The following is a 144,179-nucleotide window of genomic DNA, read 5'->3' on the forward strand; positions in this document are numbered from 1 at the left end:
ACCATGGAACTGTATCTCATAATACCTTTCTCAGAGATATTCCTACTAAAAGACTAAATGGAAACCCATACAGTTCCAATATCTCTGAAAGTACGCAATTTAGAGGGTGGCAGGCAAAATCTACAGCCTCCAAAGAGTTGACAGACTCAACATGTATCTTCAGTTGATTTTCAGGACTGTACTTGGCAACTGCTTGGTGATACACCCTGCTACAGATTTAATTCTATTTTAATTAAATAAGCCTTTGTTTCTTCAACACCTATTTAAAAGATAGAACACTGATCTTTTGTAGAAGTTAATGTAGTAATTAATGCCCATTTAACCTTGGAAATTAAAATATATTTTTTATTAAAATATATTAAAATCAGAGTTTATTAAATCTGATAAATGGAATATAGGAGGTGGAATTTGAAATATTTCAATAAATATTCAGTTCTTTGACCCAATTTGTTAGCTCTAATAAAGAGCAGAGCAGAGAGTTTGCCGTTCTTTTTCATTTGTCTTACCTGAAAAGGAAGGCCACGTAGATTTGGATTTTGTTTCAGCTATATATTTACCTCACTGTGAAATATATGTAGTAAAAAGACAAGAAACCTACAACTTGATTTTTATGTCCATAATTCTCCAGAACATATTGTGTGAGATTATTTATTCAATCTATCCATCCTGTTAATCTGAAAATACATAGTGTTTGGTAATAAAGGACTTTAATGCTTGCTAATGGTGCAGTTAGAATATAAATGAACGTTGCTAATTGTTGTTTTTAGTGAAGAAGTCTCAGAAGTAAGTTTGTGCTGTGTAAGAACAGGTTAATTAAATTTTCCGAGCCATTGACTAATGCATATTTTTGAATCTGAAATCAATGATGTAGTGCACGTATAAATGTTTCCACAGAAGCAGACATATGTGGAAATATTGACATGTTACATGGCATTGTCATACAATTATACTCAGGTCAAGAGGCTACGTTAAAGCAAACTTTTCTTTGATATTCCAAGTCCCTCAGATGGGAGATAGAAGGAAAAACACATCTTCTCATTGCACCACTCGCTGCTACCATGTGGGGTACAATGTTCTTGCTGATTGTTGGCAAAGTGTACGGCGCTTCTTACAGCACACAGTACATACATTTAAAGGGTATGACAAAACTAGAATTGACATACTAAGACTAACTGATACGTTATGAAGTGCAATGCTTACAATGCAGAGGATTGTTGTAGGCTTATGTTTTCACCAATAGTACCAGTGGCCGGTATCCGGCTGTAAGAAGAATAGTAGTTGTGTGTAATAGAGAAGCACTTGTTTTTTTTCAATTTTATATTTTTGTAAATACTCTTGTGCTTTTTGTAACCATGCTATGATATCCTAAAGCTATAATTCAAAGGAAATTATTATTACATTCAAAATCTATATGCTAAAAATGGCCAATTCGGAAATAGGTGATTACTGAATTTAAGTAAACATTCTTCTACAGCATAGGAATTTTAAAGCTGCTGTTCCATTTAGACATTACATTAATTTTATTCTGTATGTTACATAAGTAGAACCTTTACCTTTAGTTGGCTAAATGTACAGTGCAAACATTCAACAAAAAAACAACATTTCTCTTTTCTTCAGACATATGACAAAATTAATGCTGAATCTAAAATGCTTATTTATCAGTATGCTTGTAAGGTGCAATGTTCATCTACCCTGCTGCATAATTTAGCCCTCTGTGGGTTTCTGTGGCAAAACCAAAATAAAGATGCTTATTTTCATTCAAAATATTCATCACACATGAAGATATGTATTCATGATCTTGGAAGTTTGCAGAAGAGTTGAACATTTTAGTGCCATGATATCACTGTATTAGGAAGGGAAAACTTTTCTTTTGTACGGCTGAGCTGGCCTCTTAATCTTATAAACTACCCTTTCATTTTGGATAAAATGTTACATTAATATTCATATGAACTATGTTGCAATAGCACCTTTTTAAAGTGGATCAGCAGTTTTACGTTTTGAATTAACTCACTGGTGACACCTATTTAATTAAAGCACACACTAATTCAAGGATCTCCTGCCCTGGATCTCTTAGAAATCTAGCAGAACCTCAGAACCAGAGTTTTTAAATTACTGGCCATTTTTATAAAGGAAAATTTATTGTTGACGTCCACCTTTGCTAAAATACATAGATAACACGTCAAAATGCTGTAAAATCTGTTAATATGTGCTATAGGAGATGTGACTGAGGGCAAACAGATAAACCACTGCATTTGTCGATCTGGTAGGAAAAAACAAAATATAAAATCAGTTGCCAGGACACTTAACTGTTGTTAAGGACTTCTTGGAAACGACACAGTTTCCTAGAAACTAGATCATGCATCATCATGGAGTAAACAGAAAAACAAAAAGAAGGGAAAAATACAAAAGATATGCTTTCTGGTTATTTACTAGATTCTTAAGATAAGTGTTTTCCTGTAAACAATTCCATTATATATATACACATATATACATACGTACATACATAATTACACAAGCAGATATGTAATCCACTACCCTGTTATCAGTAATTGATCTATTGCCTGCTGGTGAGCTAAAATAATATTTTGCTGAAAAGAAATATTAAAAGGGAGACTTTGACTTTTGTATTTTGACACCAGATTGGACAGACCAAAAGATATAGAAGAATGTCCTGTGAATTGAGGAGCTAGTAGGCATTTTAACCTACCCACTACATTATAAAGGGTGACACTGGAGATTTTTTCCTGCAAGAGAGGCTTAAATAACAACTGCAGTGAGAGAAACAATTATGCTACTAAGAAATTTAAAGAAACTTAAGAATTAAAAAGAGTAACAAAAATGGCTGCCACATCTGCAGTGGCCATTTTGTTAATTGGCGGACATACAGACAGGAATGTGCATCTTTGGTTGGATCTGACTATATTTTATACAATATGGAAGCACCCAGCATGCTACATGGCCAGTATAGTTTTTTAGTTTTTAAAGTTTTACTGAAATTATGATAATGTTAGTGTTTAAGGAATTTAAAGAAACATTTTTCTCACTACTGTTGTCCTTCCATTTGGGCCAGAATGACATATATTTCGTTTCATGAGAACTTTTGTATGTCAATTTGCCAGCTTTGTACTACGCAGACTATAATATTGCTTTAGGAACCACTTGCCTTCATGGTGAAGGCATTGATTTCAAATATTTGAATTCACTTGCAATGTCATGGTTTACAGAATTAAATCCATAACATTGAATAAGCACATTATCATAGTAGGAATAAAAGCAGCAGAAATAAAATCGCTAACAGCAAATCCACTAAAGCAAGATTGAACAATGCCTGTATTGACAATAATACTGTAGAAACCAATGTTGACATTTTATGGTCAACTCAATCATGCTATATTACATGGAAACCGATTAAGTTTGTATCTTTGTCACATATATCAATTAAGATCTTTACAGGACTTGTATGGTTGGATAATGTTGCTTTAATTGTATTTAAAAAGTGACATTTGTGGAATAATGCATCTTTTTCTGTTCAGATTTGAAAATCAGATTCCAAAAATGGTAAAAAGTGTTTATTATATAAATAAAAAAGGATATAAATGACCATGTTATAACACTATTTTTTAATATTAATTTAGATGCTCATTTTGTCAATACCGTATTGGCTCGAATATAGGCCGCACTTTCCCCCCCCACTTTAAGTCTTTAAAGTGGGGGTGCGGCCTATATTCGGGGTCTAGCGCCCGACGGCCGGGACATGCAGTCCCGGCCGCCGGGCAGGCAGCGGGGTTAGGATACAGATCCCCCGCAGCGGTGCAGGGGACCTGCATCCTACTCTCTGATACGCTCAGACAGCCTCCCCTGCCAGCACTTCCCACGGGGGGAGTGCCGGCATGGGAGATTGTCCAAGCGCATTGCGCAGACGTGCAGCGGCGATGAGCGTGAACGACCTCCGCTGCCAGCACGTCTGCTCGATGTGCTTTAACAATCTCCCTTGCCGGGAATTCCCACGGGGGGAGTCCCGGCAAGGGAGATTTTTAAAGCACATCTTGCAGACGTGCCGGCAGCGGAGGTTGTTTCTGCTCGCATCGCCGCTGCCGGTGAACGTCTGCGTGGCGTGAACAATCTTCCTTGCCGGTACTTCCCACGGCGCAAGTGCCGGCACCTGAAGTTGAAGTGTAGATGTCCCCCGCCGGCCCCGTGGAGTCTGCACCGATAAGTCTGGTGGGGGGGGGCCATCTTGGGGACAGAGTGGCAGCATATCTGGGGGGGGATAGAGTGGCAGCATATCTCAGGGGGGTACATCTTCGGGACAGAGTGGCAGTATATCTCGGGGGGGGGCAGAAACCTTTTTCATTAAAAACAGCACCTAACTTTTAGGGTGCGGCCTATATGCGGGTGCGGCCTATATCCGAGCCAATACGGTATATCTTAAACATTTGCATTGAAATTTAGTTAAATTATATGACAGCTAAAATGTTGTAAATTATAAAATAACAAACAAGCAGAAATGTTATCTTGACAAAGAACTACCATGCAATCCGAAACATCAATGTATTTGCTATGACCGTTTATTAAAAAAAGTGAATATTTTGTTTGCAACAAGTCCTGTGGGTGCGATTCTCTTTTGGACATTTATATTGGAGATTAAATTATTTGCACCCAGTGGAGGTGAGTGCAGGTATTGTGGATTTATGTAATTTACACAGTATATTATACATACCCATACATGAAATAGTTTAAAAGGTGTATGTTATAAAAGAGAAAGCACAAGGGTGTCCATTAGCACCATTACTATTTGTTCTTTCCAAGTGAATAAAAAAATTATTTATGGAATTTTATTAGAAGCTAAATAAGTATTAGGATTATAGTTTATTAAATATAAGTTGAAAACAAAAATGGAATATGCATGAAACAAAATGTCAAAATACATATTATATATACATATATTTCAAATTTTTATTTTCCTTCCTAGGGATGAATTGTTATTTTGGATAAATCTTTTTTTGTAAATAACAAAATAATTACTGTGTACATGTTAATATGTAATGTGCGGTACTCCCTGCAAAATAATATAGTTTAACAGATGTAATTATTATTCCTAGCAGTTAAAATTTGGTTAAACACAGCATTGAGTACCTAATAATAAATTAATCTGATTGATATTACCGTTCTACAGCCCGAATCTGACCCGAATACATGAACAGTGAAGTTAAGAAGCTTTGTAACGGACTTGCAGAGTTGCTTTTTTGTTAACGATAAAGATGTACACATCAGAATGAATGATCTCCACAGTTTACTGTGAACTCCAGAAAAAAGAATAATGGGTTTAAATGCAAGTGTAATACAGGTAACTTTCCAAAATGATGATTGGAACAGCACACTAAATCTGGCTTCCAGGAATAGCAATGTTTGTTTTCAGCAGGGGCATGCCAGGTACATTGAGGACATCATTTTATTTCTTAAAGAGCTTTGCCTGACCACAGACTCCATGGCACATATGCGAGGTCAATCACATCCTGTGAAGTAACACAGAAGTGGAAAACAGAATCCCAGACTCAAATATCTGGGTGCTTTTTTTTTGTTTAAACAGTTCTACAAACACCACCTATGGCTCATTCCACTCAGGTGCGTTGGAGGATTTGGCTCTTTAAGATAGCTTCAACTGTATTGGGTAATAATACATCCATAAAAAAGGAAAAAATATCAAATCACGATGATTCCGATTTCATCTTCTGAGATTTGTGTAAAATAATTTATTTACCTTCATCTACATTACCTATCACATAGTTCTCTTCCACACTACTTTAATATTACTCACTTAATATCCTCCATTTTCCCTTGCCCCTTCCCTATTAACCACCCCCATACCATCTCTATTCTCCCTATTCTCTCTCACACCTCTTCAACCCTTAATCTATTATTTCCCACTTTCCACGTCATTCCCTGTAGAAAACATAAGAGATAGCTTTTAAACATGAGGCGCATAGCAAGCTAAAGATGTCGACTGCTGAGTTCCGTAAGTGGATGGGTTCTGACCTGCAAGCTACATCTGAACTGCTTCACAGCACCAATATGAAAACATTTCCCTGGATTCCCCACGATTCTGAACTCCTCCTCCTGTGGGGTTTCCTCTCTGTGAGGATTCATGTTGTTGTTTGTTGGCTTCTGACCAAGTACCAATGTCCACAGATGCTCTTCGTCTTCAGAGGGGTATCAGAAGAGGCTTTCTTCTTTCCTGTGGAAAACGTCAGTAATTTAATTGGGGCAGTCAGAGCAACCCTGTATTGATGGAGGAGCATTTAAAAAAAAAGTTTTTAGTGCTCTTCAAACCCTCATCTTGGAACAGATAAGAGACTTGCAGTCTCCAGAAGGGTGAATCAGTAGTTTCCCTTTGCAAGAGAGCTATCAGGGCTGTTTACTACTACAAAGATCGACCTGTCATTGGCATAGGCTACCAGAAGGAAGATTTCCTTCTCATTTTTCTGATCCTATGGTTAGAACAGTAGAAGGGATTCTGAAAATTCTTTGAAGATAAGAGTTGTTTTGTGCCTGCCTCTGTAATTTTTCACCTTTCCATTTGTATCAAGAAAGTGTCCCACCTGTTTGCTAATGGGGATGACATGGAAACATTAAGGTCTTGCCTGAGAATTTACTTTACATGTCATTTTCTGGTAGCACAGTCCCTACCCTAATAAAGTTTTGTTCTTGAGCATTTGTCCCTTTTTTCTTATTCCACTGAGGGTAAAGGTGTGGTTCTGGGGGGGGTTTAAAAATTATTTTTTTAAATACCTACTTGCCAGCTGTTTCGGTTAATGACACACAGTACTGGCACAAATCATAACCAAGGTCTCAGCCTTATGCAATCATAAAACTCTTCCCCTCTCTTATAGCAGACCTGTTGCAATTGAAGAGATATATATTATATGCCGTTAATGCCCTCTTTCCCACACTGTCCTTTGTTTTTAAATGTATGTTTGCAGAACGGTAAAATGCAGTTACAACAGAGTAGTAGTAACATTAGTAACCAAAACCTCTCATTTATATTATGTTTATATATTTGTTGCCAACTTTATTAGGGTAAGAAGCGCAGACAGTATTTGTTTTTTGTATAGTAGTAACATTTTATTTGGGAAAAGTGGAAATTGGCAGTACTATAGTTTAAAACATTAACACATTACAAGTGGAAAAACAAGCAAAATGAAAAAACAAAACAATAAGAATTAAACGTAATGTCTAAAAAACATATTCCAATGACCGATGAGGCAGATGGGTACATAATACACTTTATATACTCCTCTGACACCATGTGTGTGAAGTAAAGCAGACTGAAAAAAAGAGAAAATACAAAATAATTTGTAAACTGCACGTGAGCCCACCTTTAAAACGTGTATACAATTATTGCATCAAAAGCCCTTAAAAAGGTGAAAATGTGCTACATCAGTTTTTTACAGCTCCTGGAAAAGCTGTGGCATTTTATATTATACGTGAATCCATGCGTGTAAAACTAGTAAATATTCACTCAAAAGGCAATACATTACTCTTAATTTAAATATAATTGCACAAAACAGTCTCATTAACCAGGAATGAAATTTTAAAATGAGTGACATATAAGATAATCAAATATTTCACTTATGGTGGTTGATAAAAATTAAAAGCACAAAAAAAAAGAAACGGTATAATAAAATATCTTTGTAAAACATGTAATCTCAGTTTTGCAGCAATATACATCTTCTCATAAAAGAACCCCCCATGTTTCTTTTTTCTTTTCCACCAATGTTGTGGCAGCGAGAAAAGCAGTCAATAACGGGACGGGGAGACAGAGGCTGGAGTGGAATACCCATGGATACCATGAACATCTTCAGAGCATTTAAACATGTATGGCTAGAGAAATTCAACATAATTCTGTGGAATAAGTCCAGTTTTGCCATTTAATGTCCCTTCAAGCCATCCTGGCTCTCTTGAGAAATGAACTGCAAAAAAAAAGTGGTTTTCGTTACTTAGAATAGCATATTACTGAGAAAAAATATGATATGCGCGATAAGTTACCATTCTGCCCAAATGAAATCATCTGGAGAGCAGCTAAGGCACTCCTGCCCCATTCCATGCCCTGGCTCCCTATCTTTTCTGGCAGGCAAGCTTGCGGGTTTTATTTGATTAACTGATGATGGTGGTTGGGGGGGGGGGGATCAGTTATGTGGTAATGGGGAAAACATCATAGAGTTTCTGCACTCAAGAATATATTTGTTATTAATGGTGATGAGGTCATGGAAGACTAGGAAACACTACCTGCATCAAAGAAACATGTTTTCTAAGCCAGTACATGTTTTTGAAAGCAGAGGAGAGACAGCTATTTTTTTTATGTTGATCTATAAAATCTATAAAATACTAATTAATATTCATTCATATGCTCGGGTAAACTGGTAATCAATAGAAAACCAATGATAATCCTGTTTGACCTTAGACAGTAACACGTTATCTGTAAAGCCAGACTGGTTCTGTGTCACTGCACAGAAAATCGCCCGCCTGATTAATGGACCAAGGGCAGAACGGAGTCTTAGAATTGGTGGAAGGTGAAGCAACATCAAAACTGACATAATCAGACAAACTAAAATTTTGAGGAATCCACCTGTTTTTGCATTTCACTTAAAGTTAAACGGTAGAGTGCTTTTAAATTAGGGTGACATAAACAAGCACTCAGAAAGTAACACATAAACTGCATTCATATAATTACTCATTTTACATTTCATTACAACAAATATTCTGCTGAGTTAAATATCAAAATATAGTTTTAATGGGAAAGGAAATACTTGAATTAAACATCTGCTTTAAAAAAAAAGTACATTTACCATGAAAATATAAGAAAATATCTTTAGGCATCAATTTATTGAACTAGGACATTTATATCTAAAAATGTATGCTACCAGATACCAGCTTTTGATGCCAATGGCAAATCAACAACAGTGGCAATCAGCCGGATGGATTGTATACTGTGTCTAGACACACTTATGAATGACAGGTTCACCTTAATTGACTGCGGCCCATAATTAACATCATCCCTCTAAAAAAAACAAACACGTTGTTGTTTCAAGAATGGAATATATCACGCATATGTACTACAAACCACACAAAAAGTATGGAAGCCAATTACCCAAAGCACCAAATGCTAAAGGGCACAAACGCTAGTTGACCTGGCACAAATTGTGGTGACAGCATCTTTATACAAGTCTAGTTATTATCAAAATAGTTTAAAAAGACAGTAGTATATTTCATTTTATTTAACGTTTTTATAACATGGAGGAAAAAAACAAGCAATGTACCTAAGGGGAGTAGGCCAAGGACAGAGAATTGGAGAAGCTGCTTAAGCGATGGAAATAAAGAGAATACATGTCACACACTCTAGCACATGAACACATGAACATGCGCACACACCAGTACTCCTAGATACAGGTGCAAGTGCATAGATACTGATGTCAGATGCATCACAGAAGACGATAAACAGATGGAAAGTGTTCCTATAGGGGTGCAGCCTATACTCAGAAAAGCAAGAAAGTTATACATATGCCTATATGTAACCTCTATACTAACCATACCAAGATTTCATACAGGAAATCAGTAGCTAACATACTTCAACGGTCATCATGGATGATTAGACTTAGGCCAGCCTAAAAACCATGTGCAAAAGTGAAAAGTTACGCTTTTACTCACCGTCTTCAAATACAGCTCCTACTTGAAAAGATAACTCTGAGCTGTGCTCTGCTTCGCAGGGAAATACAGCTTTTGCCTTTCTATAAGAGGTGCTGAAAAACAACCAGGTAACAATTACTGGAAAGCAAATACTACATATTGCCACACAGTATGAAAGACACGATTCAAGCTTAATCTATAAGAGGCTCAACGGTCTACAATAATAATACATATCATGGACAGCCAATAGCTATGTTAAATCAACTACACTTTTATTCTCCAATAAAATACATCCAATATATATTTGACGTTCTCACTATATTCGATTTTTTAATGCTTTATTTTTTTATTTTTTTTTTACTATGAAGGTACCCTCACAATTCTGAAGTAAAAACTGCATGGACTTACTCGCGATATTTAACATGAAGTTGACAAATACTTCTACTGACGTCCGTGAGCCGCATTTAACAGGACGGTGTGAAGTTAAAGCTTCAAAATAACTGCACACAACTGTACCGGTTTTAGGAGCTGAAGGAATATCAATTATTCCATTTACTGATCTGAATGCGGTATAGGAGTTTTATCTCGCATGTAACAGAAGTCATCTGTGGTTAACCATGGGGCACAGTTACGGATATGACTACCGATTGAAACCCACTGTATAGTGGTTAAGAAAAATCCACAATGATGATGCGGCTCGATTTTCATTCACAAATGTGTTTGTAATGAAAACAGAACCATTTCATTCAGAAATCAATCAGCGTATAAGGGATTCTCAGAACGCATGAAAACAAGAACCGTTTTTATGCATTGTTAAGAAACGTCATTGCTTCTGACAGAGCTATCTAAGGCAGGTATGTAGTTTCCGATGAAGGGATCCACAGAGGATTAGTGGATAAGTCCGCAGACGGATGCTGGCCTCTGACAAACTGTCAGCAAGTTAAAAGCTGGACAAAACGTATGGGATCAGACAGCAGAAAAAAAAAAAAGTCTTAATTACGCACATTACTCACTTAACGTGTCTCACCGGAGCAGGCAAATAACAAAATATATTTGTCTACTAAATTACCCTTCCAACCCTTATTATCAGATGGGTTCTTGAAAACCCTTCCAAGGCATCAGCACTTTTTGATCTCTGATATAAGTTAATGGCGGGATACTGTGCCATTTTGACCTGAAAGGCTTTGGACAATGCCCTGTTAATACAAGTACTGCAGGAAACCCAGGGCACAGAGCTGGAGCCCTAAATAGGTTAATCCCACCTAAAGCCCATTGATGTGAAAGTTAAGAGAATAAAAGTCTGCTCACTGGGAAAGAAAAGCATGGTGGGGGGGGGGTGAACTCCAGCCCCAATGTCATAGATGCAATGTATTTCATATACACAATTAGTAGCTGCTGTGTTGCATTCCTTATTTATACAAAAATCTTTTACAAATACTGTTAATGATTAATTTATGGGTAATGGACGTTTTGCACTCCAGCATTAAAGAGCACATAAAAAAATCAAAACATTTATTTTAACCTGACTAAAAATTCTCCATGAAAACACAATACAACTGAGCTTTATGGCTTCTGGTGTTACTCAACCTCTATGGAACTAAGTGCATTGATAGACTCCTCATCTTTTGCCTTCTGTACCCCATACCCCTTTCAACTTTCTTTGGAAGAACAATAAATTGGAATAAAAAACACAAAACAATACGATACCTTTCTGGCCTGTCACATAGTGTAGTCAGAGACGCGAGAAGAGAGGATGCCTCTTCAAGTTCCGGATGTCGTGACTGGGCAGCTTTGGCTGGAAAGGCAAATTCTGTTGACGATGCACACGGCTCGCTATTCATCCATGATACCATTGCAGAATGAACCGGGCTAGGCCTGAAAAAAATTATTTACGCATTTTGATTGATCTATTTATTTAAATATAGTTGGGGTTTAAATATATTTGGGGTTTATTCAACAAAGCAGGAGTTTGCAGAAGGTTTTCAGTTTCAACTTCAAGGAGCAATCTAGCCCACATATACACTTTAAAGCAAATGATAGCAGCGTAGACCCTTTTGCATGGGGAGCTTCTGCGGAATACCCCCGTATGCATTTGCCCATTTCCCACACGCCAGATAAATGTCCTGCAAGAGAAACATCTCCCTGCCCATGGGCAGCCCTGGCTCTGGGAGCGCAGAACAGTGCAGACCTCTGTGCACATGCTCACAGGGTTTCTCCTACAAAAATGGATGAGGTAGCCCTGCACAGTGTATACCTAAAACCACAAGATTTGAAAGTCATCGCAACAGTTTAGTTCTGCATGTGGGGCAAGCTTTAGGGAATAAACCTGATCTGTGCTGGACAGATCTGTTAGGGGCCCGGTACGGCTCTACAGATGGGCCCATTGTAGATTACTGTGAAATATGCTGGCACTGTATAAATCAATAAATCATAATTAAAGTGTATAACAGCGACAATCATGCAATGTAATAGAATTCACAATATCAATAACATTAGTAATACAATATATTTCTATGATTCCAGGAGGACCGAGATCGAGAGGACTAACAAAATACATAATTAAAGTTAGTTTGAAATGTTTGTAGCTTAGTTTGTAATGCAGAGTCTTATCCTAAAGCATAATTAAATATATTTAAGTTCTTTGAAGCTTGAAATAATATGTAAAAGCGAAACACACACTCCAGGCATTATATGCACTTTAAGGCATATAGCAGGTGCACGGCCCCTTTAAAGTTTCATGCAGGATGCTGCAGACCCCCCCCCCCCCATGCATTTGCTCGTGTTCTGCAGAATATACATTTGGTCTCCAGGCAGCTCCAGCACGGTCTATTTTCTTATACTGATTGGCTTCTTAAGCTGTCAATCAGAAATTGGATCATACTCCCATTAATTTCATTGGAACTACTTTACTGCCACTGATTGACAGCTTGCGTAGCCAATCAGTGGTAAGAAATATAGAGCCATTAAGGAAGAAAGAAGATTTTGAAAACAGATTTCTACGTCGGGTCACCTATTTTTTCTTCTATAGTAAAGGTGTTTCGGGGGCATTACACTGTCCCATTAAGTGAAAAAGGCATTTTAAAATAACTATAATGCTTCACAGTCAGAGAAATTATTTTTAATTGAAATCCACCGATGCCTGAGATGTACCGGATTGCAGGAAAAAAATCACAAAATAACAAGTACGCGAAAGGATAAAAAGAGCTGGAAATTTAGTAAAGGATTAGATGGGTTGTAAAGCATCATATTACAAGTAATAACCCTTCCTCTACTTTTGGAAGAGATAGGTAACCAATTACTGTAAAGAAGATTTAAGTGGATATCTGGATTGTAACCAAGGAAACAGCAAGAAAGGAGTAGTTTGATGGTGAGAGCTACAAAGAGGGCTAGAGCCTCCTACGCAAAAACAGCCAAGTCAAAAAATGTAAAGAGTTCAACCGGCCCTTGAAGAGAATCTTATTAAATTAGTTATTGCAGCTAATTTTACTGAAACACAAAAGGAAAACAAGCATGTTGGGAGGGTATAACCACGTGTGCACATATTAAAAGCTCCTTTCCATATTTTTTGTTTGAGCTCCCTGTTAAGTCGGAGGTATGTAAAGACACTTGGGTTTTAAGACCAGCCTTACAGGGTATTTCAGTTAGGACTCGGTACTCATGGGGTGCCCTGACGTGACAGGAGAACTTATGGGTTTTGGCCAAAATGCAGTATTAAAGACTTTGGTTCACTGGAAATCCGTTCTTTGCCTTTAAATATGGCTTAATTTAACATCATCGCTGCCACTCTGCAAACTAGTATCATATGGTGTTGCCGATATTAACTACGCTTGTTGTCCCAAATTGTGGAATGTGATAAATGGGCAAGGAAAAATAGATAAATAATGTGTAGTGTCTATACCTGGGAAGTTTGGCCCGGGGTGTTCTTCTGAAGCTCTACTGACCTAGATTTCCAGGTCACTGTCCTTGTTCTCCAGGCAGGGAAACTAATTTTGGTCATGCCCACGCCCTGCCTACTGTCTGTGGCTACTATCTTCCCGGTGTGTGGCTAGCCCTGCATACATTGAGAACTAGCCTGGTCTACTCTTGGAAGTTCCCAGTTATGGTGATATCAGTACAAAAGAGAATGCACCATTGTGGAAAGCCAAGTGATGAAGAAGAAAAAATATTATTATTATTAAAAGCAGCAAACTAAAGTATTGGGGAGGTGAGTACACAATGCCTAACATACACACCTCATGAATTACTGATTATGTGGGTTTGCTAATGTTTTGCTTGCTTTACAGTCACACATATTTTAATTTTACATAGTAAGTTTTTTTAACTTGAAATTGAACAGTACCTTACTTGAACAGTACCTTAAAATGTACTGTTCAAGAACTTTAAAAAGGTGTATATACAGTACGTATAAGTAGTAATTATTTTCTCCCTTCTGGATGGAGACCCCCCCTCCATCTTATACTAGCTTGTTGGCTGAACAGTGAAAAAGCAACCAAAAGCCCATGTGAGTCTGATGGCTGTTGTCTGACATCACATGAGATCATCATGTTAGATAGCAGGCAACTGAAAAAAATGACCGTAGTGTTTGAATACGGCTCCATTAAGTTGTCCTTAATCTAATGCCGTGTCCACACAAATCTACTAATGATAATAAACAAGAAGCATGCCACGCACTGCCATTAGCATACGGTGCACTTGTGTCACCAGACTTTTATTTCATATACGGCAGCTAGAGCAAACCTTTCAAGGCAACAGTTCCTTTTTCAGGCATATTTTAGACAAATCCGAAATAACGTCTCATAATTGCTATACCAAGTACTGAAATAGATGCCTTAATTGGGGAGAGGAGGGAACATAAAAAATTGTTACAAAAAGAAGCAAAACTGGCTCATTCGTTACATACTTCGACACCACAGGGTTTAAATCATATGCCCTTTTTATAGCATAAGGTAGGTGTGTGTGGGCCCTTTAAATTTTCTTGTTGGACATTTTGCAAATGGGGGGTATTCTGCAGAATCCACCCCCAATACCCTAAATGTCTTGCACGATATGTATTTTGTCTCCAGCCAATCTACTTAATGCTGAGGTACTTCATTTTATTTTATCTCCCAAAGACAACAGGAACCAGATTCTCATGAGCAAAGAATTTAAGACGACCTTAATTAATTTTGACAAAAAGCAATAATCTAAGTGTGGCCTACAGTTAGGAAGTAACAGTCAAATATCACCAAACTGGAGATCACAATCTTAGGTAGTTCTAAGACACAAAACATGCATTATCAGTGCTACACAAATACACTCCACACAAAACGTAATGTATAAAAAGAAAAAACTCTGGACATGGATGAAATCATTAAGCACTTGTTGCATGGATATCCCTTTAACTTGCATTTTTTTTCCACTGGCCAAAGACTGTTTCGGTATGTCTGTAAATATGATGTTTTTGATCTCTAAACAATAGCATTTTGAATCTATCTGGCCTTTAACTCTTCTGTAACCTCTTATGTTCCTCGAGACATGTTTAATCCTTTGGCTACAGGCTCTTGACCGTAACAGAAAGAGTTAGCAATAAATACCACAAAAAAGGTCTTGGAAACATTAAAGCAAAATATATACATATATCAAGACACAAAAGCCTGTCGTATCTCAAATACTTTCTAATGCCTATGCAGAAGATAACACTTTAGTTATTGTGGATATCAGCTGACTGACAGCAGACATAACATTAAGACTAATGGGAAGCCATTCACCGCTCTGATATATCACAGTAATTATCGGCTACAGTTTTGTTCCACTCAGCGCACCGTGTTCCTTATTTCAGAACCTGAATTTGTAGCTTTGAAATGAAGAGATCCAATGTTAAAAGGATTTTCCCATTTCGCTACGCTGAAAAATTCTTCAAAAATCTTCACAAAGACATGAGCCACCTCACTTAAGAGGATTACAATTTCAAATTCAATCAGCAACCTATGTTATTTGGTTCATGCGGTGATCTGCAAAGTAAAAGATGTGATACTAATTATTTGGTTATTAAACTCCAGAAGTCATATTGCACTGCTGCGGATGTCTTGGACACAATGGTGTAGATGGTAACAGACTCGATGCTACCTAAGCATTGATGTGAACACACTGTTGTACAAACTTCTAGCTTGCAAACCTATTATTCCATAGCAGGTGGAAAAGTTTGGTATTTCCTAAAATTATTTCACTGCCCAATTCAGTTAACTTTATCGGGGTGTTGTACCAACTGGGAACCTGAAAAGGGTAAACAAGCTACACTGGATGCTTCTAATGGTTAACTAAGTTTCCTCCTTGTCAAAAGGACCTGGAATGCTTTTTGTTTATTGTTCCAGAAGACCCAGGGTTCTACCATCCCATTTCTATTCCAACTGCCTATCCTCATCAGCTCTTCTTCTCCGACAACCTACATCTATCAATCCACTTATGAGTAACTCTTCATTATGTCACCTTCTAGAAACTCAAGAGACTATCTCTTCTCAATGACACTATAATTTACTTCTCACAAAATCAAGGGTGTGATTGTTTTTGGATAAATTGCGATTGAGGTCTGCCAGAAGCCAAAAGGTTTACCGAAAGTTTGCAATATATGTGATGAACATTTCCATGAATTACAATAACCTAGTAGCTGCAGTCATGTAATTGTACATAACCAACCATAAAGTAAAACTTCATCCCTAATGCAGTGTGATTACATTCTAGTTCATTCATGCAACAAAAGCCATAACTGTGGAAAGGAAAGCAAAATTTCCATTACTTGCCGGTCATCTAACACGGTTTTCATGTGGGAACCAGAACTTTCTCAAGTGCAACATATTTGATATGGCAATAATCTGTCATCCACCAAGTACAGCAGAACCTTTAATATGCCATAGTTTGCTTGGACCACACATAAAAAATGTGTATTCTCATGCTCCTAAGAATAGGATAATTGGAAACACTGCCGACATCTTTAAGCAACCACTTAACATTCATGAGCTTCAAAACAGATCCCAAAAAAGCAACTTGCTTAGATGTATGGTAACCATTATCTGACTAACATACTACACAGTAAAAACCATAGCTGAGATTGACACTTACAAAAAGTAGGAAGAGGATATTGGGAAAACAAAAGAGAATTAGTAAATTCAGCAAGGGAAAGATACCTGTTAAGATTTACTATATCACTAGTTATTTATCCAATAATTCATATTGAGTATTCATTAAAGAACATATCACTGTTCTGAATACCCAGTTGGACTCCAATCTTTGGAGTACAACTCTCTGGGGAAGTTTCTTCTTTCTTCAAGCAGGGGAGCGGAGTTTGGGACCTCTCCAGGTAGCCTACCCACTCTGGGAAGTAGAGGCATGAAGGATATCCTTCCTATGTATGTATGTATGTATGTATGTATGTATATTAGTGGTGAACAGATGTACTTGGTGCTTTACAGATTAATAGCTGTAGAATGAATTACTTTCATACAACTAAAGACAAAAACCATGATAATGACCAAAGACCAATTTCAACCTGACCAAACAATGACTTAATGTTTTTTATTTTTATTGTATAACAAACTATGTGCTGGTAAGGTGGTAAATAAGCTTTCCACTTAAAGTTTCTGTTTAGACACTTTTACCTTCACAGTTTTTCACTCTGAAAGCTGCAATTCAACTAAAGGTGTAAGTATCTTGTATGCAGATCTCAAGAGAGAAAAGATGATAGAATTCAGTAAGGCTGACTTTTTAACAACCAGGAAAGGTGCTTCAGTACAATCTAGGGTACTGCTGGGATTTTCATCTCATAAGTTAAGCAAAAAGGTGATCATAAAAGTGCAAAGGCCAAAGACAGAGAAATCCAAAATGTGATAATTAGTTGCATAGTGAGCAAGTAGCAACAGAAAAGAAAAAAAAAAAACAGCTAAATCGAGTGAGATGTGAAAAAAACATTCTTAGCTTAAAGATTGGTATTGCATACATAGTATATGGAATGTTGAGAATCCTATTGAAATAGCAGTAAAAGCAATGGGTAGTCCATTATCTTATCTCATTAAATGATGGTGGTAAGAGTTGCTATAGCCATATTTTGGTGTTCCATGCGGAGACATAAGCTGTTATAATAAAAATAGTATACAGTTTGATCTCCAAGTTTTTGTTTTTTCATTTCAGATTATCAATGGAATTTTTATCCATAAAAGACATGTTTTTTTTCACCTCGTCATTTTATTTTGCTTGTTCTCCCTTTTATTCTTGTGTATCATAATTCCTCTGATAGAGGTGTTGCCTATGCCCCCTTCTCCTATACTACTCATCTGACCGGAATAATAGCTCTCCGGCAGTCAGCGCTGAATGGCGATACACAAACTTTTCCTAAAATGTTAAAATCCAACTGCTGATTAGAAACAGGTTAAAAATCTCTAAACAAGGTGTATTTTGGGGGAGCCACAATACCCATGTATACACCAGCTGGCTATTACCTTGGGCTAGTCCTGGATAAAAAATTCTATGCAACAGCAGTCTCATATTTTACTGAATATATCAGCTAGAAGACGGCTAAAACAAAAATTGCAGGGGCCAGAATGTTTTCTTCTTGAAGATAATGGCATGCCGTTGTGCATGGGCACTGTGTGTGAAAACTCTTATGTGTGTAATAATTAAACTACTTCTGTATTGGTTTTTGTAGAAATCAGAAATCCGTCTGTTCTACACAACTTCATAGCTTGTTTAAAGGGGAGCTCCCGCCATTTTTTTATTATTAGTTGTTTCTAGTTTTTGCATAATAATGTTTTCAGGTAGCTGCATATTAGCTATTTGTATGTGTCCTATCTCTGTTATTGTTCTTGGAGATTATCAACATCACTTCCTTATTAAAACCAAACTAAAGCACAATCTGTAATCTCAGTCATTACATGAGGCGCTAAAACATCGGGTTACGAGAGCTGCTAAGTATGAAAGTACTATAACTCAGTGTCACATAGAATGGGCTTCCTCCTATTAGCAGCACACACTGTTCTAGCTAAGAATGTTGTGATGTAAATTAAGACCCTTGGAGGTTGGAGAGGAAATCATTTGCTACTGATGCGTAGACACTAATGGTGTCCAGAACAACCCAAACAACATTAGTGACATAGTCATTTGCAACATGATTCCTTAGCGTGATAATACAGGAGTTAGTTTGTCTGTGAGGTTGCCACATAGGCATTCCGGAAAAGCCTGCAGAGTTGCGGGTAGCTGAAACATTTCACTATGCATTATGAAGAGCCCACCCAGACAAGTTTCTTTTATTGAAGAGTTTGTCAACTGGCTCTGCATAGTTTCATTGCTCAGATGACCTTCAAGAAGTCTTTCAAATTTATATATAGACTTTCTCGCACTGGAAGTTGACTGGATTTAAGCATTTATAAGCCAAACTACACACTGCATGTGGACCATTTCACTCGCCGTCCCATTGCTTGCATCTCCATGTCTTTCAAAAGGCTAGAGCCTTAAGTGAGTCTAGTTGTGTCAGGTGTGGCAAGCTATAAAGCCCAGTGTGGTCTATTGAAGCCTAGCACCTGGTCTGCTTTACTAATGAACTGCATTGCTCAATGGTCTCTTTAGGGAAATCATAGACTTTCATTGGAACAGTCCATACTGCAGAGGTAGTTTTACAAGACATTTCTCCTCTTGCCCAATACACAATAACTGCATCTAATTGGTATTTTAAAAAATCCTCTAACCAATATGTATTTACTGTATATTGGGCACAAGAATATAGGGTCACTGCATTACATAAATTCACTACTGCATGGATGTTTTGGGTTTTTTTCTTTACAAAAAACAATTGAATCTAGATTCTTTTTATAAGAAAAAAAATGGGTAGTTATTTGTAATTACCGTTTCTGTTTACTCTAAAAGGCTACAAAAGTAAGATGGACTTGCATAAAATTTGAGTATTTACGTTGACAAAACTGACGAAGCAGCTATTATATAAATTTACGTACGTTGTGACAGCTGGAGTGTTGGGAGGATGGGATGAGGAGAGGGGTGAGAACTTAATCAAAACGAAAATTGGATAATGCCTCTTTTGCCACCTTTTGCCTGGGAAAACAGTTCTATATTTGTAATATTTTTTTTTTTTTAAACTTGCTGAAAAAGAAAAGCTACATGATATTTTAACATAGGTATTTAATCATGCTAATAGGTGTGAATGTGACCGTTTACCTTGAGTAGGGATATGGTATTTGGCATAAGGCTGTATGATTTTAAGCCAGTTGATTGTATGCCAGGAGTACAGGAACACAAGAGATTGTTTAATATGATGCTGTATTGACCTTTCAGCCCTTTTACTACAAGCACGATAACTAATGGATCCTCGGTGCTTCCTTGTAAACAATACCTATATGGAATGTCAGATCCTGCTATGTAAATTATACTGAAGGTTAACCTTGGGTTCAGTGCTAAACATAAAGTACCGATCTCCTGCACTGATCTGGCATTGCTTCACTATTCTAATATATCAACATAACAGCAGGCAGCATTTCACATCCAAACAAAAGTCATTGGTGGATTTCATAAAAAGGGTGCGGATGAAAAAATATAATTATTCAATGAAAACGGCTTGAGATGTGTTCTGAATATACAAGAAAATCAAAATCAATGTACCCTTTTTACAAAAATATATTCAATAACAAATTAACGAAAAAATGCATTTTAGCTCAATAAACAATATAAAAACTTGCACGAATACAATTATCACTAAAGATTTAAAGTGGAGAAGCCAGGCTTATACTTCTTTTTGGCCATTGCCAGCAGTGATGTTTACAAGTCACTCATATACAGTATCTCACAAAAGAGAGTACACCCCCCACATTTTTGTAAATATTTTATTATATATTCTCAAGAAATGACACTCTGCTACAATGTAAAGTAGTGAGTGTACAGCCTGTATAACAGTGTAAGTTTTCTGTCCCCTCAAAATAACTCAGCCATTAATGTCTAAACCTTGGCAACAAAAGTGAGTACACCCCTAAGTGGAAATGTCCAAAATTGGGCCCAATTAGCCATTTCCCCTCCCCGGTGTCATGTGACTCGTTAGTGTTACAAGGTCGCAGGTGTGAATGAGAAGCAGGTGTGTTAAATTTGGTGTTATCACTCTCACATTTCAACATGGCACCTCATGGCAAAGTGTATGGTGTACGTATATTATGTTAGTGTTATGTGTGATAATGTATGGTGTTAGCGTGTGTGGCTGTTAAAGTGATATTGTGTGTTAGTATATGTCTGTGTGCGCTACTTGCAGGGAGGGGCACCAAAGGAATCCTGCATCCAAGCAGCAGTAACCCTAGGCTCATCCCTGCCAGTGACTTACTAGGGTATGTTTGGTAATAATGTTCCCTAACCCCTAGGATTTACAGGATGCTTAGTCTGTGTGGTTTTAATTAGAAGGCTCATACAGTATTGTCAGATTCTAATAGACATGGACCATGTGCCTCTACTGCCCGTGCATGACCTACCTAAAAAAAATCCCTAATATCAAGGGCATGGAAAACTAAAATATTTATGTCTAGGACTAGTAGGGCATATATATCTAGCCCTGGTAATATTTTTGCAGGCTTCAGATGGATAGTAGGGCAACTATTGTTAGATCTTCTATAATCAATAAGCAGTAGATTTATACTCAAAATAAAACAAATCTATTTAAAAATATCTTAAAATGTGAACGCTAAACTAAAAATGCTGAATACGATAATTATTATAGAGATACTATTGGATAATACTCACGGAGAGGTAGCCCAATCCAAAGCACTCTCTGCTGAGAGGTGATTCTTCTCCTCAGTTATAGGACACATAGTTGGTGTGAGTGGCTGCGGAGAAAGGGAGTCTATGCTACCAGTGGGTGTATCTTCCTTGGGAGGACTGTTATTCTCAACTGAAATAAAAAAAAATTATATATATATGTATATATATTCACAAACCAATGTTAAAATAAAACCACGGTCAGTAAAACATTTTCTATTTATTCCACCATTTTCTCTGTATCTTAGAAAGTTTCCACTTTTATTACTCTGCTTTAAATATTTTCCAGCATGCCAGACTTGACATAAAAAAACTCCTCCATTTTGTTAGGGGTCCACATATTTTATTACTATTTGACTTACAAAGCTAGTGTCATGGCATACAACTGTTAAGTAGGGATACTGATTGGTTGTGGTCCATAGTGAACACATACCAAGAGATATATAGAGAAGGGCAAGCAAGGAGGCAGGAGGGCAACTGCACCCCTGGGCTGGTCTGATTTAAAGATGTTGGGTCACTACCTTTTCGAAGTGTTTTATGGAATGTTACATACGGCAACCAAGATAAAGAGAGTATTTCTTTTCATTCTGTTTCTGTAAATGTATATGGGACTGGACTAGATAGTGCTATAACACCAGGACACTTGGCTAGTAATGCCCCCCTGTGCTAAAAGTTACCAGCCCTCCCCTGTGTATTTTATCACTCGATAGCTTAATGCTTAAGTCCAAGTCACAAACACCCTTAGAGACTCCATGCTGCCACCTTTCGGCTGCAGTGGATGAGCAGAATGTGGACACCAAAAACCCTTAAGTCATGATAAAAAAAAAATGCATTATAGTCTTACTATATACAGCTCTGATTATGTGGTGGCATTAGAATAGTTTTAGACCGCATGTGTGTTAAAATGTAGTGATCCCACTGTTGCAAATGGGAGTGATCCCACTGTTGAGTGGCATTCCAAACTCACTGCTAGAGTTAAAGAAGAAACTTAGTTACCCAGCAAACTTGGAACGATCTCAAAATTCGAAATAAAAATCGTAATGGTAAGAAAATAAATAATTCAAGAATTAGGTCAGCCAGGGAAAATAATTCATTTTCTGTAACAGAGAAAAAGACCGTTGGTGCCAGGGTTTCATTAATCATGGTGAAAACCTCCAAATGACACATTGTATAGAGAAGTAGAACACTGTAACTAAAAATCCAAAATCTGATGTTTCTTTTTATAAGCAGGTGGTTAGCATTAGCAACTAAAAGAGTTCATCGTAGGAACATAAGCCAGCAGGGTGAAGTAGCATTGCTGGTTTCCAGTAAGTTCACATCAGGCCAAAGATCCTGCTCTTTTTAGATAGTATAGACCAGAATATGTCAATGCAGGGAGTGGTTGTCATACAATAACCAAACTGTAATCAAAAAGATGGAGCTATGTATTAAAATAAACAGACACAGCAGTGTGTTGGCATAGAGATCTAGTAAATGTGACAAAGAATCTCCTAGACAATAAGTCTATAAGGCAATAAGTCTATAACCATCCTCCATTAATTTCAATGAGGTACAACTCTTGTCCACTCTAACCGTCAGCTCTAGAGTGGCTCGGTCACAGGCACTCCTCCCACCGTTCAACAGCCTAACCCAACACTAAACTTTGCACTACAAAACATACCTATGGGTCTTCCTGCTCCAACTACATACATTAGGGCACATTTATGGTGAATGACAGGAGCACAATCCTAATAACTAAGCCCCTCCTTTGGTGGTTCATCGTAAAACCCTTAAAAATGTCTCATGTCTCTATTTTACATTTTTGTTAAGCCATGGACACAGAATTCTAAATAAGGTCTCACAAATAATCTATAAAGCAGTATTGAGCACCCCCCCCCAAGACAATCAGAGCTTGCTCTGAAAAGGTTGGCCCATTCGCTCAAATAGCAGACATCTATCACAAAACCATTTTAAATCAGAGCGTAAACACATTCATGGCACACCTTTGCTTCTTTTTCATACACAAAAACATTATATTATTAGCCTAAAGCATGTTCCTCATTACAATTATTAACAATTGCACCCTACACACGAGACCGATACTCATACTTACTTCTTTACTGGCATCTACTCTCACTATGCACTCTGTACGGTAAGCAACTCTCTGTACACCCCAAGCTGAACTACAAATCCATAAAAGAAAATGTACTACTCCAAGATATATGAACCAAATAAAAACCACCAGCTTGGACACATGATTTACTACTGTACATCCGTCTTCACAGTAATAAGAAATCTACCGGCTAACCAGTTTTATTATGTATCAAAAAGCAGGTTTAACTGGATCAGTATGTAACAAATCCGGGAATTGCAGTCTCGGAGCATTGTCTAGTCGTTAATTGGTTTGGGTCAGAGAACACCTGTTAGCAGTAACATATTTCATTGAAAGTTCCTGAGATCTCTCATGAGATTTTTTATGAGGATGGTGATTTACTCCCCCTCCCACCCCCGAGTTCCCTTATTTCTTGCACTTGTAAATACAGTTTCAGGAACAGAAATCTAATACCTGGCTGACACATTTCCAAGAGAACAGCTGGACAAAACCATGCTGAATCCAATCATATTTCACATAGCACTGCCAGATGGAAAAAGTCTAGTGAAAGATGTCTCAATGTTTTTCATGCCACCAAAGGTAGAATATATACTTCAACAGTCGCACGATATATAAAACAATCCTTAAAACTCTGCAGAACACTTTTAAATCCAAACACAGCACTAGAAACTTCATTCCTATTAATGTTGAATGTCCAATGTTTTCCCGGAAATTATTTTGTTTTTTGAATTTAATAAAATTTTGTCTCACTTATCAAGTTTAACAGGTACACTTGCGGCATAAAAGCAGGCACTGATACCGAAATCCTTATTTAGTAAATTAACCCCATTATACCCTTTGGGTACAAGAACAGCTATTGTCCTGGTGATTTGTTTTTATGTGTTTATAACCTTTTGGAGGAAATAATATTTTCTAGGGGTTATTTGCTTAAGACTTGAAAATTTTACGATCATAAGATTTGGGTCCACCATTTCAGAGACAAATTTCCTGAAAATATCCAAAGTAATATTTAAGAATGAATTTATTTAACTAATTTTGGCCTCTCAGTGAGGGATCAATCACCCGACAGATAAATGTCTGACATGTTTCGCGCCCAGAGATGGCACCTACTCATAGGCATAATTATTTGCTTATTATACTAAAAAGGGTAATTAATGTTTTCTTTAGGTGGAACAAGACCTTAAAAAGGACTTTCTACAAAAGATTAGAAACCTCTAGTACACCAACTCTTGCAGGGACAAACTCACTGGGGATTGGCCCAAAACATGTATAGGAAAATCAGGGAGATATAACTGTCCTGCAAACTCCCTCTTTAGTGAATACACTCTGATGAGCTGGCTTCTGCAAAGAAAACCAACAAAACACAACAAGATTATCTCATATATTACTTCCATTGGTATACCCTTAAATGTAGAAAAACATAAGCATGATACATTCGTAGGAATAATAACAGCGTCTGTCCATTAAAGGAAATTAAGCAATGGGTTCAAGGGGAATTACTCTTACATTTTCTAGATGAAGGAACAATCCTGAATTGCCCATGACATTTAATATGCCACGCAAGATAAATGGAATCCAATAACAGTAATTGTCTGTAGAAGTTTTTTATAGCCTTCAGTAGGGTAAACATATTTCTAGTATAAATGGAGAGGTAGAATTATAGAAACCAGTATATTGATTAAACATATATTTATAAAAGTATTCTACAAACCACTAGGGGCACTTACTGTTCTACACTTGAGACAGCTGTGTTGTAGATATTGCAGACAAAGTAATGTAAAATCCCAGGTAAAAAATACTCTATTTAGGACACTTCACAAATACACAAGTTTTCTATCAATCTTGGTTCGAAATTACACCTGTGTACAAGAAACAATGACTTTGGTTGCCAATTGCAAATGGCTGAACATACGGAGTTCAACACAATGCTTTTGTTGCATTCTAGTAAGGAGCAATGCTGTACGGATATTACATATTTGCTATTAGCTTTGTAACGCAACCTATTTATTTCTCCTGCGTCCTACTTGTAATTTTGTATATAGCAACCATCACGTCTAGACTAAAAAGTACTTTAGGTGACATTTCATCTGTCCTGGCCTTTCTATGCTTCTATTAGTTTTCTATGTGCTTGGGCATGACTGGATAGCACACAATGAGAGTGTTGTCTGCCAAAACATGACATTCCCTTTTCCCAACCCTCCATTCTAAATCACAACCAGTTACATAATAGTTATGCGGGCTAATAAATTCTATATATATTATAGTTTCTTTTACGTATCCATACAATGACAAACAGGAGGTGTGGGTCCTAATTAAAATGGATGTTATGTAATGTACTCATTGTACAGCGGTGTGAAATATGATGGTGCTTTTTAAATCAATAAAAAATGAAAATAATGTGTTTTCCCCAAAGGAAATGTGGCCGGTCCCATCAACGCCAACACGACCACTTAAATAAATCAATGCAGCGAAAGCTAAAATAGTCTAAACATTTGGTAAAGAGGGAGCATTTGTGGCGAATTTGGGAGAATGTAATATGTCTGGTAAAATCTGCCAACTGATTGATACTATATCATACTCATGCAATATGTACAAAAAAACCATCACACTATCTCTGGTCACAAAAGGTGCGTTTATCTCTCTGTCAAGGCTACTCACGACATTTGTCTCCATATTCTAAACACCGTGCCAACAAACCTTTGACCACACCGTTATAAATTGTGATATCAAACAGCTTTTGGAAGGAGAAAGGTATAAAGTTAGCTAGCAAGCAAGAAGCAGAGAAACCTTTCCGCAGTGAGACATGTTGTTTCCCTCATTCCCATGCTCAATGACTGACAGAATAACGCTTCTGAACAATCCTGAAGACAGGTCCTGGAAATTTCATGTACGTAGAATCCACCTTACATAGTATTTGTGGTAGACGGTAAGTAAAAGGTGTAGGACTCATTATAAAACACAATCATTTGCTGGAAAAGCTTCTTATACATTTACAAGTCTCATCTACTCTGTTTAAAGGTCGTTCCAGAATGCAAGAAAACACAGCTAGCTAGAAAGCTTAACCAGGAAAAGAAAAAAAAAAAAGATTAAGATAAGTGCTTAGACTGTATCTATAAAGGTCTGATTTCTATAAAGGTTCCCTGCATATCTTCAGCATTTAAAGCTGCCTATGCTGCATTCAGGGCCTTATTTACATGGGAACAAATATCTAAATTCTATTATTTAAATAAAAGCCACAAAACCCGAATTTCAAATATAAGAGTGGTAATTCTTCATTATGTTGTGCATTTATTATCAAATTCCATTTGTATTTTTTATTTTTATTTTATCATTTTCCTCTAATACAAAAGCCCTTGAAAGTTTTACCTTGCATATGGAAAATTTAATTTTCTTTTTTTGCTTAGATGAAAGAGTGTTCACAAATTTAGTACTCCAATTTTTTTGTCCCCACAGTTACTGCACCAAAGTAAAATGTAATACTATATTGGTATAAACGTTATGTGACGGGTACAATAAAAATGACAAACTACGGTTACATGGTTTTGATGCTTAATAAAACTCAGAAAAGTCACCTAGTTGGATTCCAAATGGAAAGTAAATTCTAACCGTTAACAATATAGAGGCTGAGAGTTCTGAAGTCACACTGTGGCTCTATGTACCCTATCTATAGTTCCCACGTGGTATACCAGTGATGCTATATCTGTGGGACAGCCTTTAAAGCAGATATGTCACTTTCTCATGTAAACTTACCGTTTACTTTACAGGCATTTACTATTGCTGCTTTTTTAAATTATGTTTCTCTATGATCCAAGGACCCCCCCATATAATAACATTTTAATTACCAATTCTCCTAAAAGTGATATTATTATAATCTTTATATATTTATATAGTGCCAATTTATGCAGCACTTCATACAATACATATAGACAGATATGAGGAGATCCAGGAGAGAAGCAAGTGAGTCAAGAAGAAGGTGGTGATTAATCCAGAAGTCAGCACACACAGTTTTACAAGTAAACTACTACTTAGCCGAAGCAAAGGTGCTCACTGTTGAGTTCTCTGGGGCACAGACCGTATTTAATATTGGTTTAACCACACATGATGGCAAACTCAATAATGAGACTAGCAAGGTCAGCTGAATGATGTTGCTATCACGAACGCAACAGTGTCTGAACTCTTCAAGCGGACTACCTTAGCAGTTCAATGGTGTTCAAGAGATGGTTAGAAAACCAACAGCTACGAAACTGGCACAACTTTAGGTTTTAAGGCTAGTGAAGGAATCTAAATGGAAAGTTGGTGGCTAGGAAGGACACTTCAAAAGATGGTCCTTTACTGTAAAAAAAAAAACAAAAAAAAACAATTTAAGAAAACACAGAGAGAAAAACATGCTGTATAACTTTTGATTAAAAGGTTGTGTGAGGTATATAAATCATCCCCCTATGGAGGTCTAAATTAGATCTAACATTCCTTTTCAAATCACACGGATTGACAGGAGACATATACCATATTTCCTTTCATAAAACACTAAGACACAGCTATTTAGCAGCTGTCCAAAATTTGTTTATCTCTTTCATTTGCTGCCTTGATAGGACTCTCTTGTTCTATACAATCAGATATATTACTGGAGGCAACACATTTAATGACAGTGCATTGATAATTTATGAACAATCATACCAAATTTTAATCTTCATAATTTTTCTTCTTTTATTAACAACATGAGCTTACTGTGCCAGTCCCATGCTGCTTCACATAATCCGACAATGAATAAATAGCAGTGAAAGACAGCAAAAGACACTCGGAAGGAGGTCACAGAAGAAGCAGTAGTACCTACCACAGGAACAGCCTCCTTGATTTTTAGGAACTGCCTCAAGAAAGACAAAGCCTCCACTGTGGAGATTGCCCAGACATAGAAATATGTAGAAATGTGGATCACTTCACTCCTTTGATTGGTCCTCTAGAGTGCAAAGTTTAATACGGGAGCACATTCCTTCTTCTTCTTATTATTCGTATATTATTCGTATTATTTCTTCGTTTAAACACACAGTAAAATTGCACACCTAGTACGGTTAAGCGTTTAAGCGTGGAGGGGAAGAATTTAGGATGTCTGTGCATAAGCATTATGTTTTACTTAATCGTTTATCTAATCTTCTCAAGTTACATAATGGGGGTCTCTTAACAAAACACAGGCAGGGGGTTATAGATTGAAAAAGCATAAAGCATATCTGGGGTGCAGAGTGGCAAATCTATAAGTAAGGTGCATTATGAATTAAGGGGGGCGGGACGTAAATTGGCTATTGGTTTTCCAAATTTCTTGTTGTATATAACCTATACTAAACTGCGTAACAGATACCAAAAATGTTAAAATACATGTATTCCTGTTCATTAGATAAAAACACTGTTTTATCATTCCACTAATATGTATTTTGTCTTTAAAAAAATACATTTTTCTTTAAAATAGCACCAAACTTTTAGGGTGCAGCCTATATACGGTATATATTGGCATTTTTTATGTTCTGATATTTGTGTTTACAGTGTAGAATTGTTATAGATACACATAATTTGACAGCAAATGAAAACCATTAGGTCCATCTAAGTCTACTGGCAACCTCAAACCTTCTTCAGTCCTTGGTTTTATATTAAGAATAGCCAGGTTAAAATGTTAATTATGTCTTAACTACTTCTGGTGAAAGGCCGTTCCACTTATCTACCACCTTCTCAGCTACACTACATCCATGCCCCTGCCTCTCGAGGTTTAGACTATAAACCCTTTTACTCCTTTTATGCATTTATTGGTATGGTTTTCTGTCCTATTTAGCCTCACAACAAAAGAAGGTATATTCTGTTAGCAATAACATGCATGTGTTACCTGAAGGGAAAAAAAATAAAGTGCTTATCTTTAGGTTAAACTGCAGTCCATTTTTCATGGCACTTTTTAAAACAATTTTTTAAAGCAATCGTGCGCTGGAGGTCTCAGACTCCCCATAACTCTTGTGCGAGCCAGCACTGGAGCTGGCTGATGGTGACAATTTAATTAGACACTCGGCTATCACGTGTCTTAAAGTGCATACGACAACCGAGCGACCAGGGTCGCTTTAAATATGTCTATCACATCCGTTGGGGGCATAACATCCTTTGATCTCCCTAACCATCCTATGACCTCCACTGCCCACAAAAGTGAGACAGGTCATAGGGACTGGCCTGCTTAAATCAGGACATTTGGAAGGTATGGTACAGTACAACACAAAAATGCCTCATCAATATTCTCTTTTCCCGCACCATTTTATTTTGAACTGCTCCACTTTTTTTCTATCCCTTCCAATGCTTCATATGACTGATTGTTGAAAAGCCTGAGGTCTGTTTATTTCAATGACCTTTGAATAATATTTTCCAATTTCTGTACCAAGAAAAATAATGTTGGGTATTAATAAATTCATCATTCTTTCACACATTCTGTGCTACAGAGCATTTACTAGTCATGACATATAAGAATGATTTTTTTCCCCTGCTGCTTCACCATCTTTCACTCATTAAGTCGACATTCTTTAAAAATATCTATATTTCAAACACACTGCTGAAAGTAATACACTAAGCAGGGTTTGGAAGACTTTTTCTTGAAAATCCAAATTTTAATAAGCAGGGAAACTTCCAAGGCCATATTATCCAATTTAAACAGTGTATTGTCACAGGAATCAGGAACAGAATCTACTTCACTTTAATCATAATGAAAAATAGTAAATGCATGTAGGGAATAACCACTAGGTCAATTTATTTCACTTGTGTTTGATACTTGATGGATAAACGTGCATGATTTTGTTTTGTACAATCTGACATTAGTATACATATGTAATTAAAACCTAAGCAAATGTTTGAATAATTATATATATATATATATATATATATATATATATATATATATATATATATATATATATATATATATATATTCTGACACTTCTTTACACCAAAAGGTGACTCCAAAGGCTTTAGCATGTCTTACACAAGTCTTCATTCTGCCTATGATTTGCGTATCTCTACTTCTCGCTGCTTGGGCATGGATGATTTGATTGTAGTAAGGCTAATATGAGGAGAAGATATGGTTTATTTTCAGGAGATAGTTTGAATACTTCCCTGAACTGGGAGTTTTTTGTGTTTAAGGTTGGAATTACTATGGGAGAGAATATGGTAGGGAATTCTAGAGAATAGGAGCACCACGTTAAATCTTGGATAAGCTTGTCTCATTGTCCCTCAACCTCATGATATATTGTAAGATCAAGAGAATGACCCTCTTCTCCTTCTGTTTTAGTATGTCTCAACATATATTAATACTATTAGTGATTTTGTATGTGTTTAATTTTAATGTCATTTGTTAATATGCGCTGTCCTATTGTAATAGAATTACAGAATCTGCTGACAGGGGTGCTTCAAATGTTAACCACCCTACTTTGTGACAGGACAACCCGACAAACAGTTTTGTGGGAGAGAGACCTGCATATGTGGACACATTCCCAATGAACTAAAACACTGCATTTTTTCATACACACTACAATACAAATTTGTTTTTATATGGTCCAAAAACCTTCCACGACCTTCTAGTCGGGACCATTCTGGGTCATCGATGGAAATGGACAATTTTCATTATAGACAAGAAAAAGTGTAAATAAAATCACCATGTTTAAGAAGTAAAAGTCCACAGATAAAAATGTCCTGCAAAAAGCAATTTGTTTTGCATTAATACCCCATACGCTGACCCTAAGTTCTGGAGGATCATTTGCACTCTGGGATTTCAGGATCTTACACGCTGCTCACTGAAACTTTAACTACTGTTTCAACAAGATTCTGAAATCCTTGCTATCCTGATTTAAGCTGAGAGCATCCTGATATATACATTGTTAGCCATTATATAGATCTTAATTTAAATCAAAATACAACTAGTTCACTGAGGAATATATAGATGTAAACCTCTCAGTAGCAATCATGGATTAAAAATTGTATAGCAAAAATTAAACTTTTTATTTTTTTTATGACTCGAGGTAACTAGCACTAAAAGATGCATTACCAATGAAATATGTAAAAAAAAAAACAACAAAAACCTAGATATATTTCTTACAATAAAATTTTTAATAAGCAGTGATAGATTTTTCTGTGATATGCCCACTTTGTATTTTGCTTGAATATCTGAAATGTCATTCTGATTATTTAAAATTGGCATTGGGAAAGCAGGATGTGACAGATTGTTATGTGTCTCACTCCTTTCACATTGATGCAGTTACAGAGCCTGTAATACTTGGACTGACAAACAATATGATTAAAAACCATGACAGATGGAATTCACATCACTTTAAAATATACATTAAAAGTCATTTAGAATAAGCCACAGGGTTATGGTAACTAAACAGCCAATGTTTCACACCACACATGCAAACTGACCAGTGTTCACTCCATTGTTGGCATTTCCAAGTCTATTTTATTGTAAGAATCTTTATGACAAAACAAGTGTAAGGGGCAGGAGTGACCTGCTATTTTTTTGTCCCGATCGCACAAAAATGCCAATATGAAGCTGCCTGTATTACTAAATGTGTGTATTGGCACCCTGACAGCACTGATTATGTGCAGTGCTTCATACCCACCTCCCCAATATTTGTTTGGCAGGAATGCAATCGGGGAAAGGCAAGGTTGCAATCAGGCCCAAGGAGCCACATTGTGCCCTCATGCTGCAACAGCCCAGACCTCCATGTTATAGCTCCCTGGGTTGGTCCACAGAGATCAGAGGATCTCCCCAACCAGACCAATATCTCTTCTGCCTACCAATGTGGGAGAACAGGGCAGCTCAGAGTGACAGTGCTCGAAAAGTGGGACTGTCCCACCAAAAAAGGGTCAATTAGGAGGCATGGTGCTTATGTGACAAGCTGAATATCAAACCTGGCTGCAAGCTCAGGGCATCTCGTTGGAACTGAGCTGGCCAGTTTTTTAATCCGTATTCAAACTTTCTAACCTGGGTTTATAATGCTGCATGGTCTGCCTTAGTGAATTAATCTCCACTTACTTTCTCTGTCATCCATAGTACTAGTGAATGTCTGAAAACATGCAAACCGGATATATGAATGATGCACTTTTTATTTATAATTAAGTGGTAAGGAAAAAACTCAATTTTGTAAACAAAAGGACAACAGCTTGCACTTCCATCTGTAAAAATGTAATTACATGTTATAAACAACTGCTGAATGTAGAACTACAAGTGTTTGGATTAAATTAAAAATATAGATTTTTTTATTAGTTTTTTTCTTACCAAGTCAATATATATATATTTTTTACTTTTTGTGTAAAAAGACAACCAGTGATGTTCCAAGTGCGATTCGGGCAGTTGGGACACCACATTTGTGTAAAGTAGTCAGGAGGACACTTTTTTCACCCTACTGCTTAATTCTTCTCATTACATTTGTCATTAAGTTTCACCTTAATTCAAAACTTTCTTACATTTAGTCACCCAAACTGATAGTCTTTCTGGTTCCTCACTACTCCTCAGTGCCATACAGAGGTTGTTTTTTCATTTAATAACTAAACTTTGCCATGTACACAACAGAATAACACTGAACTAAGAATATACTAGAGTAATTGGTCAATGCAGTGGCGTATTTATTGGGGTCACTGGCCTAGACCTGAGCCAGGGCAGCACCCTCATTTGTCCCCAGAACTACACAACAGAAGGCTCCTTCGTGACCTTTACTGGCCTTCTTTGTGCAGAGAAGATACTACAGAGGTTTGGTACGATAACTACCGCATTTGCTCGATTATAAGACGACCCCCCAAATCTGAATATTAATTTAGGAAAGAAAGAAAAAGATGACCCTATAGGAAAAAAGTTTTACCAGTAAATGTTAATTCATGTAAACTATTTTTTTTTAATAAAAGCTATAATTGAGAAAAATATTTTGGTTTTATTTCCTTCTATTTTCCAACCTGCCCCCCCCCAGTTATGTACATCTGCCCCAGAAATGCCTTATACCCCCTATATGCCACTGTGCCCCATGATATGCCTTTTAGCCCTCTAAATGCAACTGTGCCCCATGATATGCCTTTTAACCCTGTATGCCACTGTGCCCCATGATATGCCTTTTGACCCCCTATGTGCCACTCTGCCTCCAGAAATGCCTTATACCCCTATATTCCACTCTGGCATTAAGGGGGTTAAAAGGCATATTATGGGGCAGAGTGGCATATAGGGAGGTATAAGGCATTTCAGGAGGCAGAGTGGCGTATAGAGAGTTAAAAAGGCATTTCTGGAAGCAGAGTGGCATTAAGGGGGTTAAAAGGCATTTCATAGAACACTCTGCCTCCAGAAATGCCTTATGCCCCCCATTTAACACTCCCTCCCTCCTCCAAACTTACCAGTGCTTCTGACTCCCCTGTCATGTAGCCGGGGCACCGTGTAGATGTCTACGCGGGGGTTGTCTGCGTCCATCGCGCAGACCTTCCCCAACTGTCAGAGAGAATTCTGATCTCTGACAGCCGGGGAAGGTCTGCGCGATGGATGCAGACAACCCCCGCTGCTAGCCACACCTCCTCCCGGCTGCAGCGTAAGTTGTCTACGTGAATCGCTACACACCGAGGACTCAGAAGCACCGGTAAGTGGGGTGGGGGGGGGAGACAGGAGGATCCAGATCCCCTGCAGCTGCGGGGAATCTGGATCTTAGTCGTCTCATAGTCAGACCTATTTAAGGTCTGATTATAAGACAACCCCGATTATAAGACGAGGGGTATTTTTCAGAGCATTTTCTGAAAAAAAACCTCGTCTTATAATCGAGCAAATACGGTATGTTTTCCCTCTAACTGACTCAATGGCAGCCAGGCAGCTTCCATTAGGGTGACCACATCAGCCATGTTTTCCAAGACACATAATTGTTACACATTGCTGACCATCCCAGATAAAATGCTGCCCTGCAGTATGGGGAATGTATAACTGACTAGTTGGTTCCCTTCCATAAGTTTATACAGAAATATGTAAAAATGATGTGTGTCTTGGAAAACATGGCTGATGTGATCACCCTAGCTCTCATGTCCCCCCAACTGGCTGCCCTAAGCATAGGAAGCCTAAGCGAGAATAATTAGCTTGGTCTATAATAATATACAAATTGCAACTGAAAACGAGTGATTATACAAAATTTGGCATAACGTAATTTGAAACCACAAAACTTGTACATTGCTTTTATCCTATAGTTGCTGGTGTAATGAATATATATAAATAATTGCAAGAATACAACAGCACTGTACCTATCCAATATGACAACGATTAGGGAAATATATTGAAAGCCATCTCATAGAATAGACTGTGCATTACGTATGGTCTGATTTGTTATTCATAATTAGTTAAGTTGCTGAGATATAAGCTCTGATAGTGCCATTCTTTAACCCCATTTAGTTCTTGCTAAACTGCCTTCTTCAAACATCTTCTTCATGTCAAAATTTATACCGTACACGCAGTATATCTTTCTCTTAGAGTCTCTCAATGGCCCCATACAGCTCCAGGGAAGTGCGAGCCTCACTTATAATATGAAAAGTACGAGAGAGCATAAGGGAATATTTGTAGTAAATAGTCAAGTTAATTCTTCTAGAACCACAATGAAAACATAAAAACGCTACAGGCATAAAGTTTGCTGAGCGAGCTTAAAGCCAGCATTTTGTCTTATGATTAGGAGGGGGTATGAGATCAAGTGAAACTTTAGTACTGAATCAGTAAATATACCTTCAGCACGTGTTTGTTTTTTTTAAACTTTCCCTTTCACTGTGCGCAGAATTCATTTCTCCTTTTGTAGGATAATAAAGATACCTACTTGCACGGTTCATGCTTGCTATTTTTCTCATGTTTGAATGGTATACATTTTCAACTTAAAATATGGTTCACACAAAGCATTAGAGATGTTAAAATGCGACCCCACAAAACTTCCCAGAGTTGGCCTATTATAATGAATACTAAAGTATGTGAAATTAAACTATCCTTCAGTGGAATAGAGAAATACTGAGCACGTGTTTTCAGAGAGCAGTTATTGGGGTGAAATTATACCTATTGCAGGGGCTCCCAGATGAGACTTTACTAATTATTCCCGGAAATAAGGAAACCTACAAAAAAGTATTCCATGTTATGCCTCTTCTGCTCTTCTATTGAAGTATTATTAACTGCATTGCAAGCTTCCAGCTCGTGTGCTTCTGCTTAAAGCATTTATTGACCACATCTAGACCTTGTTGTATTTACCGTATTGGCTCGGATATAGGCCTCCCCCGTATATAGGCCGCACCCTAAAAGTTTGGTGTTTTTTTCTTTAAAAAAGCACCAAAAAAAACATGCTGCCACTCTGTCTCCCCCCCCCAAGATATGCTGCCACTGTCCTCCCTCCCCGAGATATGCTACCACTGTCCCCCCCCGAGATATGCTACCACTGTCCTCCCCCCCCGAGATATGCTGCCACTGTCCCCCCCCCCCCGAGATATGCTACCACTGTCCTCCCTCCCCGAGATATGCTGCCACTGTCCCCGCCCCCCCCCGGAATATGCTGCCACTGTCCTCCTCTGCCCCCCCCCCCCCGACTTACCGGAGCAGACTCCCGGGTGTCTTGCGGGGCCGGCGGGGGACATCTACGCAATACGCGTATACAACTTCCGGTGCCGGCACTCAGCGGATGTGCCGGCACCGGAAGTTGTATACGTGTATTGCGTAGATGTCCCCCGCCGGCCCCGCAAGACACTCGGGAGTCTGCTCCGGTAAGTCAGGGGGGCAGAGGTAAAACGCATCGTGCGGACGGTCCGCACGATGAGCTCAGACAACCTCCCGTGCTGGCACCCCCCCCCCCCGTGGAAAGTGCTGGCAGGGGAGGCTGTCTGAGCGTATCGGGGAGTAGGATGCAGGTCCCCTGCACCGCTGCGGGGGATCTGTATCCTAACCCCGCTGCCTGCCCGGCGCCCGGGACTGCATGTCCTGGGCGACGGGCGCTAGACCCCGAATATAGGCCGCACTATTGCTCGAATATATTGGCTCGAATATAGGCCGCACTTTTTTCCCCCACTTTAAGTCTTTAAAGTGGGGGAAAAAAGTGCGGCCTATATTCGAGCCAATACGGTAATTCTTGGTTACAAAATTCCAGCTCACATTCAGATGCCTGAGACCGTAGTCTTAACAGACCATTAAAGGCTGTCCACCCTGTTTCTGTATACATAATACATGTACGTAGAAATCTTATGAACTAAGCGATACCTACCATTAACTGAATAACCATCACCGACTAACTAGACCATTCTTAAGACAACCCTGTAGATGAGATCATCCCATTATGTGCTTTGGGGACCACACCACTATTTACATTTGCCAAAATACTTAGGTGTTTTCTGTAAGACTTTCATTCTATGTGAATTCTGCACAGTTTTGTTACATGATAACAGAACATTTAACAGAAGTTAAATAATAATGGTTTTTGAAAATGTAAGTTAAAACAAAGATATTCAGAAGTGACTTACTATTGTCAAGCTCCAAGCAGAGATTGTATACAGCAAGGGGTCTCTTGTTACGTTGTCTTCTTGACTGCCGTGGAGGGGCACTCGGAGGAGATATGGACATAGATAGCGGCTCTCCCACAGAGTCATCAGGAGGGTTACTAAATATCTGAAAGCGAGCATACAAAACACATTAATTATTTCCTCTTGGCAGGAACAGAAATGACACCAAAGTAAACCTTTATCAAAACTGGAACAAATTCAAGATGGCTACAGTTGAACATCCTAGACTCATAGGACATAATTACATTGTATTACTACTGAAAAAAACAACAACAAAAAAATAAACAAGCACATATCCACATCATGGTAGTAGCCACAGAAAGCTCAGCCGCAACATTTTTAAGTGCATCTTTGAAAAAATGTCTATCGCAATCAGTCTATTGCCTGGATATCAGAATCAGGAGTACCAGTGCAGCAGAGGAAAATATTAAAGCTCTTTGAACTGAGAACTTTAAGAGGAAAATATGGTTGTCTTTTTTTTTTCTAAAATGCTGTTTTGTCTTGCGTTGTTCCATTATACTTTATCTGCTCACAAACTATACTGTCCTGAAAGCTTATAGTCCCCTATGGATCTTTATCACTTTGCTCTAGCAGAAGCAACAAAGACCTGGCATGGCTGGGTTTCACAATGCAGAAAGATAAGCCCTTAGTTTGTTCATGTAGGAGACAGAAAGAAAAAGGCTAAGCATAAATATGTTTTTTGTCTTATTTTAATTAGTATTTGGTACAAAATTGAAAGTACATTTTATAAATAGCTAAAAAACACACTTTGGATTTCCTGAAGGTTATAAACATATCAGAAACAAACATTATGAAAAGGAATTATTGCTGACCCCTTCGCTGGCACACAGCCCTATAAATCAGACATACAGAACTATATATACCATCCATTATAACCCGTGCTTATAGATCTAGTATGTATCTGTGTATATCTGGTAGCACTAAACAAAATCAAACAAGATTAAAATAGATCAATGTTGAATGAAAATATTTAAGTTACACTAGTTACGTGATTAGACATTTTTGTTTCATTACTAGAGTAATGACATATTAAATAAGTAGACCTTTTACGGCCCATAGCCTTTAGCATATGCATCCTCAAAGCACGTGCATGCATAGAAGCAAAATAAAATACAATCTAGTAATTATTTATATAATTATTGCATTGCACAGAAAAACAACCATTGATAGTTTAAGCTTCCTGTAACTGTAATTTATGTTCTTATTTGTTTTTATTTGCGCATGCACCACTGCACCTTATACACTTGTCAATAACTAGATCTGAGGCATGGAACTCTGCTTTCCACAATATATATCTTGTTGCCTCTCACTGCTAAGAAACCGTAAATTCAAAATATTTATCACTTGAGGTCAAAGAATTTGCCTGCTAAGCTATTTTTTTTTATTTTTTTTGCTCATGCAAGTCATTTGTTTTGCTGGTAGAACACCACTGCCCTCTTATGTGTACTGCTCGGGATTCTACAAAGCAGGTCCGGCAGACCTTCCCTTGTCTCACCGTATTGTACTCTAAAACATGTGTCGTGTTGTTAGCTCAGTTCTTTGTTGGTTAAAAGGGACGCTCATCATATGCGCTTTTTTGCCGTGTCCATTTTGCAAATGCATTTGCTCTTTCCTCCATCCTCAGCAATCTTCTATGAACAAGATGTATTGGGCCAAACACATCTCCTTGCATGTAATATACTCATCTACAATAAACTCCAGCTGTGGCTCAGTGACCCCTGTGTGTAAGTGCAGCAAGCATTCCCATTGCTTTGAATGACAGTCCGTTCCTTTAAGCAACCAATCAGTGACAACAAATGTCAGTCCATGGAGTAGGAGGGCAGCTGTTGCAGCAGGGCTCCAACTTCTGCTTCAGTTACCGTAAGTTTTTTTCTTAACTTTTTTCTCATTTTGGAACAATGCATATTAAAGTACTCACAAAGCACCCCTGTGTGCCGGCATTGGGTAAAACATCCTGGTCCTCTGCACACAGTGAGGAAGCCTAAATGTGAGGTCCTGTGCAAATAGAGACACAGGTAAACACACTGGAAGGACATTGAAGGTCCAAAAACAGGTCCAAGTTTTTGGCACATCTCAGATCAAGATGGGTTTTTACTCCTTCCAAAAAGCAAAATGCAGCCCCAAAACATTGCACTACTGGAAATGTTATGTAAAGAATGCCTATATATGTCAAAAGTCATTTGATTTGATAACGTTAATTGTTAAAATAGTAACATATTACTTATTATTATGTGGTAAATATGTGGGATAGAAAAGCTTTGCCATGGCCTCCCCATTGCTTGAGCAAGAATGTGTCATTTTTCTATTAGATGTTTGTTTATACTATATTTAGAACCAATTAATAAATGGAAAGATGGCAGGGAATTGCAAAAGTTGGACGATATGATTTAGCTTCAGTAAGATCTCTTGGCTGCACCTTTACTAGAGGAACAATAAACAGGAACATCACACACATCCAAACTACCGCTCAAAAGTTTGGAGTCACTTAGAAATGTCTTTGGTTTTGAAAGAAAAGCAAATTTTGTCCCTTAAAAACAACCGGAAATGGAGCATAAATACAGTGCAGATGTTGTTAATGTACTATTGTAGCTGGAAACGAATGATTTTTACTGGAATATCTTCATAGGCATACAGAGGCCCTTTATCAGGAACCATTACTGTTGTGATCCAATGGTACCGTGTGCTCGCTAATCCAAGTTTATGATTTAAGAAACTAACCGATTATTAGAAAACACGTTAGCACAACTATCTGTTTTCATAGAGAAAAAAAATGACAATTCTAAACGATTCCAAACTTTTGGACAATAGTACGTTTTGAAGGATATCCATGTATGAAGCCTCCTAATCTCTCCTTAAAATTAAAAACTTGTATGGAACATGTACACGGTTCCTGTATGAGCAATACTGCTGTTTACCCCACTTTTTCAGATTAAAATGAATTCCCCAGTTACATAAATCCAATAGGTCTTCAAGTCATACAAAAATTCTATGAAATATGTTAATTCTGTAGGCTCCGAACTATTCGCCTATTGAGTAGGTAAGTAGTTATGACACATGTTGTTGGCATGGTAACAATAGAGATATTGTAAGGCTGACAATACAATGGCTTGGAATAACAGGCTTGCATGTCTGTCAAGGTCTTTACTTTGAATGATGGCCGTTATAGATTTTTCTTCGTAAAAATGTAAAACAATAAAATATAAACATATGCTGCAGGATAATGTAAAGAAGAGCAGTAGAATAAGTGTAGAATGCTGTGGGGTAGAAGTCATTTCAAGAGTCATCAGGCTACATAAGGCAGATAAGTCCAATAATATGGAAACATGTCAGTGACCACTGCTCTATTGAGGAATGTTTTTTATTTTATTTATTGTCCTGTGTCGTGGAGGAATTTATTTTCATTTTTTTAATTTTGAATTTAGTAATAAAGGTGAACTTCACTACCGCCCATGCTCCCTCTCGCTGCCTTCATTTGTAACAGTAATACACCTATATGCCTGTTTGGGACTTTGCCTGTTCTTTTTTTAAATTGATTTATATGATGGATTGGAAGCACAGTCCCCAGGAGGCTATGACTACTATAGGGAAGTTGCTACACTTTATTGAAAACATAAGGTAGATATATAACAAGTTCATTTTTTCTGGACATTCACATATTAACAAATAAATAAAATTGTGTGTTTTTACCGTACATAAGACAATATAGTATCTGTGAGGTCATAGCCCCCTTTCAGCTACATGTAAAATTGCATCTGAAATTTTACAACATACAGGAAACAATAAGGTTTATTTTACTTCTTGAGAGAAAAATTTGGCCATGGCTCAATACATTAAATCTGGTGTCACAAAGGACAAGCCGGAGGGTTGATATTGATGCGCACCGGCTCACTCCATCTTCCCACTTGATGACCTAAAAGAATGGATGCTGTCTGATGTTGCCAGTCAAGGATCTTTCTTCAAGAGATGGAGTCAAGATATCCACAGCTACTTCTGTCAACTCATTGGTGTACAATAGAATAGTATGTGGAACAGCATCATGCTCAAGTACGACCAGTCCACCGAAACACTCTATTCTTTCTTGAAATGTATTTCTGGGGCCATGTACAGAAATGTCCTGCAATGTCTTGTTGTCTGTGCAGCTCCAAAAACATACTCTGCAACAGGCTGCATCAAAGCAAGACATTCTTCGCCTTCAAGTCTGAAGAAATAACTCCATGGGTGTATGGAGGAACTGGATGCCACACACGATTTCTGCTGAATAAAAGTCAGTGCACCCTGTCCATATAAGACTCTATCCTTCCTCCAGGCATTTACACACAGGTCTCTGTCTGGAAGGCTGCATTTCCTTGGCACTGAAATTGGGTATTCCTAGCCACCTCGAGGATGTTCCTCTATTAAATTCAGGGGCTCCATGGCTTTCTTGCAGATCACTTTGACCTTCTATGAATGAATCCCTGCCTGGGACAGATGCCAACGTGACTTTTCCATAGTCCCCGTGTCCGAGCATAAAATTCAACTTATAATAGGACACAGACATGGAGAGAAGGCTCCAAAATCAGACCACTTCCATCCTTATATCTGTGTCTTTTCATGGGAACTTCCCCCCCCCCCCCCCCCGTGCCTGTAATCCCCAGGTGATTGTCTGGCCTTAGTTTCACCTGCTGTCCCAGATCCAGGGTGTTTTTTTTCTTAATTTCTACAGCTCTTCATCTGCCTGTGTTGGTTCTTTGGCATTTGGTTGTCTTTTTTTTTTACTCCAGATGTTCTCTTTTTCATTAACAGTACATCTTTTCTTCTCTCTCGCTCTCTCTCTTTGTCAAGTGCCCAACTGCACGGAAGGGAGATAAGTGGCCTGCAGCTATATAGCAGTCACGTCAGAATGACTAGTTGAAACACAATAAGAGTTTTCAGAAAATTATTTTAGTTTATTGACGGAGCAGTCGTCTGTCTATCATGTAACGTTACCTGAGTGTTTATATTTGGGCGGTGAATTTGCATGCAACACATAAACATCTTCATTCCAGATTAAAAAGAAAATGTGTAAAACCACATTTTAATTAATTTTAAATCTATATACCTTATAATAGAGAAACACCTTTTTAACTAAAACTTTTCAAATTATTGTATGGTGTCTGTCTTTATAGATATTTTGTAAATACATTTATATGCTCAACTATACAATTACTCAATATACAAAAATGAGGATGTTTTGTTTCAATGGGTATAGCCATTTAACTTGGCAGGAAACAGTGTTGCAAATACATGATATAATAAATCCATTTAAAAACATGGTTAGATTAAAATTCTATCTATTAACATATTTTATTTAAAAGGAGGAATGGGGGGGGGAGAATCGGTGCGGCTGAAGGCTCCGCCATTCTGCAAAATTTCTGCGAAAAATCTATATTTTTTATTTCCTTTTATTTGCCAACCTGCCCCCCCAGTTATGCACATCTGCCCCCAGGCTTGCCACTCTGCCCCCAGAAATGCCTTATACCCCCCTATTTGCCACTGTGCCCCATGATATGCCTTTTAACCCCCTATATGCCCCTCTGCCCCATGATATGCCTTATACCCCTATATGCCACTCTGGCATATAGGGGTTAAAAGGCATATCATGGGGCTGAGTGGCATATAGGGGGTTAAAATGCATATCATGGGGGTATATATACCGTATTTTTCGCTCTATAAGACGCACCTGCTGATAAGACGCACCTAGATTTTAGAGGAGAAAAAAAAGGAAAAAATATTTTGAGCTAAAAAATGGGCTATAAAAAAAGGACATCATCCTCCCGTCATGCCTGCACAGAAAAAAGCTGGTCAGACATGATGGGAAGTGTAGTTGGACTACAAGCGCCGTACTGCGCATGCGCCGGCGCCATACGTGACACGGCGCTTGCGTCAAATCCCCCCGTCCTCTCCATCCAGTCCGCCCTTAGCCGTCGCAACGGACCAGAGAAGAGGAGAGGCGGCGACAGAGGCGGCGGTCTCCAGATGAAGACCTCCCCTGGACGGCGAAGCGAGACAGAGACTGTCCGGGACACTTTTGGTGAGTACCGTATTGGCTCGGATATAGGCCGCCCCCGTATATAGGCCGCACCCTAAAAGTTTGGTGCTTTTTTAAAGAAAAAGTTTTTTTCTTTAAAAAAGCACCAAAAAACATACTGCCACTCTGCCCCCCCCGCCCCCCGAGATATGCTACCACTGTCCTCCCTCCCCGAGATACGCTGCCACTGTCCTCCCTCCCCGAGATACACTGCCACTGTCCTCCCTCCCCGAGATATACTACCACTGTCCTCCCTCCCCGAGATACGCTGCCACTGTCCCCCTCTGCCCCCCCCTCCCCAACTTACCGGAGCAGACTCCCGGGTGTCTTGCGGGGCCGGCGGGGGACATCTACGCAATACAACTTCCGGTGCGGCACATCCGGCACCGGAAGTTGTATTGCGTAGACGTCCCCCGCCGACCCCGCAAGACACCCGGGAGTCTGCTCCGGTAAGTCCGCGGGGGGTGCAGAGGTAAAACGCATCCGCACGATGCGCTTAGACAACCTCCCGTGCCGGCACCCCCCCCCCCGTGGGAAGTGCTGGCAGGGGAGGCTGTCTGAGCGTATCGGGGAGTAGGATGCAGGTCCCCTGCACCGCTGCGGGGGATCTGTATCCTAACCCCGCTGCCTGCCCGGCGCCCGGGACTGCATGTCCCGGGCGTCGGGCGCTAGACCCCGAATATAGGCCGCACCCCCACTTTAAAGTCTTAAAGTGGGGGGAAAAAGTGCGGCCTATATTCGAGCCAATACGGTATATCGTTGCCCCCCCCCCCTCCCTGCCTGCATCTTCGCTCCATAAGACGCGGCTGATTTTTCATCCTACTTTGGGAGGAAAAAAACTGCGTCTTATGGAGCGAAAAATACGGTGTATATATATATATATATATATATATATATATATATATATATATATAACTGCTAACAGCAATCACACTCCTATCAAGCCAAGGCAGCCAGTACATGCTGGAACCTGGGGATGATAGTAGTGGGATTACAGCCTCCCTATGCCATGCTACCACCACCACCCCCCTTACACATCCATGCTATCACACACACACTCATTCAAACATTTAAATACTCATTCATTCCATTAATCACACATACTTCACACATTAATCACAAAAACCCTCCCCCACCCCCTTACCTGAACTGCAGATCTCCCACTCGCAGACTTCTGCAGGGGCCCGGCTGTGCGAGCAACTTCTCTGGCCCCGCCCCCAGAGGAAGGAGGGGGGAGGCAGAGTTATGTGACACTCTAGCTTCCTGTTCTCCTGCAGCTAGTAGGAGCGACGCTGCTCGCGACCAAAGCCCGGTAAGCAGCCTGGCCCCAGCAGAATGAGGTCTGATTAGAAGACGACCTCGATTATAAGACGAGGGGTATTTTTCAGAGCATTTGCTCTGGAAAAAACCTCGTCTTATAATCGAGCAAATAAGGTATATACACAGTATGTACAGGACGAAAGTGTATTTTACCTTCTTATGATTTTCTATCAGGATTTCCACCACAATATTCTGAAACTTCAAATCCATAATGCCTGCGACGGTTTCCTCTTGAGGCCTCATTAATGTCGGACCAAACACAACACCAAGATTAGCGACAGTCATCAAATTCTGCTTGGCATGTTTTGAAACACTAAATAAAGGAAAATCAGGAAAATGTCAAATTATTAGCCCACTGATATGCCCATATACAAGTAATGAATGGTTTTCACACAACTTAAAAGATAAGGGTGCCTTTATTCTGCACTGTTCAAAAAACACATAGCATCAATAGTAACTGGGGCAAATTAAGGGTAAGGCCTGGAAGAATGCTAAATTTAAAGAAAATTCAGTTGGCCCCGGTGTGTATACTGAAAACTTTGACCGAGAACTGAGTTTTTTTATCTTAATAATAAACCTATTATGGGGGTCTGGTAAGGAACAGAAGTCCGTATTTATTTAGTTTTTAAAACTAGCATACAAAATACAACAGTTAATCTATAACAGACAAAAGTGGTGCATCCACCCAGGATTTACAGAATCCCAGTATGTCAGTTATAACAATAGTAAAATGTATACAGAAAAATGGTAGTGCACAACCTAAAAAGCATAAAAGGCATATATATTCAGATTACCAGGTTGCTGCTAGAATAATCACCAAAACGTACACAAAACAAGGCAAGAATTCAGCACATACCCAGCGAACATTCAAAAACCACCTAAGGCTTAAATATAGGGGGTTCCGTCACACTATATGGCCATATTGTGTAATGGAATCTACAATAATTATACTTTAGGTGTTATTTTGAATGGTATTTGCTGGGTATGCTCTGAATTCTTGCCTTGTTTTGTTTAGTTATATCAATATATGGGTTGTATAATCAGGGGTAGGCACCAACATCGCTCATGGCGGACAATTTAATGATGCTCCATGGACCTTCACAGACCTTGCCATATACACTTTGCCCATCCCTGTGTAAAATCCAATGGGCTCCTTAGAAGTATTTTTGTAACTGGATTATTTTTTGAGGTTTATTAATGTTTGTTACATATGGAATCAGATAGATGCTTACGTGGCTAAATGCTTGATGAGAATATCCAACATTTCTCTGTTCTTATCAGGAAGTTTATAAATTAAAAAGTGAATGGCGTTCACCCTGGATTCTGGGCTCCCACTTTCTGCAGAAATAAAAGATTAAGTTACAAGTGTTTCTTCTGCATAACTGGTGTAAATCTCGTGTACAAATCATGCACTCCACACTGCACTCTATTCCCTACACTAAACATCAAACAGGCACCAAAGCAATGAAGAATACCCTATAGCCCATAATGGAAAAATGTAATGACGGTCAAACTGCATAAAGCTCACTCTGTGTTCCACGATGCCCACCAATTTTGGTTGCTTGAAGCAGTCAAACACTGCCAGCAAAGCACTCCTATTGAACTCAATATTATGCCCGCAGAAAAGTGATCATCAGAGTCAAATTCTGAAAGAGACTGGAGCCGGAGGACAGGGAAATGCACTTGCAAACGTAGTTATAGATAACACTCATCATCTGCATTAAAGTGCCTATGAGGACAGTATCTCTGTCTCTCTTACCCAAATACCGGTGTGAAATGTAGCATGAAAAAAAAATACATAGCCTTGCATTCTAGTTCAGTATGACTACAGGCAAATACACTGCTCCAAATGCTTTAAACTCATTGAATAGTGTTGCAGAATACGACGGCCCTATATAAATCAATACATCATAATAACTTGCAAGAGCTGCCATATTTGTAGCTTCACATTATGGTTACAGATTTTCTTCTGGATGGGGCGGGAGCTGTATATGTCAATAAATTATATAAGCCGCTACCAGCAACAGCTTTCGATAGTTTAATGAACTCATCACAATTAAAAGTGTAACGTCAGTTGAAAACAGGTGGCTTAATGTGAGCTCCAGCACATGGTAAGTTGAAATAATGATGGAGAACCGCATTAAAAGGGGTAATATCTCTTACACTGTAGCAGACGCTGTTCATTATTCTGTACACATCACTTTCTAGCTTCTCGCTGCTGAAATGTGTCCAGGTCAGTAAGCAAGATAATTTCATTATTGAAATGCCTAACGTTCCCAAGGAAAAAACCAACTAAAGGCGGAAAACAGAATGTTTTGTTTTCTACATACATAAACACATCTTTGTTGGAAATGAGTTTGAAGTTCAAATAATTACCTGTTAATAGTCAAGTCATGCATTTATAGCCAAGAAGGACCACTATTCAGCATTCATCCAGACCTCAAATTTATATTGTTTTTTACTCCAACTCTGCTATGGCTCTAAGTCACAATTACCGTAACTTCATATTTTAATGTAATTTTTAAAAGAGATGTGATATTAACAACAAAAAAATAGAGTGTGTGCATATCCATGTTATAGATAAAGCAGGTATGATCCAGGGTACACGCACAATTTAATATTTAAGCAAATCACAGAATGGCAAAACGCATAGAAAAATTTAATCCTTTTGGGGGGAAAAAAGGCAGTACATTAAGGGTCTGGTTTAAGAATTTTTTTATATTTTTGGAATAAAAGTAATTTGCCCCAAACTAAACTGATTATTATGAACACATAAATAAACACTGAATGTATGTATGGATTTAATCTATGTTATCTCCAGCGGGAAGCAGTGCAGAATATGTTTTACCTGCTTGTATATGGGGGAGAAAGAAAAGAGTTGTGATGTATGTGGATAAGAGGCAAGTACGATAGTGGCGGCGAGATCTTAATTCTGTTTCTTGCATTTTGGAAGCTCCTCTAGAAAGTGGTCCCACTAGGTGTGTTGGGTTCACAGAGCATGATACAAACTACTGTTGACGGGTAACTGTGTAAGGGTGATGATGTAAATTTACAGGGGTGTTACCATTATCCTCTTATAGCAAACAGGGGGGTAGTTTCATTATTCAGCCCAGTTTATTATCGCAACTCAAAGTAATTCATAATGACTGATTATGTGATCACTCAGTGTTTAGCCATTAACATCTGACTTAGCTTTGATCCTATTTACCAAACACAAATGCGTTAGAAACATCATTACTCGTACCACTGATTGCCTAAACTCTTCCCAGAAATAATGAATCACGTAAACTTTTGCCTTCTTAATTTTTTTTTGCTACTGTTATGCGACACAAAGTCAGGCTGCTGACATAGAAACTGAAAGGGGCTTCTTAACAATACCCGTGTTCTTTTTATGTGATTAAAATGCAATGTAAGAACACAATGACGGGTCTAATAAGTAATTGTTAATCGGAACCAGTGTCCCATGCAGCTTAGCCAACAAATAATACGTACTAAAATACATTGTAAGTACTTAGCTATGCATTCTTTAGCCTACAAAAATTTACCTTCAGGAGAAGCTGCAGCAGACAGCTGCCCCAGCATGGTCCTGGTTAGTGGCTGCTTGAAGCAGCCAATCAGCATCAGGAAAGAACCCTTCCACATTGAGTATGCATTTTAGTAAGCAGGAGACGTAGTGTAGAATCCCTCCATGCATTCGCAAGGGGGGGGTCACATGACAAAATGCAGATGGCTCAAGTATGCCTATGTACTAAACAATTGCTTGAGACATCCCCTTTACATGTCACCATCATTTTGCTCTAGGATTTTATTGCACAAACCAATTAAAATGTTTTGAAGGGTATACCTTACATGGTCTGTCAACAGATTTCAATACAAGAATGTAATCAGCTGCTTCAAAGGATTCCCTGATAAATGGACAAACAATATATAAAGCGCATGAATATTTACTGGCAGGATTGATGAACTGTTCGTGCAGCTCGTATGTCATCAGCGGTTCTGGCAGGCTTCTGAAACACAAGGACAACACAAAGTTAAAACAAATCTTGTCAAGGCACTCAAACCCACACTGGTGATTCCACATGCTTTGTAATTAGCTAGGATATACCGTGGCTATGATGAGATCCGTAGTACAGCCAGAATGCAGGCTGAGACAAAGCCAAGGTAAATACTTCCCTAGAGTACCTACAGCTTGACAGGTTAGCTAGTATGAGCACGTCACTCAAGACATGCTGGCTGAATATTTTTGCTCATCTAATTTCGTTCTTCTTCATAGAACTAATGGCCACAGATAACACAAAAGTCTTTACATACAGAAAAAAAAAGAAAGAAAAATGGCACAAAGCAATTCCTCTCAAAAATGTTTTATTTTAGTTGAGACAATCCTTAAATGATCATTAGTAATAAAACATCTTATATTTCTTTAGAACAAAATCACGATCTACACACTGTGTTTTATTTTTTGTTTATTGTATAAAAAAAATGAAGACCCAATAAATTGAACACAACATTTTTTTTCTGGTACCCTTAAAACACACATACTTGTATGTAATGTTTTTTGTGTAATGTAAGCTGCCTTGTCTGCTCATCTGTATTTTATCACCCACCCCCCCCCATTTTTTTCTCCTTCAAATGCTCACACTAACCTCAGATATAGCTTCAAAGCGCTAGTGATAGTCTTCACCTCCCACTCTCCACTATGCAGGTCCACATCACATGTTTTCACATCTACAGAAAGGGAAAAAGTCAAGGAGAGGCTTTTAAGGATTTAATAGAACATGTGTAGCTTGTACATTAACAATAATACAGTTAGCAATAATACAGACAGGGCATTAAGTGATAAATTAAGTAATCACAAATTTCAACGGGAACTCAATCGAGGAGGGAAGTTTAAGCGCCCACCAGTGGCGGAACTACCGGGGTCGCAGGGGTCGCGACTGCGACCGGGCCCCGGCGGCAGGGGGGACCAAGCCAAGGGGCCGCCGAAATCTTTTTTACGTTTTTTTTTTTTTTTTTTAAATAAGGCAGGGGCGTCCAACATGCGGCCCGCGAGACCTCGAGGTGCGGCCCGCGTAAGATCGGCAGCCAGGGCAACCGATCTTACACGAGCCGTACCTCAAGCCCTGCTACTTACTTGTGGGAGGGTCTTCTGGACAGCACAGAGGAAGCGGAGTTCACGTGACATCCTACTTCCTCTGTGCTTTAGCAGACAAGGCAGAGGGAGGCCGCGCCCCCTGCTGAAGTCTGTGAGCGGCATCGAAGGGAGATGCAGTGCAGGTAAGGGGGTGGGGAGGGTGTTTGAATGAGTGTGTGTGATTGAGGGAATGAATCTGTGAATTAATGATTATATGAATAAATGAGTGTGTGTGTGTGATAGCATGGATGTGTAAGTGCTGGAACCTAGGCATGATGGGACTGTGATTGCTGTTAGCAATCACACTCCTATCATGCCAAGTCAGCCAGTACATGCTGAAACCTGGCCAGATGCCCCCCTTGTGTAGTGATGCTGCCAGCAGTATGGGGTCTGCACTTACAGCCACCCTGTACCAGCATGTACTGGCTGACTTGGCATGATAGGAGTGTGATTGCTAACAGCAATCACAGTCCCATAATGCCTAGGTTCCAGCATTTACTGGATGGATGTGTAAGTGCTGGAACCTAGGCATGATGGGACTGTGATTGCTGTTAGCAATCACACTCCTATCATGCCAAGTCAGCCAGTACATGCTGAAACCTGGCTAGCTGCCCCCCTTGTGTATTGATGCTGCCAGCAGTATGGGGTCTGCACATCACTTACAGCCATCCTGTACCAGCGTGTATTGGCTGACTTGGCATGATAGGAGTGTGATTGCTAACAGCAATCACAGTCCCATCATGCCTAGGTTCCAGCATTTACTGGATGGATGTGTAAGTGCTGGAACCTAGGCATGATGGGACTGTGACTACTGTTAGCAATCACACTCCTATCATGCCAAGTCAGCCAGTACATGCTGAAACCTAGCTCGCTGCCCCCCTTGTGTAGTGATGCTGCCAGCAGTATGGGGTCTGCACATCACTTACAGCCACCCTGTACCAGCATGTACTGGCTGACTTGGCATGATAGGAGTGTGATTGCTAACAGCAATCACAGCGAGCACAGTCCCATCATGCCTAGGTACCAGCATTTACTGGTTGCCTGGGTATGATAGGAGTGTGATTGCTGTTAGCAATCACACTCCTATCATGCCAAGTCATATTTCTAATTTTGTCCAATTGTGTGTTACCTACTTTTATTAAACATGTGAGTTTTTATTATTATTTTTAAAGGTGGGGGTCATTTTCGGTTTTGGCTAAGTGAACCCTGAATGTTTTGGTCCAGAATTTTCATTTTAGTTCATCCCTAGAATAAATCTAGGGAATCCTGAATTTGTAGTCGCAAAACTTTCAAGGCCCAGAAATCAGTGAGAGGAAGAGTAAAGGTTTTGTGTTATTTACTTTATTTTAATCTGCATATTTTATTAAAGGCCATATTTTTTGTCACAGTGAAAAATGAGTGCGGCCCGCGCACGTATACAATTCTGATGAAGTGGCCCACTGCAGAAAAAACTTGGACACCCCTGGATTATGCCCTTTGCACATGCGCCCCTTTTTCTTTGATTTTTTTACAGATATGATTCAATATGTAAATTGAATTTGTTGAATTAGTTGAAAAAAAAATTGTTGGGTAAAAATCATGTTTTTTGGGGGGGGTGAGGGGGTGGGGGGGGCCCTTAACAGATTCGCGCACCCGGGCCCTGAGGCGTCTAGTTACGCCCCTGGCGCCCACCTTTGTTGAGCAACTTGTGGAAATCAAGGACTCATTTAGATGTGATATGGGGACTGCAGTCTGACCGAGCGAAGCGCTTTGGTCGTATCGCTCACTGAAAATGAGAATTTAAGCTCACAGCTATTTTGTGGTACAGTTTAGGTAGAAAGCCTTCTATATTAAATTAGTCTGTGTTCTTTTCACTTGAATGAAAGCATTTATTTACATTTACCCCAAAAATATATGCCAGATCATTCTTTATTGTCTAAAACCAAACTGGTGCCGATGTTACTAGTTTGAAGCTTTATGAACGTGAGAGGAGGTTAGTTTGTTGTGTTTGTATGCTTCTTAACAGCGATATTGTCCTAGGTTAAACCATCAGTCAGTGCTCCAGATGTCTCAATGTCTTTTGATTACAGACGCCAAAAGACGAACACTACAAATTTGGTAATTAGTAGGTTCATTAACACTTGAGCCTTGCATGTTACTGACTGCATCTTGATCAGACACAACACAGATCCACAGGATGAAAGCAAATTAAGTGGCTTGATTAAAGGTGCAGCCCTGTATTGTTGGAAGGGAATCAGTGCTCTAAGGTCGTGCCAACAAATTATCATCAAAAAAAAGAATAATCTCTTCCTCATTAAATCTATTATTCAAAGACAATTTTGATGTACAAGCAGAAGCTATTGTTTTAGACATTATTTGCAATTGAACTCTCTCTGCCAATTCGTCAGCAGGTACAACATAAGGAAGATCCAGGTTTTTAGGGGCCACAGGCATCAAAATCTACATAGACTACCAACACTAGCAGTATATGTATTTTTACTAAGCTTTCAGCAAATGCTATATGCACCAATAATGGGTGATAAAGTGATAAATCACTATAACGTATTCATGCCATGATAGGATTCTGGTAGCACTAGCTATGGGTATGTGAGATACTGCGCCTAATAAGTAAGTTACGCGCTCACCCTGTAGTACTTTGGCATGTATACTAGAAGCCTTGGAGACAATTAGAGTAGCATATGCTATTTTATCACTGGTTTATAGCATATGTGTTTTTAAGAGGCTACTTTTTGGACATTTTGGTGAATTTATAGATCTGGGGTCAATGTATGAGTTTAAAAGCCATAAGCCTGGTTACTTGTAATGTATGGGGGGTCTGGGGGATAACACCATTGGCCATTGCATCCCAATACTGGTTGGCTACCAAACTTATGTAGTTGGTTAAAACCTTAAAATACTCACTTTTAACATATTTAACATGTTTTTACAGTAGTATCTGTAGATACTAGTAGAAAAAACATGTCTTGATGTTAAAAATAAAATGTACAAGAACATCCAGAGCCCCTTTATCTGAAGACCACTATGAGCACTTGTCTAGGACCCAAAATCAGGGAGAATACCACCGTCGGGTCTGCCTCTACTTAGCTGTTGGGGAGACAGGACCAAAGCATCTAATTTTTCATCAATTTATCATTAGTTTTTGCCAGATATCTTTAAATATGTGGGGGGGGGGGAGTGCGCAAGGGGCAATGTAACTTTAAAATGCAAGAAACGTTTAGAATTACTCTGGTACTCAAACGTCCAGAAAGATGGAGGGCTTCATTATTAGTTACCCAGTGGAAGTAACATAACCAGCTCAGTGGGTTTACTATTTAAACAACCCCATTCTGTGTAATAAAACAGAGATCTGTCTTGCTATACAATGATATCGTTACATAACAGAAATATTTCTCCTTGAGACCGATGAATTTAAAAGGTTTCTGAATTAAAAAAAAAAAAAAAAAACTCTGGTTGCAGGACTTAAGTGTATTATTCACTCCGAGCAAAAGAAAATGCATACGGATTAATGTCAAAGTCATTTTGACAGCTATTAATATACAAGGTCTAATGTTGATGTTTAATCATTACAAGTCAAGTGAGTGTTTATAACAATTATACGAGAAGTCTTAGACGCAGCACTGAATTGATTGCAGCGTATGATATATAAACAATTTGTCATTCTCATAATGTCCAGGGTAATGAAATGAATTCACTCTCTGGTTTCCTCCGGTCTCCCTGCCAAAGAACACTATGTTATCAGCACAGATGGAGTTTTGCATGGTTCTGGAGAACCGCCTGGTTGAAATGGCAAACAAGCTTCACAGAATACCAATGAATCCTAAAAGTCAGGCCCGTGCCGACACAACGGGGACTTTAAAATACACCAAAACACCGTATCAATCAACACCGCTAGGTAAAGGTACGATCGTTTATCTAATGACACGAGCTGCCCGGAATCCATGACGTATGCAGCGTCTGTAAGACCAGGAGCAATCTGAATAAAATCAGTAAGAGCACGCTGGAGATCAAGACGGAAAAGCTGCAGCCACCTAGTTTTTGTTCATGTCTAACACCCATGATGCTCAGCCAACTGGTGGCTATCAGAAGTAATTCTGAAATTTCTATGCACCTGGAAATCAGAACATAGCTGGGATAAAAGTCGATTTTCCAATCAATAATAAAAAGTGTGGATCTTGCTAAAACTAAATGATCAAATGTAAGCCTGTTAATAATGCAGTCTCATCGCCTATACAAGGTTTGCAATAAACTGCATGCCAGGGTTGATCATAATATGTAAATATTATCAACAATACTGGGGAATAAAACGGCAGACTCTTAAGGGCACCTTGGTATTTGTCCTCTCCATTCCGGTTTTTCTTAAATATAAGTCTTATTGGTCACACTTGTTTGGTGAAATGATCAGCTCCACAGATTACGCAGCCTCTTATTATAGCCGATATATATTCTGTGATATCCTAAAATGTTATATATGTGTGTATTTCGGAACCCTCTCTAACTAAACAGAGCTCTGAACTTCTGATATGTGTTTATACAATAAAAATAAAAAACAAACGTTTACAGATATGTAAATATTTATGACATATTTAATGACTTTAATAGCATCAAAATTACTCTTTCTGAAGTATAAATAGCAGTTATATGGGAATTCAGAAACCAAATCCATATGTTTCAATATAAAATATCCATTTTGATAATATCTTACTCGGAATAGATTTGTAAAAGAATCATTTTCATTGTGGATATAATGCATGCACACCACAGTAACCGACACAGAGGCTGATTAACGGAGCTTAACTAATATGTTCCTGGAAAACGTAACACATGTACCGGTATATTTAGATTGTAGACCGCATTAAAGCCTTATCTGAGGGAATATTCCTTTCATGCGGTTGGGTGGTCTCGGTGGACCTCTTCCAGCGTCTCCTCTGCTTTGTGTCTCAAGCTATATGTCGTATCGCGTCACAAGCTATATGTCTCATTGTGTCATGCTTGTGTGTCACAATTCCAGTGATGTTCCTATATGTCAGCGTCTTTGGGATCTATTCACTAAAGTAGGAGTTGATAATAGAGTATGCTGGAGGGTCACTGGAAACATATTGAATTCATTATGCACAGTGAGGGGTCCGCCTTAGTAAGCCCTCTATAAAGCATTATTCATCTCACTATTATAAACTCCTACCTGCTTTACTGAATAAAGTCATTTTGGTCTATTTGCACCTCACACACTCTTTTTATGGACAAAAGGCATTTCACTTGTTAAAATTTCAAAATGGCTGCACCTTCTAGCGGCCATGATGCTGGAACTTCCCCTTTAAGGGTTAGAAAAGTTAAGTAAGGGGGATACATGGATAATGACACTTTGGAAGCACACAAAATCACACAAAAAAGGGAAAATAATTGTATATCACAATGTATACCACCCCCCGGTGCACTGTGAAGAGTGGAGCAATTTTTTGTTTGTGACGATATATGAATATATATAAAATCAATACTTTGACATCTTAATGAATTCAATATGCTACATAGTACAATTCTAAAAATAATAAATAAGAAATGGTCAATAGGCTCTGAATAAAATCATCTAGTAGTAATAGTGGTGAAGTTTAAAACTGATTATATGGTAAAATAGATTAAAAATAGTGGCATACCCAGCAACAAACTCAGAAGTCTCTGGACCTTTGAACTCACCCCCACAACCCTGTACAGTCCTTGGTCATTAATACCTGGGAGAGAGAACACAGGGTTAGGGAAACAAGAAAACATGGCACATTTTCTACACGTTAACTTTCACGTTTATCATATGAGCTATTTAAAAGGGACAGCAATGTAAAATATTTTTGCAAGCAGCGAGGTTTGTTTGCCTTCGTTCTGCTGCCTGCTTGCAAGATTAATGTAGAGCAGACTATGGGGAAAGCTTAGCATAAACTAAAAAATAACAATTCATTGAAACTAGAAAACATGGTTGATGGGAAGTTGTACCATATGTTTCTTCAATGGCAAAATACTACATCAAGTAAGACTAGGCTCTTGCCCAGTGTGGCCCTTGAGGACTGGAGTTTACTTTACTCACTCTCACTTCCACTGGCTGCCCTCCAAGCTCTCCCTTCCCAAGTCCTTAAAGGAGGAAGGAAGGAATGTGGTGATGACTGGGGCATGGTCAATTATGCATATAAGCGGGGTTAGCCCCAGTCGGATTAAACATCTGCGGAGTGGGTAAAACCCCGGACCGGACTAAGCATGACCAAAACCCACCAGGGAAAACACCATTTTATGTGAAAACTTAGGGTACAGTTTGCCAAGTTCCCATGTCCTGCACCTTCTGGCATAATGTTATACCGGTGACTTTGATGTATAAGTTAGATATCTATGTTGATTTGTGGCACTTAGCGGCTGTGGAATGGTTTTACTTATTTAGTAGATGTTCAATGGGAAACCACCTTCTGAGACAAAACCATAGCCGACTCCATGACTAAAAGCCATCTATCACTCATGATTATACTTTTATGCAGTGTTTCTTTCAGTTCCCATGACCCAAAAACAGCATGGTAAAAGAAAAAAAAAGCTTATCTAATCATTAGACAAAGAAAAATATAATAAAAATGATATTAATAAATGTATATAAATGTTAGAACCCCGATCAGGGGTAACTTTGATTGCCCTTTTATGTGACTTGGAACCCATGTTGTTTAGGGATGCGAGTTAAGTCACCAATAGGTAATGCTCAAATTTCATCAAAAGAGAAAAAAAAATACTAGCACAAATTTGCCCCCTATCTCCAGCACAACCATAATGCTATCAGACTGACAAGGCATAAAAAGCTAGACAACATATTGGTAGAAGATAACTTTAAAATGCTGCCATCTGAGCATGGTGTGTTTATTATATCATATAGTAAAAGATTACGTTTTGTTGTAAAAACTGTAAGATTGGTACTACACTTCTTGCATTTGTAAATTATTTCACAGATTATATCACAGTTCTACTCTGCAATTCTCTGAGGACATTTGCATTCTTCTGTACTGTCAGCCTGTGAATACCGGGAAAAAAAACACAATTTGTTATACAATACACCCATCTGTGATAAATGTAAATTAATAATAAAGCTACAGGGAAAAACACTGCTGCGAAGAAAAACACGGATTCTTCTTAAGTCTTTCTTTACTTGCCACATGCACAAGTGACACAGAATATTACTTTGATTTGCAGTTGCATATTGAAGAAATATGTACATTAGCCGATGGTTTATGGTATGGAATGATGGCGATATAGGGGTAACTACAAATTATATTGGGGAAGGCGGCATAGGAGGTGTCTGGAACCATTTTTAGTTGATCCTAAAAATGGCACCTAGCTAGACCTATATCAAAAATGTAATAAAGATCAGGAAAGCACAAGAAACTAAATAGGGAGTTGACGTTTTCATGGGGAAGTACCATGGAATAAACACATTTTTCTTTGAGCCTTAGATACATTGGTGTATTCAGTAAAGCAAGTTAAAAGGCTGCCATTGTTGTCTGTGATGTAACACATTGGGTGACTTTCCCTGCTCAAACACCACACCGAGCCATTTATGGCAATGCTAAGGAAGCAAAAGTGGCTGAGTGTGTGATTAAGACTGAGGTATTCTATCATAAGGCTGTATGACACAGATAGATCGGATAGATATTAATGTATGCATGAGCTAGAACACATAACTGTTTTAGAAAAGAAAATTATGGATGCACCGAAATGAAAAAAATGAAAAAAATGAAAAAAACTTTTAATAAAAAGTACAGTATTGGCTCGATTATAAGACGACCCTGATTATAAGACGACCCCCCAAAATCAAAATATTAATTTAGGAAAAAAACAAAAAGCCTGAATATAAGACTACCCTATAGGAAAAGTTTTACTAGTAAATATTAATTCATGTAAACTATTTTTTCATATTTAATAAAAGCTATGATTGAGAAAAATATATATATTTTTATTTCCTTTTATTTGCCAACCTGCCCCCCCCGTTATGCAAATCTGCCCCCAGGCTTGCCACTCTGCCCCCAGAAATGCCTTATACCCCCCTATTTGCTACTCTGTCCCATGATGTGCTTTTAACCCTCTATATATCACTCTGCCTCCAGAAATGTCTTCTATCCTCCTATATGCCACTGTGCCCCATGATATGCCTTTTAACCCCCTATATGCCCCTCTGCCCCATGATATGCCCTATACCCCTATATGCCACTCTGGTATATAGGGGGTTAAAAGGCATATCATGGGGCTGAGTGGCATATAGGGGGTTAAAATGCATTTTTGGAGGTATATATAAGCCAAGGCAGCCAGTACATGCTGGAACCTGGGGATGATAGTACTGGGATTACATGCTATCACACACACGCACTCATTCACAAACATTTAAATACTCATTCATTCCATTAATCACACATACTTCACACAATCACAAAAACCCTCCCCCACCCCCTTACCTGAACTGCAGATCTCTCACTCGAAGACTTCTGCAGGGGCCCGGCTGTGCGAGCAACTTCTCTGGCCCCGTCCCCAGAGGAAGGAGGGAGGAGGCAGAGTTATGCGAGGACTGTGCTAGCTTCCTGTTCTCCTGCAGCTAGTAGGAGCGACGCTGCTCGCGACCAAAGCCCGGTAAGCAGCCTGGCCCCAGCAGAATGAGGTCTGATTATAAGACGACCTCGATTATAAGACGAGTGGTATTTTTCAGAGCATTTGCTCTGGAAAAAAACTCGTCTTACAATCGAGCAAATACGGTAAGTAACACAAGTAACAAAATTATTCGCTATATATAATTGTTAACAGCAATCACACTCCTCTCATAACCAGATTTCAGCATGTACTGGCTGACTTAGCATGATAGTAGTGCAATTGCTGCTAAATATATATATATATATATTTAATTTTTCTGTCCAATTTTGGTGTGTTTACCACACTTATTAAAAGTAACACAGCAAAATTGGACAACAAAAAAATCAACATTTTATTATATATATATGTATATACGGTACATATGATTGGCAACAGCAATCACACTCCTATCATGCCCAGGCAGCCACATCTATGCTATCACACTCATTCATTTACTCATTCGCAAACATTCATTCACAGATACTCATTAATTCCCTTAATTATGCATACTTGCTCATTCACGCTCCCCTCCACCCCCTTACCTGAACTTCAGATCTCTCACTCGCAGACTTCTGCAGGGATCCTGCTGCTTCCGTCTGTGCGAACAACTTCTCTTGCCCCGCCCCCAGGGGAAGAAGGAAAGGAGCTTCTCCTGGCCAGACCAAAAGACGCTGCTCGCACAGAGCAATGCACAGATAAGCAACCTTGCACCTGCGGACGAACATTTTCGTCCGTTTTTTTTTTAATTTTTATTTCATTTTTTCTGGCTGATATATATTTCGGCACTGATATATCAGTGCATCCCTAAAGAAAATAGTTTTTGGAAAATTCATTTTAATGCAATAGTGTCATTTTGGTGGAAGTTGCCCTTTAGTTGCCTAGAACTCCAGTCCTCCTTCCTTTTATAGGTAGAACCTTCAAAACCACAAACCTATTAACATGATTCTTACATCCAGACTATATCTTGTTCACAATATTTGAGTTGTAACTCACTCTAAATGTAATTGTAGTATACACAAGATCGTATGACAATATAATCTGAGAACAAACATATATTATTTAAAATAATAAAAAATTTTACCCATAGTTTCAACAGCATGGATACAGTTTTTCACAATTTCAAGACCATTTTTGTCTAGTTGTGCACCTAAAAAAAAGATATGTGGTCAACATCAAAAAGCATTCCAAATGGAACATTTGAGAACATTAGCATGGACATCTTGAGTCTTTGTTTGTTTTTTGTCTGTTGTAAAACATATAGAACTACTGTACACATGGACCCACTACTCAACACACCAGCCCAGGATGATAGTTTAACCCAATATTTTATTTAGACTGTTTTTTTGTATACAAACATTTATAAACAAACACAATCAATTGGTTGCTGGGTAAGAAGAAAAACTAAGGACCTAAGAAAGGTACAGGATATCATTTTGCCAATGTACTAATAGAAATAGATTTTATTTATGCAATCAGGTTAAGGATCTCTGATCCCAATCGGACATTTTTAGCACCTTTACCTGGTTTCTCATTGGTTTAAATGACTATTAAGGCTAATAATTTTAAATCTGTAAATAAAAAAATGATATGCAATTATAATTTACAGATCTCTCAGAACCCAGAATGTGCAAACTTCAATCATACCTTTATGGTGTGTCTGTGGTTTCTAAACCCTGACCAACATTTAACCCCTTGATGACAATTGCCGGTCCAGGCACGTCACGGAAAAACAAGTCGTTTACGACAAATGACGTGCCAGGACCGTCATTTGTTAAAACGGGTGAAAAAAAATAAAAAAACAAAATCGATCCAAACACTTAACCCAGGATGGACTGTGACCACTCCGAGAAAAAAAATAATAAAGATGAAAAAGTTCGCTAGATGGTCTCCAGACCCTCTAGAGAACTCTGGCTCCACTTGCAGGTTGAATACAGGTACTGCATTCAATCATGCAAGTCAATAGAGCCCAGCTTTCTAATCACAGTGTGATTAGTAAAAATAAATAAAAAAATAAAATAAAATTAATAATTAGAAAAAAATTCTAGTAAAATGTAAAAATAATTTCCCACTGATGTCACTATCAGTGGAACCTTCAAGTTGAAAATTGTTTTAAAAAAAAAAATTAAAAAGGCAAAAAAAAAATATATATATAAAAAAAATATTTTGTCCTAAAATTAGCACATTAGCTTAAAACAAAGAGTTAAAATACTGGCATATTAAATGCCCATGGGGTGTCTACTTTTAAAAAATGTATGATTTGATGGGGTAAATTGAATTGGCCGGGTTCAACAATGTCCCAATTAGCACGGGGGGGAAGGATGGCCACACATCTAATTTTCAATTAGAAAAATGCACACGTACCAAATGTGGCCTTTTAGTTCCCCCAAATGACAAACCCATGCATGTACTGATATCACTGTACTCAGGAGATGTTGCTGAACACATATTGGGGTGTTGTGTGACAGCGGCATATACCAGGAGCTGTAAATTCATACATAACATAGGTGTATGGGGGAAAAATACACACAAAAGAATACTACTGCAAACTTTGAAAAAATTCTGATGGTAAAATGTGTGCATGCAAAGAGTTAAAATACCAGCATTTAAAATACCCTGGGGTGTCTAGTTTTCAAAAATATATGGTTTTGTTGGGCACACTGAAATGGCCTGGCTCAAAGATGTACCAAATAGGGCATGGGCAGTGGATCCCCAAATGCCAAAGTTCAACACTGAAAAATGCGCATGCCCCAAATGTGGCTCTTTTGCCCCCAAACAGCCAGGCAAAATCATTCATGTCAGGTATCGCTGTACTCAGGTGATGTTGCCGAACACATATTGGGGTGTTTTGTGACATATACAAGAACCTTTTAATTCATACCTGAAGTAAAATGTGTGTGACAAAACAAACGCAAAAAAATGACTACCACAAAGTTTGACAAAGACTGGTGGTAGATATGGTGCATGGAAAGAGTTAAAATACTAGCATTTGAAATACCCTGGGCTGTCTAGTTTTCAAAAATATATGACTTGATGGGGTAAATTGCATTGGCCGGCTTCAAAGATACCCGAAATGGCACATGGGGGGAAGAATTACCAGATTTGGAAAAAATGGCTTTGAAATAGCAAAACGCTACCTGTACTTATTGCCCCATAATGTGTAGAGAAAAGCAAAAAAACATAAAAACATTGGGTATTTCTAAACTCAGGACAAATAGTAGAATCTATTTAGCAGGTTTTTTCATTACCTTTTATAGATGAGTAAAAGATTTTTCAACTAAAAGTTAGAAAGTCATTTTTTTTTATAAATTTTTCACCATATTTTATACTTTTTTTTAATAGTAAATAATATGATACAATCAAAACAATGTCATCTAAAGAAAGCCCTTCGTGTCCTGAAAAAAACAATATCTAATGTGTGTGGGTTCAGTAAACGGGAAAGAAGAAAATTACAGCTAAACACGAGCAGCGCAGAAATGTTAAAACGGCCATTGTCTCGAAGGGTACAAAAAGTAAAATCAGACTTTGTTACGAAGGGGTTAAACTAATGTGTATGATGTTTTTGTCTAACAATATTTCTGTGTGATGGGAAGCTTACTTGACAACATTCTAGTGTAACTAGAGATGAGGCCTCACTGAGACTTTTGTGACCTGTTGATAGAGACTTGTAGGCAAAAAAGTAGAGTATTTAGAAGAATGATGCGTTTTATTTGCATATGTAAAAAATAGGATTATGTGAAAGACTCGCCTTTGTGTTTTCCTAAATTGTATTGCATAGCCACAAGGTGGCAGCATAAAAAAAAAACCTTTCAAACTGATAATAAGCTAAAATATCAGGAATATTTTTAACACTACATGTGTAATTTTCAAAAATGTTTTGGACTGTCAGTAAAACTCAGCAATGCCACCAACTATTGGTGTCTCATGTTTTCTAATTTTTTAAAATGTAAGTATCGTAAAAATGATCACTTAATACATCACAATATAGAAAAAGGAAATTCATGGTAAAAACACGATTTACGTTGAGAATTTTATACGTACCACCCTCAGTTCTCCTTGTAGATCTGCTCAAAGTGAGGAAGCCCTATACACACACATGAAAAAGAAACACTGTTTGTCATGATTAAAGGCCACACTGAACAATGTCATAAAACTTCAACTGTATTCGATAAAAAAGGTAAAATTTCACAATTTACAAAGTTCCAAGTAAAAATAAAATTAAAATGTTGGCTACGTAAGAATTCATATACAAAATAGAAATATTGAGTACTGAGCTCTAGTTGGTAGAACCGTCATGTTTTATGTTTTACATTGTTCTCATTCTAAAATTGAAAAATAGATTATTGTCTGATTCTATAAATAATAACCTTTATCTTCCTAGTTTAGAATGTTCATATGAGCGCTGCTGTTTTCTACACACTCATCTTCTGTGTGTGCTTCTATAGAGTGATGTTCTCAGCAGATTTAAGGAACATTTTACATTGTTTTAGCTCTTGGAAGATTGAGTTTGCAGAAGGGTGCTACATTTTTCATAATGTCATTTCTATGCCTGAGGGGCAAACATAAGTTAATTATGGCTGCTGTTTTGAAAATGAACCACAGTGGCCAAGAGGCACTGGCTCCCTGATTCTGCCAAATTTGACTGATACAGAGGAAAGGGGGACTGAGTTCCAAATTTACATTGGCAGCACAGATGTCTCACTGGTTTCTAATCATTCATATTTCCAGGTGATTTTTTTCCCCTAACACTGTGAGAAATAAAGTTTCGTAGCAATTAAGGGGGAACTCATCAACATTTAAAACATCTTCAGTTCTGGAGCAAGTACCTAAAATATGATTGCCTAAAGGGCAGACGTCCAGCAGCCCCGGAAATTTAAGGCCAGTGGCCGTTGAATGATGTACTTAACGCCGGACAGCACACTTCTAAAGTATTGCAGTTTACACACATGTGTATCCATCTAGCAGCCACACACTCAAGCACCTCATCTGCTTGATTATTCCCATGCTTTTGAAGTGACTAAGAATCACTAGAGAGGATAGTTCAACATTATTTGGAAATTGACATTTTTGTACAGCCCTAACTAAAACACAGTTCTAGCCCGTCTTGCCTTAAGAGCTAGAGCCTTACCAAAAAACTGGATTGCTAAGTCATGTGAAAAAAGAAAGTACATCATTTTTGGGACATAATAACAATCATCTGTTCCTTAGCAGGTCTAAAAATTAGGTAAATACAACCTGAGATGAACAACAACACATGACATACTGCACCGTGTCATGATTTATTCAACAAAAATAAAGCCAAAATGGAGGAACCACATGTAAAAAACTAAGAACACTTTAGGATTTAATAGCTTGTAAAACCACCTTTAGCAGGAAAAGCTTAAAGTAATCATTTTCTGTATGACTATCAGTCTCTCGCATGATTGTAGAGGAATTTTGGCCCACTCTTCTTTATTAGATTGCTTCAGTTTGTGGAGGTTTGCAGACATTTGTTTATGCACAGCTCTCTTAAGGTCACGCCACAGTATTTCGGGATGAGGACTGGAATTTGACTAGGCCATTGAAACACCTTGATTCTTTTCTTTTTCAGTAATTTTGTCGGACAGATGGCCTCACATTTTACTGTTGAATATTTTGATATACAGAGGAGTTCATGTCGGACACAATAACTGCAAGGTTCCCAGGTCCTGTGGCTGTGCTTGACAGATGGTATGAGGTGTTTGTGCTTATATACTATGTTTGGTTTTCGCCAGACATGGCGCTGTGCATTATGCCCAAACATCTCTACTTTGTCTTGTCTGTCCAAAGGACATTGTTCTAAAAGTCTTGTGGTTTGTTCAGAAGCTACTTTGCAAATCTAAGCCGTGCTGCCATGTTCATTTTAGAAAGTAGAGGCTTTCTCTTGGTAACCCTTCCAAACAAACTATACTTGTCCAGTATTGTACTTTCAATATCGTTTAACATGCTAACTGAAGCCTATAGAGTCTCAGATGTAATTGGGTTTTGTCTTTCCTCCTTGGTATTGTGTTTACATCTGAATGCTCCAGACCAACAAACTGCTAAAACCACGGCTTTTATAGAGGTGGTCGCACTTGCTGATGATCAATTAATCAAGAGCATTTGATTAGCAGCACCTGTCTGCTACTTAGCAGCTTAATTCCTGTGGAAGCAGTAAGGGTATACTTAGTTTGCTCACATATGGCTTCTCCATTTTGGCTTTAGTTTTGTTGAATAAATAATCTCAAGGTGTTGTACGTCATGTGGTGTATTTACCTAATTTTTGTGACCTGCCAAGGAACAGATGATTGTTGTTATGTCCTGTTATCTAAAATTATAGCATTCAAGGAGGATGACTTTTCTTTCTTACATCACTTTATATCACAATCTTTATTTAACGAGATGTAAAATATAAACAATATTCTTACAACTCCTTTTCCATCCAAAACTTCCATCCATAGACACCGATCTTCTTCTGAAAAAGCTTGCATTGTAATCAAGACACCAGGCCTGGAAAACAAGATTCCAATATCATAATATTAATAACAAAGTATAAAATTAGCTATTCCTGATAAAATATTAAAACAGAATAGTTGCTAGGTTATGACAGGTGGTACCTGCGAACCAAATTATTGTTTTGGAAACTCAGATTTCCTACAAGTTGCTGCAGAAGGATCTTAACACAAAATGTAGTGTATGTTGGAATCAGAAAATAAAATTGTGCTTATAAGAGTAATATAAAAAGAGAAGTCTGCCTATATATAAGCAACATACCGCTCTACAGCTTCAACATCAAAGCAGAATCTCCTGTCTATAGAGTCTGTGTATCGTTTGATGCAGTACTTAAGAGTGAAACTCTCTCCATCGCCCTTGAAAGAAAAATATAGATATTATTGGCATTTCAATAGGTAAGCAGATAGAATAATCATCTTTTGAATGGTTTAGTTAACAACATAGAATTGCATCAGATGACATCCCTGGTAACTGGAATATGAATGGTACCCTCAATGACAGCATATCAACTAGGGTTTCTAGTGAACCCGTCACACGTATTTCTGCATCTTTACTGTACTCACAATTTTTCCTCCGGATCTGTGCTCGTATGGAAACATAGTGAAGATTTTCAAATCCTTTTTATACGTGCAGTAGTGTTTTACCCAGCTGGATCCAAAAGGAGCAGGTCCTTAAATAAAAATAAATAAGCACAATGTATTACTCCTTTAGTGCACGAATAAGGAGCGTTTTCCTAGATTTTGAGATGGAAAAATAAAAACTGAAACTATTATTTTTCAGGTTCTTGTGAGGTCAACTCTTGACAAAGTTTTAAAAGGATACTTAACATAAAGTCAATGGAATAACTTCACCACTACAGCAATCATTGTTGAAACCTATCCCACTGCAGACACGCACAGGATTTATTCAACCTCCCTTTTCTCTTAACAATCATTTTTAGATAGATAGATAGGTAAAGTTCATGTATTGGGTTAGCCTATGAGCAGCTAAAGCGTAATTGGTATATCATAACATCCAACTAGAGGACTGCATTGGATTGTGGGTCCCACCAAAAAACTGGCGGCCGGTCAGACACTGTACCTGCAGGTCCCGGTAATCCTGCGCAAGGCTGCCTTCGCGTTGCTCCCTCGCAGCGTCTCTTCTCTTGCTCCGCCCCAGAAACCCAGCGGAGTCACGTGATGTGACGTCACTTCCCGTGACTCTGCTGAGTTCCTGGGCAGAACAAGTGCAGCTTTGCAGGACTGAGTGGGAAATCTGCAGATCAGGTAAGGAGGGGGGCGGGATTGGCCACATATGTGGCGGGAGCGGGCTGGATTGGAACACACACATTGCGGGAGTGGGCGGGATTGGACACAAAATCTGCGGGAGCGGAATGTAAAAAACAGTCCCGCGCAGGGCTCTACATCCAACCAAGAAAACAACTGCATTTAGGAGTCATGGCTACATTTGCTACAAAATTACAATAAAAAAAACACAAAAGAAAATGTAAAACCAATAAATCTTAGCATGTCATTTTTCCGATATTTTTCAAACATTAAGTAAAATCTGCCTACATTTCAGAACCATTCTGCTATATGTGTCTGAAACATTACTGCTTAGCAAAAATGGAAATGAACCAGCTGTTATTTGTACCAAAAATGGCAAAACTAAAATGATCATTTTCAAAGTTCAAACAAGGTCATTTGGCACTATACTTTTATACCCATAACGTATATGGAAGATAACTATAAATTTTTTCATATAAAATGAAGGTATATAGGAATAGTAAATAATATTCTGGTTGTATCAGGTAATGTATAGGGTGGAAAAAAATATGTAAATGAATAGTTGATTTAACATTTTGCTTGCTTTTATTTTTAAGTATTAACGTAGTACATGTCAACAAGGCATTGTACTCCAAGCCTTTTTTCAAACAATATTGGGATCTATTCACTAAAGAGGGGATTTGCAGCTCCCTGTTATCAATGTGTATTTTGATTTGCAAATCCCATCGAGCATCTTATGTAAGATGGGTTGCATAGGTAAATAAGCAAGGAGAGTTAAGAAATCTCCCATAGTACATGTGGAGAGACAGAGGAGAGAGGGGGAGACGATGACAGAGAAAGGAGAGAGAATATCTACCAGGGATGAAATCACTGCACCTTATTACAGTGCCAGTCTTGAATTCACTGAGCTCTTCAGAACGATCCATTATTTTCAAAAATGTTTGTAAATGCAGACTACAGGGCTAGGTGCATGATTTCATACACATGTGGCAACAGGTCTGACCGAAACACCTGAATTCAATAATTAAGGAGTGCGTCCAAATATGTGCCTCCATATTTTGTGTGTGTTATATATTTTTATTTTAACGGACAAAGCTTTTCTTTCAAAAACAAGGACATTTCTAAGTGACTCCAAACTTGAACGGTAGTATATAGCTCAGGGGTGTCCAAGTTTTTTCTGCAGTGGGCCACTTCATCACAATTGTATACGTGCGAGGGCCGCACTCATTTTTCACTGTGAGAAAATATGGCCTTTAATAAAATATGCAGATTAAAATAAAGTAAATGACACAAAACCTTTACTTTTCCTCTCACTGATTTCTGGGCCTAGAAAGGTTTGTGACTACAAATTCAGGATAATTAAAAATGAAATCGTTCTATTTATTCTAGGGATGCACCAAAATGAAATTTCTGGACCAAAACATTCACAGTTCACTTAGCCAAAACCAAAAATCACCCCCCACCTTTAAAAATAATAATAAAAACTCACATTTTTTTTAAAAAAAAGTAGGTAACACACCACAATTGCTAAAATTAGCAATATGACTTGGCATGATAGGAGTGTGATTGCTAACAGCAACCACACTCCTATCATACCCAGGCAACTAGTAAATGATGGTACCTAGGCATGATGGGACTGTGCTTGCTGTTAGCAATCACACTCCTATCATGCCAAGTCAGCCAGTACATGCTGGTACAGGGTGGCTGTAAGTGATGTGCAGACCCCATACTGCTGGCAACATCAATACACAAGGAGGGCAGCTAGCTAGGTTTCAGCATGTACTGGCTGACTTGGAATGATAGGAGTGTGATTGCTAACAGCAATCACAGTCCCATCGTGCCTAGGTTCCAGCACTTACACATCCATGCTATCACACACACACTCATTCATTCATATACTCATTCATTCACAGATTCATTCCCTCAATCACGCATACTCATTCAAACACCCTCCCCACCCCCTTACCTGCACTGCAGCTCCTCGATGCCGCTCACAGACTTCAGCAGGGGGTGCGGCCTCCCTCTGCGTTCTCTGGTACTGCACAGAGGAAGCAGGACTGGAGCAGAGTCATGTGATGTCACGTGAACTCTGCTAGGTTCCGCTTCCTCTATGCAGTACAGAAGACCCTCCCACAGGTAAGTAGCAGGGCTCGAGGTGCGGCCCGCGTAAGATCGGTTGCCCTGGCTGCCGATTTTACGCGGGCCGCACCTCGAGGTCTCGCGGGCTGCATTGGGGCCCGCGGGCCGCATGTTGGACGCTCCTGATATAGCTCATGGAGTTAAAATGCTCAACTCTCCTGCAAACTCTCCCTTTAGCGAATAGACCCCAAAGTCAGGTGCCAGCGTCCTGACTACCTATCCCACTACAGAGCGATATAGTAAACAGTATGTCTTACGTTTTTCCTGTACATATAAATAACCTTCCATTGAAAATGAACTGGCTCTTTTATGCTCCTGTGGATTTGTTTGGATTTTCTTCAGGAGTTCTTCAACCTCTGACCGTGTTCCTTCAAAACGATTCCGTGTCTTTAAAAGAAGAAGATAAAAAAAAAATCTAACACATTGAAGTGTTTGGGCCATTATTATACGGCATGGGTTGAACGATAATGTTATGTTAAGGCAAAAATGAAGTAGGTTTCCCATCGCAAATGCAAGAATAGATTGATGAACAGTCATTGACCTATTACAGTTGTTGCAGATGATAAAAGTTCCATGAATACTAACACAGGGTAGATCCAATAGGTTCACCTCATTTTCCATTATATAAGGTGGATACACCACACATTTATTTAGTTGTAGAAAGAATATATATATATATATATATATATATATATATATATATATATATATATATATATATATATATATAAATATATATACACACACACACACATATATATATATGTTAAAAAAATACAGCACTTTTTAATAAAGAACTGAATCTAATACATCTGAAGACAAGTCATTATTATTATCAAAATTATACAAATATTCCTATACAGTTTATTGCTATAGCCAGCCTTGCGATTGTTCATTTTGAAGTGTATTTAGATTTAGTGTAAATACAGTGTCATAGCAGCCAACTGTCCCCATTAGTTTGGCACCGTGCTCACAGTGACGATTGTTATTGTTCTGACCACAGTATCACAGTACAGCCGGCCGTTTACTGTACATGTGCAAGGCACAACATGTCACAATACTGTCATGTAATGCAGGCTAAATGTGACAACACAGCACATCTACACAATATCATTTCAGTGTGATCACAGCCAGATTATGTTCCACCAACACGAGGCAAGGCTGCAGGTAGCTACGAGCTGTTGAACAATCCCATGACTGTTTGTCACAGCATCCTACTAAGAATTACGGATATTTGTAGTTCAAGTACACCTCAAATGGCAGCTTCTGTCCATAACATGTACACTTTTTAAACTAAAACTAAAGCTATACCTGCCAGAGTCCAGTAGATGGCGGCAAATAGCCACAATGTTCATTTTATCATCACGTCAAATAAGATTAACAATTTAATTTTTTTTATGTATAATGCGATAATAAACCTTTAGAAAATGCGAACGCGTTTAAACACAGAAAAGAATACAAACATCTTACAGAACCTATTCATTTGTATTTTTACATGACATTATATAGATCGTCCACAACGAACCAAAAAAAAATATAAATAAAATTTTGTAGATGCTTAAAAGAAAAAAAAAAGTTTCACACAGCTCTAGATAACTGGAAGCAGTTTCCATTAGGAGGAGAATCAATTGTAATTACTGAATTCTTAAACACAGACATACTGTGTGCAACTTTTTAATCACTAGTTAAGTTTGATTTCTGCACAAGATTAAATAAGAAAGGGAATAGATTGTGTTGGTCATGGAGTGACATTTGTGATTGTAATTTAATAATTGGCCGTATGTTTGAGGTCTGCATTCTTTGCACATCCAGCAATGAATTAAAGGGATCAGTAATAGCATTTTTTGTAGCTGGGAAACAGTCATCCTCTGACCCCTAGTCTTCTACTAATCTAAAAATGAAATAGTGTGTGAAAATTGGTTTGCATCTTATGTAAAGTAGAGATAAATCCGTGGACTAAAACATGGTTGCGGAAGCAATGTAAGGAAGTTTTAGTAAGAGGGTGCAACAGCATCACAGTATAAGTGGTAGAGGTCAATACAACGAGGGCATTTTAACATGCGTGGGGTAGGCATACGGCTGTCCTGAATGCAAGACTCAACTAAAAACAATAAACATTTGGGTCTAGATGGGCCAAATGGTTCTGATCTACTGTCAAATGATTTGTTTCTATTCCCAACCCAATGCCAGCGTGCAACTTATCTATCAATAAAAATATTTTATGTTACTTACATTTTGAATGTTGATTTGCAACTCAAGTTTGTAGTGATTAAAATCCTTAGCGAGTTCATATCCTTGATGGTAAAATGTGAAAATCCCTTGAAAGAATGCAAGCATCTAATGGAATGAGAAAATCAAAGAGATATCAAATCAGGGAGCTTTTTAGACCATAGTTACACAGTTAATTAGGTTAAAAAAAAGTCAATCAAGTTCAACCATTCCACAAACTAATACTAGCTGATCCAGGAGACAAAAAAACCCCCACAGAGGGTAATATCATCTCAAAGCGAAAAAAACTACTTAACACAAGTGGCAATAATATATATATTAGGGCTGAAACAACGAATCGATAAAATCGATAATAATCGATAACGGAAATCGTTGTCGACGATTTCCGTTATCGATTAATCGAGTGATCGATTCGTTGTTGGAGGACTCGGCTCCTTTTACTTACCTCCGCGAGCGTTCCCCGCTTCCGCTACACGCGCCTTCTTTTAGTTGCGGTTCGCTCTGTGCGAGTGGCTCCGTTCGCACAGAGCGATTCGCGGGGGTGGGGGTGGGGTTTCAGGGGATGCAGGGCAGAGTGGGGGTGGGGGGGGCAGGGCAGAGTGGGGGTGGGGGGGGCAGGCCAGGGTAGGAGACTGAGTGCAGGGCAGGGTGGGGGTGGGGATGCAGGGCAGGGTGTGAGTGTGGGGGCAGGGCAGGAGACTGGGTGCAGGGCAGAGTGGGGGTGGGGGTGCAGGGCAGAGTTGGAGACTGGGTGCAGGGCAGAGTGTGAGTGTGGGTGCAGAGCAGAGTGGGTGCAGGGTGTGAGTGTGGGGGCAGGGCAGAATGTGGGGGCAGGGCAGAGTTGGAGACTGGGTGCAGGGGCACAGTGCAAAGTGCCAGGGCTGGGTGCAAAGTGCCAGGGCTGGGTGCAAAGGGCCAGGGCTGGGTGCAAAGTGCCAGGGCTGGGTGCAAAGTGCCGGGTGCAAAGTGCCGGGTGCAAAGTGCTGGGTGCAAAGTGCCAGGGCTGGGTGCAAAGTTCTGGGTGCAAAGTGCCAGGGCTGAGTGCAAAGTGCTGGGTGCAAAGTTCTGGGTGCAAAGTGTCAGGGCTGGGGCAAAGTGCCGGGTGCAAAGTGCCAGGGGTGGGGCAAAGTGCTGGGTGCAAAGTGCCAGGGCTGGGTGCAAAGTGCCGGGTGCAAAGTGCTGGGTGCAAAGTTTCTTGAACAGTAATAGTCCACCTCTTTTCAGAATGTTTGGGGTTATTTTGTTTCATAAATATTGTGTTTGGGTTTTTGTACTTTGAAAATATTGTTTTTTTATTACATCATAACAAAATAAGAATGTTAATGTAAATTTTAAGTTGTTTTTTAACATCCAGTTCATTAAATTATTTTAAATAAACAAAAAATTTGCATATTGTTTTTTTTATCCGATTAATCGATTAATCGAAAAAATAATCGGCCAACTAATCGATTATTAAAATAATCGTTAGTTGCAGCCCTAATATATATATATATTTTATCCACAACCTTTTTGAAAACATTTTTGTGTAATGTCATAATCACGAGCAAGTCTCACAATGAAAACAATACAAGGTAAAACAACGTTCATATTTGCAATATTCATTCATCTGTGACCCTTCGACCTATTAAGGTGTGTTAATGCACATGTTAAAATCATAATATAAAATAAAATGGTATGCTATATCACGTGTGTGTAAGTGAAAAAATAAAAGTGATAAAGGAAGTGAGAAATAGTAATAATAATGATATACTTCCCAAATAGCCGCAGCAACCCAAAATGCACTCTTCCTTAGGGTGCAAATACGAATATATACAGATGATTGGGGCGCAGGTACATATGGGGAAGAAAAACAAATATATAGTGTAAATCTTATAAACACTGAAAAGTGTATGGAAATATGAATGCACTCACAAACACACAGAATGCTTCAGGCCTCTCAAATGTTGTAAAAGGTAGAATCTTTAATTGATCTTCATATAAGATCTAAAAAATAAAACTGGACATAGTGCAGTATCTTAATAAAAGCAAAAGTACTTCTTTCGATTGCACTCACAGTTTATCCATGCACAGAGTGCATTTAAAAGCAGATGAAGTCCACCAAAGGGAGGGGGGGGGAAAGTCCCGTATGATGTTTTCTTCGTGAATAAAATAATAAATAAATCATATAAATAATAATAAATCCGCTGTAGTCCTTCTGACGCGTTTCGCCGTGTGGCTTCCTCAAGAGAAGGATTATTCCTTGAGGAAGCCACACGGCGAAACGCGTCAGAAGGACTACAGCGGATTTATTATTATTTATATGATTTATTTATTATTTTATTCACGAAGAAAACATCATACGGGACTTTCCCCCCCCTCCCTTTGGTGGACTTCATCTGCTTTTAAATGCACTCTGTGCATGGATAAACTGTGAGTGCAATCGAAAGAAGTACTTTTGCTTTTATTAAGATACTGCACTATGTCCAGTTTTATTTTTTAGATCTTATATGAAGATCAATTAAAGATTCTACCTTTTACAACATTTGAGAGGCCTGAAGCATTCTGTGTGTTTGTGAGTGCATTCATATTTCCATACACTTTTCAGTGTTTATAAGATTTACACTATATATTTGTTTTTCTTCCCCATATGTACCTGCGCCCCAATCATCTGTATATACATGTTAAAATCACTCTTTTTATGGCGATCATTTTAAGGGAGAGATCAGAGATTTGGATGCAGGCCAGCTTTTGAACAGATCTATTAGATAACACTCAGGGAAGTATGTATGTAAATAACCCGTCCATCAATAGCCCCATTTATTTATAAAAGCTGGACACGTAGAAGTATGTGATAGAACATAGAGGTGCATTCACTGTGTATTTTGAACGTAAAAAACCCAGTTGGCCATACACAATTTATAGTTAACTCTCACATGACAGTTAATTTAAGGTTTGTGAATGCATTCCTTATTTTTACATATACATATATTAATTAGTTGATGTTATGGCCTAGTACGACATGATCGGCCATGGGCACTGTTGTTATCCACTAATATTGAGCTACTGAAATAGTCCAACGTTCCAAGTACCGTAAGGCAGTATCAACCTAGAATATGGACAGTCCGATATCCGCTAGGAAGGAAAAGATACTAGAAAGTGAATATAATGGGTAAGTTCTGGGTGAATGTGCATACTTACAGACAACATTAGATCTTTTAACAATATTAAGCAGTTATTAATGTTTCTCTGATAGATTTTTTATATAGAGAGAGTTTTGCTCCTTAATTATACATTAACGAGATCTGCTCTGATTTTTTACTGTTAACAATCTATGTACCTTTGGTATTACTTACAGGTTCCACAAACTCAAATTTTTTCCGCTCCTGGATTTCCTGCAGTTTACATACATATTCAAGCGACAGCTCGTAAAAATGTTGTCGGTTTTGCTCCACTTGGCAATCTGCCTAAATGAAGAGGATAGAAAGCAGCTGCTGAAAGGTTCTCGGCAAGCACAGAACATATCTCATGCCGTACCCTTTACGGGATATACATTTACACCCCCCCCCCATAAAGCAGGGAAAGGCGAACGTATGGTAGATGCTACTACAATGAGGAAGTTAACACAAACTTATGGGACACACATAAGACAAGGCCAAGACTTGTGGGTTTACATCAGATAAGATGCTTAATGAGGCAAGAACGGCCTTCGTTGGGGCTCTGGTGAAATGTGCCCTTGATAGCCTGCTTAATGCGTGGAACTTTCAGACGCAGGACTATAGGATAATATTTTTCTGATTGTTATTCTTACTGCACTGCCCATGAATGGTCTGGGACACTTTTACCTTCTCTTAGTCCAACCATAAGCATCACAGATTGATGGCAAAATGTCACCATTTAACAAGACATTGCATACAACTTACAGTCCATAATCTGCTATATAAATCATTATTTATTGGCATTAGCGGTGTTTACGGTAACATTTTTGTTTCTCATTACAAGCAACAGGGAGTTCCTTCGAAAAACAAAATCCAAAATTCCACGCATGTAGAGATAAGGCAAATAGCGTATTCCCTTTGCTGCCCTACGACGGCTTGCTTCTAAGGTCACTCGCGTATCCTTTGCTCATTTTCTCATGCATTCCTTTTTTTGAAGTCCCCTTGGGAAAAAATTGCTGCTCAGTTTGAAAATGGGTACTCTGGGGGAATCATATTAAGCCGAGAGAAACTCTCTGTCTTGAGTTTCTCATCCCAGACAAGATAAGTATTCCATCAACAAGTGTGTACGACAGTGGGGAAAACACAACATGGCCTCAAGTTCTAGAGAGCACGATTCTGTCTCTATGTCATTCTTCTGTGTAGGGCGTATTCCCCTTTTCTCACCACAAGCCATTCAATATTTTAAAAACAGAGAACAAAATGAACTATATTGACCATTAGTGAAATTTAAAGAAGACGATAAGCCATGTCCCTATGGTCATTGGCGCAGCGTCTTTTACTCAAGTTGAGGACACCATGCAATTATCAAAGTTACTAGAGGGGAAAGCGCTTGTCGGTAAAGACGATGCCAAGCTAAATATATACATCCCATGTTCTAAGACCATTGCATTTGGAGCTACCAGCAGCTGTTTTATAATTCAAAGGCAACACCAGACTGCATTGCCACTCGGTAGAAAGAACATACTCTGTTCATGGTTACGGAGGACTTGTACAGCAGGAGAGAAGTTACCGGTTAGCCTAATACTACTTATATTTTCTTTTTTATAGAACTAGGAAAAACTTACTAAACGCTACAATTAATTTAAAAAAGGTATTCCTACCTCTTGCAGATGTGGTTCTTTCTTCTTAGCTGACAAACTTAAATGTTTATCCAAAATGCTATAATTTTTCTCTGTCTCTTTATCAAATTTCTTCTTTTCCTCCTGTTAAAAAATAAAAAAGCAGACAACTTTAAACTGGTTGTATTATGAAGCCCACTATGGTTACAGTTACTATTTTTCTACCCACATATAAAAATAATCTTCCCACCTTTTCCTATTGATCATGGATGACACAGATGTGTAATCTTACTTCTGCATACAAACGTTTCGGTGTAATAACCAGTGGCATTTTTGGCCCAAGTTGAACTTGGACTAGGGAGGAGCATCAAGAAGGGCGGCACACTGTTGTAATGTGTCATACCGCAAGAGAGCACTGCACTGGCATATGACATCATCTCATGCAACTCTACATCTCTTCCCAAGACACAGTGCGGTAAATACACATGGACTCACAACCCTACTTGTGTAAATACAGGAGAGGGTGGGTAACTTTTGGCCCCAGTAATATAATGGAGCTAAAAAAACAACAAAAAAAACCATGCAAACAAAAAAAAGTTTAAAATATTTGGAAACCAAATTTCATATATATATATATATATATATATATATATATATATATATATATATATATATATATATATATATATATATATATAATTCAAATTATTTTAAAAAAAAAACAGATTAAGGATTAGAAAATGTCTCTGTAGGCTCCCTTGCAAGCTGCAGCATGTTATGGAACTATGAAAACATTACATGTTCTACAATACTGTGATAGAAAAAATATTTTTCTAACCTGTTTGTACATGTGGTTGTGCATGCTGGAGTACGATGTAGATACATACAGCGCAGGGAATACTACCAGTCGCTGTGCATTACACACATGTATACATTTAACACACTTCAATTTAAGTTTAATGACAAATATTTGGCATACACATCCACCTGTAACCTCAGTAGCAACAACCTTAAACACATTTGTACCTTTTATGGTTTTATTAATGCCATTTTGTATTACAGCTTTGGTTATAAACATTACTTTTATGAGTAATTATATATATATATATATATATATATATATATATATATATATATATACACACACACACATATACACACATACATACACACGCACGCACAAAACAGACAAAGGCTCTACATTAGTGGTTTATGACTGTAATAAAGACGGAAAATATTTAAAGCTACTAGCTACTATATCTCTTTGTTTTAAAACATATGATCACTTCAAAAGGAAACTAAACAGTTTATACATGCCTTCTTCATCTTTCCCTGCATTATGTGGGTTTGTTTCTACATGAAAATTTCCGTTCATTATTTTCTATCCATGATAGGCTTGGCAAACAAAAGCTGATCCATCTCCAAGAGCCTCCAAAGAAAAGTTTTGTTAAAACTCCTTATTTGGACTAGGACAGAAGACAGTCCTATGCCAGAGGCCATGAGAATATCCATGCAGATATCCATATACAAATCCATCCAGTTTATCTCATTTTCACAAAAAGAAAAAAATGATAACCACCACTTCTCAAGACATATGTGATTAATTAACATGCTGCAAAATAGTTATTAAAGGACGACTCTAGCCCTATTTTCATGTTAAACGCATGCCATTTGTGTGTATTTTACGGTATTCATTAGTAACTAGAATTAGAAACACTGATGTTTGAACAACATACATGTTACTGGCTGCCGCTACTTCCATTACCATCAATGGGAGTGCGAGAGCATGGCGCAGGAAGTAGACTTAAGTATGCTTTGTGATTATACTTCCTGTTTTTAGTATGGGCAGCCAGAGGAGGAGTTAATACAACAAAAGTCATATTTTCAAACGCCAATAACTACCAAAAAAAATGAAAAATGGACTTCAATATACCGGTATATAAGAGCAATTTAAAGCATTAGGCTGTAATATACAATATATATCTCAACAAATTAAAGGCAGATTCTGTATCTTTCTAGTTAAACATAATAATAATAAAATTGCAGGAGATTGCACAGAGCAGAATCCTAAGTTGAAGTATCCATGTATATACATTGGTATGGAGTAGAAAACCTTTAGTTTTTTTTAACGCAAAGGGAATAACCATAGACTATCTGGAAACGTGTGACCTTAGGTTTCTTCTGTTACATTATACTGTATGCATGCAGCAGAGGGATGATCAGAGGTTCTCTGTAGATCTCTCAGCTAAAACTATTACAGAGGCTGTATTTACAAAGAGAGACGCATTAACGAACTTTACAACATAAGTGACATTTATATACATATTGTGGTATGGCACTTGTCAGGATACCTCTAGGGCTGTAATTCAGTGATGAGTCCGGAGACTCAATGAGCTATAATAGTTTTAAACAGTTGTAGCCTCAGCATGCCAACCCGTTAAGCAGGGACCGGAACACAGGCTTCACAAACAAATATATGGTATATAAACCAAAAACCTAGCTCTGTTTAGGAGACTAACTAAACAGTAGCTTTCTGGCTAGCTAGTGATGGACTGGCCAGCTAAGCCGGTTCCCAGTCAAAACAAGATAAACAGAAGTGCTTTTAACAATAAAACTTACCATCTCTGTAAGAAGCCATGGCAGTTTGAATCAGCAACTAGGTAGTTCACCTAACCATTACGCCACCAGGTATCTTTTGGGTTTCTGGTCTCTCTCTGCCTCTCAATGCTACAGCAATCAAGGGCCTGTAAATACATGTCCATGGTCCTAGCTCAATGCTAGAGCTTTGTGTTCCTGGGCCTGTTTATACCCTGTGGAATACTACATCAAAACTTATCGACCCTTGACATTGACTGACACTGAACCTGGTTAGCCCCTTTGTACTGCGATTAATTTGGATCATCTAGACTTTGACTCCCCCTTCCGGATTATCCCTAGGTACCACGTGTAACGCAACACAGCAACAATGCCTGCCTCCAGCCGAGTTCTAAGCAAGAACCTGCCCCTGCACACGGACTGCAACTTGACCTGGCACCCATGCCCCCAACACTCTGTTCCTTACACTTCTAGCCCCCTACCACCCCCCTTACTGCCCCTTAAAATATTTCATAAAATACGAGATTTTTTCCCCCAAATAAAATAAAAATACAGCCATCTTGCAATTTTCAGTTATATAAAATTGACCTTTGCGGTCTCCACAATTAAAAGCACACACATACATTATTGTCAGTAATATCATCAGCAAATGTAACCATAAAACTTTATACTTTCGCAATCACGAGCACACCCATAAATGCCCAGTCTACCCTATGGACATTTTTTGTCTTTTTTTTTCCTCTAGTAAAGAAACCTTTTAGTGCAAATAACACAACCTTACAATGCTAGAAAAGTTGTAAGCACACTTTATCGGTGAATTTATGCACCATTTAAAGTGACACCATAGAATGTTTTTAAACGGCAGGTTACTTTTAGCTTCCAGAGGAAAAAAAAAAAATTTTTACTGAGCACCTAATATTGAAAGGGTAGCTGATGTGCTCATACGCTGTGACATTTCCTAGCTAAGAAATGCTGAATAGCCCAATTCCGCAGAATCGCCCAGTGGGTTTTAAGGGGGGCCACTCAACTATCATATACATTAAAGTGGGTCCGATATACTCATGTTACAAATCAGAATTAAAACACTGTACCTTAACTGCTCCCAACTGTTCCTTCCGAAACCTCTCCAAGGGTTTAATCAGGGTCTCGGTTATACTTAAAGCCTGACAAAAGAAACATATGATTTTAGTGTGAAAAGACATAAATAAAAGTACAAGCAAAATAATTTCGTTGAAAGATATTCTTTAAAATATATTAAAATAAAAATCAGAAATAACTTTAAAGATAGATCCGGACAACTAAGCACTTAAAGCTGGCATGACTGAACTTAAGCTAGAGACATCAGAAACCAGCAGCCAAGATGGTACTAACTAAGCTGGATATCCGGCCATCTGGAGAGGTTTATTAACATATTTTAAGGATACCTCTGGGCACATTAAAAGTGAAGAATTAACTTGTAATATCGATAATATGAGTTGTGACCCCTTAACCATCTTTAATGTGCAAAGTGTCAAAGATTAAATGTATGATGTCAGACTGTATACAAGAATATAATGACTTCATCAATTTGGAATTATTATCATGAATGGACAGACAGTCCTGTATGATATGTGTATTTACATTACCGACAAGAAAATGTTACAGTTAGAAACATGGCTAAACCTGATCGGTAAAAAGAAAAAAGAAAAAAAACAAACAATAAAAGATAATAATCTTCCAATGTTGGCAAAAAAAAAAGAAAACAAACTTATCTCTGAAATATAGATATTCATGTGTTTTTTTTTTTTTTTTTTCTATCTCAAAAGCAGAGTAGTTGGTCTTATTCTGAGCAGAGAAAAAAAAACGGTTAGGATGAAACATCCCTGTAACTGCGTTTCTGTGAATAATGACAGGTGAAAACCAGAATTCATATTGTTTATTTAAAAGGCCATGTACAGAAGCCACCGGTACAAATCACAGCAGAAGGGAATTTGGTCTCTAATATGTTGGCCACATTACTACTTTCTGGTGTGTTCTGTTTGTGCAAGTTAAACATTCCAGTAAATGATAAACGGTTGGCATATATATCACTTGTTAACGAGTTTAACTGCTTTTTAGTTACTTTTTATCTCTGTATTTACAGCAATTCAATTGAAGTCCTGGCTGCCTTAAGCTGAAGTTAAGATAAAATGATAACGGACTGGATTCTCAAAGACGCGCACAAACTGAATCCGTAGTGCAACACCCTGTGTGCTGAGAAACGCCAGTAAGCCGCAGCATTCCTTGTAAGACATTCTCTCCATGGAGGCACGACATCATTTTACATGCAGACTCATTCCCTCTATTGTTTTTGAGAATAAGGCTTAGAAAAAAGAAATATAACTAAAGAAGTCTATGAAAGCTGCATCTTTACCCTATGTAACCATCTTTTGTTTGGTGGGTTTAAACAGACATTGTAGGACGTTGGGACAATATATACATAATGCTTATTATACAATAAATGTTTCACTACAGGGAGAGTGGATGAATAATGAACAGGAAGCAGAGGTTAAGAGGTTTACTAATGAATTACCACACAGTCACCTAGTCTGAAGTTCCAACAGATCGGCTGCAGCAATGCGTGGCCACCAGCTGGATATTCCCGGCCACACCTACATCATCAGGCGGCCGCTGGCCTTAAAGGACCAGGGCCATATTGTTAAGTCCAGTCCGGTTCTGTAGAAATCTCATGACACCAACATAACTTATGCCACTATAAAAGACCAGACCTTTGTATCTGAAGTTTATCCTGTTAAGTGGGTCTAGCATTACAAATCATTTAACGCGTTAGAAGTCTTCCTCAGGCTGTGTCTGACAATTTATTAACGAGCGTAACAATCCTGTATACCATTACTATCAGAAACACAGCAGACAAAAAAAATCTTAGCATCCAGTTTGATTTATACCAAGTACCAATAAGCAATCATATCTGTACTGATTTAAAGGTATTAGGCAACTTTTAAATGTTGTTTTTTTCAAAATTTCTTTAATGTCCACATCAAAAACTGATAAGAGTTCTCCATAAAACTGTATAAAATTAATAAAATGTAAGTGTATCTATCATTCCTTAACACTTACTGTAATAGGTTTCACTTTCCTTTCAGTTCTTAAAGTTACCAATTACTTTGTAGTGAAATAATATTTTCAGATTGTGTCACTAGGCATCTCACATAATGTAACAGGATTGAAACCATAGAACTTTTCCATGCGGTTAAAAAGTCTCGTTGGAATGAATGCGATAAAGCTGTCAGAACGGACTCTGATACTCATTAAGACAAACTCGAGCAAAGCTTTTGTTAAACATTGTTATCCTCTTAAGGAAACATTTTATCTCCTATGAAATAAACCATTGGATTTCTGTTCATGTTAATTGTACCAAACTGATACGAATTGAGCTGTGCCTTCCTCAGGCTGTTGTGTAAAAAAAGGGATTCTGATGTTAAGTGATCTTATCACCATAGCAACCGATGGAAAGTTTTAGCAATCTAATATTACAGAAAGAGTGCCGTACCCTCCTCCTTTTGCCTGAGCACAATTTTCTTGGATTAGTATGAAAATGATTAGCTAGGAATCTAATTCTCTGAAACCTAACAGAGTAAAGAGCTGAAGACTTCTGCCAAAACACAAAACACACAGCAGCAGCAGCGGCGGCGGTATTACGCTGGTCTGTGGAAGGCAGCGCGGGAAGGAAGTTTATTCATTCAGCTCTGTGAAAATCCTCATTGTCAAACAAACGTCTTGCTAAAATACCTCGTATGTCCCAATCATAGTGTTTAAAAATAAAGGCTTTGAAAAGGACAAGCAAATCCACTTCGCCTTAAAGCCCTTAATTTGTATTGCTGCAACAACAGATATGATTGTTGGGGGAGGGGAAGTTTTGAGTGAGAGCAAAAAATGGGACAACTGCGAAAACATTGATATAATCCAAAAACGATAAAAATTTCTTTACAAGCATTGCTAGCAGGGGCTGGAACCTTCTGACTTCCGGGGGAGGTAAAGCTAAGCGGCCCCTATTACTGCACATACATAACCAGCAGCACTTGATGCCCATTCACAGTCTGCTTAATGGCCAAACACCCAAGGAAATTTGCACAATATGTCGCGGCTATGCCTTTGGTGGATATCACAGCTAGATAAATGAGATTGTCTGGTTGTAATGCACGTTGTAACAGCTCCCCTAGATGCATAGATATATGTATACCATAAGCATATGCCTAAACCACTCACTTGTATTTTACAAGTCGCATGGAGTAGTATGATGGACCTGTGGGACAGGGATAGGGTTGGTGCTTGGATAAATGAGTAAGGCTTAGAGTATACAAAAGACAAAAAATAGGCAGCGCTGGGTGGAATGGGGAAGGCACTGTAGGGTTCCTCAGCAGCAGTCTTTCTGCCTGATGTGTATCTTCTTTGCCGCTTCCCTACCAGAAGTTCTATTGCAGTCTTTCTCCTGTGTTACCCGCCAGAGACTACGTTCCTTAGAGGCAGCTCATTCCTACCTATCTACATCGGCCATTTGATAAACCATCTCTATAAACCTGCTTTACACAAGGATCAGGTCAACTGCTTTGGTACATTTGGTTATGTGGCTCAATGGAGTGGTAGAACACAAGCAGTGTTGCCCTTCCCCACGCATTCATCACGTTTTGGATCTAAATGGCTGCATCCTGGAAGAGGTTATTGAACTTGTGAAATTAGTGCTCACTTACACGCACTTTTACAGAACAAATCAAAATGAGCCAGTGTTATGTTAGCCAACATATTTTGTATGCTTGGTAATAAAATATTACAGATTATGTTGGAGTAGGGCAAGTTTAAAGGGTCCACCCGCACTAAGAAAACTAGGACCCCTCTGCAGCGCGGAGGCTGCAGGGTCTTGTCTTATGCCACTGGCTTAGCGACTGTCTGTCCTGATCTTGTCTTGTTACTCGTTAATTCAGCTCTCTTTGTGTTCCAGTTCATTGACTCAGACTTGTACGCGGTTTCTCCTATTGTGTCTTGCTTTTAGACATGTCCTCTGCTACTGTCCACCCTCCTAGTGGGCTCTATCCTGAGATTCAGAGCACAGAAGGGAACCAAGTTACACTGGAAAACCCAACCAATGGACAACATCTTTGTTCTTTGGCTTTAGCAGCCTGGGGACAAATGGTCCTTACCAGCTCTCTTCTGGTCTAATGATCTTTATATTTAAAAGCAAACCAATTTAGCTCGCATCCAAATGGAATACACTAAAGCACCTCTTAAATGAACTATTCCGCACAATATGCACATCATAGTTAGTTACTCACCATGATTTCTCTCTGCTCTTCAAGGTTTCGTAAAAATGTAGAAAACTCCTGCAGAGAAGCGTCTGGAACAGAAATACAATGAGATCGGTCAACATGACTCCAGACTCAGCTACTAAACACAGCCATAGTAAGCATCATTCAGACGGACATACCGATACACCTCTCGTCATCGGTCTCTGCATCTCCAATGAATTCAAACTTAAAATCTCTCAGGGAATTGGCAAACTTTCTCTGAGCTGTGGAAAGACCTGTAGAAGGGAGGGGGGAAAAAAGTTGTGTTAAATAAACCCTTACTACCTGGTGCGGTTTATTTTAATATAATTGATTCATACACATAATACGATACATTCCAAATGTATTATTAACCATTTGAGTAACCTGGTTCATGAAAGAATGCAAATAACAACCTGTATAGTATGCTAACCAGAATGAACGTAATCCCACGTAACCTACTAATACACCGTAAAATAAGACCCTTTTCTCCTTCTCTTCAGGATGTCTTACATTTATACATCCAGTATGTTATTTCCCCCTCAGTTGTCTGATGGCCTATTATTTAAAAATAACCATAATGTAATAATAATCCTAAAAACTGAGTTTGTAGGTTGTATATCTATGTTGTCTGTGTTTATATATCAGTACCCCATCAAGCTAGCTTTAGTAATCAGAATTAACCCCTTCTGCTGGAGATGGGTTTATATTAAATATTAGGGATCTGGTAAACTGGAAGGCACCCTGATTTCAGACAAGCAGGATGCAAGCGAGCGCTTTCGATTAGTGCATCAATGCCATTTCCTTTAACACCCCTGCATCCTAAAGAAATATATCGTAACCACTACCTGCCCTAACACACACACTGACTCCCTGTGATGTACACTGAACACTCTGCAGAGCCACTCGGCTCCACTGCTCTCAGACTTGATTACACCTTAATATATTCGTCAGGATGTCGCTGGCAGGGTTTAGTTCTGAACATGCGCAGTGAGACCGTAGGGTCTGCTCTGTTTCCTTCTTTAAAGTTTGGATCAAGAATGATTTCTGTCACTTGTCTCCATATAGTTTCATTTTAAAATGTTAAAAAACAGTGAGACACACACACACACACACACACACACAGTGGTCTAGACTCTAGATATATCTTATATCTTTAATAAATTATCCATGGTAGGGCCAAATTTATTGTATACATCCCAAATGTTTCTGTAAACATGGTTTAAAGAATTGATGTATACAACATCCTAATAGCTAATGCTAAAGATAACAGAAATACACTCCACAACACGTGCAGGTACGGATTTAGGACTCACTAGGCATTCACGGAGTTCTTCCTTTGTTTTGTGTACTTTGGTCATTATTATTCTAGTAGCAACGCAGGAATCTGAATGATTTTGCCTTTTATGCATTTTTTTTTTGCTGTGCATATATTTTGGTTCTGACCAAACCTTAGGGTCGAGCAGCTACATAGGCGCCTCATTAATGGTTTCCAAAAGGGTTTACGGGTTAGCTAGGGTAAAATGCAGTGGAGTCTATTGATTCAGATGCTTGGTAAGCAATATAGCAATGAAAAATTAGATAGGACTTGCCAAACTTGGGATACTTTGATGTAGTGGCGGGCCAAGCAATATATGGCCATACAGTGTGATGGAATCCCCAATATTTATGTCTTAGATGGCGTTTGTTGAATGGTATTCGTTGGGTATGTTTTATTTATTTATTTAGGACTAAGCCTGGGGTGTCACACGCAAAACAATTCAGATATGAAATACCATATTGGCTCAATTATAAAAGACAACCCTCCAAAATTTGAATATTAATTTAGGGGGGGGGGGAGAAAGCCTTAATATAAGACAACCCTATAGGAAAAAAGTTTTACTAGTAAATATTAATTCACATATAAACTATTTTTTCATATTTAATAAAAACTATGATAGATATGCACAAAATATGACCCAAATCAGAAGCCAAGGGGTGCTCTAACCACTCTCTTGACAGCCCGCCATACTTTGCTTGCAATAGATTAACAATAAAAATCACAAAGTCTTATTTTTATTTTGCATTTATTAGTTTAATTTTGTCTGCTCACACTGCTGCAACAATAACCTTATGATTTCTTTTTTCTATAAACACACAAATTTAAACTGTTTTCCGATCACTACAGGAAGTTTTCTATATGGAAAACCACCAACCACACAGCTCTTACTTCTTATGTAGTGACACTGCTATGGTACATAGAATAAGCATTGATAGAACTAAATATATATTTAATAATTTATCAAGTTTTTCTTTTGTCTTGAGCTGAAAAATCAAGTTTCTTAGTCTGCAGCCCATGTAACCAGATGTTGAATCCCAGACCCAAGAAGTCTCCTTGGCATGGAGATGAGTGTATGAAAAGATACACACATAATATGCAATTTAATCCATGCATTGTTATATTATTCATGGATACAAATTTACATAGGCGGACCTATAGTGCTACTTTACAGTTATATGTTTCTCTTTGATTTTTCTTAATTTAATGGATAACTAGCCCTTTGTGGACATGTTTATTTACCTTTGCCCTTTGTTCACAGCTAAGCTTTAGATAAGAAAGATAGATTTAGTGTTTGTTTCCTGGTCTATATATATATATATTGTAAGCTTGTTTGAGCAAGGCCCTCCTTTCTGTATGTCAAATTGCTTAGTTATATGTTATATTATATATATATATATATATATATATATATATATATATATATATATATATATATATATATATATATATATATATATAATTACCTGTTACATCTCATTTACCCATTGAACAGTGCTGTGGTGATATGGTGTGTGTGTGTGTGTGTGTGTGTGATATTCCACGGTCAACCGTAAGTGGCATTATTGGAAAGTGGAAGCATTTAGAAAGAATAGCAACTAATGACTAATTCTCTTTTTTCTAAATATTGAAGTCACTTCTTCAATCTTCCAAAGAGTCATTTGGTCACTCCTGCTAAGCAGGCGAGGACACCTATTGCACACACAGTGTTTGAGTTTCAGCTCATCCAGCAGCCACATCTGTATGTTTTAGATCTGTCTTCACCATCTGCCAGAGTTACCAGGTAAGTAACAGAAGCCACTAAAAAAAAATCAGCATACACAGCGTAGAGATGAACTTTTTAGTGGCACATGTACTTTAAAAGGTGCTTAGTTCACTAGTAATAATACCATCCCTTTATCCCCTTCGTGACAAAGGCTGATTTTACTTTTTGTACCCTTCGTGACAATGGCCGTTTTAACATTTCTGCGCTGCTCGTGTTTAGCTGTAATTTTCTTCTTTCCCATTTACTGAACGCACACACATTATATATTGTTTTTTTCAGGACAAGAAGGGCTTTCTTTAGATGACATTGTTTTGATTGTATCATATTATTTACTATTAAAAAAAGTATAAAATATGGTGAAAAATTTAGAAAAAAATTACTCATCTATAAAAGGTAATGAAAAAACCTGCTAAATAGATTCTACTATTTGTCCTGAGTTTAGAAATACCCAATGTTTTTTTGCTTTTTTCTACACGTTATGGGGCAATAAGTACAGGTAGCGTTTTGCTATTTCAAAGCCATTTTTTCCAAATCTGGTAATTCTTCCCCCATGTGCCATTTCGGGTATCTTTGAAGCCGGCCAGTGCAATTTACCCCATCAAGTCATATATTTTTGAAAACTAGACAGCCCAGGGTATTCTAAATGCTAGTATTTTAATCCTTTCCAAGCACTAATTCTACCATCAGCCTTTGTCAAACTTTATGGTAGTAATTTTTTTTGCATTTGTTTTGTCACATTTTACTTCAGGTATGAATAAACAGGCTCTGGTATATGTCATAAAACACCCCAATGTGTGTTAAGCAACATCTCCTGAGTACAGCGATACATCACATGAATGATTTTGCCTGGCTGTGTGGGGGCAAAAAGGCCACATTTGGGGCATGCGCATTTTCAATGTTGAACTTTGGCATTTGGGGATCCACTGCCCATGCCCTATTTGGTACATCTTTGAGCCGGGCCATTTCAGGTAAATAATATTTTATTGATTGAAGGACACAGACAACACAATAACAAAAAGGAAACATCACATGAAAAACGCAGCATCAGCGACATGACCATGATTCAGGCACATAATAAGGCAGAAATTGGCAGTAATAGATACATTCCAAATGCAACCTCCTCCAGGAGGAACACAAAAGATGACAAGCAACGCGAGGCAATGTGGAGTAAGAGGCAATGGAGGCCAAAAATCAAAGCCCGTGAGTCAAAGTGTCGCGAGACCATGTGATGGAGAGGGAAACACCTAAACACACACGAAAAGGAGGGAGATGGAGGAAAGAAGAAGGGGGAGACAGGAAAAGAACGAGAGAAGAAAAAAAAAAAAAAAATTACTATGACGGGAAGGGAAGAAAGAGAAAGAGAGAGAAAAAAAAAAAAAGCAAAGAGCCAGTAAGGCAGAAACAGATATCCGGAAGCCGAGTGTCATCAGTGAAGCAACGACACAAGCACAGGAGAGGAGAGCCAGCATGCCCACGTCATCGTGTACGCCTCCATCCTGTCAGAAGCCAGGTGAATCAGCTCCTCCAAAGTCCGGATCTCCTCCACCCGCGAAACCCACAAGCGCAGGGGTGGGGCCATAGGGCGCTTCCAATACAGCGGTATGAGGCCACGGGCCGCATTAATAAGATGACGGAGAACGGAGCGTTTCATACAACCCAACGACCTCTCAGAGTGGAGGAGGAGTTGAGCCGGGCCATTTCAGTGTGCCCAACAAAACCATATATTTTTGAAAACTAGACACCCCAGGGTATTTCAAATGCTGGTATTTTAACTCTTTGCATGCACACATTTTACCACCAGAATTTTTTGCAGTAGTAATCTTTTGTGTGTATTTTTCCCCCACACACCTATGTTATGTATGAATTTACAGCTCCTGGTATAGCTGCTGTCACACGACACCCCAATATGTGTTCAGCAACATCTCCTGAGTACAGTGATACCCCACATGCATGAATTTGTCATTTTTGGGGGGAACTAAAAGGCCACATTTGGTACGTGTGCATTTTTCTAATTGGAAATTAGATGTGTGGCCATCCTCCCCCCCCCGTGTTAATTGGGACATTGTTGAACCCTGCCAATTCAATTTACCCCATCAAATCATACATTTTTTAAAAGTAGACACCCCATGGGCATTTAATATGCGAGAATTGTTTTAAGCTAATGAGCTAATTTTAGGACTTGCTCACAAAAATATATTTTTCAGATATATATTTTCTTTTTTTTTGCCGTTTTAAAATTTTTTTCTAACATTTTTTTTCAACTTGAAGGTTTCCCCAGTGGGAAATTATTTTTACATTTTACTGTTTTTTTTACAATTTTTTTCTAATTATTAATTTTATTTTTTAATTTATTTTTACTAATCACACTGTGATTAGAAAGCTGGGCTCCATTGACTTGCATGGTTGAATGCAGTACCTGTATTCAACCTGCAAGTGGAGCCAGAGTTTTCTAGAGGGTCTGGAGACCTTCTAGCGAACTTTTTCATCTTTTTTGTTTTTTTTCCAGGGCCGCCGCCATCTTGTGGATGGTGAAGACTGATTGCAGCTGCGGCTGTGACCGCTCTCCGGAGCGGTCACAGTCCATCCTGGGGTAAGTGTTTGGTGTCGCTGGATGCCTCCTGATCGAGGCATTCCAGCGACACCATTTAAGTTTAGGAGGTGATCGTTGATTGCCTCCTAAACGCTTTTAAAACGGGCGTCCGCCCGGATGTTGACGCCCCGGGGAGGGGCCAGAGATGGCCCCTAGTGCCGATCGTGGCATTGCTGAATGCCTCGAGGTCGAGGCATTACAGCAACACCATTTGGGTGCAGAAAGCAAAAGTAGATCGCTTTCTGCACCCGTTTAAAGACATGACGGTCCTGGCACGTCAATTGTCGTAAACGACTTGTTTTTCCGTGACGTGCCCGGACCGGCAATTGTCATCAAGGGGTTAAAAGGGCCACTCTAGTTTCCCAGGGAGCCCCCTGGACAATGAATGCACAAGACTTTATAAGTACCTTCATATAATTTCTTTAAACCTAAAATGAACTAAAAAGGGAGAGGAGTATCTACCTTATGGAGAAGATGCAGCTCCACAGCTCAGCTTTTGCCCCTCTATGTCCCAAAGTGTCACTTCACTAATTGCCTGAAGTGGCAAACAACAGTATGGGGGCTAACTGGCAACACGTATATCACGTGCCAGGAGATGTGTACAGTCAAACCCTGCAGAGCAAATTGCCAAGGGTGCTGAATGGGTCAAACGCATATGGAAGATTCTGCAGAATGTCCCCCCTTTAAAATTAATGGGGAACATCAAAGAAACTTAGAGACCTCTCTACTATTATATGCATTAGTAGATGGCCATAATGTCCATGTGATGGCTGGAGTGTCCGATTATTTTGAAACCGCCGACCGGCAATAACTGTGCTAAACTCAAGTTCATACTGGCTTATTATTGCGGTTACATGACTATAGGGTATAAATAACATGCTACTAAAAGGTCATCATTTCATGCAAACTACATATTTTCGTAACACCATCCATCCTCTTCTCCTCCAAGGTCATTATGCAGAAATTCAATAGAATGCTAACATAATGCCGTCATTAGCTTACAAGCTGCCAAGCTCTTCACACCTAATGAAGCATCCTGTTTGATGGAACGTACAATAGTTTTTAGTTGAAGGCTACGTAACAGAGGATATGTTTTTGTTGATGTTCCTGTGTTCATCTAGTTGAAGGTGGTTGACTTTTTTGTATTGTGCTTGACTGTTTCCTAAATGAGCGTACAGAATAAAAAAAAAAAAAAATAAAGTCTATATACACTTGTCACAGAAATACACTGTCAATGTTCCGTATTATAGCAAACAATAATGAGGCATCATATTAAGCACAACGGTAGGAAGGCAAGGCTTGGTCTTGAGCCTTTCAAGATCCTATCATGTCAAACGTGCTGCAGTTTATGTTGGCAGATATTTTTTCACCTAATAAGGAGCGTTTGTAAGACAGTTACTTCATAATTCATTTCAATAAACCAGAGGGTTGGATGACAAGAGGCAAGAATGTTAAAAATGTAACAATGAACATGAATGAAGAGGTAACATAAAACTAGAAAACAGTGTGTCCTGTGCGTGCAGACAAGCAATGTATTATCCATTTCAAAACAGGCAAAGAAGGAAAAAACTGAACGGGAAAGAAACAAGAAATTATCTTAAGGCTGAACAACAAAAAAAATTAGAAGCACTAAATATGTAATTGCTATTATGGGGTTGAGTAAGTGTAGTCGGGAAAGTAGCAGAATAAATTACTAGACTTCATTGTGCAACCTTTCTACATGCTGGTTGCACAACGTTCAGTGAGAAAGAGGCAGAAATAAGGCTATAATACATTTAACACCATGTAGGACCTGGCTCCCATCAGCCTTGGCATGCAGAATGCCTATATTTAAGGGTTAAAAAAAGCACCTTCCATGAAGAAGAGAAAATAGTTATTTCTTAGTCCACACCCTGCCATTAATGCTATCTGGAAACCTGGCCAGATCTTATGATAAAATCAGTGAAGCAGGAAGAGCATCCAAGCAGGGCATTTTCAAGGAATGCCAGATGTCCTGTCCTGGGTGCCAAAAATTCTCACAGGGACCAGGCACTGGGGTCGCACTGGGGTCACACAGGGGACTCGGCACCTAGCATCTTCAAAGTTATTATTTGGGGAATATGGTTAAGTTACCATAACATGAAGATGTGCTGATAGAGTGCCCTCCAGGATCATATGAAAAGGGCCTGAGAACGAAGAATAGGTCACACAGATAGGTGGTTTATAGTACCTGGACATGATCACCCCAGTGTTTTTAAAGCACGACATAGGATAACTACAAAATTTGATGTATAAAAATATCAGGCAGGAGTATGCTGCCAGGTTTCACCACCTAGCTCTTTAGCAGTGTGGTAACGTGCCGGGGGCTACTCAGTGCCCTTACACATGAAACCAAATGAGCGTCTCCTAAAGACAAAGGAAGAAGATACCTTTAAGAAACTTCTTGTCACAAACACCTTGTGACAAGGCAATGAAACATTGAGATTTCCACGGATCACTTTACTTTTGTAATTTGTACGTTTTCTGTGTCTTATCCTTGTTTATTTTATACTGTGCTGTACGTATTCTTGTAACCATTATTTTTGTAAAGCACTGTTTTTATATTTTTATTGTAAATGAAATATAAATTAAACAGTTCTGTCCTTGTGTCCTAAATTTGAACTTATTGCTTTCGGGAGAAAGGAATGTTACAGTTTTTCTAATTTACAAGTTTATTATTTTTTTTTTTTTATATAAAATAAATTGTTTTTTTCTATAGTTTGAGTAGTGCAGGGGGTTACCAAGCCTCTTTACGTATTTGTTAAGATCTTACATAGAACTTGGTGGTGGCAGCAAATAAAGTTTTAGGGATTAATAGGTTTGGGGTTAAGGTGTAGTTACTCTGGACCCTGTGAGTACAGCAGCAAGTGAGCCTGCAAGTTGGTTTTTACCATTAACCCTTTTATGCCCACGTCCCCCCTTAACGTCACAGTGATAATTGGCAAAACAGCAAGTGGCTCCTCCTGTTGCTGTATTTTTGGGGCATCAGTGACAACCCCATCTGCAATAATATAGGATAAGGGGGTATTGCAACTATAGCTGCTTACGGTTCTTATTTGGTCTGGGAGCCTCTTCATGGCTGATGAGAAAGCCCTGTACAAGTGTGTACATACATTCATCATAACGTTACATCACTGTCATTTTATTCTATAACACAAACTTTTGGTCATAAACATTGGAGTCCTTTGTGTAGAAATATTTTTCATTATAGTATTATTGAAACCTACATATATTATATGCTTCATATATAACCTTATCTTAATCCCTGTGATTGGAAAAGACATGTCTATTTGCCTAGTGGATCTTCTTTTATAAGAAAATAATAAGGCTCATCAGACCAATAATCCTCCTAGGAATTTGAGATATTCAGTCATAAAAGTGGTATTTTATCAACCTTCCAATCAGTAGGCACACTAAGTCCTTTTATGACATTAAAAATCTGCAACTGAATAATGTAATGGGTCGTAAAAAGTGTGTTTGTAACAAAGTGAATACCAGTAGACGGCCAGCATTGAAAATAGTCTATATTGCCAAAAGTATGTGGACACCTGACCATCACACCAATATGAGCACTTTAACATAGTAACATAGTTCATAAGGTTGAAAAAAGACCAAAGTCCATCAAGTTCAACCTATATACATATTGTGTCCCTACTGTGTTGATCCAGAGGAAGGCAAAAAACCCTTATGAAGCAGATGCCAATTGCCCCATACCAGGGGGAAAACTCCTTCCCGACTCCAAATATTATTGCTTTCAAGAAACACGTCCAGGCTCCTTTTGAACTCTTTTATTGAGTTTACCATTACCACTTCCTCTGGCAGAGACTTCCATTATCTCACCGCTCTTACTGTAAAGAACCCCCGTCTGTGCTGGTGTAGAAACCTTCTTTCCTCCAGCCGTAGAGGATGTCCCCTTGTTATAGATACAGTCCTGGGTATAAATAGGTCCTGGGAGTGATCTCTGTACTGCCCCCTTATATATTTATACATAGTTATTAAGTCCCCCCGTAAACCGTCTTTTTTCGAAACTAAATAACCCTAATTCTGATAATCTTTCTGGGTACTGTAGTCCTCCCATTCCCCTTATTACTCTGGTTGCCCGTCTTTGAACCCTCTCCAGCTCAACTATATCTTTCTTGTACACTGGTTCCCAGTACTGTACATAGTATTCCATGTGTGGTCTGACTAGTGACTTGTACAGTGGTAGAATTATTTCCTTGTCGTAGGCATTTATGCCCCTTTTGATGCACCCCATGATTTTATTTGCCTTAGCAGCAGCTGCCTGACACTGGTCGCTACAGGTAAATTTACTGTTAACTAAAATTCCTAAGTCCTTTTCTATGTCAGTCGTCCCCAGTGTTTTCCCATTTAATACATATTCCCAGCCTGGATTTTTCTTCCCCGTGTGCATAACCTTACATTTATCTGTGTTGAACCTCATCTGCCACATCCCAGCCCAAGCCTCCAACCTATGCAGATCCATTTGTAATCGTGCGCTGTCCTCTATTGTGTTAACCACGTTACAGAGCTTAGTATCGTCTGCAAAGATTGATACTTTACTATACAATCCCTCTACAAGGTCATTAATAAATATATTAAAAAGAATAGGACCCAAAACTGACCCCTGTGGTACCCCACTAGCAACAGTCACCCACTCAGAGTATGTACCATTAATAACCGCCCTCTGTTTCCTATCACTGAGCCAGTTACTTACCCACATACACACATTCTCCCCCAGCCCAAGCATTCTCATTTTATGTACCAGCCTTTTATTTGGCACCGTATCAAATGCTTTGGAAAAATCAAGATATACGACATCCAGCGATTCACCCCGATCCAGTCTTGAGCTCACCTGCTCATAAAAAATGATCAGGTTAGTTTGACAGGACCGATCCCTTGTAAACCCATGCTGATATGGAGTCATACATTTATTTTCATTGAGATACTCCAAAATAGCATCTCTTAGGAAACCCTCAAACAGTTTACACACAACAGAAGTTAAACTAACAGGCCTATAATTCCCCGGGTCACTTTTTGTCCCCTTTTTGCTATGCGCCAGTCCTGGGGAACAGACCCTGTCACTATAGAGTCCTTGAATATTAGAAATAGGGGTCTGTCTATTACATTACTTAACTCCCTTAGAACGCGGGGGTGAATGCCATCTGGACCTGGTGATTTGTCTATTTTGATTTTTTTTAGGCAGCACTGCACTTCTTCCTGGATTAGACAGGCGACATGTACTGGGGCATTTATCTCATCCTGCTGTATATTACCTGGCATTTCGTTTTCCTCTGTGAATACAGCAGAGAAGAATATATTTAATAGATTAACTTTTTCCTGATCCCCGTCTATAACTTCTCCCTCATTACTTTTTAAGGGGCCAACGCTTTCATTTTTAACCTTTTTACTATTTATATAGTTAAAGAACATTTTGGGGTTTGTTTTACTCTCTTTGGCAATGAGTCTGTCTCCACTTTTGCTGCTTTTATCTGATTTTTACATATTTTATTTTTTCCCCCGATAGCTTTTTAGTGCATCCTCACTGCCTTCCTGTTTTAGTAGCTTAAATGCCTTTTTTGCCATTTATTGCCCCCTTTACATTTTTATTTATCCACATTGGTTTTCTCTTGTTCCTGACTCTTTTATTCCCATACGGTATGTACCTTTCACAGTGAGAATTTAAGATATTCTTAAAAATCTCCCATTGAGTGTCTGTACTCTTGTTTTTGAGGACATTTTCCCAATTTACAGTGTTAAGGGCTTCTCTTAGTTGATCAAACTTTGCCTTCCTAAAGTTCATAGTTCTTATGGCTCCTCTAAGAGTTCCCTTATTGAAGGACAAGTTATAATGTATTATATTGTGATCACTTTGTATATACCAATCCAAAACTATGCACATTAGTATGTAGTTAGTCCCTCCTTTGCAGCTATAACAACAACTCCCACTCTTCTGGTAAAGATTTTGGAGTGTTTCTGTGGGAATTTTTGCCAATTCATCCGGTAGACCATTTGTGAGGTGAAGCACTGATGCTGGATGAGAAGGCCTGGCTCACAATCTCTGTTCCAGTTCATCCCAAAGGTGTTGGATGAGGTTGAGGTCAGGGCTCTGTGCGGCCGGTCAAGTTTAGGGCTGCAATAACTAAAAGATAATGAAAATTGTTGCCAACAAATTTCATTATGGATCAGTTGAATTGATTTTATTGAATATAATTTGAGGGTTTTTTTTCCAGAGCAAATGCTGTAAAATGCCCATCATCTTATAAACCGACCTCAAACAGAGGTCAGATCATAACACTAAGTTCCAGATCCCCAGCAGCACTGCAGGGGATCCAGTTCCTCCTATCTGACAGCCAGCGGCGGTCTGTACAATCCTCCGCTACTGCCGGCACTTCCACTGGGGCTTCTATGATGGAGCACCGGCGTCACGTGACCTTCCGGTGCTCAGTCACAGAAGCTCCAGTGAAAGTGCCGGCCAGCAGCAGAGGTTGTCTAGGCGGCTGGCCCTTCTAGACACCAAGGAGTCAGGAGCATGGGGGGTAAGTTTGGGGGATGCAGAGTGGCATATCAGGGGCACAGTGGCACATAGGGGTAAAGGGATATCAGGGGGGCAGAGTGGCATATCATGGGGTTAAAAGGCATATTTTGGGGTAGAGTGGCAGATTATACGGTGTAATTCTTATCTGGGGGCACAGTGGCATATAGGGGGCAGTGGCATATCTGGGGTATAAGGCATATCAGAGGGCACTATTGCATATCTGGGGGACAGAGTGGCATATGTGGGGGTATAAGGCATATCTGGGGTATAAGGCATATTTGTGGGCAGAGTGGCAAACCTGTGCTCAGATATGCAGGTTGGTAAATAAAAACAAGAAATGTATTTGTCAAAGTTTTTTTCTGCTGTTTGTTCATTAAATTTTAAATAAACAAAAAAAATGTACATTTATTTTTTATCCAATTAATCGAAAAAATAAATCAGCCAACTAATTGATTCTGAAAATAATCCCTAGTCAAGTTCTTCCACACCAAACTCATCCATCCATGTCTTTATGTACCTTGATTTGTGCACTGGGGCACAGTCATGTTGGAATAGAAAGGCCCGTCTCCAAACTTCCCACAGAGTTGGAAGCATACAATTGTCTAGAATGTCTTTGTATGCTGTAGAATCAACATTACCCTTCACATGGTCTAAAAAGCCCAAACCCTGAAACACAGCCCCAGACCATTATCCCTCCTCCATGTAGTAGTCTGAACTGTTGTTACTCATAGATGCTTTCCCATCTCAATAATAGCTCTTACAGTACACTGGGCCAATCTAACAGGGCAGAAATTTCATGACTTAGCTTGTGGCAAAGCTGGCATCCTATGACAGTGCCATGTTTAAAGTCACCGAGATCTTCAGTGCAACCCATTTCACTGCCAATGTTTGTCTGTTAGCAATGGGTGCAGCTTAACACCTAAACAGGTCCAAAGAAGACTGTAGTAAAAAGTGAATCACAAGGTTTCCTTAATTTGCACTTTATATTCACAGCTAAGACTCTTCTAAGCAGGTGGGAAGTGGTTATCAAATTTTGTGACAAAATATTGTATAAGCCTCTGGTGTTAAACCTATTTTAAAAAGTCTGACTCACACTTCATTCATTTAACTGTTATTTTCTATTTGAACTCTCGCTGAAAAGTTCACAAGTTCATCAAAGACACGGAAAAGCAGATGTAACTGCTTTTCTGATTAAGCAATGGAAAAATAAATTACGGCTATCATTCAAAACGTACAATTTAAATACACAAGCACTTACAGCGAACCTGGGCCGATCTAGCAGGCAAGAAATTTCATGAATTAGCTTGTGGCAAAAGCGGCAAGCGCCAAATTTAAAGTCACCAAGCTCTTCAGTACGACCCATTTAAATGCCAATGTTGGTCTGTTGGTGGGTGCAGCTGAAACACTTAAACTCAATGATTAGGAGGGATGTCACCAAAGCAAGGACAGCTTGCCTTTTCACTGATAATGGGACGATCAGGGTGCTCTCTGCCAATGGGCTGTTAATAAAAGCAAGAGCTCAGTTGTATTTAACTGGTGTCACAGACTTGTAATGTTTTGTTTCTTTTGATTTGTTGATTACTAGTTTAAATGGACAAGAGTCACACTTGCCAAAGGTCAAACTGAGGTAGAGGCAGGAAGAGCCAGCGTTATTCATAGGAACTTTGTCATTGGCATTCTGAATATGTAATCAATGTGATTCAGTATTCCTGTCCAAGTGCTTTGGGCTTTATGGATGAAATGTGACCCAGCCTAATTTCATCTGGAACTTCTCTTTTCCCCATTTACAAATCAAGGTTGCCAGCTGTCTCAGTGAATCAACGTGGTCAACATATGAGACCTGCAAAGAGTGAACCTCACTAAATAAATCAAGTACATAGAAAATTATACACCAGATGAGATTCTTCTTCCGATTTCCTACAAAAACATAGCTATGTGCAAGTCCGAGGAGTAGGAGCAGCACTGTGTGTCATGTAAGATTTTATTAGTGATCTAGTCCTTGATAATGTTACTTGGTCCCAGCAAAGCTAGAACTAGAGCACCCTTATCCAAGCATACACTTGAATAACTGTCATAGCAGGTGCCTGGCAATGTATCTGGTAAAATTCCAAAATGTTGCAGGCTAGAAATACAATCGTAACTTGGAAAAAACACAACTATTTTAAATCAAACCTTCTGAAGCAGATGTTTTGAACTTACTCGTAAAACCATTGTTTTGGGTGGCATGCATCACTGCCAACTGTCCTAAAATGTACAATGAAGTCCTGCCAATCTGGCCCATGTTCCTGCTCTCAACGGTCTCAGCCAGTCTTTAACTATCATTGTGCAGATATACAGAGCCTCAACTGGATTCTGCACATCCATAAAATAGGTTTCCATTGGTTTGTGAAAAACTTTTAGGTGGATGAGGGGTGGGAATTATGGTAAGGTTGTAGAGTTAAGAAGTGATGGTAAGGCAGAGGGCTTATTTAATAAAGAGATGTCTGACCAATATACATTATGAAGGTTCAATCCTGGTGAGGTCGTTCTGGAGGAAGAGTTCAGCTGAGTTCAGCTGTCCCCGAATACTGAGAAGTCTTCAATGTCTCCTCACCCATTGAACTTTCCATTATGCAGGGCCAACTCCATACCTGGGAACTTTGTAAATGAGTTGACTCTAAGACTCTTGAAACATTAACACTTCAACAGCCAATGAGCAGAGGCGTATCTAGGGTATAGCACCTATGGCTCGTGCCATAGGCGCCATTGAAGGGGGCGCCAGTGAGCGGCTTTCAAACTCCGTCTTTTTTTTTTTTGATGCAGAGGAGAGAGAGGGGCGCCTAGCAACCGCTCGGCGCCCCTCGTTCTCCCCCGCATCAAAAAAAAAGAAAGACAGTGTTTAAAAGCCGCTCGCTGCCCATTTACCCTGAGATGGGACAAAAACCCAGAGGACTCCGGATCAAGCCCAGTGTATGATTCCAGTGTATGATTATTACCAGAGAAACCTGCCACTGCTCGCTCTTCATAGTGAATAGTGAAGTGATGGATCTGAAGCAACAGCTTTCTTGCCAACTCCCATTTTAGTGAATAAGCCCTAGTACAGAGACAATACTACTATAAGCCTGCCTTAGGGACCCAGGATAGCCCTTTACTTCCACAGTACAGACATAGCGTGCTATGGAGGCTATGCTGGCTAAGTACAGACCTCCTTCCTTACAGTAAATAGGCAGTTTATTAGGGAAATCTCCAATCTTCCCAACAAAGCCTTCAGTACCCCAAGGAGCCTGTAACTATGCATGCCTTTTCACTTCTTTTTTTTGTACGACACACAAATTATAAATACTGAGATATATATAGATATTATATATATTATAGAGACATGGAATAATTTCAGAAGCCTTCGTGGCTCTTCTGGTCTTCCTTTCTACCCACAAACCCTCTGCCTTCTATACAGCACAAATTGAAAGGACACATAGTTGACACGAGAATAGGAAAGTAAAAGTTCAAGGTGTCACCAAAGTAAACTATTCTTATCAGTGAAAAATAAACCATTGTTTTGAAGCATGTTGGTATTTCCTTTATTACATTTTCCAGCCTTACCGACCACTTTAACCGAAAGCATGAACCATTGTTCTCATTGGGAGGTCATCACATTTTCCACAGTTTTTTGTTTTTTTTTCTTGTGTTCTATTTCCGAATTGTATATTATACACAGAAATGCATAGCCGCTGTGAAAGCCCGTTTTTTTTTAAATCTACAAATACCAACCTGAACCTCCACTTTTGATTAAAAGCCCTCTGTGTTTCTCTATGCATGAAAACGCTCTTAAGTTTGAGCCTTGGCATTTTAAATAACAAAATCAGGGTTTTAGGATCAATTAGCAGATTTTCAGGGTCACGCAATCTGCAGATGACTTCTCTATACTCTCCTCTCATATAACTGCATCTGAACATTCCTACAGGTGCTTTTCTCAATGGAAATGCCACAATTGGATTCCTTGGTTTTCTATGAAATGAAGGGTATCTGTCAACTTTCTAAATGTTTATTTACGTTATACATTAACTCCTTAATGACAAAGCCTGTACACGTACGGGCTCAAAATGCATTGTTTTCAATGGGTTTAGGGACCGCCCATTATCCTTAAGGGGTTAATATTAAAGAAAACGTCCACTTACAAACTTGGCTACTTTACATCATACTTAATTTTTATAAATACACATCATAAAATATAATAATGAATGGCATATAAAATGCAATAGTGTTTTTTTGAGTTCCAGAATCCATATGCAAAAACAACCTTAACATCTCAAGCTACCAAAATGCAAAAAAAACCCCAAAAAACAAACAAAAAAACTCAATATATACGGCTTAAGTTCAGAAAAATCTGGATGAGACATAACCACGCAATACATAAAAAACATAATTAAATAATTTACTTCTCCCCAACGTAGACTTTAATACTGGCTTGTTTCCTGTAGATTGAGACATGCTGTACTAGTAATATAGTCATTTAGGTTGGAAAAAAAAGTCCAAGTTCAACCTTGCATATTCATTAAAAGGTTTGAACTAAAGCTGGACATTTTCAGTTTTCAACTTAAGTAAAACTGATAAACGGCCAACACCACCAAGCGTCTTCTCGGGATGGGTTGAGTTAGCTCTGCATATTGAACTGTTAAAGGGGAAATTTATTTCATAATCTCACTAATGTTTTTACCCATTATGCAATTGCCAATTTTACAGGAGCTCAACGGTGTACAATGTTCAACTCATTCGCAAACTCCCCATTTCGTGACTATATTCAGTATTGGGTGCATTTATATGTATATTATAGTAAAGATTATATTGGCATATATGGCATATAAATATATGTAGCTTGGCTTCCATATACATATATAGGTAAAACATATATGGAGTAGGCATATTTTGTTTGAGACCCGCTGAGCTCTGCAAAAGGGGCCAGTAGGCTAAATTGAAAGATGTTTATAAAATAATGCTTATAGTACGGTACTTTAACATGGAGTAACATTAGCAGGGTTGTTGTTTTGTTCCCAACTTCCTTGTAAAACAGTCCATACCCTTAAAACCAAATATCTTACCTACTGTTTTTTCAATAAAGGGGGAATGGTGGCCTCAACTATTTATTATTGAGGGCCAACACTACCAGGTTTCTCCAGTGCAAAGCGCTGAGCTTGCCTCGCATAATTGAATAATTCAATTACATTGGCTCTTGATAATGTACAGTGAAGCCAGGGAGCTGCAGCTTCCCCTCTTGAGAATAAAGTCCAGATGAAGAATATCATGCAAACCACAAGACTGGCTTTAAAAAAGAAATGCACCCATTGCTATGGGTCAGTAGTAGTGTGCCACCATTCATGTTTCATGGACGATATATAAACATCTTAATAATGAGTTTGGTATAACCTTACTATACAATACATAGAATACGTAGGGGTTTTGGTCATACATAAAGCCTAGGTCCTCAGAAGCTGAAACTCAATTCCTCAAATGTCTAGCAACCACTACTCAAAATCCTGAGTATAAACACACAAACAGCTGTTTCTAGCAAGTACCGTATTTATACTTCTCAAGAAGCAGAGAAGAGGTTGCGAGGAATTCCCCCCTCCCTTCCTGGCTGTGTAAAATCAGACACAGATTAAAAAATTACTAACAAATAATATTCAATAGTATGTGTGACAGAATGAGCTGTCATACAGGGCCCAAGGTACTCAGAGATGGCTCCAGCCTGGCTGCCAAACAGGCAGGAACTCCATTGTTAAACTAATCCCATTAACAGGATGGCTACCAGGGGGATATTCAGTAGCTAAAGGGGATTAAAGGTTGGGTTGTCTACCTGTTTATCAATGTTGATTTATGTTAATGAAGTTCTGTGGCTATATAGTCTATGTTTTACAACAATAAACTGTTCATTCCTGCTGTAGTCAGTTCAAGGTAGTTGTGTCTACTTATTGGGTGCACATAGCAAGGTTCCAAGGTGCGCATGCTGACTGGTGCTGGAAGTGATTCCTGGGACAACAGGAGGATACATGTGGGTGATCTCTGGGAGTTACTACAGCTCTCTTGGTGAACCCGTTACATTGGTGGCAAGTGGCGGGATTGCGTCCTAGTCTGAGGGACACTTCCTTTGCACCGGGATCTATCTCCAGGAAAGAGAATGGAAGTCAGCTATGCAGAGCTGATCCAGAGGAATTGTACCTGCCTGAAGCTCTGGAGGGATGTTCTCCACTTGGAAATTAAGTACAAGGGGAAAAGCCTCCCAATCTTTGAGGAAAGGTTTTCGCTCCAGCGGAAGTTGCGGATGCCGTTCTTGGGGAAGCAGCCCAAAGAGGAATGGGTGACTGAGCTGGAGGTGCTGGTCCAGACAGAGCTGAGGTTGGATGATGGATATCGGGCTCTGCGGTGGTACGCAGCACAGCTGTGCCTGGGGCTGGAGGAAAAAGGTCCTACAGAGGTCTATGGCTTCGGCGGCCCGGGATTATTATTGGAAATTATAGAAAAGGATCCCGACTTCGGTAGTGCATCGGAGTGTCGGGAGGAAGACGTCCAGGAGCGAAGGGAGGAGGATATCCCATACGTGCCTGAGCTGTGGGCTGACCTGGAACAGGCATAACAAGAGTTGTTTGACCATGTGCAACAGTATGCCCCAGTGACCATGGATTTCATTGATTTTACTGCGTGGTCACCTGAGGATGTTGACCCAGGAGGGGTGGATGGGACTGAGTCACAGGGATACTGGACAGCTAACCCAGATCCGATAGCGGAACTATGTGACTGTACACCACAACCGGATCCAGAGATTGTGGATTTAATTGATTTTACATCTGAGGATGTTGGTCCAGGAGGGCTTGCAATTGACTTCCCAGAGAAAGGAAGAAAGTTTTCTGAGTGTAGTAGATGGCACTGCGGTCTCCACAAGCGCCCACCCAGCAGAAGAGCTGCCATCGGGGAAGAGTATCACTGGCCTCTGCCTGCTCCTTTCCCTGTTTCCCGAGCCTGACCACAGCAACCTTGTAGGGTCCAGTCAGGCAGCCCCTGAGACTGTGGTAGTTGATGGGACTGCGGTCTCCACACCTGGGTCCCCAGAATGTTGGGCAGTTGGCCCAGATCCACACTCCCCAGCAGAAGCGCTGGCAACAGGGCAGAGTGCTGCTGTTCTCTGCCCACCCCTCCCCCTTGTTCCTGAGTCTGACCATGACGCTCCCGCAGTGCCCGCTCAGACCACCGCAGCCGAAATACTGGCAACAGGAGAGAGGCAGGACGGCCCCTCTCTACCAGCACCGGAGGTGCCCGCAAATCCTATAGAAGAGCTTTCTCCTGGTCAGAGTGCAGCTGGCCTCTGCACTCCCTCATCAGACGTCCCTCCACTAGAGGATGGTACAAAACCAGCACTGGGGGACACGTACCCCATACAGGTGGATGAGACTGTCGTTGCCACCTGTGGTCCCCAGAATTGCTGGACAGCTGGCTCGGATGCCCAACCCTGGATTGAAGGGGCCCCCGCCACCCTGTCATCTCCCCAGCGGCTGAGAAGACTCCAGAGAGAAGGTGCAATTGTCAATTCTCTCCAGCGGCAGTTATATTTTTCAGAAGAGGCAGAGGGCAGGCGGGTGAGTACTGCTCTTTTGTTACATTGTTTTGGGGAGTACCAATTTGTGGCTGGCAGTTGTGGTCCAGATATACAGACTGACTTCGGAGTCAAACTGTGTGGGGTCTTATCAGACGTCAGTCTCCCCCAGAAAAAGGAGATATGTGATGGAACTGTCCATCACTGGGGCCCCTGGAGAGGACTGAAAGCAAGCCTGCTACCCGCAGATTATGGACCCTGTCTCCCTGCCCTGGCAAGTGGGACTGTTGTCCTCGTCTGGGACCCGAACTCCCAAGTCTCTAAGTGCACCCCAGGACTGGTTAGTGGGACAGGTGCCTCTTGGCAGCCCCCTGCATCCACAACTCTAGGAGCGACGGAGCTGTGCTGTCCGACTGAACTGGATGCAAACCCGGTTGGGCTCTGGCCCCATTTCAGTCTTCTTTTTAAAAGGGGAGATATGTGACAGAATGAGCTGTCATACAGGGCCCAAGGTATTCAGAGATGGCTCCAGCCTGGCTGCCAAACAGGCAGGAACTCCATTGTTAAACTAATCCCATTAACAGGATGGCTACCAGGGGGATATTCAGTAGCTAAAGGGGATTAAAGGTTGGGTTGTCTACCTGTATATCAATGTTGATTTATGTTAATGAAGTTCTGTGGCTATATCAGTCTATGTCTTACAACAATAAACCGTTCATTCCTGCTGTACTCAGTTCAAGGTAGTTGTGTCTACTTATTGGGTACACATAGCAGGGTTCTAAGGTGCGCATGCTGACTGGTGCTGGAAGTGATTCCTGGGACAACAGGAGGATACATGTGGGTGATCTCTGGGAGTTACTACAGCTCTCTTGGTGAACCCGTTACAGTATGCCTTACAAGGTCAATATTGCCTTAACATTAAAGTATTTTAAAGCAAAATATACATATAGACCAGTGTCTTTATCATGGGGTCTATCATTTTTCTCAAATAAATAAAGCTACAACAGCATTTGCCTCCCATGTCCTTGGATGGCCAGCGCACACGCGTGGTACCCCAGAGCTAGCTTGTCATCCACCGCTAAATATATTTACCCTTATAAAAGCTCAAAATTGGAACACACACATTACTTAGCAATTTGAAAAGTTGTCATGTGGGCATTAATAACCAAGATTTTCTCTTTTTGAGATCTTCTCACCTAGCAGTAAGTCTCAAGCCAATAGGGACCAATGGATTAAATGGATTGCCTCATTGGGTAAATCTGCATCTGATTTAAAATACACGGATGGCAGATAATCCACTTCCACTAGCACAGTATTTTGTTTACACTCCCTCTAAGTCTACAGAGGCTCAGGAACTCTAAAGAATCCACTCTTCATAAGAGTGTTCCTGATATGGATGTAGCTGGTGATATATTTGTTTTAACCTGCCTGTTCTTTACCTATGCCTTCTGTTTCTTGGTTTTGTGCCTTTTCATTTTCAGACGTGTCCTTGCCAGCATCTTAAAGTGTTCAGCTTATTGTGTCTTAAGGAAGGCTCTGGGCCATACCAATACACTCGTCAGAGCAGCAGGTGCAACACTTCTTTTTCAAATGAATGGGTTACATTGATTAATTATTATGCCGATATATTTGTAAATTGCACATGAATTTAAAGTATCAAATTTTATATTAGTATATTATATAATTTTCAAAGTGTTGTGGATATACACAAATATATGCACATGGAAACATGGTGGGAGGCCGTTCCACTTATCTGATTCCCTCTCAGTAAAGTAAAACATACACATATTTGACTGCAAAAAAAGTGAACGACATGAACCTTAAGACACCGACAAACATGAAGCAGGATGAAGTCACCAACAGGAAAGTTAATAAGCAGAATTACATTGTGGGAACAGACAGAGAAAAAAAACATTGAAACCTATTGCCCCAGGTGAAATGAGGAGGCAGTATTGTGCACCATGTTATTGTTAATCTGCAAGTAAGATAAATATAGTGATTTGCGTGGCGTGGCTACGTTTGGTAGCATTCTTTAGATTGCAAGCCCATGCAGAAGTATCATATATGGCAAGCTCATAGGCAGAGTTCTAAGCTCCCGTTGTATTTGTATGTGTTAACCCCTTCGGGACCGGCGTCCTCGTACTGCGTCTTCCCTCGAAGACCGCAGTTTTATTAAAATATTTTAATTCCGTGCTCGTGATTCGCTTCAAAGCGATCACGTGCACGGAATTGAGGGGGAGTGGCTGCTACGGATCGCTGGGGATACCCAGCGGTCAGAAGCAGCTGCCCCTCGCAATCCCGGCGTTCATAGCGACGCTGGATCGCGCATCATCGATGACGTACCTGGTATGTCCCGGTCTGGCGGTGACGTATGACCAGGAAGTACCAGGTACGTCCCACTCCTGAAGGGGATACTGTACGTTTTTTTTATGTATGTGTTAACCATCTCACTTAAGTTGTACACTGCAGCAGATTTTGTTGGCGCTTAATAAAGCGTAATCAAAGTAAATGAATGTATCAAATTGCTCTACATGCCTAGTGTCCCATTAGTGGGTAGAGACAAAGTATGTTGTATAAGAATTTTAAAGAATAACCAGAATGAGGAATCTGCACACTCCAAGGGAACCCATGTGCTTAACTGTGCCAGGAAGGGCCAGCTCCCCAGTAAATCCAGAAGGTATAAGAATTTTAGGCATGGTATTTTTTATTTTAAAGTCTTACTCAGATAGCAAGGAAACCTTACATTAGTGGGTCAACCAAGTTACCCATCATATGGATATTGATGTATTCTTTAAACGTCCATGGTGTCTCTTTTGCAAATGCATGGGAGGTTCTGCCTCCAGCTAATTGCAGAGCAGGAGATGCGTTTTATTTAATTTTTCTTCATTTAATATGCATTCTTCTTTAGAGGGGCTGTCGGGAACAGCCTAAATAAAAGATGGTATATCCACATGTCTATCTCCTCCCACACTCCCTAAAACACAACTTTTCCACACTAACGGTTAGGGAGTGATTCTCTTATAAAGCGCTTGGAGTTACACAACTTAAATTGCAGTGATTCAGAAGAACTAAGATTTGGTGGCATATCCCTATTACCAATAAGTATCCACAAATTTCCACGAGTAAGCAAAAACAGATTTTCTTACAAAGGTACCAGATTATGATGTCACATCCGGGTATCCAAGAGAACATACTGTATATGTACCTTGGAGACCCTGCTGGCCTCCAGGCAATGGGTCTGCAGATGGACCCCATGTTCCCAGTAGTTATGTCAGGGTATGTTAAACCAAGTAAGAGATGTTTATAAGCCTAGCTCTGACGTCTTAGCCATTCCTGCACAACCCTAGCAGGTTGGAAGCAAAGTGCCTTACTCAAACAATTCAAAGACAGACCAACCACATGCACAAAGACAAATGTATATTTACCAATCAGGAGGGGAAGGGTAATAATCCACCCAATGGAAAAATAATGTCTATTATACTAAAACTATAATACATAATGTGGAATTGTTAAGACATATACACAGGATTCTTTATAGAAATGTGTAGAAGGTTTAAACTCTTCCAGGCAGCATCAGAGAATAGTAGAATTGTCTATATGTTTGCTAGGAGCAGGATGTGGTTTGTGAGCTGTGACAACGTAATCCAAAAAAAGGTTGGTGTTTTTTTTTTTCTTCTTTTCTTTAGAAAGCTTAGAATTCTAGATCAGTTGTGGTGTAACTGAGGTTTAGTAATGGCACAGACACAAATTGCCCGACATGCTGTTCAACAGGTTTATTTTAAATGAGAGACACATTGAACACGTGAGATTGTGGGCATTTCTCGTACTTTTTGTATGATGTATCACTTTCTCTGATGTTACTCCAATTTACTCATCTACCTAGGGCCCTGAGAAGCTTTAATTTTTAAAGCGAAAACAAATCTCCAATGAAGATTCATATTTGACTTGCTTTGATTTTACTGTTTCCCAGCTTTTAAATTGGTTAAAAATAAGCAGCTACCCGTGCGGATGACATGGCAACCCATGCAATCAGCACACTATGTCACTGCGGTGCCACAGGGGCATGAATCACCTTCCCTTCTGGTTCCCTTTATGTAATCCCAGACAGACTCAATGCTGTTGAGATCAGGTCTCTGTTGGGCCCATTCCATCACTTCCAGGACTCCTAATGGCTTTGGCTGTATGTTTGGGGTTCTTGTCACGTTGCAGAGTATATTTGGGGCCAGACCCCTCCCTGATGGTATTACATGACAGATAAGGATCTGCCCGAGACGAGCATTACCACCTTCCTTGCCGGAAATGCAACCCCAAACCTGCAAGGAACCTCCACCATGCTTCACTATTGCCTACAAATACTTCTTGTACCGCTCTGCAGGCCTCCTGGGAACAAACTGCCTTCTGCTACCGACAAATATTTAAAGTCCAAAGCACTTGCTGCCATTTTTCTGCGCCCCAGTTTCTGTAAATAGTTGAGTGACTTGGCCATATTTCCACATCAGATGTATGGCTTTTTGGCCGCAAGTTTTCCATGAAGACCACTTCTGGCCAGACTTCTCCTGACAGGAAAAGGGGACCACTACATTCCACTACACTGAAACTGAGCCAGGGAAAACCTGCATTACAAGATTTGGTAACAATTTGGAAATGTAAGGTCAATAGTTAGAATACCCCAGATGTACCATAAACCAAATATTACAAAATATCTTAAAGAGTGGATATGCTGCCACTGTCCTCCCCCTGAGATATGCTGCCATTCTCCCCCCCCCTCGAGATATGCTGCCACACTCAGCGGAAGTGCCGGCACCGGAAGTTGTACACGCGTATTGCGTAGATGTCCCCCGCCGGCCCCGCAAGACACCCGGGAGTCTGCTCTGGTAAGTCTTGGGGGCAGAGGTAAAATGCATCGTGCGGACCTTCACCGGCTGCGGCGATGCGCGTAAACAACCTCCGCAGCCGGCACGTCTGCACGATGTGCCGGCTGCGGAGGTTGTTTACGCGCGCATCGCTGCAGCCGGTGAACGTCTGCGCGATGCGCTTAGACAACCTCCCTTGCCGGCGCTCCCCCCATGGAAAGTGCCGGCAGGGGTGGCTGACTGAGCGTATCAGAGAGTAGGATGCAGGTCCCCTGCACCGCTGCGGGGGATCTGTATCCTAACCATGCTGCCGGCCCGGCACCCGGAACTGCATGTCCCGGGCGTCGGGCGCTAGTCCCCGAATATAGGCCGCACCCCCACTTTAAAGACTTAAAGTGTGTGGGGGGGGGGAGTGCGGCCTATATTCGGGCCAATACGGTATTTATACTATTTATGGATACACACAATTATATTTTGTTATCTTAAATATCATTTAAGAACACAAAGGTTATACAAAAAAAAATACACATACATTCCATTCATTTTCCAATGGAATGGGTAATTTAATAAAGTGATATAGGGTGCTGCCCAAACAAAAGCTTATTCTTTATAAGGGGTATAGATTAGTGTTCCCGGGGGGAATTATACTTTTTGACTGGAAATCAGAACAATATTGGGAGTTATGAACACAAGTAGACTCTGTTGTGAGGATGTGTCACTATAGCAACGAACTGAATGTTCCTGTAGATTGCACCTTTCCAGTTGTTTCTATGCAGGGATGTTACTGGGGCCCTTACAATGACCCCACCAGACGTGAACTATGGTTCAATAGAGTTATCACTTCAACACTCCAAATTCCTTCAATAAAACTTCCATGGTGTTTTACCATCTTTAACAACGGTGAGCAAATCTTCCTTATGTGTAATTATTTAACCTATTTAATGCCCGTGTGCATCAAACATTAACATTCTGCTGTTTTGACTGTTTATGATTACCATGAGCTATTATAAGTGAATGGCCGTGAGAACTGTAGTCAGGGCATATATTACAAGCTAGGCCAGGGGCGTCCAACATGCGGTCCGCGTGAGATCGGCAGCCAGGATCACAAGAGCCCTGCTGCTTACTTGTGGGAGGGTCTAGTCTCTGCTCCAGTCCTGCCTCCTCTGTGGGGAGAACAAGGGAGGCCGCGCCCCCTGCTGAAGTCTGTGAGCGGCATCGAGAGCTGTAGAGCAGGTAAGGGGGTGGGGTAGGTTGTGTGAAGGAGTATGTCTGATTGAGGGAATGATTCTGTGAATGAATTAATTTGTGTGTGTGATAGCATGGATGTGTAAGAGCTGGAACCTAGGCATGATGGGACTGTGATTGCTGTTAGCAATCACACTCCTATCATGCCAAGTCAGCCAGTACATGCTGAAACCTGGCCAGCTGCCCCCCTTGTGTAGTGATGCTGCCAGCAGTATGGGGTCTGCACTTACAGCCACCCTGTACCAGCATGTACTGGCTGACTTGGCATGATAGGAGTGTGATTGCTAACAGCAATCACAGTCCCATAATGCCTAGGTTCCAGCATTTACTGGATGGATGTGTAAGTGATGGAACCTAGGCATGATGGGACTGTGACTACTGTTAGCAATCACACTCCTATCATGCCAAGTCATATTGCTAATTTTGTCCAATTGTGTGTTACCTACTTTTATTAAACATGTGAGTTTTTATTATTATTTTTAAAGGTGGGGGTCATTTTCGGTTTTGGCTAAGTGAACCCTGAATGTTTTGGTCCAGAATTTTCATTTTAGTTCATCCCTAGAATAAATCTAGGGAATCCTGAATTTGTAGTCGCAAAACTTTCAAGGCCCAGAAATCAGTGAGAGGAAGAGTAAAGGTTTTGTGTCATTTTACTTTATTTTAATCTGCATATTTTATTAAAGGCCATATTTTTTGTCACAGTGAAAAATGAGTGCGGCCCGCGCACGTATACAATTCTGATGAAGTGGCCCACTGCAGAAAAAACCTGGACACCCCTGGATTATGCCCTTTGTACATGCGCCCCTTTTTCTTTGATTTTTTTACAGATATGATTCAATATGTAAATTTGTTGAATTAGTTGAAAAAAAATTGTTGGGTAAAAATCATGTTTTTTGGGGGGGGGTGAGGGGGCCCTTAACAGATTCTCGCACCCGGGCCCTGAGGCGTCTAGTTACGCCCCTGATAGAACTATTTTATTTTTACTTATCCAGAATCCTGAATTTGTAGGCCCAGAAATCCCAGAAATCAGTGAGAGGAAAAGTAAAAGTTTTGTGTCATTTATAGGGCTGCAACTAACGATTATTTTAATAATCGATTAGTTAGCCGATTATTTTTTCGATTAATTGGATAAAAAAAAACAATATGCTAATTTTTCGTTTATTTAAAATAATTTAATGAACTGGATGTTAAAAAACAACTTAAAATTTACATTAACATTCTTATTTTGTTATGATGTAATAAAAAACAATATTTTCAAAGTACAAGAACCCAAACACAATATTTATGAAACAAAATAACCCCAAACATTCTGAAAAGAGGTGGACTATTACTGTTCAAGAAACTTTGCCCCAGCCCTGGCACTTTGCACCCAGCACTTTGCACTGTGCCCCTGCACCCAGTCTCCAACTCTGCCCTGCACCCAGCCCTGCCCCCACATTCTGCCCTGCCCCCACACTCACACCCTGCCCTGCATCCCCACCCCCACTCTGCCCTGCACCCACACTCACACCCTGCATCCCCACTCAGCCCTGCACCCACACTCACACCCTGCATCCCCACCCTGCCCTGCACTCAGTCTCCTACCCTGGCCTGCCCCACCACCTCCACTCTGCCCTGCACCCACACTCACACCCTGCATCCCCTGAAACCCCACCCCCACCCCGCCGTGGACTCCCACCCCCGCGAACCGCTCTGTGCGAATGGAGCCACTCGCACAGAGCGAATCGCATAGAGCGAATCGCACATAGACATGAAGAATACCGTATTTGCTCGATTATAAGACGAGGTTTTTTTCAGAGCAAATGCTCTGAAAAATACCCCTCGTCTTCTAATCGGGGTCGTCTTCTAATCAGACCTCAAATAGAGGTCTGATTATGAGACTAAGATCCAGATCCCCCGCACCGCTGCAGGGGACCTGGATCCTCCTGTCTCCCCCCACTTAACACCCCCCCACACACACTTACCGGTGCTTCCTGCTGTATTGCCGGGGCAGCGGGTTGACGTCTACGCGATCCGCGTAGACAACGTCCGCTGCAGCCGGAAGGAGGTGTGGCTAGCAGCGGGGGTTGTCTGCGTCCGTCGCGGATACCTTCCCCGACTGTCAGAAATCAGAGTTCCCCGCACAGGTTGCGGCTGCAGCGGAAGGAGACGTCAACCCGCTGCCCCGGCAATACAGCAGGAATTTGGAAGCACCGGTAAGTGTGTGTGCGTGTGTGTGTGTTAAATGGGGGACATAGGGCATTTCTGGAATGCCTTATACCCCTATATGCCACTCTGGCACTTAGGGGGTTAAAAGGCATATTATGGGGCAGAGTGGCATATAGGGAGTTATAAGGCATTTCAGGAAGCAGAGTGGCGTTAAGGGGGCATTTAATAGAGCACTCTGCCTCCTGAAATGCCTTATAGAGTGCTCTATACAATGCCTTTTAACTCCCTTAATGCCACTGCCTCCTGGAATGCCTTATACCTCCCTATATGCCACTCTGCCCCATAATATGCATTTTAACCCCCTAAATGCCAGAATGGGATATAGGGGTATAAGGCATTTCTGGAGGCAGAGTGGCACATAGGGGGTCAAAAGGCATACCATGGGGCACAGTGGCATATAGAGGGTTAAAAGGCATATCATGGGCCACAGTGCCATATTGGTGTGGCAAGCCTGGGGGCAGATGTGCGTAACTGGGGGACAGGTTGGAAAATACAAGGAAATAAAAACAAAAAAAATATTTTTCTCAATCATAGCTTTTATTTAAAAAAATAGTTTACATGAATTAACATTTACTGGTAAAACTTTTTTCCTTTAGGGTCGTCTTATATTCAGGCTTTTTCTTTTTTTCCTAAGTTAATATTCAGATTTTGGGGGGGGTCGTCTTATAATCAGGGTCGTCTTATAATCGAGCAAATACGGTACTTACCTCCGGAACGCGTCACATCCGTCACGTAGTTGAAAGAAGGCGGAGACTGCAGAGTGTGTAGCAGAAGCGGGGAACGCTCGCGGAGGTAAGTAAAAGGAGCCGAGTGCTCCAACAACGAATCGATCACTTGATTAATCGATAACGGAAATCGTCGACAACGATTTCCGTTATCGATTATTATCGATTTTATCGATTCGTTGTTTCAGCCCTAGTCATTTACTTTATTTTAATCTGTATATCTTATTAAAGGCCATATTTTCTCTAAGTGAAAAATGAGTGCGGCCCTCGCACGTATACAATTCTGATGAAGTGGCCCACTGCAGAAAAAACTTGGACACCCCTGGGCTAGGCTTTGTTGGGGGAGCAACAGGGGGCCACTTCAGATAGGCTTCAAAAACGTTTGGAAGGGGCATTCCAGCCACCATATGCACTTACCCCAGCTTTTGCATCTTTTTTTCCAGTAAACAAATGGTAAGGGACTGCACAGGGATACCATTTAAATGTTTTAATATTTAAATAGTTTAGTATCACTTATTGCAGCATAAAATGTCTCGGTTCACCTTTTTTTGCTGCTGTGGTTTTGGAATGGAGAATGGTGAGATTGCAGTTCTTATCTTCTGAGCCAAAACCAACACATCTTAATTCAAATTCACTTTATGTCAAGTTGTGAACAACAACAGATTGATAACACAACTGCTACAACCTGATCGTACTAAAGATAAATGACTCTGCTGAGCTGTGTTAGTCGGATAATGATTCATATGTACAAATCCCCAGACTGCCTATAATTGGTGATTTTTCATTGCCTACCATTTTATTTCTGTACGTGGCATATTTATATTGGAAATAAGGTACCCAGCAATGTGTGCTGTTTTTGTTTGAAGTTTTGCACAGGGGGCCTTTGGTTTTTTTCTGAGCTCACATGAGGTGATGCCAGAGAATCGTCACAAATAAACACACGCTTTCCTATGGTCGTGGCAATACGTGGCTCGCGTAAGGATATAGGATGCCATTTGCAGCATAAATACTTACGCTGCCTGCTGCATCACAATCAGCGCTGTGTTCCAAGAGACGTAGATCATGGATATGTGAATACTCACATGGAACCAACTGATCATTTTACCATGTATGAGACACTTTGCTACAGATATTACATACAAACCTAAGTGCATGAGACTAAAAGTCACATAAACATATGAAATACAATCGTCACTACTTTCAATATATTTTAAGCGAATCCATCATTTCATGGAGATAAGCAGTACCCACTTAACAACACCACTTGAATAACACAATGCAGCGTGCCATCTGAGGTTATTGCGAGGTCCCGGAGATGTTCATTAAAAAGGATGATATCCAGAACCACAAATAATGTGTTGAAGTAAACAAGGCATATACATAGGAATAACATAACATATCACACAGAAATAAATCATACTCGCATTAAATATTTATATTGAATCAACCATTGATTAGAAATAAGAAAAGAAAAAAAAAACAAAAAACCACAGAGCAGTCCAATAATTTATTAATTCTGAAAATATACGTATTGAAGTGTACATTTCTTTTGCTTGCTGGTTTACAAAGTGCCATGGTTGTCAGCAGGACTTCCATCAACGCCCTGCACCAAAGTCACAACCTGCTGAAGGTACCATCCTATGTAACCATGGCGTCCAAGAAAATTATACTCTTACATCACCGATGCAATGACAGCAAGCCCTACATTAATAGTGTAATTTCATATAGAACAGCGGCTGTAACGAGGCATGGATGAAATCAACATTATCAGATTCTCCCAATGTTATCCCACCAAGAGTGTCTGCAGTTCTTCAGTCTGTAGGCTGTACAGTGGGTTCAGTATATAACACATCGATTATTATTATTATTCTTGCAGGTCTCTCCCACCAAAGATGTTTTTCTTAAATCTAGACACGGGGTTATATTGTATTTTGCAGCACATACACTGCTATCTCAGTTCAAAAGGAAGAACATCGGGACTTTTATCCAGGTGTAGCGCGGTCTTACTAGAGGCAAAGACCTGACCCCTGGGAACAGACCTCTAGCTTTCCTTTTCATGGTGTACAAGTTACAAAAGGAAGACTCGTTGGAATTCTGCTAGCCGCTGTCTATAAAGCAAGCCTTTTTTCACAAGCACAAAATGCAGATCTATATATTGTATTTATCGTAATCCTCTAGACTGTAAACTTGGAGCTGTTAGTGCCAGGTTGCCTTAGTCTGTCGCTTGTAGTTTTGTCATACCCTTTGAATGTACCATAAGAAGGAAATTGTTGGCGCTGTATAAATAAATATTCTAACACAGGACCATACGCCAGTGATGACACCTCTTTTTGGAAACATTGTACAGCACTACGGAATATGATGGCGCTATATGAAACAATAAATAGTAAAATCCATGCTAAGTCATATCACAGCACATTGTACTTATTGTATTATATATAATGTTCCCGTGTTACCAATTCACATAAGAAACGCCAGCAGTTATTTCCAATATAATCTAACTCTGGAGTTCACACCCTAAATGTAACATTACGAAAGGGAAGTGTTAATGACGTCATGGTGAGAAGGGTTATTTAACTCCCTGGCTGTGAGTGTCGGTGGTGTGTCTGTTTACACACTAGAGTCGTGTAGCAGAGTTGCAGGATCACACACTTACTTTTTGTAGCAGCAATGAGGTTCTTCCCATCCTTTAAAAGCTCCTTAAGAAACTTGTTGGTTCGGTCCAGCTCCGACTCGTGCGAGCGGATCCTCTCCCTCAGCCAGGGGCTGTCCAGGTAGCAGTCGCTGAACTCCAAGGGCTGCAGCCCCATGATTCCAGCTCACCAGTCCCGGCTCAGATCCTCCGTGCCCTGCAAATCCCTTAATAGGCAACCGAGACACAAGCACATAAATAGGCAGACAGGCGACACGGCCAGCCGCAGGTCACCTGGCTCCGGAATGCTGCCGCACAGCACCGATCCACTACTTAACAACAGACAGCCACCATGAGGAGTAACAATTCAAAAAAAAAAAAAGAGACTGCTAGGTTTCATTGACACTCTTGTGCCAAGACGCTGAGCTCCTTCCAGCCTCAGGCAGATAACTCATTCCATCCCATCAGCCTCAGCACACATTCCTACACACTGACCCCGCTCATGTCCCCGCCCCTAGCCTGTAAGCTAGTGCTTTCTGCCAACGCTTCCCCACCTATTATCTTCACCCCTTTCCCTTCTTCCACGCCCCCGCCCCCGCCCCCTTCCAAGACATCTCCAAGCGTCCCTTTAGTACGCACACTCCTCCCTCCCCCACACCCCCTTGTCTTTCCATTACTCTTCTTCTTCATGGGTGTTTTTCCCTTTAACCTTTTAACCGTTAGAGTGCAGATGGGCTGAGATATGCTAAAACCTGGCAATGCACATATTAACATTAGAGATGCCGTGGATTCAGAATGGGATCGCATTCGATCCGGGAGAGTAATAGTGATAACATTCCAAATGCATGCATGTAATGTGTTTCTTTTGCTGTGTGCAGTGATCGTGTGTACGGCTGTACGGTGTTTAAGTGTTTCTTGGTGCTACACAAATCATGCAAAATATTGTATTTAAAAACCATCCAAATTATATATTTAACGCTATAGTTTGTAACATACCAGAACAAATGTTTTAGCATATAAATAATCATAAATGTAGGCTAAAAACGGGAACTCACATTTTTTTTATCAGATTAAGATCTGATTTCAAAAGTTTTTGCATAACATGTTTTAAGATACATTAACCCCTTCAAGACCCAGGAGATTTTCCTGCCCTAAAGTCTGGAGTTGTTTTTTAGCAGTTTTAACAATCTGTTAAACTATGATTGCCATTTTCCATATTTGATGCGCGCACGTTTTTTTCTTCAAAACACGTAGGGCCTTCTTTTGAAACCTATACTAAAATACAAAAATCGCTTAGGATTTCTTCTGCAGAGTAGCTTCCAATGTTGTACATCAACCCAATTAATACGTTATTATTTATTGTGTTATATAGCGCCATCATATTCCATAGTGATGTACAGAAACAACAGGTGCTGCCCTGCTCAGACGAGTTTATAATCTAGAGGAATATATATATTTTATGTTCTAGAGGGCAACATCCATCCCTTTCTTATTACCCTTTATTGTATTTTTTAATACGTCTGGTTTAAGGAGTTTGTGATTAGCAAAGATTTTTCATTTAATAATACTCTTCTGGTAGTGGTAGGGCTAAATGGTATTAGATTTTATCATTTCTTTTTTAGTGTTCTTTCTTAATTTGTTTTGCACTATTGCTAGCGCAATATGGGGATCCTTCTTATATCTTGTGAATGATAGTGATGTCATGGTGATCCCCGTAGGGTGATGACAGATCCTCCTGGATCTCTTCTCTCCTGAGTCCTAACAGCAGGCTTCTGCATTCACACCTGGCAGAGAGGCAGCACCGCTGTGGTCTCCACCTGGTGAGAGGGGGAGCAGTGTATGTGTGTGTATGTATTTACGTATAGTGCTAGAGTCAGTGTGTGTGTTTGTGAGCATATGATTTTGGCATGTGCGTGTCTGTTACTGTATGATGCTAGGTTGTGTAAACTATAAATGGAGACTGGTTATTTAAAAGGCAAGACATGGAAGACTGGTATCCCTGTGTCTACTGCTTAAGAACAACAATCCTAACAGTAATGAATTCTGTCCTTGCCATAACTAGATATGCTTTTATTAATGGGACTTAAGTGTAGGGATGAGGTTTTAAGCCTTGCTCTGTTCCTAACCTCTGTTATTATGTGTCCTATGACTTGTGATATTTTAAAATGGCGAAAAAAGTAATATAAGCATAAAGTACAATTAATGAAAAACATCTTCAAACTAAGACTCAGATCCTGTCTCCTGAGTTTAAAACATGTGAAGACAACAAAAGACAGAGAGAAACCAAGTTATGATTCACCCCAAGGTGACTCAGAACCGACACCGTGGCTTTCTTTAGAAGAATCAGCATTATCATATGCTGGTCTCCTAAGGTCTGCATTGTGAAACGTATTATCAAATTCACATAACAATTTGATGATCATCGGATTATTCAGATTAAGTGGTAGAGTTTAATAGCACATTTTGTATCATCAAACATCAATAAAAAAATAAAGTTAAAAAAGGTGTATTTTGCCAGCATGATGGTTGTTTCTTTATCTCATGGGAATGTATGCTGTGAGAAACTACTGGCCCATAATTAATCAGGCCTGGACTGGCCATTTGAAGCATTTGGCAAATGCCTGGCGGGACTTGGCCGACAGCACCCCGTACTCATTCAATCTGCTGCTCTAACAGAAGACTACATGAGCATAAAACTTCATTGCCAGCCAGGCCATGTACCTTATACTTCACAGGTACAGATTTAGTATTTTGCTGCAATGCACTCACTCAACTAATATAAAAAGAAAGAAAATTACAAATCACAATTTTTTCACAATCCCATCCATTTGTCATTTTTATTCAGTATTTTCCCAGTAATTTATTAATATTTTAACGTTCCATTGCATGTATTCTGCTGTAACGTTAGATAAATTGTCGCTGGTACTTCTGATTGCCCTTTCATGAAATAATTCTTAATCAAGTGAAATTTTGTCTCATCAATATATTTGGGTTGTAACACAAAAGCAGGCACTAACACGGGTCGCCGCTGAAACTGAAAAAGCTCCTGCATTGTTGTAATGTGATTGAATTTTCAAAGAAGAAAATAAAACTATATTTACTAAGATCTATCTGCTCACGGTACTGGACAGTACAATTAGTACTATATTAGTAGTAGTATAATTTATAATTAGTTTTTTTAAAGTGATTATAGAGCTTTGTTGTTAATGCTGAATCATTTAGGTTATTCCCTACACAGTTACTGGTATTTATAAATAAGGTGTGAAAAGATAATGTTATTATAACTTATACAGCTCATGTATAATAGCAATTTTGGTGCAAAACGTGATCTTTACCATAGTAGCTTTAGTAAAAATGCTTTTTTTTCAAATTCTGCATGAGAATTGCAAGTTACCACTACTGATAGCATTTTGGTAACCATTCATCTATTGATTTGCTATAATGGTGCTTTAGTGGCATATGTGTGTCGTCACTGTCGTGTTGTGATTTGTGATACTTAGTTTAATTAACAATAGTACCAGTGACAAACGGTGCTGAATTAAGACACTTGCAGCCTCCTATGCGTGCGCACACACACACTCACACTATACTGCATTTGTAAAAGGGGGTCCCATAATGGGACCCCCATGGAGCACCCAGCCACAATAGCCTGCACAGTGCAGCTACTGCAATGCAGTCAATGGCCGTAATCCATTAGTGTAACGGGCTCCTCGGGGCCCACAGATATATGCCTAGTGCATCTAATGATTGATCTGACGCTACTAACATACACCATTTACATGTTTCTGTTGTTGCTTTTGTGATGTTGCACTAGATGTTGTCCACCTAAATATGTAGTTATATCAAGATGACATGTATGTCCACATGCATTATGATAATATTATAGAGAATCTGCTAAATTGCTGTAGAAAAACAGACTGTATTCCAAAGGAAGCCAAGAAAACCGTTCACACGTGATTACAGAAATAAGCAAACAAACCGCACCCACGTCATACGGTGTTCACCCGGGCAAGCAAGATATGGAGAAAAAAGTAAATACCGGCAGACCTACAAAACTTATGTCTGCAAACCGTTCCCTGTGTCATACCGTAATTAAGCCTTCTGTAAACGGAGCAGCAATTACACATTCACGTCATGATTTTGACGAGCGAGTACCTATTTAGATTTTCATGCATGATATGTAATTGTGTTACTGCTTGTTAATCTATTCACCTGATTCATTGCAAGTGTCTATAAGTCTGCTAGATGCTTTCCTATTTAGGCTTGAGGTGAAAGTCACATGTATGAAATATATAATAATAAAATATATAAAATTCTAATTCAGTACTCCAGTGGGGCAATGTCCCTCATTATCTTCTTAATGTAGAACCTGCCTGGTTATATTGCAATGCAGGTTCCCTATAAACGTGTTATGTACTCATAGGTGCGCTAGCGGGCTAGACCATCAGGGACAATCGCTGTCCCACGTGTGAGGGATGCTACGGCATCTGCCTCCTCTTCCTCTGCTCCGGTCCTTACATACTATAGTGGCCGCAGCAGTGCCACACTCAAGATGGCCGCGAACGGACGCCCTCAACGTATGATGTCACGCCTTTCAAATTTTGGTGGCAAACCCAAATTAGGTGCCTTTTCTCATTCCTAGACCTATATAAATCCCAGTAACCCACTACACCTTGCCTTCTGATGGTTGTACCTGCCATAGTGTCCTAGTGCATTATCCATTACTGATCCTGTGTATTTGACCCAGCTTGATCCTGACTATCCGTTCCTGGCTCCCTGACTTCGGCTCTGATTTATTGTTTACCCTGAACTCTGGCTTTCTGACCTCAGCTTTGAAATATCGATTGTCCTGACCACCCCGGCTCCCTGATTACAGCTTGTCTTGTATATCCTGCCTTTGCACCCTTAGAATCTGTGCCGGGTCTCAGAGGATCATCAGGAGGTCCCACGAGCTCAAACCCAAAAGGCTTAAACCGAGGGGGGGCGGTTGGAGGGTGAAGAACTCTTCTGAGATCATAGGGCTTTCTCTTGTGGGGACACTGTCCTATGCCACAATAAGGTATTCTCTGGTATGCTGAACATGACTTAATGATAACAATCCAAGGAGCACCACTTTATGGCAAATCCATAGGAAAAAGAATATATTTTCCCCTTCAGTATAAAATAGAGCTGTATACAGTGCTGTAGGTTAGCATTGACAAATCCTATGGCGCTATAAAAAAGAATAAATAATAATAATCTCACTTTATTCCTATACCTACAGGCCTGGAGGATATCTTTTATTCAGTTGTGATATGCTGGGTGACTTTCCCTGCCCAAACAAGATTCTTTATGGCTTCATTAGTTAGTGTTTTTCTGATACTAATAAGTAATTAGCTAGTTGAGATAAGAGCACCTAAGGCAGGATGGGACTACTGTGGCTTCTCTATAATTCCAGTTTGACTGAAAACCTGATACTGTTTTCCTTATTGCATCATTGATATTATAAACCATTTACTACTTGGGCATCACTGATTTAGCCTGAAGTGTAGCTGAACACAGCACATTTCTCCCAGTAATCATTAATCAACCGCCATACATTATTCTGTCTGATCTCTTGCTATTGGCTAGTTATAAAACTACAATTTATTGCAATAAAAAAACCCAATATGTACATAAATAGAAGTTTCATCCAAGATCAGATCTTTAACTAAAATGAAAGTTTAAGCTTAATGACATGAGCCAGAAAATTTAATAAAATATTAATGAATATGTAGTGCGGCTATACCTCCCAGTGCTTCACTGCACGTCCAACTGTTTTTAAGACACAGTAAAGCTTCATCTTAAATGAATCTCCCCTATAGAGGCAAAGATACCCATGCAAATTATGGGAGGGGGTAATTCTATTTTTTCACACCATACTATGGTCATTAATTTATTCACATTGGTGCATCGGGTAGCTGTTACGGCTCTGTGGTTTCAGCTAATAGAATGTAAACTTTGTGTTCAAAAGTCAGGGGATTATGAGTAAAATTGTCTTGGGTGCAAAGCGTTAAAAGTTATCTTATCACCATAGCGACAAACTGAATGGCCCAATCAGCAGAAGCATTCCATATCTGGCTACGTTGATAAGACCGCTCTGCTGTGTTCTACTAGAATCCTAGTATGAAAATACAAATATGAGTTTAGAAACCCAGATAACAGTGACAATGACAGGCCACTTGTTCCCCTGTATTGAGTAGGTGTGTTAGTTCAATGTATTAATCATACTAAATGTCCGTCCTTGGGGAAAAAAAAGTACCGGTACTTTGTAATTTGCACAAATTAAAGGAGAATCATGATTCAGGAAACGGTGCAAAAACGCCGAAAAAGCCCCAGGTTTTTTGGCTCCAAATATACCCTCACTAAAGAAGGGGTTAAAGTGCAGTGTTTTATTTCCTTTACTATTTATTATTAAAATCCTGCAGATGGTCGCATCTCCCATAGAACTGACACATCTGTATGTACGCGAAAATCACCACATGCGATACCTATACGAGCCCTAAAGAAAATGGCCAATATAGTATAACACAGGCAAGCATTTCCATAGCATTGGTCGCATGTATGCCGAATGCACGATACTTTCTTCGTGACATTTAACGCCCTATCATCACGTTAACTTTCTCTCTCCACACTCATGACTGCCCCTCACCGGTTCCCTCGCTTAACCCCACCAAGCCTGTCAGCATCCAGACACGCACTGACATCACGTTCCTACGTAACAGAAAGTTCTAAACATTAGAGACAGCCCAGCCCAGCGCAAGGCGCAGAGTCCACCATGGGTATTTGCCTGGAGCTCACGGCTTATGGAGATTCTATTGCAAATGTCTCCGCCAATATGGCTACTGTAATAGAGACAAGCGTCAAGCTGTTTGTGCCGCGTGCGTTAAGCACTCTGGTCCGTGACGTGCGTGTTTGACTGGGTTCTTTCGGTGTTCAGTGGTACTGAACTATAATATAAGTTGCTGCCATTCAGCTACGTAAGGGCTGATAAGATGAGTGAGGGGAGCAGCAGAAACTCCAGGAAAGGGAGAAAGGCCGGGCAGGCGGCTGGAAGGAGGGCGCTGATCTCCAAGAGTGTGCAGAGTGCCCAGCACTGTCTGGAGGAACAGGATTACGGGACAGCATATGCCCACTTCCTGCTGGTGCTCAGCCTCGCTCCTGAGCTCAGGGATGACTTCAAGGTGCATGTCTCCGCCATAGCAAACCCTACTTAGTATACATTTTGTTCTGTACGTTGTATACGATCCTTACTAGAGCAATGGGACCTTATAGGCATTACAGGGAACTCTTGGTGCTTTACCCAGAGCATCAGGGTATTTGCCCCCAGTATCAGGGTGAAGGGGCCTAGTCTCAGGGGTCACACAGTCCGTATCGGCATTGCATACCAAAGGTGGGCTGTCCCCACCATCTGAAGTACTTGAATAAGGAGCTTAGGAGATATGCTGTAAAACCTTGGCTGCTTTATGCCTCCTCTTGCAGATGTGTTAACTAATTCTAGGAATATCAGTAACTGTGCAACAGTATTTAAAACATTGGCATTCTTAGTAAATGATAGACTTTTCTGTTTTGTTTTGTAGGAGACGTTTCAGTACACACTCTTGAAATGGGCTGAAGAGCTGTATGCTATTAACCGGAGTGAAGATCTGTTTAGTTGCTATGAGCAGGCCTTAGAGCTTTTTCCTACTGATGATGTCATTTGCAACAGTATGGGGGAGCAACTGTTCCGGTGAGAAATAGGTCATCATGCTTGTGTTTCTTCTTCTTCTTCTTCTAAAAACAATGTGTAAATATATACAATAATGCTATATTTTCTGTATGAAGATACGTTTAGTTTCCCTGGCCACCTTCATTGCGGAGGCTCTGTGATTGGTTTGAAAAATAAATTGATGTTTGTCAATAGAATAGAAAAATAAACTGACTAAACATTCATTTTTTTTAAACACATTATTTGATATTTATTTGTAATAATACTCCGTGTTTCCCTGCTTCTTCTTCTGGCTGCTCATTTAACAGCTTAAATGTTTGTAAAATGTTTTATAACTGCTCAAAAACAGAAATGCTAAGGTGTATGACAATGGAGAAAAAAAATAACTCTTTTATTGGCGTAATTCATTAGTAGGCAGTGCTTGTCATTCGATTTGACCAAGAAAAGAAACTAATATCTATTAGACTTGTGCAAATGGCCCAAAGCCAATCCGGACGCATTTTTCGTTTGGTTTTTGGTCCATTCGTTTTCCGACAACAAATTTTGCTTCCTGCCCTTTTGGTTCAGGCAATGTTTAAATTCGGAAACTCTTTGTCCTTTACCCTCATTCACTCTCTCACACTTTCAGTCGCACTCACTCAATACGGATGGATTTGCAGAGAAGGAGAGGTGCAGAAACGCTTCTCTTTCTCAGTGAATCTCTCTATGATTCTGGGCTCTCTGAATTTTGGGGGGGGGAAGGGCGGAGCTTCTTGGCACACCCTCTCCCCGTTCCTCCAATCTGGGGAGAGGGTGTGTCTTTAGGCTCTGCCTTTTTGCGGAAGTTCGGTCTGCTGCATTGTGTGATCTTTAAGTGTCAATAACTACAATGCTCTTTTTCAACATTTAAACATGTTTAACCCCTTAATGACAATTGCCGGTCCTGGCACGGCACGGAAAAGCATGTGCTTTACGACAATTGACGTGCCAGGACCGGCACGTCTTTAAACGGGTGCAGAAAGCGATCTACTATCGCTTTCTGCACCCAAAAAGCGTTGCTGAATGCCTCGACCTCGAGGCATTCAGCAACGCCGCGATCGGCACGAAGGGGCCATCTCTGGCCCCTCCACGGGGCGTCAACATCCGCCATACTTTGTATGGCGGCGGACGCCCGTTTTAAAAGCGTTTAGGAGGCGATCGACGATCGCCTCCTAAACTTAAATGGTGTCGCTGGAATGCCTCGATCAGGAGGCATCCAGCGACACCAAACACTAACCTTTTGATGGGCTGTGACCGCTCCGGAGAGCGGTCACAGCCGCAGCTGCCGGCAATCTTCGCCATCAAGGAAGATGGCCGCCGTCCTGTAACAGGAACCACAAATTTTAAAAGTTCGCTAGATAGTCCAGACCATCTAGAGAACTTTGGCTCCACTTGCAGGTTGAATACAGGTACTGCATTCACCATGCAAGTCAATGGAGCCCAGCTTTCTAATCACAGTGTGATTAGTAAAAATAAATTAAAAAATAAAATTAATAATAATTAGAAAAAAATAGTAAAAAAACAGTAAAATGTAAAAATCATTTCCCACTGATGTCACTATCAGGGGAACCTCCAAGTTGAAAAAAAATGTTAAATTTTTTTTTTTAAAAAATAAAAAAAAAATATATATATATATAAAAAATATATTTTTGTGAGCAAGTCCTAAAATTAGCATATTAGCTTAAAACAATTCTCGCATGGAAAGAGTTAAAATACTGGCATATTAAATGCCCGTGGGGTGTCTACTTTTAAAAAATGTATGATTTGATGGGGTAAATTGAATGGGCCAGGTTCAACAACGTCCCAATTAACACGGGGGGAAGGATGGCCACACATCTAATTTCCAATTAGAAAAATGCACACGTACCAAATGTGGCCTTTTAGTTCCCCCCAAAAATGACACACCCATGCATGTGGGGTATCACTGCACTCAGGAGATGTTGCTGAACACATTATGGGGTGTCGTGTGACAGCGGCATATACCAGGAGCTGTAAATTCATACATAAAGTAGGTGTGTGTGGGAAAAATACACACACAAAAATATTACTGCAAACTTTGAAAAAATGCTGGTCGTAAAATATGTGCATGCAAAGAGTTAAAATACCAGCATTTAAAATACCCTGTGGTGTCTAGTTTTGAAAGATATATGGTTTTGTTGGGCACACTGAAATGGCCTGGCTCAAAGATGTACCAAATAGGGCATGGGCAGTGGATCCCCCAAATGCCAAAGTTCAACATTGACAAATGCGCATGCCCCAAATGTGGCCCTTTTGCCCCCAAACAGCCAGGCAAAATCATTCATGTGGGGTATCGCTGCGCTCAGGAGATGTTGCTGAACACATATTGGGGTGTTTTGTGATAGTGACATAAACTAGAACATTTTAATTCATACCTGAAGTAAAATGTGTATGACAAAACAAATGCAAAAAAATGACTACCATAAAGTTTGACAAAGACTGGTGGTAGATATGGTGCATGGAAAGAGTTAAAATACTAGCATTTGGAATACCCTGGGCTGTCTAGTTTTCAAAAATATATGACTTGATGGGGTAAATTGCATTGGCCGGGTTCAAAGATACCCGAAATGGCACATGGGGGGAAGAATTACCAGATTTGGAAAAAATGGCTTTGAAATAGCAAAACGCTACCTGTACTTATTGCCCCATAATGGGTAGAAAAAAGCAAAAAAACATAAAAACATTGGGTATTTCTAAACTCAGGACAAATAGTAGAATCTATTTAGCAGGTTTTTTCATTACCTTTTATAGATGAGTAAAAGATTTTTCAACTAAAAGTTAGAAACAGTCATTTTTTTCTAAATTTTTCACCATATTTTATAATTTTTTTAATAGTAAATAATATGATACAATCAAAACAATGTCATCTAAAGAAAGCCCTTCTTGTCCTGAAAAAAACAATATCTAATGTGTGTGGGTTCAGTAAACGGGAAAGAAGAAAATTACAGCTAAACACAAGCAGCGCAGAAATGTTAAAAAGGCCATTGTCACAAAGGGTACAAAAAGTAAAATCAGCCTTTGTCTCGAAGGGGTTAAACATCTTAAAATAAACCACCACAAAAAATCGGACACATTACATTTTTAGTGTCCTTATCAAATGTGAAGACAATGTCAGGTGGCGCCTGTAAATTGTGTTGCTACACACTACAGCATAATGTATCTAATTTGGGCATTTTACTGATTGCAATACAAAGACCTTTCATCGGTCAGATTGTATAGATGTTTTAAACACTTAAAGGGAACTCCAGTCATCATATGCACTTCAATGCATATGAAAGCTGAGTATTGCTTCCCTGCAAATCCATGGGGGATCCTTTCTTCTATTTTCTGTGCAGGAGATGCGTTCAGTTGAACACATCTCCTGATGTAATATGTTTATTGCCAGTCAGCTGCAGTGCTGGCGCAGAGAATGACAGGGGGTCTAACAATTGCATTAAAATCAATGAGAGCGCTTTCCTGCAACTAGGCTACTTCAAGAAATCAGTCAATCATGGGGATCGTTGGAACATGAAGGAGATGGGGAACTGCAACTTCTCCCTAAGGTAAGATGTATGCCTTTTCAATAATTTAAAAAGGATAGTTTAATGTCCCGTGGAGTTATTTAAAAAAAACCAACAAACATATTAAAGTAATTTCTCAGTAGTGTAATATGCTTTATTCTTTGGAATAACTCCCTAGGACAAAACTATCCCTTTTAATTTGTCCTGGGCAGCAACGATTAATTTCTGTTACAAAATAGTTTCATATTCAAGGCGGTATCAAGCCCCATGGTATTCTGTACTTAATATTATACTTGTTACCTGTATTGTTTGCTATTCATTATCAGTAACATAAGTAGTTCTATGTTTTTGTACAATCAGACTGGGCTTCCGAGATGAAGCAGCAGGTTATTTCTACAAAGCTGTGAAGTTGAACCCACGTTCTTTGGACGCCAAAGAAAACTTCTACCGTGTTGCAAACTGGCTGGTCGAACGGTGGCATTTTGTCATGCTCAATGATACCAAGAGGAATCTAATGTATCGGAAAGCCGTCGAGAAAGCCGTCCAGGCTGGGTGCAAAACAGTTCTTGATATCGGGACTGGAACAGGCATCCTGAGGTATATTTTTATTATTTATTTACCGTAGAGCAGTCATAATTGCATTTTGGAGCAATTATTTCATCTTTTATTTTCTTTTCCCCAGCATGTTTGCTAAAAAGGCCGGGGCCCTGCGTGTTTATGGCTGTGAGCTCTCAAAGACCATGTATGAACTTGCTTGTGAGGTGGTGGCAGCCAATCAAATGGAAGATGGGATCAAGCTTCTCCACATGAAGTCCTACGATATACAAATCCCCCAAAACATCCCTGAAAAGTATGTAGCAAAAAGAACAATTGCCACAGATCCAACTGAGACGATTCAACGTAATTGAGTCGTATTTTTACAATGGAGTTCTGGGTTCATCGCTATGGAAACTAATTGTGGGACAGTTGGCACTTTGCCTAAGAAAGTGGTGAATGTGAAAATGTGCTAAATATGGTAACAGGTAGAGTAGACCTGTAGACCTCTGTTGGTAGAGGATAAGACATATCTGTATTATATGTACCTTCTTTTATACCGTTCAAATAATTTAAAAATAATTTCCCCTTAACTGCTTATTTATTCAAAATAATACCATAGCATCTAGCTGACCAGATTCATCACCACCACCATGCAGACTAAGCCTTCTGAGTATATTGTTCAGGGCATTATTCTTGTATTATACCCGCTCCATCACATACGTTTGGTAGTGAAACACAAACTGTGCATTAGCCAGCCTGTATCCCCTAGTTGCCGTCCCTTGTGTTTTTGTTGATGCAGTGTATTTCTACTTTTAAAATTAGCTTACTGACTGCTCGTATAGATGTTTGTGAATAGAGAATTCAGTATAAAGCAATGTCATCCCAATCTGCTTATTTCTTCTTGCTAGAAGAAATTTAAATAGGTTTCCATTTACAATATTTATTTTTTTCAGAGTTTCTTTGGTGGTCACGGAGACTTTAGATGCTGGCTTATTTGGAGAAGGCATAGTTGAGACTCTTATTCATGCTTGGAAGCACTTGCTTTTAAAGCCAAAGGTTGGTAAAAGTCAATGGTTCCCCTGTTCAATAAGTTGTGCCCTGTTCCAACATGATAGTTATTAAATATTTATGGTGTTACGTGATATTTAGTATATGTCTGTTCCAGCCTAAAGAAGAAGCATGTGGTGATGGGTATGGACGGGTTATACCTGCAGGTGCTGTGATTTACGGCATGGCAGTAGAGTGTCAGGAAATACGCAGACATCACAGGTAGGCACAGGTTGATTTTATCATCCCATGTTTGAACATGAAGCATGTAAAATAAAGTATTTTTTCCGAATCAAGAAAATAACCATTTTATTGTGATATTTAATCATAACGTAAAAAATATCCATATGCTGTGTTAAGATTTGCACGTGTGTTTTCTTTCTGTTTCTTATCATGCATTCTGTCTTCTTAACTTGTTGCTCACTAAGCAGCTCTGAAAATTGAAATATTTTATAACAAATGGCTAATTGTTCCAATATAGTGTGTTTAACACAGTATGTAGGAATTGTTTCTGTTGAATTTTTTAGTGACAGAATATACTTAGATATTCGTATTAGACTGTCCTAATCCAAATTCTAGCGTGTAAAGGAAAGCTTGATTAGGAAAGGGTGATGAAAGCGATAACTCGTATAAAGCTTTGATACGGCATGTTTTCACTCATTGTTCTCTAGAGTGGGTGTGAAAGAAGTGGCTGGTGTGAAACTAGGAGAAGAATTGCAGTTCTGGAGTCCTGTTCCTGGCAACCATAGATCTGATGATGTAACTGAGCCGTACGACACAGAGAAAATGAGCAGAGTTCCTGGAGGTTATAAAAGTCTCAGTCAGCCCTTCCAAGCACTTACTGTAGATTTCAACAGTCTGCAGGTAAACATGAAGAGCCTGCTCTCAGAAATACTAATCTTGCTTCTTAAACCCCCTTAATATGTCACTATTAATATAACTGCAAAGTGAGGTTGATGCATAAAATGTGATGTTCTGTAATGAACATATTCTGCTGAGGTGAACTTTGTAGTAATAACTTGTAGAAATATAGAAGTCATGTACACCACCCTGTTGGCAGCCTGATTCTCTTAGTAGCCGGTAAAAAGGTATGGGGGGAGTATTGTTTCTAGGCCTATGGATCCCTTGTGTACTTTTGAATTGCAGCACTGTATACTGGTATCTGCTGGAAATTCAGGTTCCCCTAAACTTGTTGATTTATCTTATGCGTTTGTTTAATAACTTGTGTCCTCTATTGCTATACATATATCATGCCGCGTTTATGCTCTGTGATGTTGTACAAATGTACGAATGTTTCTCATATTCTATCTACAGTGAGCAGATTCCATAGCACTATTACAGTAAGGGAGCATACAGAATTACTAATAACATTACAATTAACAATAACATGAGGACATGGAAGACATACGGGTACAGAATCAGAAGAGATCCCTACACTTACATACTTAGTCTATTACGAGGCTAACGACCATCTAACATAATTTTACTTTGTACACTGGTATAATTTCACTCGCTGCTTGCCATGTTGATGGATAATGACCAGTTCCAATGGAATTAATGGAAAAATTGTGACTTGTTTTTTTCCCTGGCTAGGACTTGGAAAGTATTGTTGCTGGGAAGTCTTGCAGTGTATCTGTTCCTGTTCTTGAAGAAGGCCAGCTCGATTGCTTTATAACTTGGTTTGTGCTACATCTAGACAGTGAAAACAGCTTGTCCACTAGACCTAGTGAGGAAACCTGCTGGGAACAAGCTGTTTTCCCTGTGCAAAATGTTCCAAGTAAGTGGCTATTGGCTGCTTTCAGTGTCAATCTGAGGCAAAAGCAAGATTTATTTAAACTGATTATAGAAAGAATCTGGTATTTTTTCTGAGATTGATGTTAAGACTCAAGAATAATCAGTTTACCATCTCCGTAATGGATAATAGTTGTAAATGGAAATACAAATGCGTAGCATTTTACGGAATATGACTTTTGTAATAAAAAGCTCCTGTGTTATATTTGTATATCTTTGTTTCTGATTCCTTTCTACAGATGGTGGTTACATTGTCAGACCTGGAGAGATTATAGAAGTAGCTATTTCCTGTCCAGATTGCTATTTGCAATGTGATCTTGCCAGAGTTTACAAAGATGGAGAGCTTGCAGGTGGTGCTGGTAGCAGTGACCAGTCTGAGAACATGGTCCTGGAAAATGAGAATGAGCTGTGTGATGCGCTAGCCAGCCTACATACCACCAGTCTCCAGGATGTGGCACGGGAGCGGTGCGTCTTGGAATCCGGTGAAATTGCCTTACTGAACAACGTTCTTTATCATGAGAACTTCAAGGCTGCAATGGAAAAGGTTGTCTCCTCATTATTACCCAAAGAGAACGGCTTTACTTGGGATAGAAGCGCTTCCTCTGCTGCAAATGACCCACTATACATTCTGGATGTTTCTGAAGGATTTTCCATTTTGCCCCTGATTGCTGCACAGCTTGGACATGTCAAGTCCTACAGTTCTGTTGAGAAGCCACAGCATCGTGTAGCACTGGAGAAACTTTCAGAAACCAATGGACTTGCTAAGGACAACCTGGTGTTTTGGTCGAGCCAGTTAGATGCAGATGGTGACGTTTTACAGAGACCCAACTCAGACAAGCTGTGGAGCCTTATCATTCTTGATGTTGTTGATATCTGTGGTCTAATGAGACAAGAGGTGATGGAAAAAGCTGCTATAGCTAGGTAGTTGACTATTTGTTCTTGTGCATCTCCCTGAATACATATTTTGCATGGGAAATAGCTGGGGAGGTGGGGACAAATTCATATGACACGAGGAATTCTTTAGAATGCTCCAACAGCAAAATTTCAAAGACCCACACCGCACACAGTCTCATACCCCTTAGAATGCTGCTCAGCTACAGCATAAGGCTTTTGCTGATGGTGTTTTCAGAGGCAGTTTGGAGCTCTGTAGTGAGTAGGGATGCACCGAAATGAAAATTCAGGATTCACTTGACCGAAACTGAAAATAATAATTAACTACACTTTTATTAAAAGTAACACACCAAAATTGGACTAAAAAAAGCAATAACTATATTTATATATAGATATATAATTAACAGCAGTCGCACTCCTCCTATCATGTATTAATATTGTTGTTTTTTTTTTCTGTCCAAAAATTTGGAGAAAAAAATCAATATTATATAATATATATAATTGCTAACAGCAATAACACTCCTATCATGCCCAGGCAGCCAGTACATGCTAGAACCTGTGCATGATAGGGAGCCTGTAAATCACACTCCTATGTCACACCATCGCCCCCCCCCCACACTTAAGCATCCATGCTATCACACACACTCTCATTCGCTCGTTCATATGCTCATTCATTCACAGATACTCATTCGTTCCCTCAATCATGCATACTTGCTCATACATGTGAAAAAGGACAGGCTTTTAAAAAAAAAATAAATTATATATATATATATAAACAACACTCAGCCCTCAGTAGCCCCACTTCATGAGTGTGCATGGTCTACTGAGATTCCGCAAACTGGCAAAGGTGGTATACTATGACAGTGCCAAATTTACACTGAGCTCTTTAGTATGGCCTATTCTACTGCTAGTGTTTGTTTATGGAGATGGCTGCCTATGTGCTTGATTTCATACACCTTTTTTCAATTAATGTGGCTGAAACACCTAAATTCAGTAATTAGGAGTGGTGTCCACATACTTTTGGTCATATAGTATATAAGCACTGTGGACAGCCCCATTACGAGTCATAAGTTTGAAAATGCCGCGAAAAACCCAAATACCAAACCCGTGCCCTCGGTTCCAGGCCGAACAAAGTTGTTTTTTTGTTTTTTATATCTAAATTTGAATTATTACATATATCATTCTGATACAAATGACATTTCCATTATTTTAGTATCCTCAATGTCTGATGTGTTTACTCCTGTTCTAGGTGTTTGTTGCAGTCTGGAGGCAAGATATTTCCTCAGTGGATCATAATGCGTGGCTTGCTTATAGAATCACATGCTTTAACACGAGAGAGTGCTGTGCAAGGCACAGATCCTACACTTGGCTTTCTCATAGCACCTTCCATTAATCGGTTCAAGGTAAACAGCTATTCTCCACTTATTAAAATTCTCCAATAGCATGCCTTTAACCGTGATCTCCCAGAATACTCATGCAGTTATTCTGTTTCTATATCTTCTGCTAAAAATTCACAAACTATCCAATGAGTGTATTAAGTGAAATGGCACCGGCAGTTTATAAATATAACCGATGAAATCGCTCTTGCATCGTAATTCTGTATAATACCAAATTGCCATCCTTTATTCATGTATATTCTGGATGGGATACTTTATCTCCTGTAAAGTAGTTAAATTTTGGATATGTTTTTGGCACAAGTGCCCTACAAATAGGTATCATCATATGGTCGAGTTACTTTTTGGTCACAGATTTATTCATTTTTACAGAAAATAACTCATCTAGGTATACAGTGATGCAATCACAGCCTTCTAGTTTGTTGTGCTCCTGGTATCTTTATAAATCACTTGTATATTGTCAGATTATATATATTTGTTGCAGTATTCTTTATTTCTTTGAGTTTATGTATATGATTGCAGTACATGTAAATGAAACAGAATGGTCAGTGTTTTTAATCTCTCTTTAATCTCATCCCAAAGGTCCCCGTTCATGTATTTCTGAATCTATCTGCTCTTCCCTGTACTCCTTTAAGTGAGCCAGTAGACCTACATAAATTGGATCTGATGAATCCTTATTCCAATTACAACTCCAATACTGAAATTAAGGTAAGGCTGGCAGAAAGTTTAGGCAAGTAGTCAATGAATTGTATATAACCCCAACTTGTAAATTAGCATGGTTAAATATTCTCCACCTTCCCGTGTGCGTATATAATACGTTGCATCCTACTACTACTACTACTGTCTTCCTAGAAAAAGGGCTTCAAAGCAGATGGAAATTGTCTAAAACATCTTACTCAACATTTGTAGCTTTGTTTTAGTGCCTACTATTTTCACTGAATTTGTCACATGCATCCACAATGTAAAAAAAAAAAAATTAATAAAAAAAATAGCCCCTTAACCCCTTAACGACAATTGCCGGTCCTGGCACGACACGGAAAAGCATGTGCTTTACGACAATTGACGTGCCAGGACCGGCACGTCTTTAAACGGGTGCAGAAAGCGATCTACTTTCGCTTTCTGCACCCAAAAAGCGTTGCTGAATGCCTCGACCTCGAGGCATTCAGCAACGCCGCGATCGGCACGAAGGGGCCATCTCTGGCCCCTCCACGGGGCGTCAACATCCGCCATACTTTGTATGGCAGCGGACGCCCGTTTTAAAAGCGTTTAGGAGGCGATCAACGATCGCCTCCTAAACTTAAATGGTGTCACTGGAATGCCTCGATCAGGAGCGACACCAAACACTTACCTTTCGGTGGGCTGTGACCGCTCCGGAGAGCGGTCACAGCCGCAGCTGCCGGTGATCTTCGCCATCAAGGAAGATGGCCGCCGCCCTGCAAGAGAAACAAGCAAGTTTTAAAAGCTCGCTAGACGGTCTCCAGACCATCTAGAGAACTCTGGCTCCACTTGCAGGTTGAATACAGGTACTGCATTCACCATGCAAGTCAATGGAGCCCAGCTTTCTAATCACATTGTGATTAGTAAAAAAAAAATTAAAAAATAAAATAAAATTAATAATTAGAAAAAAATTGTAAAAAAACAGTAAAATGTAAAAATCATTTCCCACTGATGTCACTATCAGGGGAACCTCCAAGTTGAAAAAAAAGTTTAAAAATTTTTTTTAAAAAAGGCAACAAAATATAAAATATATATAAAAAATATATTTTTGTGAGCAAGTCCTAAAATTAGCATATTAGCTTAAAACAATTCTCGCATGGAAAGAGTTAAAATACTGGCATATTAAATGCCCGTGGGGTGTCTACTTTTAAAAAAGGTATGATTTGATGGGGTAAATTGAATTGGCCAGGTTCAACAAGGTCCCAATTAACACCGGGGGAAGGATGGCCACACATCTAATTTCCAATTAGAAAAATGCACACGTACCAAATGTGGCCTTTTAGTTCCCCCCAAAAATGACAAATTCATGCATGTGGGGTATCACTGTACTCAGGAGATGTTGCTGAACACATATTGGGGTGTCGTGTGACAGCGGCATATACCAGGAGCTGTAAATTCATACATAAAGTAGGTGTGTGTGGGAAAAATACACACACAAAAATACTACTGCAAACTTTGAAACAATGCTGGTGGTAAAATGTGTGCATGCAAAGAGTTAAAATACCAGCATTTAAAATACCCTGGGGTGTCTAGTTTTCAAAAATATATGGTTTTGTTGGGCACACTGAAATGGCCCGGCTCAAAGATGTACCAAATAGGGCATGGGCAGTGGATCCCCAAATGCCAAAGTTCAACATTGAAAAATGCGCATGCCCCAAATGTGGCCCTTTTGCCCCCAAACAGCCAGGCAAAATCATTCATGTGGGGTATCACTGCGCTCAGGAGATGTTGCTGAACACATATTGGGGTGTTTTGTGATAGTGACATAAACAAGAACATTTTAATTCATACCTGAAGTAAAATGTGTGTGGCAAAACAAATGCAAAAAAATGACTACCACAAAGTTTGACAAAGACTGGTGGTAGATATGGTGCATGGAAAGAGTTAAAATACTAGCATTTGAAATACCCTGGGGTGTCTAGTTTTCAAAAATATATGACTTGATGGGGTAAATTGCATTGGCCGGGTTCAAAGATACCCGAAATGGCACATGGGGGGAAGAATTACCAGATTTGGAAAAAATGGCTTTGAAATAGCAAAACGCTACCTGTACTTATTGCCCCATAATGGGTAGAAAAAAGCAAAAAAACATAAAAACATTGGGTATTTCTAAACTCAGGACAAATAGTAGAATCTATTTAGCAGGTTTTTTCATTACCTTTTATAGATGAGTAAAAGATTTTTCAACTAAAAGTTAGAAACAGTCATTTTTTTTCTAAGTTTTTCACCATATTTTATACTTTTTTTAGTAGTAAATAATAAGATACAATCAAAACAATGTCATCTAAAGAAAGCCCTTCTTGTCCTGAAAAAAAACAATATCTAATGTGTGTGGGCTCAGTAAACGGGAAAGAAGAAAATTACAGCTAAACACGAGCAGCGCAGAAATGTTAAAAAGGCCATTGTCACGAAGGGTACAAAAAGTAAAATCAGCCTTTGTCACGAAGGGGTTAAAGGAACACTGTATTGTCAAAGGCAGCCAATTTAACAACGAATGCATTGAAGTGCTGGTCCTGGAGCTGACTGGTGATAGATATCACGTGGAAAGAGATGTCTGGCCGGACACATCTTCTGCATTCGAAGTAGCTAATGTATATGTGGGGATTATGCAGACCCCCCCCCATATATTTGCAAGTGGGTGTTTTGGCTTTTATGTGCATATGATGGCTGGAGTGTCTCTTTACTGAAAAAAAAAAAAAAATGCTGTGTGAGTGGTTTTTAAGAAATTAAAATAAATGTAGTTAACCTGAATGTGACCGTTCAGCTTTCATATGCATATATCTATATTTCCTCTCCTGACCTTTCCCCCCTCTCTTCTAACTCGGCTCACCGTCTTTCAGGAGTTGCATTATGGACGGCTTCCATTACCTAAAGCTCAACATCTCCAAGACTGAGTTTATGGTAATCCCGCCATCTGCACTATCCATAATCCCTGACATATCTCTTACTGTTAACAAGACTATCCATCCTAGTTTCACTGCCTTGGTATCGCACTTGACTCTGCTCTCTTCTTCATCCTTCACATCCCGTCCCTCACCAGATCCTGCTGCCTTCACCTGAAAAACATCTCCTGAATCTGCCCATTCCTCACAAAAGAAACAAAAAAAAATATTAAGCCGCTCCCTCTCTGGACTATTGCAACTCCCTACTAACCGGTCTCCCCCTCTCCCGCCTTTCACCGCTCCAATCCATCCCCAACACTGCAGCTAGATTATTTTTTCTCCGTCACCATCCCTCATCTGCAGCTCCACTGTCCCAATCGGCTCCCCATACCCTCCAGAATCAAATTTAAACTTCTGACGCTCACCTACAGAGCCCTTTAAATTATCCCACTGATTTTAACCGCGCTACGGAACCTGTTGGTGCTATATAAATAAATATATCACATGCTGGTGAGTACTGGTCTGCAAATAGTAACGTGGAAGACCTAGGACCTCCCGTATTCAACGACGCTGGCCAATTTAATGATTTTTAAAATTCGATTCCGGTGTAGAAACGAGAAAAGTGGCCTTATTGTAGCAAGCAAATGCACTGCTCTCTGAAATACACATTCTATTAACCTGCCTTGAATTTAAAACCTTGTTTTAATCCTTATCTGCAGGTGCGTGTCTGTAAGTCAGGGCACGTGACGGCTGTGTCTTTTTGGTACCATCTTTATCTTGATGAGGACATTAGCCTAGATACATCTGGCGAAACCTCTCATTGGAAACAAGCTGCATTTGTCTTTGAAAACCCTCTCGATGTGGTTCAAGGGGAAGAACTTTTGCTTGATGTCCAGATCCAGAACAGTAACATCAGCATGACATTAAACAGGGCTCGGTAACAAACAAGCAGCTCAGTACTGCTGCCACTGTAGAGACAATGTTTTATATTCACGTTCCAAAGACTGCAGTGTATGAAAGTATCGTGACAAGCAGAAGTCTTGCTGTTCCCACTTATTTTATAACTAGATTCAAAAAGACAAAAAATGTCAATTCTATACTACCCTTGTAACATACCATATGTTTTGCTGTATGTAAATATATTAAATTATGTTTATTAGTGTGGCTGGTTCATACCTATACCTTTTTTACATTCGGGAAGAGATGCGTTAAAGGTAAACCAAATGTTTCAAGTTTTAATGGGCTATAAACAGATTCCAAGCACATAGGTATATGCTCACAATATGTTGATTAAACATAACAAGCAAGAGACTACATTATCACCATAGAGTTTGGGTATATACAGTAATTTGAAAAAAAAAAAAATGATCCCGATATACTGAAATAACAATGAAATATGAATAAGTATAAGACTTGCTGTACAGTGGTTGTTTGGGATATATACATGGCTATATGGTACGTTTACACAATGATTTTGTATAAGGAATCCCATGTAGTTTGTAGAGTACAGTGCAGGTTAAAGAGAGGTTTCAGTAGAAGAGCGCACTATGAAAGCTTTCGGCTCTACATGTTCTTAATGTGGGGATAGACCCCCAACCCTTTTATATGAGAAACTGTATATACACAATGGGGTGCCAATAATATCCTTTTCACATCAACCTATAGGTAAACAAATGTTTTAAGCAAAAGCTTTATTATGTACAATAAAATAACGCACAGGCATGTACCCAGGATAGTGAAGCTTCTGAGTAGAATACAGAATGCATAGGTTATGCACATTATACGGAAATAAAGCGGGTTTACAATACATTCAGATGTAACAGGATTTTGTTGTAGTGTGTGCAAAAAAAAAAGACTGTAATCTATAACCAAAGAATTGAAACCAGTTGCTAAAACCAAGTTTCAAAGCACTTTTAAATAATGAAGATCCAAATATGGGTCCATCATCCGAGCTCTACCGTCACTGCCCGGTTTATAGAGTAAATTTAGTAATATATCCTTAAATTCAATCAATCAGGGAAATTACAAGGAGCAGAATTCTGAATACTCTGAGAAAAGTATTAATATGCGGTACAAGCAAATCTGGAGATCTTCCATTTCATGCAGTTTCCAATCAACTTAACAATTAAACTAAAACATGGAAATGTAAGCAAAACTGGCAGTATGCTTACAAGGACAGAGAAGTGTATTATACACCGGCAGTAATTTTGCCAGGGAAAGAAAGCATTAAAATATCAGAACTTCTCTTAGTTACTGGCAAGGTGACTAGGCCTTAATTGCCTCTAAATCTTCTGTTATACATATAGCAGATCACATTTTATTACGCTTAACATTGCGACCAGTTGCCTAATATTGCATAGGTCCTCCTTTTGTCGCCAAAACAGCCCTGATGTGTCGAGGCATGGACTCAACTGCTGAAGGTGTGCTGTGGTACCTGGCACCAAGATGTTAGCAGCAGATCCTGTAAATCGCAAGATGCATCCTGGTGCCATGTTTACTCCGGGTACCCGACGCACACGAGTTATGCATCTGCGGCTACGCAGCTTCATACCCGGCAAACTGTGATGGACGGTGTGTTCTGACACCAGAAACAGCAGTATCTTTTTCAGCAATTTGAGCTACAGTAGTTTGTCTGTTAGATTTGACCACACGGGCCAATCTTCACCCCCCCCCACGTGCATCAATGAGCCTTGGCCTCCCATGACGCTGTTGCCAGTTTGTCACTTTTCCTCGCTTGGACCCCTGCAGTGTTGGAGACTCTCTGACCCAGTCGTCTAGCCATCACAATTAGACTACATAAAAGGCAACCTTTGAATTAATGTTGGGGTTTATTCAATAAGTAATGTGTAATTTAATGAGTGAGGGGACCTTAAGAAAATCCTACTCATTTACTTATGGATTCTACAGAGCCAGCTCCACATGTCATACAGCAGAAGCTCGCTGGCGCTGGACCTAATACAAAGCGAAGTCAGCGAGTTGAAACCACAACTCTGCTGCAGACTCTGATAGCTCACTTTAGTGAATCACCATTGTCATGTTTAACCCCTTAATGACAATTGCCGGTCCTGGCACGGCACGGAAAAGCATGTGCTTTACGACAATTGACGTGCCAGGACCGGCACGTCTTTAAACGGGTGCAGAAAGCGATCTACTATCGCTTTCTGCACCCAAAAAGCGTTGCTGAATGCCTCGACCTCGAGGCATTCAGCAACGCCGCGATCGGCACGAAGGGGCCATCTCTGGCCCCTCCACGGGGCGTCAACATCCGCCATACTTTGTATGGCGGCGGACGCCCGTTTTAAAAGCGTTTAGGAGGCGATCGACGATCGCCTCCTAAACTTAAATGGTGTCGCTGGAATGCCTCGATCAGGAGGCATCCAGCGACACCAAACACTAACCTTTTGATGGGCTGTGACCGCTCCGGAGAGCGGTCACAGCCGCAGCTGCCGGCAATCTTCGCCATCAAGGAAGATGGCCGCCGTCCTGTAACAGGAACCACAAATTTTAAAAGTTCGCTAGATGGTCCAGACCATCTAGAGAACTTTGGCTCCACTTGCAGGTTGAATACAGGTACTGCATTCACCATGCAAGTCAATGGAGCCCAGCTTTCTAATCACAGTGTGATTAGTAAAAATAAATTAAAAAATAAAATAAAATTAATAATAATTAGAAAAAAATAGTAAAAAAACAGTAAAATGTAAAAATCATTTCCCACTGATGTCACTATCAGGGGAACCTCCAAGTTGAAAAAAAATGTTAAATTTTTTTTAAAAAAAAAAAATAAAAAAAAAAAATATATATATATAAAAAATATATTTTTGTGAGCAAGTCCTAAAATTAGCATATTAGCTTAAAACAATTCTTGCATGGAAAGAGTTAAAATACTGGCATATTAAATGCCCGTGGGGTGTCTACTTTTAAAAAATGTATGATTTGATGGGGTAAATTGAATGGGCCAGGTTCAACAACGTCCCAATTAACACGGGGGGAAGGATGGCCACACATCTAATTTCCAATTAGAAAAATGCACACGTACCAAATGTGGCCTTTTAGTTCCCCCCAAAAATGACACACCCATGCATGTGGGGTATCACTGCACTCAGGAGATGTTGCTGAACACATTATGGGGTGTCGTGTGACAGCGGCATATACCAGGAGCTGTAAATTCATACATAAAGTAGGTGTGTGTGGGAAAAATACACACACAAAAATATTACTGCAAACTTTGAAAAAATGCTGGTGGTAAAATATGTGCATGCAAAGAGTTAAAATACCAGCATTTAAAATACCCTGTGGTGTCTAGTTTTGAAAAATATATGGTTTTGTTGGGCACACTGAAATGGCCTGGCTCAAAGATGTACCAAATAGGGCATGGGCAGTGGATCCCAAATGCCAAAGTTCAACATTGAAAAAAGCGCATGCCCCAAATGTGGCCCTTTTGCCCCAAAACAGCCAGGCAAAATCATTCATGTGAGGTATCGCTGTACTCAGGAGATGTTGCTGAACACATATTGGGGTGTTTTGTGATAGTGACATATACGAGAACATTTTAATTCATACCTGAATTAAAATGTGTGTGGAAAACCAAATGCAAAAAAATGACTACCACAAAGTTTGACAAAGACTGGTGGTAGATATGGTGCATGGAAAGAGTTAAAATACTAGCATTTGAAATACCCTGGGGTGTCTAGTTTTCAAAAATATATGGGTTTATTGGGCACACTGAAATGGCCCGGCTCAAAGATGTACCAAATAGGGCATGGGCAGTGGATCCCCAAATGCCAAAGTTCAACATTGAAAAATGCGCATGCCCCAAATGTGGCCCTTTTGCCCCCAAACAGCCAGGCAAAATCATTCATGTGGGGTATCGCTGCGCTCAGGAGATGTTGCTGAACACATATTGGGGTGTTTTGTGATAGTGACATAAACTACAACATTTTAATTCATACCTGAAGTAAAATGTGTATGACAAAACAAATGCAAAAAAATGACTACCACAAAGTTTGACAAAGACTGGTGGTAGATATGGTGCATGGAAAGAGTTAAAATACTAGCATTTGGAATACCCTGGGCTGTCTAGTTTTCAAAAATATATGACTTGATGGGGTAAATTGCATTGGCCGGGTTCAAAGATACCCGAAATGGCACATGGGGGGAAGAATTACCAGATTTGGAAAAAATGGCTTTGAAATAGCAAAACGCTACCTGTACTTATTGCCCCATAATGGGTAGAAAAAAGCAAAAAAACATAAAAACATTGGGTATTTCTAAACTCAGGACAAATAGTAGAATCTATTTAGCAGGTTTTTTCATTACCTTTTATAGATGAGTAAAAGATTTTTCAACTAAAAGTTAGAAACAGTCATTTTTTTCTAAATTTTTCACCATATTTTATAATTTTTTTAATAGTAAATAATATGATACAATCAAAACAATGTCATCTAAAGAAAGCCCTTCTTGTCCTGAAAAAAACAATATCTAATGTGTGTGGGTTCAGTAAACGGGAAAGAAGAAAATTACAGCTAAACACAAGCAGCGCAGAAATGTTAAAAAGGCCATTGTCACAAAGGGTACAAAAAGTAAAATCAGCCTTTGTCTCGAAGGGGTTAAATAGGAATGTTTTGAACAGTTATAGTATATACAAAAGGCTGGTAGCGTAATACACTATGCTTTCATAAATGGAATTTATACTACTAGACAAATTAAGAGCTGTAGGAAGGCACCCGTATTACATGTCCCTGCCATTTCTTACTTTTTACTGTTTAACTTCCTAACTTCCTTTGATTTCTTAAGTCTGTTTTTCTTATTTACCCCTGTTTTGGAGCTTGTGTATTAGTTCTCTAGCAGTCATTTTAGTTTTCATCTCCCTGACTCAATATAACACAAAATACTGTCAACAGATTTTGTAATGCAAAATTTAAATAGATTTACATCAAAATTGTATCAAATTAACACAAGCAACATCTCAACATTACCTACATTAAAATAGTTAACCTATTTTGGGAGCCCCGGACATTCGGACTTACCACTGTGCCACTATCCTTTCTCAGGCAATTTTGTTTCATTATAGTGCAAACCTTCCTCAATGGGTCACACAGGAGAATTGCCTTGTCCTCCCCTACTCGGTTTCCCAATTATTGTGGCTTAAACCACGTTTTCAGCCGAAATTATTTCCACTCCCTCCCACCACGCTTTGCTCGTTCCAGATATGGTCTGAATTAGCTAGATGACGACCTTCTCTATTTCACATTACTAGGGCTACCCCGCTTACTTCCCTGGTACTCCTGATCCCAGAACTGCGACTTCATCGTTAGCAAAGTAAGGTACTCCTGAGGGTGGGTGACCTTTATAAGGGCTCTCTTCGATCGTTCTCTGATGTCAGCTCTGCTTATGCGATACCTAACTCTGAATTTTACAAATTCCTGCAAATACGACACTTCCTGCACTCACATTCCCCCTCATACACGGTTAACATTCTTTCTGACGACCCTATTATTCATATGTGCACCAAAACCTCCTCCTTTAAGGGCATGATTTCACAGTGCTATGTTTCCCTGTTGATGCGTCTTTGGGAAAATAAACTCCCCCATATGTTAGCTTGGGAACGTGATTTGCAATCTACCTTTTCCCTTGAAACTTGGTTAGATTCCGAAGAATCTATGAGGGGTGTCTCTCATTGTTTTAACCATATTGAGCTCCAAAAGAAACTGGCGTGTAGGTGGTATCTCACCCCGCAAAGGTTGGCCCATATGTTCCCCTCTTGCTCTCATCTATGCTGGAAAGGTTGTCCAGATGTTGGATCAATGCTGCACGTCTGGTGGTCTTGTCCCCCTATTCATGAGCTCTGGGGGAAGGTATCTCATTTACTTGAGTCTGAGTTACATTTTCCTCTCCCTCGCACCCCGCAGTTGGCACTACTTCACATGTTTCCGGATGATACTCCCTCGCATGTTCGGAAATTAGTTATTCATTTTTTTTTGTCTGTTAAATTATCAATTGCTCGTAACTGGAAATCCCCTGCGCTTCCTCGCCTCTCTGATGTCCTACACCATCTTGAACACAGCCATGTTTTGGAACGAATGTCTTTCCAAAATGATCAAATGTTACCTTTGTTCAGGAAAATTTGGGCTCCCTGGCCCCAAATTCGGTTCTCGCCCTTGTGGCAAGCTTGAGGGGATTGGTGTCTATTGATGTGTTGCGCCTGGTATCTACTTACCTTACAATGTATTTCCCTTTCTTTTTTTTTTCTTGTATGTGATTATTGGACGGCTCTCTATTATACCTGACCATAGCTGTCTTTGATGTACCAATTTGCCTGACTGGATCACTATAAGTCCTTGCCTGTTGTTTTTTGTTGTTTTTGGGTTGTTTTTTTTTGTTGTTTTTTTTTTTCTCTTCTTTATGTTACAAAGTGTTTCGAAGCCGAGGTTGTTTTCCATCATCAACGCTTTCTAGTACTGAGTAGATAGTCGAGTATCTTATGCTTTGAGGGGCTGCCATGTACAGCTCCTAGCACACTACTGGGTTTTGTGTGTACTAGATGTCGCTATGTTTATTTTATCTATACATGTACGTGTCATGTTACCCCGCACATTTTCTAAACCCGAAGATATTGTTCTACGTGACCACTTTGATGTGAAAGCTTGGTCTTCTATACTTGTACAATGTATAGGAAACGACTAGAAAAAAAAATGTTGAAAATAAAGAAAAAATTTACATTTCAAAAAAAAATAAAATAGTTAACCTAGTGACACCTGTTTGCATATATTAGTTCCTGAAATATAACATAATGCTGAGTTCTAACAAATGTAATCATACAAAGCGTACTGGTTGGGTAATAGACTTGTGCATTCAGATTTGTAGATTCCCCCCCCCTGTCTCATACACTCACTCTCCCTACCTTCTCCGGCAACCGTTTTTGCACGGCTCCGCTCTTCTTTCTCCTGCACATCTTCTCCGCTGCTCTGTCTGTATTATTCTCGCCTCGTTCGACGAGCCTTTTTGCACACCCCAAGCCCTCCAAATGTCATCATCAAAAGTCAGAAAATGAAATTACTTGTAGGAAAACTAAATGGACAATTCGTCCAAATTGTTATTGGTCCGTACTCTTGCGGTATAAATATCTGAACACCGTACTATAATATTCAGACTTTAATTCTGAGTTTGAAAATGCAATATGAGTTAGAGCTTACATTAACAGCTTACAAGTTACTTGTGGACAATTTTATCTGCACTGTACTGCATTAAAGCCAGTCTTTAATCGTATGATGTTATTGACTGTGCTAATTAAATCAAAAGGCTACCAGATGTATTTTTTACTATTATTATTATACTTTATATAAAATATGCCAACAAAAAAGGTTGCAAACTTTATTTATAAAGTGCAAACATTCTGCGGTTCTGTACAACGATCAGATTGAATACAGAACTCAAATTGCCAGGTGAAAGATAAATGCCGACATCTGCCACTTTATTGATGAACTTACTTTCTGAACTAATAGATATAGGTCACGTTAGACTATATTAGTGAGCTCTTGATAAACTTAAGAGCGAATTATACTCTGTCCGCATTTGGTCCTCCACATACGTTGCACTGCTGGAGGTGGAATAATTGCAAAACACGTCTGCTTGTACGTACACATCACAGATACAACTTGCAAGTCTGTAGTTTTGTTTTTACTGTGATTCATAGTGTGGATCTTGTGCTTTCTTACGGTTCATCTAAAGGTGTAAATACCATCCTTCAGAGCAGGACATTACTGGCAAACCACAGACACCTAAAATAACTTTGGAGAATGTTAATCCTGCATTCCCTGGCCACGTTAACTTCTTAGAGAGAGAGAGAGAGAGAGAGAAAAAACTGCTACTTGTATGGCCTGTTTCATAATACAATCAAAGTTAACAAGAATATAATAATAATAAAATAATTTATCACAATCATTTAATTAAGGCTTTTGGCAAAACAAAGTAACAAATGAACCGAGGTCCCGCGTTGTCAACATGTACAAAACTAAAACGGTTATTATACTGTATTTATAGAACAGAAAGCAAACCCCAGACCTAACGTGCATGCAAATGGTGTCAGCACGAAGTACAAGCTGCTTCACAACCTTGCAATCCACAACACTATATTTATAGGGTTTTGTTTTTTTTTTAAATAAAAAAAAATCTGTGTGTTTTGTGGCAC

General features: G+C 39.4%; 2 protein-coding genes across 2 annotated transcripts; one reads left to right on the plus strand and one right to left on the minus strand.

Annotated features, from left to right (window-relative positions):
- Positions 1-7,881: 7,881 nt before the first annotated feature.
- LOC149287399 (rho GTPase-activating protein 10-like) lies at positions 7,882-114,649 on the minus strand. Its single transcript, XM_089492873.1, has 23 exons — positions 114,496-114,649; positions 83,183-83,278; positions 83,031-83,092; positions 78,816-78,887; positions 75,172-75,273; positions 73,709-73,819; positions 70,380-70,484; positions 68,405-68,534; positions 65,307-65,413; positions 65,005-65,099; positions 64,659-64,740; positions 62,275-62,317; positions 59,318-59,383; positions 55,254-55,328; positions 49,118-49,199; positions 48,423-48,481; positions 45,707-45,812; positions 44,628-44,787; positions 37,049-37,193; positions 21,439-21,586; positions 11,425-11,559; positions 9,706-9,797; positions 7,882-7,970 (listed from the first exon to the last, which is right to left on the minus strand). Exons 1-23 carry the CDS (start codon positions 114,647-114,649, stop codon positions 7,882-7,884), a joined length of 2,316 nt encoding a protein of 771 aa, XP_089348999.1.
- Positions 114,650-121,484: 6,835 nt separating this feature from the next.
- Positions 121,485-135,933, plus strand: LOC149287400 (protein arginine N-methyltransferase 9-like). Its single transcript, XM_089492901.1, has 12 exons — positions 121,485-121,673; positions 122,070-122,218; positions 126,094-126,330; positions 126,416-126,583; positions 127,224-127,326; positions 127,436-127,539; positions 127,989-128,181; positions 128,911-129,094; positions 129,348-130,029; positions 131,249-131,402; positions 131,976-132,101; positions 135,712-135,933. The coding sequence occupies exons 1-12, from the start codon at positions 121,485-121,487 to the stop codon at positions 135,931-135,933; spliced, it is 2,511 nt and encodes an 836-aa protein (XP_089349027.1).
- The last annotated feature ends 8,246 nt before the right edge of the window (positions 135,934-144,179 follow it).

Source organism: Sceloporus occidentalis, unplaced genomic scaffold (genome assembly GCF_023333645.1).
Source record: "Sceloporus occidentalis isolate IW3139 unplaced genomic scaffold, rSceOcc1.0.p SCAF_61, whole genome shotgun sequence".
Taxonomy (NCBI): Eukaryota; Metazoa; Chordata; class Lepidosauria; order Squamata; family Phrynosomatidae; genus Sceloporus; species Sceloporus occidentalis.

Bases quoted from the DNA above. Each gene is read 5' to 3' on its own strand.
- LOC149287400 (XM_089492901.1), top strand. From the start codon at position 121,485: ATGAGTGAGGGGAGCAGCAGAAACTCCAGGAAAGGGAGAAAGGCCGGG. The intron at 122,219-126,093 runs GTGAGAAATAGG...TTGTACAATCAG, and splicing joins ATGGGGGAGCAACTGTTCCG to ACTGGGCTTCCGAGATGAAG. The intron at 131,403-131,975 runs GTAAACAGCTAT...CTCATCCCAAAG, and splicing joins CTTCCATTAATCGGTTCAAG to GTCCCCGTTCATGTATTTCT.
- LOC149287399 (XM_089492873.1), bottom strand. From the start codon at position 114,649: ATGGGGCTGCAGCCCTTGGAGTTCAGCGACTGCTACCTGGACAGCCCC. The intron at 73,820-75,171 runs GTAGGAATACCT...CTCTTCATTTAG, and splicing joins AAGAACCACATCTGCAAGAG to GCAGATTGCCAAGTGGAGCA. The intron at 11,560-21,438 runs GTGAGTATTATC...AATTTTTTTCAG, and splicing joins TTGGATTGGGCTACCTCTCC to GCCTAGCCCGGTTCATTCTG.